At 35.6% G+C, this 130943-nt stretch overlaps 13 protein-coding genes across 16 annotated transcripts; 3 read left to right on the forward strand and 10 right to left on the reverse strand.

The window, feature by feature from the left end:
• Nucleotides 1-14396: 14396 nt before the first annotated feature.
• LOC141689884 (protein DETOXIFICATION 24-like) lies at nucleotides 14397-19294 on the reverse strand. Of its 2 annotated transcripts, none has more exons than XM_074494389.1 (9): nucleotides 19030-19294; nucleotides 17525-17783; nucleotides 16866-17407; nucleotides 16510-16596; nucleotides 16373-16429; nucleotides 16041-16279; nucleotides 15816-15934; nucleotides 14865-14951; nucleotides 14397-14720 (listed from the first exon to the last, which is right to left on the reverse strand). In XM_074494389.1, the coding sequence occupies exons 2-9, from the start codon at nucleotides 17777-17779 to the stop codon at nucleotides 14640-14642; spliced, it is 1467 nt and encodes a 488-aa protein (XP_074350490.1). In that variant the 5' UTR covers nucleotides 17780-17783; nucleotides 19030-19294; the 3' UTR covers nucleotides 14397-14639. The 2 variants fall into 2 exon arrangements, with proteins under 2 accessions (XP_074350490.1, XP_074350489.1); XM_074494388.1 differs by having other exon boundaries at nucleotides 19026-19293.
• A 21902-nt stretch (nucleotides 19295-41196) lies between these two features.
• On the reverse strand, nucleotides 41197-45034 carry LOC141692535 (protein DETOXIFICATION 24-like). Its single transcript, XM_074497405.1, has 8 exons — nucleotides 44561-45034; nucleotides 43922-44463; nucleotides 43502-43588; nucleotides 43369-43425; nucleotides 43036-43274; nucleotides 42772-42890; nucleotides 42364-42450; nucleotides 41197-42220 (listed from the first exon to the last, which is right to left on the reverse strand). The coding sequence occupies exons 1-8, from the start codon at nucleotides 44807-44809 to the stop codon at nucleotides 42140-42142; spliced, it is 1461 nt and encodes a 486-aa protein (XP_074353506.1). The 5' UTR covers nucleotides 44810-45034; the 3' UTR covers nucleotides 41197-42139.
• Nucleotides 45035-46041: 1007 nt separating this feature from the next.
• LOC141692937 (uncharacterized) lies at nucleotides 46042-52522 on the reverse strand. The gene is made up of 2 exons (XM_074497900.1): nucleotides 49587-52522; nucleotides 46042-48793 (listed from the first exon to the last, which is right to left on the reverse strand). The coding sequence occupies exons 1-2, from the start codon at nucleotides 52038-52040 to the stop codon at nucleotides 46538-46540; spliced, it is 4710 nt and encodes a 1569-aa protein (XP_074354001.1). The 5' UTR covers nucleotides 52041-52522; the 3' UTR covers nucleotides 46042-46537.
• A 1253-nt stretch (nucleotides 52523-53775) lies between these two features.
• Nucleotides 53776-60748, reverse strand: LOC141692397 (uncharacterized). 3 transcript variants are annotated; one of them, XM_074497218.1, is made up of 7 exons: nucleotides 60617-60703; nucleotides 60458-60491; nucleotides 57205-57314; nucleotides 55939-56115; nucleotides 55523-55621; nucleotides 55170-55412; nucleotides 53777-54575 (listed from the first exon to the last, which is right to left on the reverse strand). In XM_074497218.1, exons 3-7 carry the CDS (start codon nucleotides 57265-57267, stop codon nucleotides 54147-54149), a joined length of 1011 nt encoding a protein of 336 aa, XP_074353319.1. In that variant the 5' UTR covers nucleotides 57268-57314; nucleotides 60458-60491; nucleotides 60617-60703; the 3' UTR covers nucleotides 53777-54146. The 3 variants fall into 3 exon arrangements, with proteins under 3 accessions (XP_074353317.1, XP_074353319.1, XP_074353318.1); XM_074497217.1 differs by having other exon boundaries at nucleotides 60458-60488; nucleotides 60617-60701; XM_074497216.1 differs by lacking the exon at nucleotides 60458-60491 and having other exon boundaries at nucleotides 53776-54575; nucleotides 60617-60748.
• Nucleotides 60749-61388: 640 nt separating this feature from the next.
• Nucleotides 61389-64653, reverse strand: LOC141693507 (membrane steroid-binding protein 2-like). Its single transcript, XM_074498638.1, has 2 exons — nucleotides 64273-64653; nucleotides 61389-61874 (listed from the first exon to the last, which is right to left on the reverse strand). The coding sequence occupies exons 1-2, from the start codon at nucleotides 64563-64565 to the stop codon at nucleotides 61670-61672; spliced, it is 498 nt and encodes a 165-aa protein (XP_074354739.1). The 5' UTR covers nucleotides 64566-64653; the 3' UTR covers nucleotides 61389-61669.
• A 270-nt stretch (nucleotides 64654-64923) lies between these two features.
• Nucleotides 64924-66303, reverse strand: LOC141691804 (uncharacterized). The gene is made up of 2 exons (XM_074496557.1): nucleotides 65948-66303; nucleotides 64924-65704 (listed from the first exon to the last, which is right to left on the reverse strand). The coding sequence occupies exons 1-2, from the start codon at nucleotides 66301-66303 to the stop codon at nucleotides 64924-64926; spliced, it is 1137 nt and encodes a 378-aa protein (XP_074352658.1).
• Nucleotides 66304-67955: 1652 nt separating this feature from the next.
• LOC141691805 (uncharacterized) lies at nucleotides 67956-68345 on the reverse strand. Its single transcript, XM_074496559.1, has one exon. The coding sequence runs from the start codon at nucleotides 68343-68345 to the stop codon at nucleotides 67956-67958; it is 390 nt and encodes a 129-aa protein (XP_074352660.1).
• A 57-nt stretch (nucleotides 68346-68402) lies between these two features.
• Nucleotides 68403-69023, reverse strand: LOC141691806 (uncharacterized). The gene has a single exon (XM_074496560.1). The coding sequence runs from the start codon at nucleotides 69021-69023 to the stop codon at nucleotides 68403-68405; it is 621 nt and encodes a 206-aa protein (XP_074352661.1).
• A 54-nt stretch (nucleotides 69024-69077) lies between these two features.
• Nucleotides 69078-69938, reverse strand: LOC141691807 (putative mitochondrial protein AtMg00310). The gene has a single exon (XM_074496561.1). The coding sequence runs from the start codon at nucleotides 69936-69938 to the stop codon at nucleotides 69078-69080; it is 861 nt and encodes a 286-aa protein (XP_074352662.1).
• Nucleotides 69939-76280: 6342 nt separating this feature from the next.
• LOC141691808 (uncharacterized) lies at nucleotides 76281-76853 on the reverse strand. The gene has a single exon (XM_074496562.1). It carries the CDS (start codon nucleotides 76851-76853, stop codon nucleotides 76281-76283), a length of 573 nt encoding a protein of 190 aa, XP_074352663.1.
• Nucleotides 76854-95759: 18906 nt separating this feature from the next.
• On the forward strand, nucleotides 95760-98063 carry LOC141691809 (uncharacterized). Its single transcript, XM_074496563.1, has 5 exons — nucleotides 95760-95997; nucleotides 96341-96799; nucleotides 96904-97156; nucleotides 97242-97346; nucleotides 97415-98063. Exons 1-5 carry the CDS (start codon nucleotides 95760-95762, stop codon nucleotides 98061-98063), a joined length of 1704 nt encoding a protein of 567 aa, XP_074352664.1.
• Nucleotides 98064-98081: 18 nt separating this feature from the next.
• LOC141691810 (uncharacterized) lies at nucleotides 98082-98878 on the forward strand. Its single transcript, XM_074496564.1, has 3 exons — nucleotides 98082-98268; nucleotides 98374-98637; nucleotides 98685-98878. Exons 1-3 carry the CDS (start codon nucleotides 98082-98084, stop codon nucleotides 98876-98878), a joined length of 645 nt encoding a protein of 214 aa, XP_074352665.1.
• A 13820-nt stretch (nucleotides 98879-112698) lies between these two features.
• Nucleotides 112699-113787, forward strand: LOC141691811 (uncharacterized). Its single transcript, XM_074496565.1, has 2 exons — nucleotides 112699-112762; nucleotides 112898-113787. Exons 1-2 carry the CDS (start codon nucleotides 112699-112701, stop codon nucleotides 113785-113787), a joined length of 954 nt encoding a protein of 317 aa, XP_074352666.1.
• The last annotated feature ends 17156 nt before the right edge of the window (nucleotides 113788-130943 follow it).

Consider the following 130943-nt stretch of genomic DNA (forward strand, 5'->3'; position numbering starts at 1 on the left):
CTTTCATGCAACCAACAATGATGCTGAGTATGAGGCCCTGATCAACGGTCTCAAGCTAGCTTTGGAAATGAAGGTCGAGAATTTGAATGTGTTTAGTGACTCCATGATTGTGGTCTATCAGATAAATGGGGGGTATCAAGCTAAGGGGCTGAGAACAGAGCTTTACCTGAAGTGCGCACAGAGGATAATCGCAAGATTCAACGAGGTGAGGCTGGAACTAATCCCGCGTGGGCAGAATGAAGGCGCGGACGAGCTAGCTAAGCTCGGCTCACGCCGCGAGAGCACTTTACTAGGGACCGTGCCCCTTGATATACAGAGGCAACCTAGTGTGCCCGAGCACGAGGTGGGCAGCCTCAGTAATGAGCTCGGCCCCACGTGGATGACATCTATTCTAGCATACATAAGAGAAGGTTCACTTCCGGATGAAAAGAATGAGGCAAGGAGGATAAAATACAAAGCAGCCCGCTATGTGATATACGACAAGATTCTATACAGAAGAGGGTTCAGTGTTCCTCTTCTCAAATGCATACATGGGGAGGAATGCAACTACATCCTAAGAGAAGTACATGAGGGCATTTGTGGCAATCACTCGGGGGGTAGCTCTCTAGCTCAGAAAATCCTCCGTCAAGGCTACTACTGGCCAACGCTGAAAAAAGACGCCTTTGAATTCTCCCGAGCTTGTGATAAGTGTCAGCGATATGCCAATTATTACAACAACCCCGTGGCCTCTCTCACATCCCTCATGAGCCCCTGGCCCTTCTCCATGTGGGGAATTGATCTGATTGGGGAACTCTCGAAGGCCAGGGGAGGCGTCAAGTATGCGGTAGTTGCGGTAGACTATTTTACTAAGTGGGCAGAGGCCGAGCCCCTAGCCACTATCACAGCGAGAAAGCTCAGGGAGTTTGTATACAGGGCTATTGTATATCGCTATGGCATCCCTTACAAGCTGATATCTGATAATGGGAAACAATTTGATAGCAAGGAGATGCGAGAGTTTTGTGAGCAGCTGGGGATTCAGAAGAGCTTTAGCGCAGTCTGCCACCCCCACAGTAACGGGCAGACAGAGGCTGTTAATAAAATTATTAAGCATACCTTAAAGGCAAAGCTTGAAGAGAAGAAAGGAGCATGACCAGAAGAACTCGCCCAGGTCCTATGGTCTTACAACACTACACCCCGAACCACAACTGGAGAGACCCCTTTCTCTCTGGTGTATGGGTGTGAAGCTATGGTGCCCGTTGAAGTGGGAGCAGGATCTTTTCGAAGGGACAACTATGACTCAGAGGTAAACGAGGTCAATCATCGGCTCTATTTGGATATGATCGAAGAAACTCGAGAAGAGGCTCAGATCAGGATAGCGACATATCAGCAGAGGACAGCTAGGCATTACAACAGTAAGGTTCGAGCCCGAACTTTCAAGGTGGGAGATTTGGTTCTGCGCCGGGTCATGCCAAATACCAAGGTGGTGAGTCACGGAGTCTTGGGAGCGAATTGGGAAGGCCCTTACAAGATAAAATCGGTGCTCTGGGAGGGAACCTACCACCTCAATGATATGCAAGACAAGTTGATCCCAAGAGCCTGGAACGCGGAACACCTTCGCAAGTATTATCAGTAATATTATTCTTTTCGGACTTAGTATTATCTTCAAATATTCCTAAGTCTCGGGGGGTAGTGCCATATAGGTGCCTCCCTGAGACCACAAGCATGTATTCCTTTCACTTCCCATTATCTATGAATAAACGATTGATTTTTATTTGTGCACTTGATATTTTAACTTCTGTTAATAGATTAAATACCCAGCAGGGGACCCCATTCTTGGGAACCCATGCGAGGACAGAACAGTTGTTTTATTAACATGTTAAATCAAGCTGGGCCCCGACCCGCTTGATGCCAAGAACATGAAACGAGCCGGGCCACGGCCCGCTTAGACAAATACGAACACATAGTAGATAAAAGATGTGGATAGAGATATAGGCCCGCGATGCGAGCTCATACCCTGGCCCTCAAAACCATAAATGCGACCCAGGGGGCCCAGCCCTCCATCAAACATACTCAAAGTCGCATGATGCGAGGAGAAGACACATGCGAGCTCCTAGTGCGAGCACACCTACAACACCTGCGAGTTGATGCGGGCTTGTTCCACTTGGCATCCTCTTTCAATGGTTGTTTGATTGAACAAATGACACGAGCTGAATAAATTGGGCTCGCAGTTAAGGGGTAACGTTCGCCATAAGCGGCCAGAGTTATGATTACTTTTGGTCAGTAGAAGCATGGTAAGAAAACACAAAAAAAAACCCAGCTAGCACCGTAAAGACATACGCGGGCACAAAAAACTTAGACATTTTATACAAACAAAAGTTAAATAAGTTATGCCCCGAGGCAGAATATTTCAAATACAAGCGCGAGGCGAGAGGGGTGCCCGCTTACCCAGTCAAAAGTCTAGTTCTAATTAAAATTACATTAAGGGTTATCAGCCTCTGCTCCCTCACGATTTTCACCAGCGACCTGGGCCTTCTCGGCCGCGAGCCGAGCCTCATCAGCAATTTGGGCATCCCTCTCCATCTCCAGCTTCAACTTGTCAGCATGCCTCGCTGTGCTCGCACCCAGAGCCGCCCAATCGAAGTCAGGAACCTTCTTCATAAAGACTTTCATAAAATTCCTGGCCCCCAGGTTCCTAGCATCAGCGAGGGCGGCCTCACGGCCCTCGGTCAGGGCAGAGACTGATCCCTCCAGCTCGAGCACCCGCTCCTCGAGGGCATCCTTCTCCTTCTTACATGCCTCAGCAGCCAGGTCATGAGCCTCCTTCTGCTCCCTTAGAGCCTTGTCGTGAGCAGCGTTCAGGTTAACTATCTTCTGATTATAGTTGTTCACCAGCGTAACTTTCTCTTGCCCGTGCTCAGCGACCTTACTCTGAAGGGACTTGACTTTAGCCTCGAGCTTTGTGTTGGTCTGGCTGAGGGCTCGCAGCTCTCGAGCCTTAGATAACTGACGATAGTATACTTCGGCCGCGGCTCGGGAGAGTGCATCCTGGTTAACCTCGAGAGCAGAAGAAGACCAATCCTTTAAATCCTGCTCGCTGATGTGACCTTGAGCGAGCCGGCCGAATGTGGTCGCAACCATATTGGCAGAAGAAGAAGAGGGAAGAGGAGCATCAGAGGGAGCAGCTTTCTTTGGCTCAGGCTCGCCAGTTTTTCCTTCTTTACCTCTATGCCTCTTTAGTCAAGGAGAGGGCCCTGAATCCTTGAGATGCTCGGAGAGAGTAGTCATGCGGGCCGGAGGATTGGCCTGAGAGCGAGCCCTTGTGCTCGCAGCTGCGGTCTGAACTGGGCCCGAGGCCGCAGCCTGCTCAGCCTCTTCCATGAAGGGGATAGGGGAGATGGCCATTTCTGAAAAAGAAAACAACAAAGCAATAGATTAGTCACAACAAGATGCAAAGGAAAGAAGTAATGCGAGCAGGTGAAAAATACGGAGAATTAAAGTGCGATGTGAAGCGAGATGCATGCAGGAAAAGTGAGCACGCGAGCACACGAGCTCGCGCATGCGAGCAGCCAGGCCCGGACGTGCGGGCCCGATATTCTTACCCTTTCTGGATCTCTTCCTAGATTTCTTCTGAGGAGTCAGCCTCACTCCTTCCTTCAAAAACCCACATGCGACCAGATTGGAGGTCGTTATGAGTTTTCGGATGTCCCGGTCCGCCTTAGGAAGGTTTAGAAGACTGTCCGCGTTTATCTTTTCCTGTCCCACAAGGACAGTGCGAGGCGGGGTGGCTGGAGATAAAAGAAATTTTTGTTAAAAGGAAAGAGCTATGGTAGAAGAGACGAGAGCGGGCAGGAAAAAACTTACATGGATTATAATAAAAATGAGTCTGGACTCGAGGCACCTCGTGGATATAGAAGTAAGGACTCTTCCACTTCCCTGAGTTGCTCGGCCCGTTGTGGATGAGGTTCTTCTTGTTGAAGCACGGCCAGACAGAGAAGTAGAAATACCCAAAGTCGTTAGGAGAATGCTTCAAATGGAGGAAGTAACCCAGCTGCCTCGCAGTTAGAGAAGGGTACCCGCATTTGTGGTACATGATGTACAGTGCGAGGGCGGCCCGGTATCCGTTTGGATTGATCTGAAGGGGTGCGAGCTGGAAGTACTCGCAAACATCTTTGATGAAGGGATGAAGAGGAGAGGAGATTTCCAGCCTTAATAGGAAAGTGGACAAGACCATGCGAGGCACCCTGCCTCCATTCTCCAAGTGATTGAATCTATAGCATCTCATATGAGGTAGGGGCAAGACAATATGGCCCTCGAGCTGAAACTGCTCAATGTGCTCGGCCAGATATTTCTGAGTCAGCGAGGTAGGCAGGTCGCGGCAAGCGAGCACCTTAACCTCCTCGTTTGCAGTTGAGCTCTCCTCCCCATCAGGAATGATCTGCCTTTTGAAAACAATCTCACCCTCGAGCTCGGGCTGGGCAGGAGGCACATAAGGCTCAGGAGAGGCCGCGGGGGCATAATTATAGTTACAAATCTTGTACTGACTTGTAACATCTGCCACCTCCTCGCTCTGAGGAGAGTCATAGGACCAATGTGAGCCGTCCTCTTCACCCTCGAGTCCCAGGATGGGATATTCAGCAGCTACGGGCTCTTTTCCTTTCTTCTTGGTGTCATAGTATGCACTCCCCAGGTCGCTGTCAGTTGATTCTGAGTCAAGGTGAATGGGGTCGAGGTGATTAGCTGCTGCTTGCCTCAGACGGGCTGCCCTCTCTTCAGCCATTTCTCTTAAAATCTCCTCGGCTCGGTCTTTATCCAAGGGAGCAGGCTCGCGGTTTAGCAGCTCTTCTACCCCAAGGGAGGCTGGAATATGAGAGAGGTCCACGGGCCTATTTCTCCAATCATATATATTTTTCTCCCTGGTAAAATCCTCAGGGTTCGGGTCGAGGTGAATATCAAGCGAGCCGGATCCAGCTGCTCGCATCGAGTTCTCAACTCTGGCAATGTTCAAAGCCCCTTGAGGGGTGATAGCTGAGCCGGGAAAGATAGGTTGGCTAAGACGACCAGAAAGAGAGGTCAGCTCGCGTTGGAAGTCCTTGGAGCCTCGCTGCTCAGGAGGGTATTGGTTTAATGGAGATGGAGTAGCTGAAGAGCAAGCCGGGCTAGCAGAGGTGCGAGCCGGGCTCGAGGAAGAGCGAGATGATCCATAGGAGCGGGCTGAAGACGCACTCGACATCTGTAAAAGATGGTGAAAATTAGTGTGTGGCCCTAAAAAGAAAACAAAAAACAAGTATGGGATCGCACCTAAGTGTCCTCACATCTCACACGGGATCGCACCTAAGTATCTAAACGAGTGAAAGGGCTCGCATCGCGCGTTGTGGCTGTGTGTGAACTCGCATCGAACAGGTGGTGTGTGCTCGCATGGTGTGCGTGAATAAAGCATGAATAAAAAACGAGCTCAAATCGAAGAGTACCTGTGGGAGAGGTGTATGAAGATCCTAATGAATCTGGTCCCGGAGAATATCGCCGCCGGTAGACGGTTCTTGTTGAAATGATAATCTTCGCCGTGGTAGATCCTTGAGCAAATTGAGCAGCAATTCAGGAAGTGTTTTTGGAAATGTGAGAAATGAATTGAAATCTCACATATTTATAGGAGATAGGAGAGAGAAAGGAAGAGGCGACACGTGTCGCCATCTCATAAGACGACACGAATCCCCACGCCAGCTGTCCAACGGCTGTCAAAATGAATTCAAAGATGAAAGGCATGCGAGGCGAGACACGCGAGGCGGCTTGGTGCGGCCTGGTGGGCTCACACTTGCGAGGCCATAAAAAGATTAGAAAATACCTAGCCTCAAGATGCGACCAGAAATTTTGGGGGGTAGTTGTTATGCCCGCTTTCGGTCATGGGCCCTAAACAGGTCCCTGTGGGTGCACTAAATAGCTGGACTCTCGTGTGTGGGCTAGAACCATGGATTTATATGACTTGGGCCAGCACATGCGGGCTGGGCTTGTAACATGCGAGTTGGGTTCACATGCGAGCTGGGCTCATGACATGAGAGCTGGGCTCATGACATGAGAGCTGGGCTCAAACATGCGAGCTGGGCTCAAGTGAGGACATGCGAGCTGGGCTCACACATGTAAGGTGAGCTCACATTTGTCATTTGGGCTCTCATATGCGAGCTGAGCTCGGTTGTGCCCACGCGAGGTGGGCTCAGGTGCCTTCATGCGAGGTGGGCTTAGCTGCCCACACGCGGGCTGAGCTCATGAGCCCACATCTTATAGAAACAGAGGTAACATTATGTTTATTATTTGAAGGCGGTGCGGGCCGAGGTGACCAGGCCGGGCACAAAAGCTGCATTCTCCTAATGATCAATTTCATTAGTTTTCATGTAGTTGGCTCAGTAATGTGGCCATCCATCATCACTATGTTGGCTTCAAGCATCAAAATTTGTTTAGAGTACGGGATATTCTGCCTAGCTCTCGGAAAGAACTTAGGCCTCTTATATGAGTATATTCTAAATGTGTACTTTTACCCATATTTCTGATGGATCTATCCATACCCATTTTACACTATTTTTACATATTAAACATGGACTATGTATATTTGACATGGATTTTGGATATATCCACTTCTATTCTAGGTTGATCCATTTAAACAATTATATTACAGTTATGGTTTTTTAATCTGGACTATCCATATTAGGAGCGATCCTATTTCAAATGAGTGAGCATAACAGCATTACGTGATTGTAGGAACATTTTGTTAACTTCCCCATTATCAGTGATTGTAGCAACCAATGGTTACTAGTAAAATCAAATCTATTATTCACATTGCATCACTCGATTTTGAATTTCAAATATCAATTTTAACATTTTCACTACATATTATTGATTTTAAAGGAAATTGGGACGAGCATTTACCATTGGTAGAATTTGCTTACAACAACAGTTATCATGCCAGTATTGGGATGCCACCCTATAAAGCTCTTTATGAACGTAAATGTCGATCTCCCGTATATTGGGATGAAGTAGGAGAACGCAAAATACTTGGGCCTGAATTGGTGCAACATACAAAGGAGTTGTTGAAGTTATTCAGAAGAGATTAATAGTAGCACAAGACCGTCAAAGGAAGTACGTAGACCAATCAAGGAAAGATATGGAATTCGAAGACGGAAATCTGGTATTGCTAAAAGTATCACCGTGGAAGGGATTGACAAGATTTGGGAAGATAGGAAAACTGAGCCCTAGATATGTCGGACCTTTTGAGATTCTAAAGCGTGTTGGAAAAGTAGCTTACGAGTTGGCGTTACCCCCGCACATGGAGCACATTCACAATTTTTTTCACGTATCGATGCTTAAGAAGTATAATCCAGACTCCAGGCATGTAATCGAATACGAGCCGATAGAACTTCAAGCATATTTATCATATGTAGAGAGTCTGATAGAGATTCTAGAAGAAAGATAGAAAGTATTATGAAATAAAGTAGTAAAGTTAGTAAGAGTATTGTGGAGAAACCCAAAGGTTGAAGAATTAACTTGGGAGTTAAAAAATGATATGAGAGAAAAGTACCCTCATTTATTTTCTTAGGAAATTCTGAGGACAAAATCCTTTTAAGGGGGGAAGGATGTAATATCTGGGATATATCGTGTAATTATTTTTGCTAATAAATAAATATTATGTATGTTCAGTATTTATTCTGTAAATTATGTGTTAAGTGGTATGCGTGTTTGGATGTTTAAAATTGATATAATTTGAGTATTTTAATTTTTATATGTCCAAAATAAAATATAAATAATTATCATATCTTCCTATTTATTTTTATGTTGATTTGTGATTTTATAGGAAATTTATGAATCTAATACATTCTTTTTCCTATTATTTATAAACTATTTTATATAATCGGTAACTAGCCGACTTCACCCGTTTTTACGTTTTTATAACCCGAAACTCTTCCGAGAACTCCTTCCTAACCTAATTGCAATATTCCGAGCATTTTCCATGTTTTGACTTTTTCAATCCGGCATATGGTTTGTCCTATGCGGGTCCCGGCGTAATATTTTCGATACAAAATTCATTTCGGTAAATCAATAAAACTCGTATTTTTGATAAACGGGATCTTTTTATTAAACTATTATAATTATCACCTCGTAATATGTGTAACCGGGCGCTGAGACCAAGACCGCAGTACAAATTATACAGATTTGGATAATTATCCCAAAAACAGTACAGTTTGGATCTGTTTTTCTAAATAAACGTAACATTTTATATCCGGAATGATCCAACGGGATACTATTTTTCCGTAAATATAAATAGCCCCTACCGTAATTATTTCCGTACCGAAAATCATTTACAAACCAGTAAAATCTTTATAAAATAGAGAAAATACTATATTTATATTTCGTTCTTCGTATTCCAACTCAAATTCGGAGGTGTTATCGATATCAGATTTTGGCGTGCATATACTTAAAACGAAGCAATTAATTTGTACTTTCAGAACCATCCATCAGAATAACTGTAGAATCAAAGGTTATTTTCCTATAAACTAATTTATATTTTAATTTCTTGGAATTAAAATTTGGGTTTTGAGTTCGAGCAACTGTTTATATGATTTGATGATTTCATGTTATAACTCTTCTTTTCCTGATGATTTTGGTATATCATATGATCAATTTGGAGTTCAATAACATGTTTAAATTAGGGTTTGATTCTCGAATTTTATAATTAGGGTTTATACTCGTTTGAAAGTTCTTGATTTAATTTGGGGGTTTCTTATATAGGGATTTGTAGACGTTCTAGAGGGGTGGGTTTTGTTCCACTTGAAATTTGCAATCGATTCATATATAGCTTGCTAATCGACGTTGCTCGTAGTGACCATGGTTTTGATTTGAAAGTTCGTCGGTGTTCTTGGGAGTTTTGGTCGGATTTCTATTGCCAGATATTGTTTGGTTCGATTGTTGCTTGATTTGAACTCTGGGATTGATTTGGAATGAAAACCCCGTCTGAATCATGCGAAACCATGTTGTTTTTGCTCAGATCGGGGCTCGCCGGAGTTGTTTTCCGGTCGCCGGATTCTTGGTTCATGAAGAACCCGTTTCTGTTCTTGGCGACCCGAAATCTAACCCGATTTGACCCGGTTTTGATCCAAATTTTTGTAAAACCAATTCCTAATTCCTGTTTTTACCGTTTAGTCCCCCATGGTTTTCAAACTTTGCAAAAAACTTCATTTCTATTTCAGAAACTTTTAAAAATCAGATTTCTTTTATAAATTCATTTCCAAAATTGATTTTTATTTTCTAAAATTCCAAAAATCATTTATTTTAATTTCAATTTTTTTTAATTCAAAAATATATATAAATTACTTAATTAATTAATTTTAATTAATAATTAACTGATTAATTGATCAAGTAATTTAAAATCTCCTCGGCTCGGTCTTTATCCAAGGGAGCAGGCTCGCGGTTTAGCAGCTCTTCTACCCCAAGGGAGGCTGGAATATGAGAGAGGTCCACGGGCCTATTTCTCCAATCATATATATTTTTCTCCCTGGTAAAATCCTCAGGGTTCGGGTCGAGGTGAATATCAAGCGAGCCGGATCCAGCTGCTCGCATCGAGTTCTCAACTCTGGCAATGTTCAAAGCCCCTTGAGGGGTGATAGCTGAGCCGGGAAAGATAGGTTGGCTAAGACGACCAGAAAGAGAGGTCAGCTCGCGTTGGAAGTCCTTGGAGCCTCGCTGCTCAGGAGGGTATTGGTTTAATGGAGATGGAGTAGCTGAAGAGCAAGCCGGGCTAGCAGAGGTGCGAGCCGGGCTCGAGGAAGAGCGAGATGATCCATAGGAGCGGGCTGAAGACGCACTCGACATCTGTAAAAGATGGTGAAAATTAGTGTGTGGCCCTAAAAAGAAAACAAAAAACAAGTATGGGATCGCACCTAAGTGTCCTCACATCTCACACGGGATCGCACCTAAGTATCTAAACGAGTGAAAGGGCTCGCATCGCGCGTTGTGGCTGTGTGTGAACTCGCATCGAACAGGTGGTGTGTGCTCGCATGGTGTGCGTGAATAAAGCATGAATAAAAAACGAGCTCAAATCGAAGAGTACCTGTGGGAGAGGTGTATGAAGATCCTAATGAATCTGGTCCCGGAGAATATCGCCGCCGGTAGACGGTTCTTGTTGAAATGATAATCTTCGCCGTGGTAGATCCTTGAGCAAATTGAGCAGCAATTCAGGAAGTGTTTTTGGAAATGTGAGAAATGAATTGAAATCTCACATATTTATAGGAGATAGGAGAGAGAAAGGAAGAGGCGACACGTGTCGCCATCTCATAAGACGACACGAATCCCCACGCCAGCTGTCCAACGGCTGTCAAAATGAATTCAAAGATGAAAGGCATGCGAGGCGAGACACGCGAGGCGGCTTGGTGCGGCCTGGTGGGCTCACACTTGCGAGGCCATAAAAAGATTAGAAAATACCTAGCCTCAAGATGCGACCAGAAATTTTGGGGGGTAGTTGTTATGCCCGCTTTCGGCCATGGGCCCTAAACAGGTCCCTGTGGGTGCACTAAATAGCTGGACTCTCGTGTGTGGGCTAGAACCATGGATTTATATGACTTGGGCCAGCACATGCGGGCTGGGCTTGTAACATGCGAGTTGGGTTCACATGCGAGCTGGGCTCATGACATGAGAGCTGGGCTCATGACATGAGAGCTGGGCTCAAACATGCGAGCTGGGCTCAAGTGAGGACATGCGAGCTGGGCTCACACATGTAAGGTGAGCTCACATTTGTCATTTGGGCTCTCATATGCGAGCTGAGCTCGGTTGTGCCCACGCGAGGTGGGCTCAGGTGCCTTCATGCGAGGTGGGCTTAGCTGCCCACACGCGGGCTGAGCTCATGAGCCCACATCTTATAGAAACAGAGGTAACATTATGTTTATTATTTGAAGGCGGTGCGGGCCGAGGTGACCAGGCCGGGCCGCATCGAAAGACTTTGTGTGCAACATGGAAAGTGACTCATAGATGACTGAGTTGCTCGTAGATTTCGGGGTCAACACGGGTTATTCCTACAATTACGGGAAGAAATGCGGAGATGCCGCGAAATTGTAGGAAGCATGTGGAGCCGGTCGAGATTTACGTGACTAATTGGCTGAAGGCCTGACTTTATCGTGGGCTTGGGCTGCACGGGCTGAAGAGTCCTAACCCTAGCCTACGTGACTTGTTCCCCAAGAACTACGTGAGGCTTGATCCCTATAAATAGGGTACGTAGGCACTTGTATGAGACATGGGTCGATACTTGACAGAGAATAACAAACCCTATTCTTTCTTAAGGAGTCCACATACAAGCTCAGCCACCACCAAACAACCTTCCTCCGCCCTCAAACACCGTCCTTGATCTTTGTTCCGCCCATTAACCTCCACAACATTGTTATACGAAATTCTCCCTATAACAGAAGTGAAACAGTCTCAAGTTTGTTCATCCCTAATGCGAAAAAAAGGAACGAAAGGTTAATCAGGGATAGTTTTCTCCAGAATGATGCAAAGGCAATATAGTTGTACACATCCTACAACGGGATACATTGGACAAAGTGACTTATACGGGCTCAAATAATGGTGTTTATAGTGCGAAATTTGGGTATCATTAGTGGCATAATCTGAAGTTTGGTAGTACTACAATAAATCAACTTGCTAGTTGGAAGATATTATGGCATCTTAAATTACCTCCCAAAGTGAAGGTCTTCACTTGGAGATTTTGTCGTAATGTGATCATAACTAGAGGGAGACTCCGTTTTTGAGGGAAAACAGTTCATATTACCTGCCCAATGTGCTCCACTAACATTGAACACATATCTCATCTTTTCTTTGACTGTGTTTTACTGCAGGGTGCTGGAACTATGTCAATATGTGGTTTGACTGGAGTATAATAGAACATGCTCATGAATGGCTTCTCACCAAGATAAATGCTGAGTCTGCTGAGATTATTGCAAAGATCTGTGCTATTTTATGGGGAATGTGGTTTTGGAGAAACAAACGATTATGGGAAGGGAAGGTTGTTACTCCTGCATATGCAATGGAAAGTAGTCTCAAAATGTATTCAGAATGGCTCAATACGAAGCAAGAACAGTGAGTTCCTCCCTCTCAAACAAGTACAAAGGAAAGAAAAATGGAGAGTAAACGGCAACCCCCGAAAACAGGGATCTTTAAAGTCAACGTAGACGCTTCTGTGTTTCCAGATGCTCGAACTTTTTCAGTGGGCATGGTTATGAGAGACCACCAAGGCAGGTTTGTTGAAGTCAAGGTCGTTTGACTACCTATGGTTGATACTACTTTTGAAGCAGAGGTTATAGGACTCAGAAAGACGCTAACATGGATCAAACGACACCATTCTCAGGATGTTAAGACATTGGTGGAAACAGACTCGCTGCTTGCTGTCAATGCTATTACAGGCGGCATAGAAATTTTTTTGGAAGTAGGTGAACTAGTCGAGTGCTGTAAACAGGAATTGCGGAGTATGTCAGCAGTTTCTATTGGTTTTATTCGGAAGAATGCTAACAGGGTAGCTAATGAAGTAGTTAAACTCCCTTGTTTAGTTAATTCCCATTTTGTTTCACATCTCATCCTATGTGTTTGTTGGAGGCCCTTCATTTTTATCGTTTAAATTGAATCAATTGGCCCTTTGATTTTAAAAAAACAATGATCCATATTCTCATTCCTTACTATTATTATATCAATAAATTTGAAAATATATGGACAAAATGTGAGAAGGAAGAGAGAGGGAAATGAATTTTTTTATTAATAAAAGTGATACAAAGGGTACTAGTATTTCTTTAAAAATAAAGAATGAAGATCATGTATTAGTGATTTAGAGAACCATGAAGACACTATTGAAGTGTCATTTTAAGCCAAATTCCTTATAATTGGTTTTAAGAGTCAATTTAAGAAAGTTGTTAGACTTGCTCTAAGATCAAATCAAATAGAATACTTATCCAAGTTCTTAAGTCAAAATTTAAGTAAAGAGAACAAAAAGTATGCTCCAACAGTGATTTCTTAAATCACTAAAATCATTCATTCACTTTTTATTTTTAATAACACCATCTATTTAAGATCCTCTAACCATCTTTTTATAATATATTACGGAACCACTATCTCTTTCCATTTTCTTACATCATATTTTAATTGATCCAATACACTTTTAATAATAAAATACTATACAAGGAACAAGTTTAAGTAGTATTGTTGGAGATAAACATATTACCTCATGTATTAACTTACTAAAAGCTAATTTTTCAAGAATTGAGTTAGGATAGTGTTGAACTTGATCTAAGCTTCACAAAAAATAAGGACAGCATACATCTTCTTCCGATGATAATATTCCCTACATACTAGCATCATCAGATCACTCCACTCATCATCAGAAAAGGAAAATATCTGATATTGGCACAAGTGATCTTACCTCAACAGCTCACTTACTATAATAAGGAAGCCAGTTAGATATCTAAGCCTCGAGCACAGAGAATAGCTCAGGGCTCCTTCCTGGTTGGATGAAATCTTCGTTGAAAACAACAGGAGATACTAATGCTGTTGATGCTTTCTCCAGTGGTGGCTCCCAGGAAAACATGATAGGAGACACTTTAGCAACGGTTCTTCTACGTGATTATCGCCATAACACAGAGCAACCACAAGGTGAAGAATCAATGTGTAATGAAGTGTTCGAATCCATATTATCATTTGATAAATTAGACGCCACCATTGGCAAATGGGATCCCAAGAACCATTCTTCTCACAAATGTTCAGATGATAATGCCAACATTAAATTGCATGTTTGGCAGCTGGTGCCAGGTTGAATGATAGACATTTATTTGAAGTTAAAAGTTCATTTTGGCAGCTTATATAGGCATCTGGAACTGAAAGCTCGGTTTTTGTTTAAAACTTGGTCGCTTTATAATTCTGATTCCATACTTTTAATACTTGAACTTGTCAGCTTGACTTTTCATAACTGTTATAAGATTGTTTAGACATTTGGAGCTGTTTGTTTTCCCTTAAAAATATATTATAAATTGAAAAATAAATACATTTTTCAACTTAAGTATAAAATATAAGCCAAACACCCCATTGAAATATTGAACATTGATAAAGGATGACAAGCTGATGCATGTTATTTCATTGTTATGTATGTAGAGTAATGGGAGTATTATCATAATATTGGAGCCTTTATCACCGTTTCCCTCGTGCTTATGTCGGTTAGACTTGGTTAACTAAATCGAAACAAATCCACTAAGTTGGTATTATAGGTTAACCAAATCCGAACAAATCTATCAAGTTGGTTCAATTCCAGGTTAACCCAAATCAAACGCATATTCCTACTTATTAGACTTAGATACCAATGCTGCATTTCTCCCAAAAAACTCATTACTAATCAAAAGAATTCCTCAACATCTAAACCAATTTTCTCGTGTCAATATTCCTTCTTTATCATCTTACAAATGAACCCATAAGCACTGCACTCAATTTAATTTTCCAGGATTGCACTTTGTAAATGGATCATACATATGCAGAACCGGAAACTGATAGCAATGCAGTACTTACTACTACACTTCTACTTACTACTCTCTTGGAAACAAAAAATGACAAGTAGGTATTAAGAGAGTAGAATTATACATGTAACAGGTTCTTCTGTCTCAAGCATGATTAGAACTTTGATTTGTCTCCTCCCCAGATTTCACGTAAAAGCGATTGAGACGTTCCGACGCTTTTTGCACCTGCAGAAATTGAAATTTAAAACCAACCTTGTCAATGTATAAGCACAATAAGCCTCCGACAGAACTATATTAACCTTGTCATTCTGAGACCGAAACTTAACAACGAAGTAGCTCCTTTTCAAATTCAAGTTCTTAAACACTTACTTGTACATCCCAATCTGTTCTCCATGTTAATACGCACAGTGTGGTAGACTGACATACAATCCCACATATCATTCCAATCCATATGCCCTGGATTGATATAAACAAGCATATATAACTAAGGGAGGAGATATAAGAAATATAAGAGGCATTCTTATTTTAATTTGCCGTTTTCATAGTTGAACACTGGAATGCTTCTGCCAGGGTTAAATGGAAACAAACCATGTAATTTAAGTAGGCTGCCTCCGTACCATATTCAAAAGTCAATGCAATATAAGGAAATAGAAATAAGTGTGTATATATATATATATTTATATATATATGGCAAATTATCCACATCCTACATTCACTCCGATTAAGTTGGCAACTTGAGCTAAAACCCACGGTAAATGGTTTTGCTTGACATTATTTCATGTAGTAGTATTTACTAAACACTTGTAAGAACATCTTCAATATATAACACTAAAATAGTGTAACTTTAACACTATTTTAGTGTCAAATTATACTATTTATAAAATCACTTCCAACTCATTTACACTGCATCTTACACTAAATGTCTAAAGAAGGATATGATATTCTTACTTTTCCAAAATCAAGTACGGTAGCTTATTTGGATATATTAGGATATAAATGGAATATGATGGGAATAAATCTGTTTTTGCTAATAAAGGCAAGGGCATAGTAAGAATTAGGAATTACACCAAATTTGGTGTAAAAATTACACCAAATGTACTTTTGACACCAAATTTGGTGTCACACTATTTATTTGGTCTAATTTTGACACTATTATAGTGTTCGGTTGGAGTAGGTTTTACGCCAAAACTTAAACTGGTATAGTGTTATAGTGTTTGGTTAGAGTTGCTCTAACAACTAACAGTATTCGTTTTCATTTTTGTAGCTAACTTTTGTATGGAACAAGGATGAAGGAACATATAAATAAAAAAAACATTGTACCTTAACTTGAAGACCAACAACATATCCCAGGAAAATTCCAACCGGAATGCCAATCAAATAGTAGCAAACTAAATTCACAATTGCAACGGTACCCTGCAAACCGGCCCCAACTGCCACCCCTGCAAAAATTTAAAAACAATAACAATAGTCAGTGTTTTATTTTTCTATAATGTACTTAAACTGTCAAGGCATTGGCAATGTAAAATTCTGAAGAAAATGACTTGCCTGAGAGAACTGGGTATATACTATTCAAAAACACCGAGACACCGAGGAGTACTGAAAGATCTGACACGGTGTCCGCTACTTCCTTGTCATTTGTAAAGAAATATGCGAGTTCTTTATGGTAAACGAAGCATAGACTAGAGAAGACTACACCTATTAGCAATGAGGTGGCCATCAAGACTTTGATAGAGAATCTCACTGCATTAGCATTCCCCTTGCCCAGTTCATTTGCAACCCTTACACTGTACAAATAACAGCCAGAGGTAGAAGTTACAAATAAAGGCTATGAGTTTACAAAATTATCAGCAGTACGCCTTTAATAAAGAGTGACATACCATGCAGCTCCTAGAAATCCAAGGCATATCATAAATTCCCATCCATTGATGTTGAGGCTGCAAAACTATGACAATTAGCAGCGGATTCTTTGGTGTAGAAAACATAAAGAGATTGAAAACTTGAAGAGAACTCTCACCAGATGGAGAATGCAGATATAGCAACCTCTGCATTATCCATATACCCTGCAATCAAGACTAGAACAGCATTGTACCATAACTCTAAGCTATATAGATAAAAAGAGAGAAAATATTTAGCGCATAAAGTATTAACAGTAAATGCAGGAGAATTTGTACTGGGAAACGTCTGATAATTTGAATCACAAACACAATGCACACCACATAATTTGTATCATCAAGAATATTGAGTGTGTGTGTGCGCGTGCTCTGCCTTGTAGACAAATTTATCATTAGAATTTCAGATAATACGGAAGGCAAAGCATGAGGAAAATAACTTAATTTGATCAAAAGGAATATTGAAAAGTAGAACACTTGCCAAACCATAAATCCAGATGACAATGAGAGCTTGACTACAGGGAGAATATCCAAGATGGCAGCTTTGGAGAATCCTTTCCATGAATGAGGGCACCAACCACCAAAGATATAAATAAACTCCCCAATTACCAAAAACCAAGATGATATAGATAGTGCACTCATCGCACCAGGAACTCCGAAACTGAAGTAAGAAACAAGGAGCCACGACAAAGGCACATGGAGAATGAATTGGAAAACTGAGATCCAAGCAATAAGCTTGTTCTTTAACTGTGCTTGAAGGTACATCTGAATAGTCAAACTAAAAACGAAGTTGTACACAAAGGGAATGAACCACAGTGATATATATCCTCCCCTTTTTGCTATAGATTCGTCCTGGCCAAGTAGCATGAATAATTGACTTCCAAATATGAATACCGGGAGCAAGATAGTCAAAGTAATCAAATCAACAATCCATGACCGTTGCAAGTAGATGCCCATCATATGGTATTGTCCTGCTCCAAATGCTTGCCCACAGAGGGTTTCAGTCGCACTTGACATTCCTAACTGCAAAAAGGAACAATTAAGATGATAGAATAATCAACTATCTTACAAAGACATTTAAAAAGTCTCAGCTTCCTGGTGCAGAGGTAACTGGAATAGTTTTTATTGATATGAACTCACCAGTATTCCATTTACAAATCGAACAGTGATGGTTTGCACAAGAGCATAGCCAGCAAGATCCAATGGACTTATATGGCCAACAAATGATTGTGTGACCACTATAGTTCCGAACGAACTCACTCTTGATATAATTCCAGGTAATGCAACCCTCCATATATTCTTGGTTTCTTGCCAAACCTTTGATTTCAAATCAATTTCTTTTTCTTCTTCTTGTACTTTTGGCACAATAAGCCTCTCGTGCAATCCATTATCCATACTTCTGCAGAGTGTGCCATTATGATCATCAGATGGGCACAAAACATGCTTCCTCGCAAAAAGAATTATAATTTGAAAAAATGCTGCAGCTTTTGCTGCTACTTTTTGCTATTTCACTATAAAATTTAGCAACTTTAAGTTGTGCCACATTCTTGAATTGATTAGAGACGGCTACTAAGAAAACAATAATATGTGGTAAAACTTGATAATCTACATCTATTTAACTTAAGTTCTCGTTAAACTGAGCAAAGCCGTTAGAAACTCTTAAAATTTACCAAAAGAAACTACTGCTACACTGTATTCGTCCTGTTGCTCATGCTGTGCGGGCAGCTAAAAAGAATGATATTAGCCCAAAAAGGGGGAAAAAACTACTACCGCAACTAAGAAACATTACTTTTTTTGGGAAAATCACAAAAACACCAGAAATTTATGTATTAAGATACCACATATCAGTACATCACTTCCTCAACCACTAAACACATGCAGGAAAATGAAGCAATGATACCATAATTGATCAGGCAATGCATTTAATTTATCGGTGCACAATATGCATATCTCCATGGATCCGGATCTTACATGCACAACTGCACATGCATATTCAACAAAAAGTTTTTTTCCTTTTACTAAGTAAAAGATAAAGTTACAATGACAGAAATACCAAAAGGATTTGGTGAAACTTATATCAACTACTTTAGTATTATAATATGGGAAAGCTTCTTTTTCTTTTAAATAAAAAGGTTGTGTGCTCCTATTGTTTTATGCAATATAATAGTACAATTCAAAGCTAAAAAACAAGCAAGACTTAATTTTTTTACAGAAAATGAAGTCATTACCAGTTATTGTATTGCAAAAAAAGAAGAGGAAACAAATAGCAATACCATAAAACATGATCTCAAGTTCAAAATATGACTACATGAGTCAAGAAGTGATAATGAAGAAACAAAAACTAGCAAATAACTAAAACTCATCAAGCATAGTAAATCAGAGTCTTGATCATCGGGTAGCCTTGCATAAGACGAGTATGAAGAGAAAGTAGATGTAATGAATGCATAATATACAATACCCACAACAAAATTCAAACTGGGATACAGATTTTTGCAAGAAAATATTAAAAAAACAGAGTCAAACATATGGGGACTGGAGAGAGAGAGAGAGGGGGGGGAGAGAGAGAGAGAGAGAGAGAGAGGGAGGGAGAGAGAGAGAGAGAGAGAGAGAGAGAGAGAGAGAGAGAGAGAGACTGACTTACTTACAATGAGGTTGAGCTTGAACTTGAGCTTAAGCTTGAGGCTTGAGCACAAGAAAGTTATAAGCAAGCAAAAATAAACAAATGGAAAAAGTAGAGTGTTAAAACTTGAAAGGCAGCAAGATCTACCACATGGTCCTGGTTATGTCCACGTTAGTAATATATACCTGTGTATGTATGTAAGGGTTTTGTGTATAGTTAGGTTGTTGCAATTTAATACAACAACGAGAGAAATGCGATAGCCACCATTCCCAGTCCCCCCAATACGAATGAGATATAGCCATAGGGGTGGTTAGGTGAATTCTACCGTTCTTCTCTTTGTTTGACAAGTAGCTGGCATCACACTTCTTTTCATAGGACCCAAATTTACAAGTATTCTATTTTATAGTATCTTTTTTAGTTTATATCAAATTGTACACCGAACTGCGTTAAAATGTAGATTTTCACGGTGACTCATTTAAACCACTAAAATACTAATATATATCATTTCATTAGATTTTAAAAAAAATTAACAGAAAACCTTAATTTTAAAAATTTGTAGTCGTATATTATTGTTGAACTGTCAGACACATGAAATTGAGATAAATAAGGAGAGTCTTAGTTGAAAGAAATGACATATTTTTTTCATGTCTCAGTTGAATTGTATTCAAATGAATACTGCAATTGCAGACCACCCAACTTTTATTTTACTCATGAAGATAACGATTATTTTATGATCAATTAAACAGATATACAGATGACAGAGAGGCACTAAAGTTTGCTAATAAACCATAATAATACACGGCAAATACAACACTTCTATTAACAAATTTATAAAAATCTAACGGAATGATATAAACCAGTATTTTAGTGTTTTAAATGAGTCGTCGTGAAAATTGAGTAGTTACTTGATATATTTTAATGAATTCGGTGGACAGTTTGATATAAAACCCGTATATTTTTGGATAGCTCATATCACTTTTTATTGGGTAATCAAAAGTTCAAAATTTTCAATTTCTGATTAAGGTTGTTCAATTGGATCATCCAACTTTAAAAAAGTTTTCAATCGAGTTATTTAACATCTTAAATATTTTATTTGAATTATTAAGCAAATTAAAAAAATTACAGCCGTTAAATTGCTTTGATTTTAGACACTTATACAAGGTACTTAAATGTAAATGAATGTCATTAAGTGTGGTCAAATCAGTTGCCACATCTCGTTTACCTTTAACAAGATCAGTGCCTAACCATAATTCTTAATCAAACTGTAACCCGACCCAATTGACTTAAACAAAAACTCACCCCGCTTCACCCCACTTCTAATTGTTATCCCTAATTTCATTTTACTCAAATCATTTTCATGCTTAATTTTATACCTTATTCATAGATACAAGCCTTAACTATAAAGATGGTGAGAAATCGATCGGAGATTGAGGTGCGTTTAATTCCTGAAAAGAAGAAGAATATTGAGAATGCAGATGAAGTCGATTTGGTTTGAGAAGATCAACGCCGAGTCCTAAATCGATATGATATGAGACTTATGTTCCGTTTATAATGTAAAATATTACTGGTGTGCACCAACAAATCATAATCATTTGGGGGCACGTGATAGGCTTGTTGTTTACCAAACTAGGATGGTCAGTAGGTTTCGGCTTATTGTTGGCTGAAAAAGGTTCGGAATTTTACCCGGGTTGTCACATGTGGTTTCAAAGGCGGCTCTCGAAAACTTGATACGTCAACTTGCCAAGGTGAGGACACGAAGGCTTCCGATATCATCCCATAATAGCTAGAGAGGAACAGTTGGGGGACACAAAATCTGATGGTATTATCACACAATGGACAGAGATCCGGAGGTGGGGGCATGAAGTCAGCCAATATTATCCCATAATGGCTAGAGAGGAGCAATTTGGTCATGTGGAGCATCTGTATAAGCATGATGAGGATGTTAGAATTTTAAGTGGCGGAGTTTGTAATACCCCGGTTCCTCATCGATAAGATATTAGACTTATGTTCAATTTTGGAATGCAAAATAGTACTACCATGTATACAAACAAATCATGATCTTTGAGGGCATGTGATGGCTATGTTTTTTATTCGAGTTGATTGTATTTGGGTCAGTAGGCTTCTGCTTATTTTCGTACTCAAAATTGGGACTTGACCCGGTTTTGAAAAAAACTCGTGATTTGACCTGGGTTATCACAGTGGAAAAGATGAAGATCATATCAACAAAAAATATCATAATATAACGGGGCCTCCGGAGCACAGTCACATTATGTACAGTTATCTTATCCAATTTGTTATTATTGCTTGTTATTTACTTTGTTCCATAATTGTTAGGACATGTTTGTTTAATGGTATTAAGCAGAGGATATGATTATAATCCTTTAAATTTTCCAATCCCGTGTTTGTTTTGTAAAAAATTAGTGAAGAGTTATCCAAGGATTAAAATCCTTTAAATTATCTTATCCCATGTATGTTTTGTTGGAGAAGAGGATATGACTATAATCTCATCTAATGCTTGGTGGGAGGAGCTATTATTTTATCCCCTCCTACAAGTCATTTTTTAAAAGATTATAATCCCCCTCATTGTTATCTCATATGAAACAAACATAGGATTGGAAAATTTAAAGGACTATATTACAATCTCAATTACTATCCCACAAAACAAACATAGGATAAAGTTTTAAAGTATTATATTCCAATTCTACACTTAATCCTTCCAAACAAACTTAGGACAGGATTATTTAATCCATAACACTAATTTTGATGGGATTAGTTATCCCCAGATTATTATTCCGGGATTAAAATTCCATTATTATCCCGGGATTAAAATTCCACGAAACAAACATGGCCTTAGAGTATATGTGAGGTTGTAAATTAGATTTTTTTATATTTATTTTCATTCAACGGGAAAAAATTGTACAATGTTATAATTATGTATGGGGTTATTTTGTTCATAATTATTTTTTCTCCTACGCAAGTAATGTGAGAAAGGTTTACGAAAATATTGATTTTGAAAACTTTTTTGTTAATAAATGAAAGACTGGTTTTGATATTGTTGTTGGGGAAATTGATTCACTATATTATAAAATTGTTAAGGGGGATACATTTAGTAAATTCTGAATCTAAGCCTATCTTAGTTGAATGGGTGAAGTAGTATTGTGTTATATGTGTATCATGTTAGTATTTTTGATGATAAATTTGACATAAAAAGGAATGAAGTAGATGATTATGCTTGTAATAATGGTGAGTTTGTTAAAACTAGGAAGGCTACTAGAGAGGGAAAAAAGAAGATGGATGGATATGAGAGACAAGCTAATTTATATAAAATAGGGGATCGGTATTGTGCATGTGTATCATGTTAGTGTTCTCAACGATGAATTTAATAAAGAAAGGATAAAGGATGGTTATGCATGTATAATTTCGTTGCATATGTCAAATCCTGGACTAAGAAGCATTTAGGCATTGAAAGCACCTCATATGTGATCACTCTCTCATTGATCAGTCGACCTCCAACAACTGTAATGGAAAATGTGAGAAAAAGTACGCTAATATTTTAGCCAAAGTTTTGACTATTAGATGTCTTTTGAGATGGTGCGAAAACTTTAAATTTTATGAGAAAAAGTACCCCAATATTTTAGCTAAAATTTTGACTATTAGATACCTTGTTGCTAATGGGAATTAAATCTGAGTATTCTCATTTACTAATATACTTTTAAACCACTATACTAAATTATCACTTGTGTTTATAATATGTGAGTATCATTTAATACTGAGACATTTAATTAAGTTTAAACATAATTGCTAGATTATTTGTGGAGTCAATTTTAGTAAATTAAATTTAAATACAAGTTCAATCATAATGCATTAACAAATCAGTACCTTCCTTATTACTAATTTCTACGTTTAAAAATATATTTTAAACATTTTTTACGTAAATTAAAATCTACAAATCCTTATTTATTTTTAAAATTAACCGAAAAAAGAATCACATATATGTGTATATATATGTGTGTATGTATGTGTGTTTCCGTGTGTTTGTGTGTGTGTCACGACTATAAGGGGTCGATGTACTTCAATTTAATTCGAAATCATAATTTGACCCATTTTTTTTAAAAAAAAAATACTTGAAATACTTTAGCCTAATTTGAATTTGGAATTCGACCCATTTTTAAAAAAAAAAATTCGTCATCTGCTATATGAACCGATTCACTATATAAGTTTAGTCAATTTAAAATACGAGTCTGTCGTGGGCATCTGATCAATAAGACAAATTATTTTTATAAGATCAATTAAAAAACTAATATGTATCAAATTTACTAATTTGAACAAAGATTGGTCATTCTACAAACTTGACATGCATGAAATTTGACACGAGTCGTCACAAAATCTATTGATCACCCAAACTTAGAATATGTGTGTTACCGTATATTTAACAATAATAACGAATGGTGTAAAAAATGCACAAAAAAATAGTACATATAATGGAGGAACATTACATTTAAGAACATTTTCCGTAAAACATATTTGTGTTGTGAATGAGATTAGCGAAATAATGAAAATCTGGATCAACCATAAATCAGAATATTCAAAACATCTATAGAAATTCTTTATTTAACCAAATTTTAGAATAAGTATATAAAAAAAAATTTTATGGAGTTCTTATTTTTTTTTATCAGATGATATAAGATAATCGTGCCTACTTGAATTTTGACATATAATATAAACGCGCAAGTTAAACTTTCAGTAGTGGAAAAAATGGAATTTAGCAAGGATAACATTCTTTTACATATATAAAATATGAAACTTAGATTCAAGATCGTTCGGAAGGGGAATGTTTTTAAGGGTGTTAGGGGTTTTCTCTTTCATTTTTTTTAAAAAAATCTAACGAGAATTATTAATTACCATTCAATTTCTTAAAACCTAAAACCAAGGATCGCGGACATGTCAGTGACCTCCTAAAACTTCAGAATATAGAAAATATTAGGCAATGTCTGTTAGGTCACACACACTGTAGAGGGGGTGAATACAGTGTATAATACAATCAAATCGAACTTTAATATCTTAAGTAACAGAAAACAAACTTTATTGAAACAATAAACTCTGTTACAGTATGGAACTGTTACCTCTCAGTGATGAACAAATATCACGAGAGCTGATAGGGTTACAATGAATAATCTTCTTGAATATTACAACACTTATAGTGTAAACCCTATGTATGTGTTTATATACTACACAGTTACAAGATAAACGCTAATTGATATGGAATATAATTCTGCTTCCTAAAATATATCAATCATATATCTTTTCTTCCAAGTATTCCATTCTTCACGGAACTCCTTCTTCATGCATATCTCTTCTTATGTTTATCTCGATCTTCTTTCCTTTAATCAGCTACTGTCCTTATCTGAACGTCCTTCAGCACTTAAGTTCTGAATCTAACTTCTGATGATTATCTCCTGATAATATAAGTACCGATATCCTTAAGTCCTGACTTCCAGTATAAGTACTGATTAATGGTTAAGTACTGATATGTCCTGTTAAGTAAGATCTGAAATCTAAACATAAATCATATTAGCCATGACATTATCAAATATATCTAACAATCTCCCCCAACTTGTAAATTAGCATAATATACAAGTTTAACAAATATTTGATGACGTCAAAACATTAAGTACAAATGCATGAGAATTAGACTAGATAACTACAACTTACAGTCCTTATGCCTTTACCAATATTTAACTTCTGATAACAACTCCAGTCTGTACAAATATCAGAATTTAAGCAGTTGTAGATCTTTGACTTGGCTTCATTATCTGATCTCTCTGATGTCAGGAGTTGTTCTGAGATAGTTCTTCAACAAACATCTCTCAGCATATCTAAGTTCATCAATCATTCTCCTTTTGGCATCTTTAAGCTCTGCAGTATCTTCACCAATTTGAAAGATTGCAGCTCTGAGATCATTGATCTTTGCTTTTCTAATATCCTGATCCAGTCTGATCAAATAAGCTTTATCAGACTCAAGATTGAATTCCACAGCCCTATACCCTAGAAAGGTAGTTATAATTTGAGCAGAATTGGGCTTCATTTCAACTATATCACCCTTGTGATCTCTGTACTTTGGAACGTATGTGCTGTCAAACTTAACAGAATAAAGCCTTTTCTGTCTCTGAATCTGATCCTTCAAATAGTTTGCAGCAGTCCCTGTCAATCTGTCATCCACTTGAAGTAAGAATAGTACATGCTCCAATTCGTCAAAATACTTCAATGGAATGGTATTTTGTCTTATATGATAAACCCTACCATCTGTCATGAAATACAACAAGATGTATTCTTTCAAGTAGGTATGGTAAACCATTTGTACAGATTCTAGTTGATTCAATCTCTCAGGAGTTGCTCCAATACCTGGTTCACTCAAGGAAGTTGGATCACTAGTAGTGTTATGTATTCTTCTTTCATTAGCACTTCCCAATCCAGTTTTATCTCTTGCTTCCTTTCCAGTAACTACTCTAGCTTCAAAACCACTTGCAGTAGTCTTCAAAGGTTGAGTCTGTTTTGCTTTAGTGAATCCTGGTAGGAGTGTCTTTGGTCTATCTTCTGATATCAAGTTAACTTGAGCTATGTCAGAGGTTACTTGCTTCTTCTGAATATCAGAACTTACAATTTCTTGAATCTGAACAACTTGAGCCATGTCAGAGGTTGTTTTAAGAACTTTTCTTGAAGTCAGAGCAAGATCATCCTTTTCATCAGTAATTTTTTCATTCTCAGGAGGCACATAAACCTTGATAGGTTCACCAACCTTTTCTTTACCCTTGGATCTTGGATCTATCTGCGGTTGTGATTTAGCCAATGTTGCTTCAGTATGTGTCCTTTCTTTGATCACAATGCCTTTGAGTTTTGGAAGTGGCTTTTTTACTAGAAGCTTCAGATTTAGATGCAACTTTCTCTGATTTAAGTCTGGCTTCTTCTTCCATTAAACTCTCCAAGTCCATTCCTGGATTTTCCTGAAGAAATAACTGTCTTGACATTTCCTCATCAAGATCTAAAAGTTCATCAGAACTTATCCTTTTACCAGTAACATAACTTATTCTTTTCCCAGTATCAGAACTTGTCCTGTGACTTGTGATTTCAGCTTGTCTTGATGTGAATCTTCTACCTTGACTATGACCTCTACCCATTCCAGAGCTTCCTTGATCATTTTTTCCGTCATCCTTCCCTTTCAGTGTCTTGTCAGTCTTGCATTTGGACTTAATTACTTTCTCCCCCTTTTTGGCATCAGCAGGTAATAGAAGAGAGACAAGCAATTCCACTGAAGATTGGATTTCATTAAGTTGTGATTGCTGAGAAGCTTGATTTTTCAGAATATCACCAATCTGAGCTTGTTGATGATCTTGAGTCTTCTCAATAAAAGCAATCCTGTCAAAGGTAGGTTGGAAGAACTTTTTCTTATCAATTTTCCAAACTTCTCCTTGCTTAATAAATTCTTCCTGAATCTTGTGTAGCTCTGCACGAGTAGTTGAATGAAGACTTAGTAGATGCTTAGTACTCAATGCAGTGACTCTAAGCTGGGTTTTGAAATCATCAGAATTTAACATTTCATCAGCTTTAGTCAAGTGCTCAGCAAGATGAATATCATTTGGAACACATGAAACTGAGTTCCATTCCTTAGTCCACTCCCGTCCTGCAGGAGTTTCACTCCAAGGCACTAGTGCTTCTCGGGTAACAAACTTCTTAATAAGTTCAGACTTAAGAATAGTTTGTTGAGGAGCATGTCCTGAAGGACCTGCTTCATCAGCATCTGCAGTTGGAGCAGCATCACCAGTATCTCCAGCATTTGCAGCATTAGAACTTAAAGAATCAGTATCTTCTGATAAGACAACAGTGTGTGTAGCAATGGAGGCTTCAGCATCCTCTAATTGCTGATCTGGTTCTAAGTTCTGATTTACAGTCATATCCTGATGCTCACCTAAAGTCTGATCATCAGCATCTTGATGCAGAGAAGGTGTTGTAGATAACTCTGGAGTTTGAACAACATCAGTAACAGGTGTTGTTGAAGGATTAGTTGTTGTTGGAGCTTCTAAGAGAATTACTTCAGGCACAACCAAGTTTTGAACATCAATATCAGCACTTGTGCCTGGATCAACAGGAGACACAGATGGTGTGTTAGCCTTTTCAGAAACAACTTCCTTAGATGGAGTTGATGGAGAAGAAGTAACTGTAGCAAATTCCTTGTCTTGTGAGATCAGAGATTCCTGATCCCCTTCCTTAGCTGCTTCCTCTTCATCATCTGAAACTGGCCTTTTTGCCCTCTGTTTCTTGTATCTCTTTGTTGATTTGGATTCCTTGGGAGTTTTAGGAACTGTCATTCTTCTAAGCCTTTTGAGAAGCCTAGATCCCCCAATTCCAGAATCCTTCTGAGAAGTCTCTTTCTCAGCTTCACTTACAACAGGTTCTGAAGAAGGAACCTGGTCCTCAGTATCAGATTCATCTCTCAAGGCAATCCTCCTTCTCTTTTAAGGTGTTTGAGGAACAGTCTTTGTCCTCTTTGGCTTGGAGGATGAAGGCTTTACAGTAGGTGCTGAGGATGAGGGTTGGACAGTCTGTGAAGTGGAGAGATATGATTTGAGATATTTCCTGAGGGTAGGTTGAGTAGAATGAGTGGTAGGTGCTGATTGTTGTGGTGTTTGGGTGGTTGCAGTTGGTTGGACATCAGAATAAACAGATCTATAAGTATCAGGATCAGCATTTACTAAGATCTGTTTTACAGACTGAGGAATCTGTAATGGTCTAACCACTGATTTCTTAATGTCAGCATTTACCAGGTCATTAAAGTAGCGTTTTGCAACTTTAAAATGTGGAGTTGAGGAACTAACTAATTGAGGTTCATCAGTATAAAAAGTATATATAAGTTGACAGAATCTAGCAAAGTACACAACATTCCTATCCTCTGTCATTCTATCCCCAATAAAACCAATTATACCAGTTGCAAAATCAAAATGAGTTTGATTTATGATAGCATACCCGATGTGCTGACTGAGAATTGGGATAACATCAAAATTCGAACATTTGTTCCCAAAAGCTTTGGTGATGCAGTCGAATAAGAAGCTCCATTCTCTTTTGATATGAGCCCGTTTCAACTGCCCAAGTTTTGCCAAACTCTTTTCATACCCCAAATTTGCCATTAACTCCTGAAGAGCTGATTCTTCTGGAATTGAAAAGGTACAACCTTCTGGGAGATGTAGAGCCTTGCGTATTGTACCAGGAGTGACTGCATAAGAAGAATCACCCACTTCGAAAATAATACTAGGAGTGCCATGTCTACCACCATCATCAAAGTGCCCAGTCCGCCAAAACGTCAGAACTTGTTGGCTCGAAAAGACTGAAGGTTGGGTTAATGCATACCCAATCTCACTGTGTGCAAGAAGATCTTGCACAAAATACAATTCAGATGGAGCTTCGGCATGATCAAGAATTGCAGCATAGTTGTTTGAAACAAACTTAGCTCCATCAATGATTAAATCCTTAGGTGCCATGTGAAAAATTGAGATTTAAGAGTGCCTGTTAGGTGTTTGATAAAATGTATGCATGAAAAACCAACGTGAGAAGAAGAGAGAGAGAGTAAAAGCAAGTAGAGAGAAAAAGTATGAAAGAAAATAACAGATTAAAACAATCCTCTCTCTGTCGTACTTATACTCTGAAAAAAATGTTACCGTTGGACACCTGTCAGACATGCAGTAATAACGGATAGTTACTGGGCGCGAGAAAACAGTAATCATTACTTGCCCACTTGCCTTTTTCAAGGAAAAAACCGTTCCACTTACCCAGATATTCCATTAATCAAGGTGAAACAGTTTTAATTCAAAATTGAAACCGTTCCCACTTATTTAATTAATTTTCACTGCAACATTAATATTCTGAAAAGAAATCAATAGAAAATGACCAAGATAAATCATATGAGTAAGTACTGATAAAGAAAAATCAGAACTTAAATTAAAACCGAATTTATATGGTCATCAGAATATGAATATTTATCAGGATTTATCAATGCATTACAAAGTATCTCAGAGACAAAATCTTGAAACAAAAACAAATTTCATTAATATATCAAGTGAATACATTCATGAAATTGAAATTACATCAGCACTTGTACAAGTTTTTCCTAAGCTACTAAACCTAACGTCAACAGCCTTTGTCCTAGCTCAAGAAGCAGGGCAAGGCTGATGATGAAGAAAAACAGGAAGAAGAAAATAAATCATTTCTTCTTCCTACTCTCGATAAACAGAATGGCGAGTCGGATGATTCGCTCTTGCTGGCGGAGAGCTTCCAGCCTTTCCTCCTCCAATCGCTCCAGATGGCGATGGTAATCCATATAGAAGAACAGGAGGTGGGTCAGTACCTCCTGTGAGACAGAGTCCCATATCTCATCAGGAATGGCCGTGACGTGCCATTCCTGCTGCCATTCAGCACAGCTTAACTCCATATTAAATGTTTGGTAATTCAAAAACATGTTGTATCTGACCATTGTGTTTTTGAAAGAAAAAGTATGAAGGTAAGTTTGTGAGAAAGAATTTGATGGGAAGGCTGATGTGAAGTGGTTGCTTATATAGGCAAGTGAATGCCAGGAGACGCAAAGGAATTTAATGCTGACAGGTAGAAGTAATTCTACCTCGTCTCCCCAGACTTGGAAAAAGAATAACATTCATTGGAAAGAGAAAACATGGTTTAATGCGCACAAGAAACAAGTAAAAGTGGACTGTTCAAGTACGAATACCATTAACCCTAACCATAGTGACTATTAATCTTCCACTTCAACATATTCTAGTTTGAACCGAGACTGTTATCAAATTTTATCCACAGATAAGTCAAGTAAAGAATTTAGACTGTAATATCAGAACTTAGACTTATATCAGAACTTAACAGTCATCAGAACATAATTTCTTAACTCGAAAAATGAATGCCTATCTGAGTAAATCCTCAAACAAGTTCTGAGTTATACTCTTCAGAACTTAATCTTCAGAATATGCAACCAGAACTTGTCCTCAGAATTAGTGCAAAATGACACAATGACTGTTTATCTAAAACAACATAGACCACCACAGTAATTTTCATCATTCAGATGGAGTGATTAGTGTGTGCATCAAGCTAAATAGCAGACAAAGAGTAAAGTCTGATTCACTTCAGTACATCTTAGAAATAAGGCATAACTAAAATTTTGCTAAAGAGCTGTCATTATCCTGAAACCTACTGATGAATGAGTTCATGCTTGAGTCTACCTCAACTGTTTTGTGCTAATTTTATGCATCTTTTTAAATTCTATTTTACAGTGGCTTCTCAGTGTAAGTGAGTCACGACTGCTTATCAGAATTTATGCTATTATCAGAGTATTTCTCCAGTAATCATAGAGTGTGAAAAGTCACCAAGAAAATATTTTGCTTTTCTAATGCATATTTAATTAATACCAGCAATGCACTTGGGTCGTCCCTTCCACATTTTTACTCTAGATCTCAAAGGAGTACCTGATTCTATTCTTTGATCCTTTTGCTTTTTCTTTTGATAAGTGAGGTTTATCAGCACTTAGTACATTCAGCAGTTTTACTAGTATCAGAACTTAACAGATGAGTAACATTATTCTAATTTCTGACTTAGTAATAAGATAAACAAAGTAAACTCAACTAAGCTCAATTATCAGAATTTGCTTGTGTCATAAGATTTCCACAGAAATAATTACTTCTTACATGGGATCATTTGTTTATTGAAGACTACTAGGTCAGTATCTAGCACAGTTATCCTCATAGGATTTAATAGTTACTTAAACAGACATATCACTTATCAGAGTTTAGAAACATATATCAGACAACAATCAGTACTTAAACGCATATTTCAATTAATCACAGAATACACAAAGAGATTACATTCTGTAAATACAGATCATAAAGTCTGATGCATCAGAACAAAACTAGGCAGATTTAGAAAAAGAACCTGAAACCATTCCAAGTTCATTTACCAATCTTGTAAAAGTGGCTTCACACAATGGTTTTGTGAAGATATCTGCTAGTTGTTGATCTGTTGGAACAAAGTGCAATTCCACTGTACCTTCATCCACATGTTCCCTTATGAAGTGGTACCTGATGCTGATGTGCTTTGTCATAGAGTGTTGAACTGGATTACCTGTCATAGCAATAGCACTTTGATTATCACAGTAGATAGGGATTTTGAAATATGTTAACCCATAATCCAGTAACTGATTCTTCATCCAAAGAATCTGTGCACAACAGCTTCCTGCAGCAATATACTCTGCTTCTGCAGTGGATGTGGAAATTGACTTTTGTTTCTTGCTGAACCAAGAAACCAATCTGCCTCCAAGGAATTGACAGCTTCCACTTGTGCTTTTCCTGTCAATTTTGCAACCTGCAAAATCTGCATCTGAGTAACCTATTAGTTTAAAATCTGATTCTCTAGGATACCACAATCCCAGATCAGCTGTTCCTTTAAGATACTTAAAAATTCTTTTCACAGCTGTTAAGTGAGGTTCTCTTGGATCTACTTGAAATCTTGCACAAAGACAGGTAGCATACATGATATCAGGTCTACTAGCAGTTAGATAGAGTAGAGAGCCAATCATACCTCTGTAATCAGTAATATCTACTGATTTACCAGTATCCTTATCCAGTTTTGTTGCAGTGGTCATGGGAGTGGATGCACTTGAACAATCTTGCATTCCAAATTTCTTCAGCAAGTTTCTGGTGTACTTAGTTTGACAAATAAAAGTGCCTTCTTCATTCTGCTTGACTTGAAGGCCCAGAAAATAGCTAAGTTCCCCCATCATACTCATCTGATATCTTGACTGCATCAGTTTGGCAAACTTCTTGCAAAGTCTGTCATTTGTAGACCCAAAAATGATATCATCAACATAAATCTGGACCAGAAGTAAGTCATTTCCATGGTTGAGGTAGAACAGTGTTTTGTCTACTGTTCCTCTGTTGAATCCACTTAACAGAAGAAACTGAGCTAAAGTCTCATACCATGCTCTAGGAGCTTGCTTAAGTCCATAAAGTGTTTTATCAAGCCTGTAGACATAATCTGGATGTTTGGAATCTACAAAGCCTGAAGGTTGTTCAACATATACTTCCTCCTCCAATTCTCCATTGAGAAAAGCACTTTTCACATCCATTTGAAAGACAGTAAACTTTTTGTGAGCAGCATAAGCCAAAAATATCCTTATGGCTTCTAACCTAGCAACTGGTGCAAATGTTTCATCATAATCAATTCCCTCATATTGAGAATATCCTTTTGCAACCAGCCTTGCCTTATTCCTTGTAATTATGCCATCACTGTCAGTTTTGTTTCTGAATACCCACTTTGTACCAACAACAGATCTATTATTTGGTCTTGGCACTAGGGTCCAGACATTGTTTCTTTCAAATTCATTTAACTCTTCCTGCATTTCTTGCACCCAATCGACATCTTGAAGAGCTTCTTCCACTTTCTTTGGCTCAGTCTGAGAGAGAAAAGAATTGTAAAGACATTCATTTGAAGTACCTGTTCTAGTTCTGACACCTGCATCAGGATTTCCAATTATCAAATCAGGTGTATGTGATTTTGTCCACTTCCTTGCAGATGGAAGGTTTTCTCTAGAACTGGATGCTCCCCCTGAAACTATGCTCTCTGAGTTGGATTCTTCAGAATTTAGATTTTCAGCACTATCAGAACTTGGCTTATCAGAACTTGACGAATCAGAACTTGAAGAGCCAGATGTATGTTCTGATGTTTCTTGAGATGTGGTAAGATCTTGAGTATGCCCCCTGCATAGGTGCATCTTCCTTTGACGTAGTCACCACAGTTTCAATAACATCAGAGTTTAATCCATCAGAGTTTACAGTATCAGGACTTAGACTGTCAGGATTTTCAGTATCAGAATTTGAGTCTTCATTTTCAAATCTCAGCTGATCATGGTCAATGAAATCTTCAAGACCAGTAATCTTCTTGTCATCAAAAGAGACATTGATAGATTCCATGACCACTTTTGTTCTCAAATTATAGACTCTGAAGGCTTTTGTGGAAAGTGGATATCCAACAAAGATTCCTTCATCAGCTTTTAGATCAAACTTGGATAGCTGTTCAGGATGAGTCTTGAGAACAAAATACTTGCATCCAAATACATGAAAGTACTTCAGATTTGGCTTCTTTTTCTTCACCATCTCATATGGTGTTTTTCCATGCTTATTAATGAGTGTTGCATTTTGAGTAAAACAAGCAGTCTGCACAGCTTCAGCCCAAAAATAGGTTGGAAGCTTTGCTTCTTCAAGCATTGTACGTGCAGCTTCAATGAGAGTTCTATTCTTCCTTTCAACAACTCCATTTTGCTGTGGAGTTCCAGGAGCAGAAAATTCCTGCTTTATTCCATGGTTTTTGCAGAACTCTTCCATTATCAAATTCTTGAACTCAGTGCCATTATCACTCCTTAAGATTTTCACAGAATCTTTGAACAATTTATCCAGATATTTGACATGATCAATCAAGATAGATGCAGTTTCACTTTTTATGTGCAAGAAATACACCCATGTGTATCTGGTGAACTCATCCACTATGACCAACGCATATTTCTTCTTTGCAATAGACATGACATTCACTGGACCAAATAGATCAACATGTAGTAGATGATAAGGCTCAAGAATTGATGATTCAGTCTTGCTCCTAAATGAAGATTTTCTTTGTTTGGCTTTCTGACAAGAATCACAAAGGTCATCAAGAGCAAAAACTGACTTTGACAGTCCTCTCACAAGATCTTTCTTGACCAGTTCATTTATATTGTTGAAATTTAAATGAGAGAGTTTCTTGTGCCAATTCCAGCTTTCTTCAATTGATGCTCTACTCATCAGACAAATTGCAGAACCATCAGTACTTGTTGAAAGCTTAGTTTCATAAATATTACCACGCCTGTATCCTTTCAGAACAACTTTGCCTTTAGATTTACTCATAATTTCACAATGTTCTTCAAAGAAATCAACATGATAACCTCTGTCACAGATTTGACTTATACTCAGCAGATTGTGTTTAAGTCCTGAGACCAGAGCTACTTCTTTAATTATGACATTCCCAAGATTGATATTGCCATATCCCAATGTTTTTCCAATGTTGCCATCTCCATAAGAAACACTTGGGTCAGCTTTCTCCACAAAGTCTGATAGCAGGGCCTTATTTCCAGTCATATGTCCTGAACATCCACTGTCCAGAACTAGAATATTTTTCCTGTTGCCCTGCAATCACAAAGACCACTAATTATTAGTTTTAAGGACCCAGACTTGCTTGGATCCTTTGGCCTTATTAAGTTTCTTAACATTTGCAGCGGATTTAGCATCAGAGTTTATGTTAACATTTTTCTTATCAGAACTTACACTATCAGACTTTGAATCAGAATTTACACTAGAAGGAACAATGGAAACTTTCTTCAAAGAAGGTTTTATTTGATAATAATCATAGTACAAACTATGATATTCCTTACAAGTATAAATGGAATGCCATAACCTACCACAATGAAAACAAGGATTTTGTGGTTTGTATCTAACAGACTGACTCTTAACTCCTGATTTTGAAGGTAAAGAGTTAATATTCTTATTCTTCCTGCAAAAAGAAGCCAGATGGTTAGAACTTCCACAATTATGACATGTTTTCCTAGGAGCATCAGGAACAGGTTTATAATCATTGCTTTTATTCACACCTTCCTTTCCATTCCTATTTTTCCTAGGTGATTTTACCTTGTTTGCATTCTTAACATCTTTCAGCTTATGCTTAAGCTGCTTCTTTGTCATTAAGCCTATGTTTACTTCAGCTGTCTTTTCCTGTTTTAGTTTGTCAGAAGTTAATTTCTCTTTAACTTCTAATTTCTCATTTTCAGACTTTACAGTTACAAACTTAACAGGTTTTAACTTTGACTTTTGCTTAACAACAGGCTTAATTTCTTCAGTTCCTTTATCATTCTTATCCTCTCCATAACCTAAGCCCTCTTTCCAGTTTCCACTACTTAGCAAATTTTGAGTTGTTTTGCCAGAGTTAGTCCAAGTCCTGATAATCTCTCTTTCCTTTTCTAACTCAGTTTTTAGAGATTCATTCATTTTTAGCACTTCATCCCTAACATAAAAAGCATCATCTCTATCCTTCTGAGTTTGATGGAACATGACTAACTCTTTTTCTAAGAAATCATTTCTTTTCTTAAAAGCAAGATTTTCAGAAGTTAATCTTTCACATGTTAAAGTTTGATCTCTATAACTAACAAACATGGTTTTAAGATATCTTCTCAACTCATTAATATCATCAGTATGAAAAGCATAAGTAGTCTGAGGTACCTTTGTTTCAGCAGCTTCAGAACTGCTCTCAGCACTTTCTATATCAGCATTTTCCATCAATGCATAGTTCTCCTCACTTTTAGAGTCTGAGGTGTCTGTCCAGCTTTTCTGCTTTGTGACAAGAGCCTTGCCTTTGTCACCCTTTACCTTCTTGCAATCAGGAGATATATGGCATTTCTCACCACAGTTATAGCATTTAACATTGGTATAATCTCCTCTGTCAGACTTTCCTCATCTGCCTTCAGATCTTCTGAAATTCTTCTTATCAGAACTTATGCCTTTCCTGGAAAACTTCTTTCCCTTCCTGAACTTCCTGTATGCAATCTTTGTGATTCCTTTCACCATAAGAGCACACAGCTTCATCATCTCCTCATCAACATCAGTCTCAGGCAAGCTTTCAGAATCTGAGTCATCATCACTTTCAGAACTTGATGACTCAGTATCAGACTTTATGAAAAGAGATTTACCCTTGTCTTTCCTTAAGGAAGCTGCTTTGGGGGATTCTTCTTCAGCCTTAAGAGCAACTGTCCTTGACTTTCCTCCTTTCCTCTTGCTTCTTTGTTCCATCTCAAGTTCATGAGTCTTGAGCATTCCATAGATTTCATCAAGAGTTGTTTCATCAAGATTGTAGTTGTCTCTTATTGTCGTTGCCTTCAAATCCCAGCATTCAGGAAGAGCTAACAGGAATTTAAGGTTTGAATCTTCAAGATCATACTCTTTATCAACCAATGACAAATCATTCAAAAGTTTGACAAATCTATCATATAAATCATTCAATGACTCATTAGTCTTTGAGTCAAAATGTTCATACTCTTGAGTGAGTATTGTCTTCCTGTTCTTCTTAATTGTGTCAGTTCCCTGACACCTTGTTTCCGGAGCATCCCATATCTCCTTAACAGTCTTGCAGTTGATTACCCTGTTTGACATTACATTATCAATGGCACTATGCAGTAAGTGTCGTACCTTAGCATCCTTAGCAATTGATGTTATATCTTCAGCAGTATAATCACTCTTCTCCTTTGGTACGGTCTTTGCTGCTTCACCTGCAACTGCAACTGCGAGCTTGGTTGGTTTGTGAGGCCCTTCCTTGATTCTATCAAGGTATTCTGGATCTGTTGCTTCCAGGAACATGGTCATCCTTACCTTCCATATGGGATATTCAGATGGTCTCAGTATGGGAACTCTGATAGTCTCATACCGACTTTGAATTTGTTTCTTTGGAGGTTCTTCAGTTTTTGTAGGCTTAGTTGGAGTTTCTGTGTCAGAAATGATTGTGTTTGGATCTTTAATTGTATGTGTGTTAACAGATTAGCTCTGATACCACTTGTTAGGTCACACACACTGTAGAGGGGGTGAATACAGTGTATAATACAATCAAATCGAACTTTAATATCTTAAGTAACAGAAAACAAACTTTATTGAAACAATAAACTCTGTTACAATATGGAACTGTTACCTCTCAGTGAGGAACAAATATCACGAGAGCTGCTAGGGTTACAATGAATAATCTTCTTGAATATTACAACACTTATAGTGTAAACCCTATGTCTGTGTTTATATACTACACAGTTACAAGATAAACGCTAATTGATATGAAATATAATTCTGCTTCCTAAAATATATCAATCAGATATCTTTTCTTCCAAGTATTCCATTCTTCACGGAACTCCTTCTTCATGCATATCTCTTCTTATATTTATCTCGATCTTCTTTCCTTTAATCAGCTACTGTCCTTATCTGAACGTCCTTCATCACTTAAGTTCTGATATCTAACTTCTGATGATTATCTCCTGATAATATAAGTACTGATATCCTTAAGTCCTGACTTCCAGTATAAGTACTGATTAATGGTTAAGTACTGATTTGTCCTGTTAAGTAAGATCTGAAATCTAAACATAAATCATATTAGCCATGACATTATCAAATATATCTAACAATGTCGATTTTTTAGTATAGCCTCAATGATTTTTAGAGGTAAACATACTTGTGGGAAAGATTATGTGGGATCTATAACAATTTTTACCACAAACTAATACAAATATATGATAAAACAAGTAAGTTCAATTAAACTATAAGGTAGCGTATACCTTCAATGAAATTGCAAACTACATTTCTGCTGTTAAATTGGTAAAGAGTATCGTGCACGCAACAACACATGTACAGTAAATAAAACTTGATGCATACAACCAATGACAGAATGAACAAACCTTAGTGATTCTGTAATATGCACCATGTAGTCATGTACCAATACTAGGGGTGAGCAAAACCGAACCGAACTGTATAATTTCGGTTCGGTTTGGTTTGAATTTTTTCAAAAATTTCGGTTAATTCGGTTTTTCGGTTTTAACCGAAATAATATTGGTTCGGTTCGGTTCGGTTAATCTAAAAATTAATTTGGTTTAACCGAAATAACCGAAATTTAAATATATATATTTTTGAATTATATTTTATTTATATATATAATACAATATAGTAAATATAAATAAAAAATATATGGTATGTATCTTCAATTGGTGAATGTATGTATTTTCAATTTTTTACATATATAATATAATATAATATGTATTCTTTTAATATTTTAAATAATTTTTTGTTTTCATTTTAAATTATTTGGACAAAATTTCAAATATTTCGGTTTTCAGAAACCGAACCGAATTAACCGAAATAATTCGGTTCGGTTTTCGGTTCGGTTTGTGCATAAGTTTGGTTCGGTTCGGTTAGGAAAAAATTATCATTTCGGTTTTCGGTTAATTCGGTTCGGTTCGATTTCTGACCGAACCGACCCGAATGCTCAGCCCTAACCAATACACATTTCACACCAGAAATTGATATGCATGGATGGAAATTTATTAACAAAAAAACTTTGCAGTTTTATAATTGGGTACATAAAGATTTTATTTACTTACAATATAGTTGTATCTAGTTGCGGACGCGGAAATCTTTTTTAGGGGGGTCCGAAAATTTTTTCGTGCCAAATTTTTTAGTATGAATTTTTTTATTTTCATTAAATTTCAGGAAAATTAAAAAACATAATGCAAAATGATAGTATTCTAAAAATAATTTTTATGCATCACCCCTATCATCCTAAAAATATTTAACATATATAAATTAGAAGACAATGGGGAGGAAAAAAGTAAGACTGAGGAAAAAAATAAGGATAAATTAGAAGACAATGGGGAGGAAAAAAACAAGACTACTTAAAATCATCTAACCTAGAGCAATAAATCATGCAGTAATCCTACTACACTGATTATATTTGGAACTTTAGGGGGCCCGACCCCCTAGATCCGCCTCTGGTTGTGTCATTTATATTAACATCCTATCGAGTTTAACTCTTATATATGCTGAGCTATAAATGACAATTCGTAAATATTGACAAAAAATACAAGAACGCATGTTTACACTTTTTATGAATATTATACACAATCTTATACACTACCGTGCAACACTAACAAAGTCAAATACTAAGAAAATTTTGATAAACCTTACACAAGCAAAATATTCAATATCAAAGTTACTTTTTTTACAACTCAAAAAAATCTTAATTATGGACGATTTTCATCGGAAACAAAGTAACAACAATAACATCAAAAATCATGAACATCACACACCGTAACGTCTCAAAACTTAAAAAATTATACTAGAGCATGACTCGTGTCTCGCACGGAATTTCATACTGGTATAAGTAAAATTGCAACATTATAATACCATTAACACTCTGTTCAAATTTTCATATCATAAATAATAAGAGAAGCATTACAATTAAATTTTAAGATCACATGATCAATCCAATAATACTACAATTTTTGTTACTTGAAGAACATTAAAAAGGACATATGAATATAACTAAGCATAACATATTTTTTATTCTCAAATGACCTTTATCATTCACCATTAGTGAGGTTTTGGTCATTTCTTTTCGAACTGTCACATACTCTTCATCAAGTACTAATATTTTTTTTACAAAACCCAGCTCTTCCTTTATATCTCGTAATTCGGTTTTGTACACCTTCAATTTATCTTCCAATCATTGTGTAACCTCCTATCCATCCGAGTCTAAAATAGTTTAATCTTTCCAAATTTTTGAAGCGGGCGCTCAAATCACACTTACGTTTTATGATATTGTATCCATAATCGACATTGGAGTAATTTTTATAATTTCTATACAAGTTGGAAGGATTCTGAACGAATGAGATTGAAGCACTTGAGCGCACATGAACTAGACTTAAATTACAGTACATAAAGGTTGTTTAAACTTGAAAGTGCTCAAGTGCATGTATCGTGTGATCTTGTTTAGTTGTATCATGTATGTGTACATTTTAGTCAATGACTTCTTAAAAATAATTGACTGGTTTGTGTGTGTTTTTTATGACTTAAGTACCCCTCATGCATTTCCTCTGAATCTGGTTCAGCTTCTCCGTAGCTCGGCAGCAGCTTATTCCCATTGTTGATTTTTTTTTTTTACGGAAATTCCCATTGTTGATTGCTTTTACTACAACTATAATGCCAAAATTCATATACCATGTATTACTTTCTCTCTCAAATACGAGTTTGTTTAATGTTTGACACATTTTTTAAGCTGTAAAAAGAAATATTTTTGTATATTTTTTTTCCTTTTTTAATAAATATATTAATATTAAATTTCAATTTCAAAAAAGAATTGAAAATAACATACGTGAGTAAGTTTTTACATATAAAATATGTGTCAAAAATCAAAACAATTCTTATTTTGGGACAGATGAAGTATATTCAAAAGGAATCGGCAAGTTCTCGAACAACATTTTCTGATAAATCTATACAAAATTTTAGCAACCTTGCCAACATAAGACCGAAATTTGAAGAATGATATACCACCTTTTAAGTTCTTGAATACTTAGGCATCTTATTTTATGACTTAAACTTGAAAAGTGTCCTATATAAATTTCGTAATTTATAAGTTATTTATGTGTGATAGATAATTTTATATATAAATTATTTATAAGTTTGATAAGTTGTTTGGTAAATCATAACTTATAAGTTATATTTTTTTTTGAAACAACAATTAAAATGTAAAAGATTACTAACCATCATTTAAAAGTTTTAAATGAACTTCATCAAATTAAATTTACAAAAAAATATAATAGTGAAAAGGTTTTTTTTGAAATACTCTTCCAATTTTTTTTTTGCAAAAAATACTATCACTTTTAAAATATTTTTTTGATATAACTAGTTGCGTATCTCGTTTATTTTGGTTATACCATATTTGTACAAATATTTTCAGAATATAGTAAAATCACAAAAAAAAATAGAAAAGTTAATATTTTTGGTATATTTTATTTAAAAATATTTCATATATCGCAAGAGTTTTAAGTTAGTACAATTTAAAAATTGAAAAAATAAAAAACTGAGAATGAAATGAAAATATAAAAATTTGAAAATATTTAATTCTTAACATTGTACTTATCCCATAAAAATCACAAAATGGCCATTATTAATTTTTGTCAAACAGTGTCGTAAATTATCGTTTATCGTTTAATTAAGAGCAATGAAGCTGACGTATGACGAAAAAAACAGGCACTTAGTTGTACATTCCCAATTTGTTGTCCATAATAATATGCACACTTGCACAGTGTGATAGACTGACATATATGCCCAGCTTAAATTAAAAACATATGCAAACAATAAGGCATTTCGATTTAATTAAAGCAAAATCTAACCATGGTATTGCAAATTTTAAACTCCAGATACTAAAATGCGACGTGAGATTAAGTTTATTCACAATTCGGTAATTTATTCTTACTATCCGGATAACAAGAAATGAAGGTGAAGTAGATCATATATGGAAAGTCTGCATGAAACTTTTTCCTTCATGCATCATCTCATATGATACCAACAAATATTTGCTTTAAGCAACTCTTCTGCAGTCTCTGAGCCGCACACTAAATACTCTGCTGCTTCATCATAATCTTAATGAAATGCGCATTATATACTGTTAGGTCCTCTGATTCTAGATCAGAATTTGCAGTTGGCTGCTCCTCTATATCAATTAGTTTGAGGATAATGCGCTGACGCTGCATTAGTGTCTTCTCAACATCTTTGCTTCATCAAGGATAAGGTTTCTACTTGATCTTGGTATTCGCTACATTATTAAATTTTCAGAGCTAAATGAAAAGGCTGGCTCAGCCATTATTCACAGCTTAACTCATGGATTGCTTACACCTCACCGCAATCCAGAATTCATCTCACTTGCATTTTATCAGTATTTTTCTCTCAGAATCAAATTGATCTGCAGCTTCCACCTCAAGAATTTCTTCATCTGAACTAAAATGCTCGCTTAGTTTTTTTGCAAATCTGAAATACTGAAGCCTCTTCCATCTCCATTCAGCATTACTTGACTCCTTGCTGACCCGGGATGCTCTCGAGTTCTGCTCATCACATCGAGCATTACTTGTGAACTTCTGCTATTGAATTTAGTTAAGTATGGACCCCTTAAACCTTCAAAAGTTGGTTCCTTCCTTAGAGCAAGATACATAGCACAGAGCCTGATTGTTTGAGGGGACTAAGAATCTTATGGTCGAATGAGTTCATGAGGAACTATGAAGTTTAAAATGTTATCAATTTTATTCATATCATGTCTGCATCCCCAGTAAGGCGATCTGATGACAAAAAGGACTCACAATCCAGAAGCTGCGTTTATTATGGACAAATGGATATACAACACCAGAAACTAATAAAAAACCAGGACTTGCTACTCTTTTCAAAACAAATATAAATGACAATTATCATAAAATAATAAGCGTTACATGTTCTACTATCTTAAGCTTGATTAGAACTTTGATTAGTCTCCTCTTCCGATTTCAAGTAATAGCGATTGAGACGTTGAGACGCTTTTAGCACCTGCAAAAATCGAAATTTAAACCAACCTTGTCAATTTATAAGCAAAAGAAGCATATGGCAAACTACTGCGACCTTGTCATTTTAAGATCAAAATCCAAACAACGAAGTAGCTCCTTTTCACTATCAAGTTTTTCGACACTTACTTGTTCATCCCAATTTGTTCTCCATGCTAATACACAAAGTGTGATAGACTGACATACAATCCCACAGATCATTCCAATCCAGACGCCCTGTACAATCAAGCTTATATAATCAAGATACGTGCAATACAGGAGTCATTTTGTTTTCAATTTCCTTTTCTTTCTTTTTTAAGTTGAACCCCATATATGCTGCTGATAAAGTGATTTGCAAAACAAACTATGTTTTCTACATATACTGACTCAGTGATATATTTAGGAGTCAAAGCAAGAGGAGGAAATCGAGGTAACAACTTCATTAAATGGTATCTGCTTGACATTGATTCATCAAGGACTCTCCACAAAATAGTTCTAAGTATTTTTGTTTTTTGTAGCATAATTATACATGGAACATGTAAATTAGAAACCCTGTACCTTTACTTGAAGACCAACACCATATCCGAGGTAAATTCCAATTGGAGTGCCAATCAAATAATAGCAAATCAAATTGACGATTGCAACAGTACCCTGCAAACCTGCCCCAACCGCCACCCCTGCCAAGATTCATTTACAATAACGATCAGGTAAACTTCAAGTACTATTTGTGCAGAAGTTTAAATTTTAAATTTTTCTATAATGTAATTAAACTTAGAGTGTCAAGGCATTGGCAACGTAAATTTCAGAAGATATGGGACTTGCCTGAGAGAACTGGGTATATACTATTTAAAAACACCGAGACACTGAGGAGTCCGGAGAGATCTGATACAGTGTCCGCAACTTCTTTGTCATTTGTAAAGAGTTGCGCGAGCTCTTTATGAAAAAAGAAGCATAAACTAGAGAAGAATACTCCTATCAGCACTGAAGTAGCGACTAAGACTTTGATAGAAAATCTCACTGCATTAGCATTTCCCTTGCCAAGTTCATTTGCAACCCTTACGCTGCATAAAGAACAGCAAAATGTAGAACTTAATAAACAATGTCTGCAAGCCTACAAAATTATGAGGAGTGTGCCTGTAATAAAGAGTGGCATACCATGCAGCTCCTAGGAAGCCAAGGCATATCATTAATTCCCATCCATATATGTTGAGGCTGCAAAACTATGACAATGAGTACGATTTCTTTCTGTGTAGCAAATGTAAAGAGATAAAAAGTTGAGAACTCGTACCAAATGGAGAAGGCAGATATACCGACCTCCGCATTTTCCATAAACCCGGCAATTAAGACTAGAACAGCATAGTACCATAACTCTAAACTATAAGGATCAAAAGAGAGAAATACTATTAATATACAAAAAACTATGACGAGTTCCACAAAAAAAACATTATGAGTAAAAGCAGGAGAATTTGTAATTGAAAATTTTCTTTTAGTTTGAATAACAAGCAAAATTGCACACCACATTAATGCTATAGCATCATATTTACTCTACATGAAGGGTTCAGAATGCTCAAATATATTTGTGTGTGTGCATGTTGTGTATTCGGCATTGTAGACAGTTTATTACTGGAAAATCGAATTCAAGCATAAAAGTAAAGCATGAGCGAATATAACTAAACTGTACAAATACAGTGAGAAATAGAACACTTACCAAACCATCAAGCCAGATGACAATGAGAGCTTGACTATAGGGAAAATATCCAAGAAGGCAGCTTTGGAAAATCCTCTCCATGAATGAGGACACCAACCACCAAATATGTAAATAAACTCTCCAAATACCAGAAACCAAGATGATATAATTAGCGCACTCATAGCACCAGGAAGCCCGAAACTAAAGTAAGTTACAAAAAGCCACGACAAAGGCACATGGAGAATGAATTGGAAAACTGAGATCCAGGCAATAAGCTTGTTCTTTAACTGTGCTTGAAGGTACATCTGAATAGTCAGGCTAAATACAAAACTGTAAACGAAGGGAATGAACCACAGTGATACATCTCCTGCCTTTGTTGCTATAGACTCTTCCTGGCCAAGTAGCATGAAAAACTGCCTTCCAAATATGTATACCGGGAGCAAGATAGTCAAAGTAATCAAATCAACAATCCATGATCGTTGCAAGTAGATACCCATCATATGATATTGTCCTGCTCCGAATGCTTGGCCGCAGAGGGTTTCAGTTGCACTTGACATTCCCAACTGCAAAAAGGAAAAATGAAAATAATGTAATTTTAAACGGATCACAGAGGGATTTAAAAAATTCTCGACATCCAAGAGCAAAGGTAATTGAACTGACCAGTATTCCATTTACAAATCGGACAATGATGGTTTGCACAAGAGCGTAGCCAGCAAGATCCAATGGACTTATATGGCCGATAAATGATTGTGTAACCACTAAAGTTCCAAAAGAACCCACTCTTGATATAACTCCAGGTAATGCAACCCTCCATATATTCTTGGATTCTTGCCAAACCTTTGATTTCAAATCAATTTCTTCTTCTCGAACTTCTGGCACAAGAAGCCTGTTGTGCAGTCCACCATGCATAACTCTGCAGAGAGGAAAAGGGAGTGGGAGTTTTAGTTGGAGCAGCAGCAGCTAGCTTCAGCCTTCAGCACAAGAAAGAAAATTAGGAATGAAAGAAATATAGGCAAAAATACAGCAGTTAACTTAAACACATGCAGACCGAGTCATTAAATGGCACTGGGATCTGCAACATTTTCATAAATACGTCAACGTTAGTAATATAGGAGGATTGTAGTATATACATATAAAAATTGTATGCATGATGTATGCATGTATATTTTACTAACAAATTTGTGTATGTGACGGTTGTTGCAAAGTTTACACAAGGAACAAACCATTAGGTGGACTCGGTTCTTATGTTTGACTATGACTAGTAGCTGGAGCCTAGAGGGACGACTTTTCTTTTTTTAGTAAACAAATCTTTTTTGTAATCTTTTAGTTTCTCAAAATTTTCAGACCACTTTTATTGGTAATGATAAATGCAGGGAAATCAACAATGAATCGAACGTGTGTGCATAAATTAGCTCCTATAACAAAGGTGTATGTTAAAGAATATAATTACGTTTAATAGTAGGAAAACTTAAATTAATATTCATATAATGAATTTAGGAAAAAGAATTATGAAAAAAAAATTATATATCTTATATATAATTGGCATAAGAGAGTTAACATGGTATGGTTTGGTCAGGGATATAACAGTATTTTCCAAACATTAACTTATTATTTTCTATAATATTTTATATATAATTGGTATAAAGAAGGTAACTTGATCATTAATTTAATCATTTTACTAAAAAAAATTTTAAAATTATAAAATAGAAGATGTATGTGAAAATGTTGAGAAAAAAATAATTTATAAATCATGCCTCGCACGGGTACGAAGTTAGTACTGACTAATACACATAACTAGAGTTGACCCGTTGGTGAGTATTTTCCCATCTTTGTATAGTGAAGCATCAGCAGCACTGCAGTCTGCAGCAGTGAGCAAATGATCATTAATTATTGAAATACTGGGACAGGAGTTAAGAAATGTGAAGTAAATAATCTGGATGAGACCTTTTCCTTTGTGTGTGTATTTTGTATACTGAATGAATAAGCCAAGCCGCCTGCAGTACTTGCATTTTTTACATGTTTCTGTTTCACAATCCGTCAAGCTTCAACACCAACTGTCCATTTATTACTGGGACAGCATCTATCTAGTGCATGTCTCAAGCCATAAACGATTTCTGCAGTCACTCCGCACCCATGTAACAAACACTCAAATCTGGTAGTATAATTTTACATTCAACATTCAAATTTACATCATATAAATTGTGTAAAATACAATGACCTATACTACAAAAAACCTCAAACTCTTAACCCCCACAAAATATCAATGCAATTAGGCAAACCAAGCAAATGCATCCCTTGATCCCAGAACCTAGGATACGTAAAAGTCAGATGTATACAGGACGTAGCCTTGCTCGTAGGAGCAATATAGGCAGTTTCCAGGGAAGTAGGTTGTCCTCCAACTCTTCCACAAAACAACAAAAGTAAACTTTAAACCTTCAAGAAATCACATAAAAATCGTTCTTGAAGGGATCAATCGGAAGTATGGGCACTCGAAAAGCAAGCAAAACAAAAACCAACCACCAAAACCAAATTATATACTAACTAATACAAAACCCCTAAAACTCAATCTTCCTTGCGAAAAAAACTTTAAAAAAGGAGTACCAAACACATGATCATCTCCTTTTTTCTCTTTATATCTCATTCTCTGTCAGAATCACTTGAACTGGAACTTGAACTAGAGCTGGATTTCCGAGACTTTGTCTTTTTATGCTCAACAATAGGTATCTTCGAATCTTTTTCCGTTTCAGCTTCTTTAGGTAGCTTCTCAGCAATCTCTGAGTTTGATTCTACCACACCAGATACTCCACTGCTTGATTCAATAGCCTTACTGGACTGCAGTTCATTTATCATTGGGTCCACCGATCCTATTTCAAAATTTGCAATTGGCAGCTTCTCTATATCAGCTGAAGACATATGCACTGCTGCTGCATCTATGTCAGTATTAGATCTGGCTTCGTCAACATGCACACTGGATAAAGTTTCTGCTGGATCGTTGGATTCAGCAGAGTCTATATCATCACCATCTGAGCCACGAGGGTTATGTCTGTCAACTGATTCACCATGCTGTTGTGCAACAGCTGACTGACGATCTTGAACTAGTTTGGATTCCAGAACTGTTACATCAGACTTGCTCTCAGGAGGAACCAAACCTTCATGCAGCATCTCATGTTGAGGATATTTATCCACAGTTTCATCTGGAGACAGCGTAGCATTGGACACTGTTGTCTTGACTTTGCTCTCAAGAGGAACCAGCCCTTCATGCAGCATCTCATGTTGAGAATAATCACCCACAGTTTCATCTGGAGACAGATTAGCATCGACTAAATTTATAGCATATTGTTTCTCACTATCAGTTCCATTAATGTGATCAATGTCTGACTCGATTTCATCAAGAGAACATGGTTCAAGCACTGGCATCACAACTTCAGTCTCTGCATGTGATAAATCTTTCTGAAGTTCAAGAGCTGACTTTTCATCATTCACAAAATTGGATTCAAGCAATGTTAAGTTGGACTTGCTCTCAGGAAGAATTGAATCTTCATCCACCATCTCATGTTGAGAATACCCGTCCAAATTTTCACTTGGAGACAGATTCATGTGGACCAAATCCACAGCATATTGTTTCTCACTTCCTTTTGCATCAACCTGAGCCAAGGCTAATCGAATATCATCAAGAGAATGTGCTTCAAGAACTGGCATCCCAACTGCAGTCTTAACATGCAACGGATCTTGGGTAAGTATCTCAGATTCCCCAAACTTAACATTCATATTCTCTGACATAGGTTCAGCGTCTTTATAGCTGAATTCATTATCATAAATTGCTTGCACCTCAACAACTGGAATGCCAGAATTTATCTCCCCTGCATTTGAGTTTTGCATTATATTTGAATCCGCGAGTTCTGTGGCAGTTTCTTCTCGCGGCGGTTTAATTTTTTCAGAATCCAATCGATATGCAGGATGTTGTTTCTCACTTCCATTTGCATCAAGCTGACCCAAGCCTGATCGTATGTCATCAAGAGAACGTGCTTCAAGAACTGGCATCCCAACTTCAGTCGTGACATGCAAAGAATCTTGGTGAAGTATCTCTGCAGGATCCCCAAACCCAACATACATTTCCTCTAGCATAGGTACAGCTTCTTTATAGCTGAATTCATTATCATGGATTGCTTGCACCTCAACAGCCGAAATCTCTGAATTCATCTCTCTTGCATTTGGATTCAGCATTATATTTAAATCAGAAAGTTCTGTGGCAGTTTCTTCTGGCAGTGGTCTATCATTTGTTTTATCAGAATCCGATAGAATCAGAGCTTCCACCTGAACGATTTCTCTACTAGATGCATTAAGATGCTCGCCAAAATTTGTTTCAGATATCTGAAATGTTGAAGCATTTATTCTCTCCTCTTCAGAACTACTTGGCTCCTTTTCGACCCCTAATGCTCTGAAGCTCTGCTCATCACTCAGAATAACTCCACTACAGTCATCGTTGTTTTCAAGATCTTTGGAAGAGTTGCTAATATTGTGTATCATGTGGAAGCTCTGTCCACCAGACTCATTAAAATCTGATCTAACATCTTTTATACTAAAGTCACCAACTGTGTCCAATTCATGTAGCAATCCTTCATCTATCCCCTCGATATCATCTAGATCCTCAACATTATCCTCCATATTAGTGTGAGTATCTGCTTCAATTGGAAACATGTCGTGCTCTACGACATGAATTATCTCATCAAATCCAACTCTTTCGAGGATATCATCATATAAACCTGCCTCAGGTGCTTCAATTTCTTTAGCCTCGGCTTGCATGGATGTAGGTTCAAAAGTTTTTGGAGGATCGATATCCTGATGAATGTTGTCCGATCCTTGGAAGTTCAAGTCAATCAAGTTGGTTGACTCCTGCTTAAAAAAATTGGTCTTAATTTATGTTACTATAATGCTCAACAAAATCCTAGTTTTAATAATTAATAATGATTTGTACAGTAACCTTATATATATCAGTGGAATTATCATATGTACTGTGGATGCAATTGTTAGAAAAGCGTAAAGTATTGAAATAAATAACAATAAATGACAACTTTGCAATTAAAATACGAGAATAGTAGTATGGAATATAAATAATGGAAGTCCAGCATTATAAATAGATCAAGCAGAATCAGTACTATTTAGTGCTTAGTTTAATTCGGCAAGTTCAAACAGGCATCAACTGTTTGCTATATACTCATTACTTGTACCAAGTATTAAGTACCAAAAAATTGCTAAACAAACAAGAAACTCCTGACAAATACAGCACTGAACTCTTATATACTACTGTCCACGATCGTTCTAATAAATGTCTATCTCTTACTACACTAAATATGTATAAGAAATAGATAATGATGAACACGCCTGTGTCTGAAAACAAGTCAGACATGAGTTCCTATGTATCTCATGAACACTAGATAGCTAACCAGAATATGAGCATATCACTTATTGGATTTCTGGCCAAATGCATTATGTAAAAGATTCAAGAAAATGGGCAAGTACAATGCACATATTGCAGAAGAATTGTTTTTGACATTAGAAGATTCATTAGAAGATTTGCTACAGTAACAAGCAACCCACACAAATGTTTAAGTCGAAATATCAAAGTTTAATGAACAAATGTTTGCAAATGTTTTGCAATTGTAATGAACCAAAATTTAAGTTTTACCTGTAGTTCTTCAGGATTCCTTGGGGATGGTTCATTTACAGATTGATCTGACAAAGGCAAGCCTTTCTCAGACTGTGCCATGTGTTCTTCCGATGGAGGTTGATGTAAGACAACCAACTCTTCAACTACTTCATCAACAGGATTACCGACAATTTCTTGATCATTGACCTCATAATCTTTCTGGGAAAATGAGATCATTCTCGGAACTAAACTTGGTGGTGAAGTCGTTTTACTCTGTTCCACCTGCGAATCAAAATGTACGGAGGGAGAAGAAATGTCCTTAAGTCCTCTGGGGGTTGAATCATAAAGCGGCTCCTTGTGTTGAGTATCATCCACCAATTTTTTGGTGATTTCAGTATCTGAATTTTCCATTGATGGTTGATGTACAATGGTAAAATCCTCATTCGAGTCGCCTCTCAATGGTTCTGAACTAAACAATAGTTCATCTTCATTCTCTGCATATATATCTCCGTTCACTTCAGAACTTGATGACGAACTCTGAGATTTTAATTCTAGAGCTTCTGTATTCCGATGAACTTCATTTGTGTTGGGTTCAACAGAAGTAGCTGTAGCAGTTGTAGCAAAAAAGCTTGACATGTCTCGACAATCTTCCACATCTAGTAACTTGGCTTCATATTCATCTTTAACATTATCTCGCTTTCCTTGTGGGTCCTCATCTTCAGATGAATCACTTCCATGTCCAACACCTTCAGAAGGATGCTCAGGGATGGAACCAAGTTCTGGTTCTGTAATCGAAATCAACTCCGTCTCATTCACTAAATCTTCCTCAATGGGCTTTTTATGTACCAAATCTTCCTCAAAGAGCTTCCCATGTTCCAAATCTTCTTCAATGGGCTTCTTATCTTCCAAATCTTCATCAGAAGTAATTGACTCCGTTTCAGGCACGGAGCTTGCCTTAGACTCACTAAGGTCACTTGATTGTCTATGAAAAGAAGAATAGCTTGTTCCTTCAGAAGTCATCCGCTCTGGTATAAAGTAAGGTTTGAATTTGCTTTCATGTCTCGAAGTTCCAAATAATGAAGGACCAACATTAAAAGTTTCATTCCTACGGAAGACAGGCTCTTTCGATTGAAGTGTCATCACATCATGTTGAAAATCGTCACCCATCAGATCAGGTTTCTCTTCGCTCGAGTCATAAGGAAGATCAAAAGGATTTCTCCTTTGTGACATGATTGATGGTGCAGAACCAGGAATAGGGGGCAATCCCATGTCATCATCATAGGGAAGATCAAAGGGGTTGCGCCTTGCAGTTGAAATGTGTGCAATACTGAAAGGAAGATCGACACTATCAAAGTCTATCAAGTTTTTCTCTGTCATCATCTTCATGCTTTTCCGTAATCTTCGTCTTGCAATGAGACTCTCCAAACGCTTGTTTCTTTCCAACTCAGAAGTCCCCAAATCCATAAGATTCTTTTGGTCAACCTCCGTCCATCTGATGGCAGATTTATCCTCATGCCCTTCTTGTTCTTCCTCATCATCTACAACTTCTAACTCATTTTCATGGTTCTCAATATCATCATCCAACTCATTATCCTCACCAGATGATGATTCTGAAGAACTTTCTGATGTGTCATCGGATCCCTCGAGGGGCATACGAGCATGTTGAGGAACATCTTCGTCTAAAAGGGGGTGGAGCTCATCAAGCAGTGGTAGAATATCTGCCATTGAAGCATCCGGAGAGGAACTCTCAGCCCCATCTGACTCGGAATCTGAGTCATCATCATCATATTCATGTTCCTCATTCTCATCCTCATGTTTCCTAGGTGAACCTAGTGGAGACGTTCGATCCACTGTCTCGGCACAAACATAAGCCTCAAATAACTTGACATTTTCAAATTCATCAACAGTCTGTTGAACGGGAGTGTAAACATTCGCCAGTACTTCACCATCGCCTTCCCTCTCTTCATTCTTATGCCCAAATACCACATCACACGAGTCACTCTCTCCATGAGTTTCCCACTTCTGAAACTGAAACTCCCTCGAATCCTCCTCTATCAGTGGTGCACTTTCAGCTAAACCATCATTTTTACCAACATCACTAAAATCATTCGCAGTCAAGCTAACTTCTTCAACCGATTTATCCACATCACTTCTACTCTCAGTGTATTTTTCAACCCTATAGCTCCCATCCCTCTCAACAACAGTATGATCCAACCCACCCCCAGTCCGAAGAGACGAAATCTCATGATTAATCTCTTCTTTCTCAAATTCAGGTATATTAGGCTGCCCAAAACTCAACAAAGTTCCAAGCAAAACAGCAGTGGAAACAATAACAGGAGAAGCAGAAACCAAAAAGGAAAACAAAAAAGGAAAAGATCTGTACATAAAAATCATAAAAATCACCATACCCAAAAAAAATGGATGCTTACAAACTGATCTATAACATGTTCCAACACAAAAGATCACACCTTTTTTAAGTTTCACAGCATCCATACCTCTCAAACCTAATCACAGCTTTCTTCTGCTAAATCCTTACAGCAAATTACCAAGAAAATCAAAACAAAACACAACCCACTTGCTTAATCACACTAGTTTTTCAAGAAAACTAAAAATAACACAAATCTAGACCAAATCAAGTAAAGCCCACCTCAAGATATAATAAAATATGAACTTTAAAGTAAAAGAAAAGTAGTGTATTACCAGGTTGATGAAATGAAATGAAGTTTAGAAAATTTCAGGCCACTATGTTTGAAACAACAGACAGCTATGAATACGTAAACATATACGTTTAATTTCAAGGGCATTGAATATGTTAGTGATTGCAACATGGTGGGGGCGTGGGGCGGTACCGAAAGAAAAGATGTGTGTATATCATACATGTATGTAAACAGTACAGTCTATAAAGCTCATTTTCTTACACTTTTTCTTTATCGAAAGAGAATGGCACCAGTGTACACATTATTTAATCTCAGACATGTTATAAAACTAACGACTGTTGAATTAACAACCAACTTAAAGCGCATAAACAGGAGTTATGTTTTTTTCCTACGTGAACATTTGGTGACCTGTGTTATAAACTGACTCAATACACTAATATAATTTCCAAAATGGATCTCAGATATTTTAAATTTCTACCTTCATTTAGTATCATTGAAATTTTTCAGAAAATCACATCTTTACTTTGAAAAAAAAATCGATTAACGTAAGTAATTTGTACCCCTTTAAAAATATTAATTATGATTAACATTCCGTTCTTTAGAAAGCATTCAAAAAATTAAAATACAGTGTAAATGATTATTATATAGCATACAAAACTATTTTCAACTGAACTTGTTGACTATTACAAGTTCTTGACAAGTCCAAGACTCCAAGTCCAGGTGACTTGTTTAGACTATAGACTAGCCATGTTCGAAGGTTTATCTAACTTTATTAAATACTCCCTTCGTCCCATATTACGTCTCATATTACGTTTTCCGTTTTGACTTTTTACACTATTTATAATAAGCGATTGACTACTAATTTACGTCTAATCTATAAGATGAAATAGAGTCATGATTTTGTTGGATTTATATTTATGAGTAATTTAATATAATGAAATTTTTATATTTAATACTAATACGAAATTAAAAATATTAACAATCAAAAGTGTACATTGGCAAACGTGTTCAACACAAATGGGAAACGTTTGTAGGGACCGAGGGAGCGGAAGTTTTTCGTTTGGTTTAATTTGACATTCGGTGATTTGATTGTGTTCAAAAATCTGCGTGCTAAGTACCATAATTTATATCTCAAGTATAGTATGGTACGATTTGACGTGATTTTGAGATTAGAAAATCAGTTAATTTGTATTTAAATATGATTGATATATAATATAACTATATATTTCACGAGACTCTTAGTTCAGTTTTTAATAGATGTCCATTAGTCTGTCGAACTAGTGATATTTTGTAGTGTTTGTTCTTTGCTCGGAGTTGGTAGAAAGCATCTCAAGTTGTGATATATGATATCAACATTCTGGTGAAGAAGGTAAATTATGTTAAAAGTCTTCATGTTGTTATTTTTAAAGCAGATGCTTCGCAGGTGATAAAGACGAGCTTATTCTATAAGCCTACTTTAGATAAAGTTAAACCCAATTACCCTTGGGTCACATGATCTTTCAATTATTCGATTTGGACTAATCACGTCTATTATACATTACCAGCATTTCATTTGTGAGCATGTAGGGTTCTTCCATGTCATTAAAACAGCAATCATTCTCAACTCACCAAACTTTAACAATTCACATCTGCTTTTACTTCTTACACAAACTTTACCATATCCAAAGACCTTAACAAATGGTCTTATATCATTCAAACACTGGAAACCTTGTATGGACAACTTTTGAAGATTAAAACTTAAATCTTTCTTACATAGCAACTTCACTTACAACGCACCCTACTGATGTGGAAGTCCTTGTCCTTTTCCGATGTCTCTCTAGCAAGTAAAATTAGATTGGATTCTCTATTTTGAAGCATCTAACAGTATCTGAGTACTGATGACAAGATTTGTATATACTTGTGATGACATCAAATAAATATGGTAACTAACATATGACTCTGTTTAGGTATGCCCTTTGTCTGCAGCATCTGTTTTGAAATTTGCCACATTCTTGGTGCTTTGAGATTCGACTCCAGTTTTTTCATCATCAATGCTGTCCAAGTGAGACAACAGTTCATCACTTAATTGAGATTCATGGAGATCTTTATCAGAGGATTCAGATTCTCCGTCAGTCAAAGAATGTTCGTGCAGTAATTCAGGCATGTCAGATGGATTTGGACATCCTGAGCTTATGTCGGACATCTTATCTTCCTCCCTCATTCTGTGTGCATAGGTTTCATAGTCAAACCCGACCTTGTTCTTCCCACCAAAAGCAGATTCTACCTTGTCCATATCGAATATAGATTCCATTGTCTTCCTGCTTTGTGGATCATTTGAGTGCACAAATTTTACTTTTTGGTACGTCTTCTTGTCAACTATTGGTTTTACCATCTGTAGAAAATGAAAAAATATGCAGGAATTCACATAACTAGGAAAAGAATTTTCTAAATATTCATCGAGTAAAAAAAAGAACTTTATGAGCAATTCCATTGAGGTAAGATAAGTTTGAAGCACATAAAAGGAAATAACTGAACCACTATCCAACTTCAGTCTTTCAAACTATGTTAGTATTGTTCAAGCTCGTTTTTTAGAGAAGATCAATCTCCAGGAAATCTGCCTAGCTTCTAAACGAAGTTGTAATGAATTAACTAACATTCTAAGTAATTTTAAAGTAATATTCGATTTAATTGTTGTTGAATAGTTTACAATACGGAATCAAGAAGATTTTTATTCGGGGTATAAGTTAACTTTCTTTATTAGATTACTGTTATAATTATTATCTTATGTTAAATACATTCTCAAAATTCACAAAGTCCTATAAGCTGTAATCTTAATTTTTAGGAGAAAGGAATGTTGTAATAAGGTAAGGTCTCTATGCATACACTTGTAACTTCAATGAAATATCAAGGTGAATTTAAGCATGCTGATAAGTGTTAACCTCAAGTTTAGTACAGCAAATAACAGAAAAGAAAACAAACCACATACCACGTAAAAGGCCTCGAAGACTTTTGGCGGATTATAGAGTATTGCCAGTCCCAGCCTTTCTGGGTAACAGTTCTGTAATATGTGAGCCACATCCTTAGTAATCTTCAGTGATAATTTGGACTTGGTATAGCCTTGAAAATCAACAAGCCACACCATCTGCTCCTGACCTGGTTCCATACTCTTTATAGCTTTCTCTATACAGTAAACCAAGTACTTAATTTTTCCTTCATTTGACGTGGAATTCTGTCATATTTTTTTTATTAAAAAAACAGGTAAAGAAGAAAAGCAAGCAAGCAAAACTTGACACATTACATATGAAAATTATATATAGTATAATTGACAGTTTTATCTACCTCATAACCTGGTCTCATGACAACAACGGACCTCCCATGCTTGTCAAAGTAGTCAGCTCTGTAAATTTTTCCTGTCTCAGCTTCATGAGCAATGTCTTCCTGCATAGTAGTAAAAGATATTAAAAAACATACTAAACTATCTACAAAGCATACAACTAACAAAACAAAACTTCCAATTTGATCTTGAGTTCACAAACAACTATTCTGGGATTGTAAAACTATCAAACTGATATAAACAAATTTACTTCCCTAAACACAAAATTAAGAATTAACTGCTTCAAGAGAATAATACTAATAGTAAAGTGAAGACTCCCAAAGTAATCAGAAGAAGGTAAGTGTGAACAACTATTGAAATTAAAAATATTCAGATCACAGGATTGACTGTTCAGCTTAAAAACATAAAATTGTATACATACCCATCGAATTTTTTCAGGCTTGAAATCCAATTGCCACTTAAAGGCATCCTTCATCATTTTAGTTGCTTTTCTAGTATTCCAGTTTCTTGCTCTTAGAAACCTCAGTATTGATGCGTCTGAAAATAGAGTAGGATACTTATCGGCAGCAGGACCTATCTGCTTTTTAATCTCACTGATCTGAACTGAAAGAGAGCTTAATTAATTTGCCGCATTATGAAAAACATTACTTCTGCTAAGGAACAATTACTGAATGTTCTTTCTACTTGGTTTTCGAAAATGTCCAGTTATATAAATTTAAATACTGTACGCACACAATGCCTCCATAGAGGCTTGAACCCTTGATCTCGAGTAAATCAGTAAACTAGTACCTGAAGGTTTGAGTGCAACTAAGAGTCTTATCCATTTTCATATTAGAGTTTTAAAGTGTTTCCACACCCCCTTAAGACCCCAAAAATGGAAAAAATCCTACAGATAAAGTTCAATTTACAAGCAACAGCTTAAACTTTAAATTAAAGCATATTATTATTATGAGTGCTATGACTAAGTTGCACTTGATCCATTACTATAAGTTCTTGTAAAGTTATTGGGCTAAAAGTTGCAACAATAACAATTTAAATGTCTGACATGGTTAATCTTCCATATATGACTATCTATGCTTTAAGTTTAACAATCCACGGAAACAATGTACTTCAGTAAACAATGTATCCTGCCATTTATGAAAGATAAAAGGACAATTTTCTTCAGAGCTGAGACTTATAAGTTAAGATGATATGGAACCAGAATAAAACAACTGATTTGTAAGGAAATTAACATTGAACAAATTAGGAGAGGACTCCTACATAAATTTTAACACACCAACTAATATGAACACAGATTTTGTAGATTCATTTAATATTTAATATTACACAAGCCATGTTCTTTTAAAGGTATGTTAAAAAGTTAAAACACCGACTCAAAATCAAGGGACATGAGATGTTAAGCATGTTTTCGGCCGTAGTGGAGGGCAATTTTCGCAGTCTTTACTGCACACAATGTTTAGCTAGACCACCTGAATCTTGTAAAGAAAAATACAGATAAGAATTTAACAAACTTGCCAAAGTCTTATGCACTAATTATGACCTTTTTTAAAGATCAGCACTTCAGCTTCAATGACTAAAAAGCAAAGAGTAGAATTTTTTTTATTTCCCTTGCTAAATAAAGTAGAATATATACCTGTGGAAGAAACAATATAACTAGAAAATAGCTGTGTATGAATATGATTTATACCAAGGTTTGCTGCTCCTCAGGTGACCAGATCTTCTCCTCATTTGCTCGGAACTTTCTGGGCATGACTTTTAACTTTGTACTAAGGTTGAGACAGCACAGACAATTGCAGCCTTACATTACGCAGGTGCATAATCAGTGCATAGAGGAAAACAAGATCATGTGAAGCACATTAATAAGTATAATACCACTGAATAATGAAAAATGCATTTGCATGTACAACCAACTTATATCAATTGAAAAAATTAATGTTTTAACCCTTGATGTTAGAAAATGGGAAATTTGAGGTCTAATTTTGATGGGCTTTTAATAGAATTTTTAAAAACTAACTATAAGAGCTTGTTTCTTGCTATGCGGATTAATGTTTCGATCTAAGGTATTTTCTCAGTGTAATCCATAGATAAATTTAACAAGGCAAACTTGCTTCTTGCAATGGCTATAATCGGGCTAAACTAATTAATTGTATAATTAATTAATTTTGTCTTAATTAAATTCTACTTCAGTTTTAAATCTAATTTATTTGATTTATTAATATTGATTTTAATATATAATATTATTAAAATATATGGAGTAAGGATTATTCAATAATCAGACTCTGAATATATTTTTTATTACTAGTACAATTTAATCTGAAAAATAAAAAATAATAAGACTAGGAATATGGTTTGGTCGAGGTCACACAGCCGTTTGGCCAGTTATCAGAAATCCTGGATTTGGACAATTGTTTGGGTCCTCACCTCCCTGCCTTTGAAATTGCACCAAACTTTGGGTTTGGTGATATTAATCCACCTCCTGCTGAGATGGCTAATACGGTTGATGGCTTCTCTCAAGGCATGGGTCAGATGCCAGAAAATGTTTTCCAAAGCCTTCTTTTTTTGGCTTTTGGCAATCCAGTCAGCAGTGTCACTCATGACAATATGGAGAACAACTTGCTTGATATCACTCATGGCAATTTTGGAAACAACTTGCTTGATGTCCAGAATTTGCCGATGTTGGAATCTCAATATGATCAGTTTGCATTCCCCACATCTGCAGGAATTTCTATTAGTGAACCAGTTCAGACTTTTCCTTTGGTTCTATCAAACTTGGCTCCTGCCGCAGACAAAGGCAAAGGGAAAATGATAGTTGAAACTTTGGTGATTGACCCATTCATGGATGGTTTCCCTGCGAACTATGCCACTAATGGTTGGTTTGAATTGGGTAGCACCTCAAATGCTACTCAACAGTTTGATGATGTGGTCATATTGGATGATTAATTGTTGCAGTGTTTTAGCAGTCAGTAGTTTCAAGCTCCCGTTTAGTTTAGTCGTTATCTTCTTAGTTATTCACGTTATGGCAGTGTCTATCTAGCATAAGCTCTAGTCTAGTATCTCTAGTTATTCAGCTTCTCTTGTAAGTGCCATTTGGCATCCTGATATATCTATCGATCGGCTTATCTAAAAAAAATATATGAAATAACCTTTTTTTTGTTATAATTGGGTCTTATTATGAGGTTATATATAGGGGTGCGTTCAACATAGAACCGATCCTTAAAATAGAACCTTAGAACCATTACAATTTAAGGCGAGTCCTGCTGCAGAACCCTAAATTTTAAATAGACTTTCATGATCTAAATCTAAATGCGTGTTTTTTGCATCGTTGTTTGTGTTTGAAAATAATTTCAAAATATAATACATAAATACGATATTTTGCATGTGCAATTATGCTGCAGAACCCTAATTAATACTACAAAAAAGTCAAAGTTTTACACCTGAACTCTACGTGAATAGCATATTAAAACTACATAATAAAGCGAATTTTGTAGAAAAATGTTATGTTCTACACCTAAACTCTACATAAATAGCACATTAATACTACACAATAAAGCGAAAACCCTAATTAATACTACAAATAAGGCAAATGTTGCTACAGAACCCAAAATTTTGAATACACTATATGAATTCAATTGTTAAAATATTTCATGATTTCAATACAAAATACAAAGTTGAGGTAAAGAATACAAAACTACCAAATAAGGCAACTTCTTCCGGAAAATCTTAGTTAACTTACCTAAGATGTATAAGTTCTAAGAGTTCTTAGCCTAATGGTTCTAAGAGGAACATAACCCACATTTATATATATATATATATATAATATAATAACCGAAATGAAGTATATTTTGGTTCAATGGTTATTCCCTATTTCAATTATTAAAAATAAAAATAAATAGGCCCGTAAGGGTTGGCTCATTTGGTTAAAGAGGGGATACATATCCTCTTGGTCACAGGTTTGAATCACACTGAGGGAGAATTTATGATTATGCCTCTTGAGTCAGAGTCTGTCACTTAAATGCGGTTTACCATGTCACAATTTGCGGTTCCTGACTGCAGGTTCCTTACGATAAAAAAAATAGTGTTATACACATGCTAAACTACTAAATTGCTATATTACTTGGTCTTCTTATCCCTCTAAACAAAGACCAAAACCTATCGTACTAAACTACGATTACATCTCCTTCCTAATTCTTTTGTTATTTTTATTATAAATCTATAATAATTATTATAAATTTATATAAATATATTAAAGTTAATATAAATCTATAATAATTATTATAAATTTATATAAATATATTAAAATTAATATATAATTTAGATAAATAAAATTTAAAATTTATTTAAATATTAACAGAACCCGTGCATCGCACAGGATTTAAGCTAGTATACATAAAATCCGATAAAAACCTGTAACCGTAAGTAAGGTATAATATACCTCAAATACATCTTACTTTGTCTCTTTCTTCATACATACACATTTTTCGGGAATAATGAGGTGTTTGTCACAGTTAATCATTACCAGACTGTGACAAGGTGTTTTCCTCGGAGATTCATCGCGGTTCTCCGACATACCACCGCAGTAAGAGGGGATATAGTTTCTTCAAGAATAGTCTTGTCATCTCGAGGGCTAGGCTACCCAGACTGTTTATTATATTAAAATGCAGGCATAGCTAAGCCTTCTTTATTTCTCATTGATTAATTGTTATTGATTGTGACATTATCCGGACTTTGTAATTGTTTCGCACTATTCTTATTATCGTATTAAGAAGAAGATACTTGCACATGTTGCTAATTTCCAACACTTGATCCATTCAATTACTCATAGGACAAATGAATTGGAATTATACATAAAATATATATTATATAGGGTCAAGTTGAGCAGCAAATCATCTGAAACTACGAGAATTAAAATTTACATATGAAATTCATTATAGAATCCGAACCTCAATAATTTGTACTCCGAAGATACGCAATCTACTAGTAAAATTAAAAATCAAATTACGATCTTCATAATATAAGAAGTATAATATTTCATGGCAAATGAAAATGAAACGAAATCATAATAGTAAAACGGGCAGGGAAAAGATAGATTTAGGGTTTACCTGAGAAGCTGGGAGAGAATGAATGCCAACAAAAAACTGTGCAAGGGACACAAGGGGAAGAAAGAGGGAAATGAACCTGGTTAAGACAAGTGTTAATGTCAAGAGCCATGTTGTTTATGTTCTGAAATAAATTACTCCCCTATTTTTTGGTAAAAAAAATAAAATAATTTGAACAACAAACTCTGAAAGAGAGCGTTCCGTGCGGGTTTTGCGTACCTGCTAAAGATTACTGCTCTCTCCACATGTTACATTTGGTAAAATTGACCCATTTTTTATTAAATATTTTATATTATATTTTTGTTATTTTAAAAAAATAAAAATTATATATTAAAGTATATTAAATTTACTTTTCAGTGATATAATTTTTTTTATTCTGTTCAATTATAAAATATTAATAAAATTAAATTAAATTTTGATCATTTTTAATCCACACAAGTCGAATGTGAAAAATAATAAGCAATAGTTTGCTCAGGTCAAAATTTGATCCATTTGTCTAAATTTTTATTCAGAGACATTGACAATTTGACATTGACTACAAGTTAATTTTACACGAGTGTGTACTTCCAACTGCTTCTAAAGAATTCTATATTGTCTATATTTTTACTCCTCTACTGTCAAAAAAATATAAATTTGTATTACTCTAAAATATAGTACTGCGTGCTGAATGTACAGCTACCAAAATATATTATGCATGGCCGAAATAAAAAAATAGATTAAGTGTACTATTGTGATTTGTGGTTCATATTGGTCATAATGACAGAAACAAAGCATATGGTAGTAACCCTGAGAAATTATTGGCTGTGCGAGATAATATTTTCTAAATGATATTATGATACAAGCTTCCAGTAAATTAATCTGTTGTAGTTTTCCACGGTTTCAGTACATCAGTTACATATGTTTTTCTTTACATGGAACAACACAATAAAAAACAAGCCACGTTGGGTTATAACTTTAACATAAGCCTGGGATATAAGTTGCTGACTACTGTGCTCCGGTATCTTCTGCAGTTTGGTTTTCATTTACTCTGTCCTCATCTTCATTGTGCTCAATATTTCATTTTTCTGAAACAATCTGCCCGACCTTCACATACTTCTCCATAAATTTGTATTCCCAGTCTTGCAAAACTTCAAGCTCATCAGGACTTAAACCATCTATGTTCCCTGTTAGATCTTTAGACTCAAATGACATGAGAGCTAAAGCTCGGCTTGCGTCTCTACCAGCAAACAGTGCATATGGACCGCCAGGACCATAGAACATCCTGTAAGTAGGTCAAAATGTAAGATACAATTGTGGATCTATGACACATATCATATACCTACTTGAACAAGTGCAACCATCACTCATAGAGCCGGCAATATCGTACACGACATGATAACACCACGCGAAAACTACACGAAAATAATGCGCTTGGTTTTACCTTTTCGGTACACGAACACGAAATTACACGAATAAATTTAGTGTTGGTGTTGGTTTTACCCACACGTACACGACACGAAACGAGAGTACACGAAATAAATAAATAAATAATTATAGAAATATTTTAAAATAATTTTAATATATACATAGAAATTGTATATATATTTATATAAAAAAAAATTAACTTTTAATTTCAAAGTGATGAACGAGCCTGCTAGCATCCGGTCATGGGCATTTTTTGACAAAAGTGGACCGACCTAGTTAGCCTTGTGACAAAATGAAGGCCTCGTTGGTTGGTCTTTTACTAATTTGGGTTTTAGGGTTTCTTTAGTTCTTCCCCTCTTTCAAATCCGCCGCTTGCAAGTTAAAACCAATCACTTTTCTGGCCGAGTTCTTGACTTTTAATGAAGAAAGTGAACACTATTCCGGGTTTTTTCACTTTATTTATCATATTCCTACTTCTTGATGGATGTTTTATAATCGTGACTTCAGTTCCATTACACTACAAGAGATTAAGACCTCGTCCCGATGGCTATCAATGATAGAAAGAAGTAGCGGGACATCAAATCTACGAAAGCTGTTCCCAGGAGGCCAGAACTGTGTATAGCTGATTCACTTGTGTGTATACTATTTCGTGTACTTGGTTTCGTTTCGTGTTTACACGGAAAGTTCGTTTTGTGTTTCGTTTTGGAATATTGGTACACGAATTTTTTTTGTTTCGATCGTGGTTTTACTTGTTCAGACACGAAACACGAAAGTACACGACACGAATTGCCACCTCTAATCACTCACGTTCAACATCTACAAGACCATTTTAGAAAGTGATAGTAAATAATCCATAAAATAAGTTCATGTTCACTCAGGTTAATGTGAAACATTAAGTTCTATGTTAGTTTTGACAAATCCTGTTTAACATATTTTATAATAATCCAATTATTTTAGTTTCATACACTATAATTGTAGAACTAATACGGACGGAATATACCCTACCAAAGCTTACAAGAAGACACCATAACAGAAACACATGAACCGCAAAACAGGCACCGAACAAATAGCTATTCAACCTAAGAAGAATACGGGAATGAATGTGCCAAAAACAAAAGGAACATGTCCACATCTGTGTTTAACACCAAATGTTCCGACTGATGGACACCATTGACAATCATTGAATGTATTCTCCATTAGCATGTAACGCGCCAAGATATATTTGACTGTACACCAGGGAATTAACAACAATGCCATAATTAACAAGCCCAACTAGCAGATCGCTTCAATTGTTAAAATTTTATGCTATTTCTGCTTAAATCTGTTCCGAAACATCTGCATTTTATAGTTTATACTATGAATTTTTGGACACTTATGCAATTACCACTTCCCCATGACCATGACACTCACCAGAGCCCCAGAAGCAAATAAGCTCGCCCCTACATTTGCCATAGGGGTTTACGACTTTTAAAATATAACAGAGAGTCTTCTGTATTGAACAACTCAAGAGGTCTATTACTTGAAGTTAGTTTAAGGCCTCAAAAGAGCCAAAGAGTGTACATACTAACTAACCTCATGGTAAAGTTGTCTTACTGGAATTCTATCTGTAGAACAAAATGGCTGTTTGTATCTGTTTTAACATTGCAGCAGGTATACTTATAAGCACTCAGAGGCGGACCTATGGGTGAGCGCACCCAGCCTCCGCTGGGCGGAAACGGGGAGGGGAAAAGAGAAAGAAGCTTTCCAGCTGGGTGAAAATATTTGTAAGGTTGTGACTTGTGATTCGAAAGTGTCGGTAAAAACGTTAATTAGATTATGACAAGAAAAAGGATAGCAGCTACAACATGAATTACTTCTTCCTTGTTCGAATAAATTGAGCAATACTCTACCTGTTTGATAAAATATCCTTTAGAAAAGTTTAAATTTCTACATAATCTTGAGTTTTTCTAGCTGTATTTATTGTTTTTCTTTTGAGAAATTCGACCAAAAAGCCAAAAAATCATGAATGTCATGATATTGTTTATCAGGAAAAAAATTGCGCTGGGCAATTTTTTTCACTAGATCCGCCTCTGTAAGCACTTGAACATAGTAATTACAATTTCCTAATAATTTTATTCATATAAAACCGAATTGCATAGGCAAACATGTGCATCCACACAATGTGTAATAATAATCCTCAATTACATAATTAAGCAAGTTAAAAAACAAACTTGCAAGTTAAAAACATAAATTTTACATGAATAAAGTAAGCATACCTGGAGCGAGAAACATCATAAATTTGACCTTTGATAGCCATCAACAAGGGCTTGTCTGGATCAGAGCCATCATAAGCTTTCAATTGGTCAACAGTAACATCACCTAACTGAACAGGCTCACGGAGAATAAAGTCGTTGGTGCGTTTGACTGCCATGTAATCATCGGCTGCAACGAACATACCACATACGACTTTGTAAACAACGTACATAAGTGCAAGAATCGTGAAAAAAGCCGGCGGAGATAGGCCGGTGTAGAAGGTTATTGTATCCATCGCCGTCGCGTAAAAACCCATTTCTTGTTGCAATCAAGTGCGGGAGAGTGTTAGGCGGAGGTTTTGGTAGGTGGGGTTTTCTTGATTTTAGTTCAGGCTTGATGATTTTTAAACGTCAAAGTTTCACTAATACGGTCTGTTATTTCATTACCGTACTTTTTTTTGTCAATTCAGTAAAACGTAACCTTTTTTTCTTAGATTTTTCAGTTTTTATTCCGGTTTTTTCGGGTCCAAGGGTAAAAAATCATATTTTAAATATCCGAAATCTGAAAAGATACGATTTTAAATTTATAGATTTTAAAAGTATATTAGTGCAAATTTTGAGACCGAAAAGGTCATTAAACCTTCTTTTTTTGACAAAATGCAGATTTTTATTAATTCATAAACTCATTTCAGATACAATTCTTAACATTGACGGAACAGACGTCCAATTAAAGTTACAATCAGGATACATATGAGACACTAAAGCAAGTTCATGTGCCGCCATATTCGCAGATCGCTTAATAAAATATAACTTGATGTTGTTAACCTCCCTAATGATCTCCCTGCAATCCTGAATTATCTTCCCCATACGTGATCGCATAGGAACTGCACTTCTAATCAGTTGGACTGCCACCAGACAATCAGTTTCCACCGTGACTATGTGTGAGTGAATTTCTTTTGCCCAACTCAAAGCTTCCTTAATAGCAAGAGCTTCTCCCAACACTGGTTGCATGACCTCGGGTCTGGTGCTCGACTTAGCTGTAATAAGATATCCCTCATGATTCCTGGCAATGATTCCCATCCCTGAGAACCCTTTCTCTGCAAAAATTGTTGCGTCCGTTGTAATCTTTACTTCGTTTAGATCTGGCTTTGCCCAGATTATGGCACCATCCCCTGCTGTTGGTGGAGACATAGGTGCAACAGAAAAACAATTCTGAGCCGTTTTCCACTGTGAAAGATATTCCCAAGTTTTTGCAACAATGAACATAGGTTGCCATATTTTCTTATTCCAAACTAAATCATTCCTCGACCTCCAGATTGACCAGCATAATGTGACCACCTTAGCTTTGATGTTGTCCGATTTTCTTGTTAAATTCCTTTCTAACCAAGTATGAAACTCCTCATTGTCTCCTATGTGAATACCGGGATCAAAAATCTTCCAACATGTAGTTGCTAACCTGCATTAAACCAGAGCATGAAATATAGATTCACTATCATTTTTACAGACCGAACATATATTATTAACTGGCACATGCTTGGTCTGTAGTTGCACCATAGTAGGTAGGCTTTGGGTGATAGCTCTCCAAACCATATGTAATACCTGTGGAGGGGCTGTGATAGTCCACAGGTTCTTGCAGAGGTTAACATTCATACCGACGTTCCATACTTCTTTTTGGTTTTGCAGTAATCTATAAGCTGACTTGACTGAGTAATTTCCTGAATTTTCAAACTTCCAGTTGAGCACGTCCTCCTCCAAATCTTGCTCAATCATTGTGTTAAGTATATGTTGTTGATCTTGGTCATTAAAAACTTCCCTTATAGTATCTAACTCCCATTCCCTAGTATGTGACCGAAATAAAGAGGCCACCATTTGATTTTCCAGAGCAGGAGAAACTGTAGTGACATGCGAGTTTTCTGCATTAAGCCAAGGTTGGTCCATAATCTGAATATTAGTACCATTCCCTATTCTCCAACAAGCCCCATCTGAGATAACTTTCCTTGCCTCTAGTATGCTACGCCATACGAAACTGGGACTGCCACCCAAAGTAGCTTGCATAAAACTTTTATCAGCATAGTACTTTGCTTTATATAATCTAGCAACCAAGCTATCTGGGTTTGTAATGAGACTCCAGCACTACTTCCCAAGCATAGCCAAATTAAAGTCTCTGAGCTCTCTAAATCCCAATCCCCCATTATGTTTATGCCTGGCCATTTTATCCCATGACATCCAGTTGATCTTCGACTTTTTCTCCTGTGATGAGTTTCTGAAAAAGTTTGCCATGCATTTTTCTATTTCTCGAGTGAGTTCTACTGGCAAGAGGAAGACATTCATGGCATATGACAGTAAAGCTTGAGCCACCATTTTAATTAGAATTTCTTTAGCAGGCTTGGAAATATTCTTTTCTGTCCAGGTCTGAATACTGGCTTTCACCTTGTCTCTCAAGTAACCAAACGCCACAGATTTGTTCCTGTTAGGGGAAGGCCTAGATATTTGGACGGGTCATCTGCTTCTCTAATATTGAGTTCTTGACAGATCAACTTTCTATTGTACTCAATTATGTTGGCACTAAAGAATACCTTGGATTTGCTGGCATTTATCTTCTAGCCTGATGCTTTCTCGTACACTTCTAATAGCTCCATTACCTTAGCTGCTTCATTTATATCTGCTTTGCAATACAGGTAAATATCATCTTCAAATAGCATGTGGCTGACTGTTGGTGCCTGTCTACATATTTTGATACCTTGTAGCCATTTATTCATTTCATAATGTTTGATCAGTGATGTTAAACCTTCTACACAGATAATGAAGAGGTATGGGGACAGGGGATCCCCCTGTCTCAACCCTCTACTGGGAATAATATGACCAATTTTGAACTTTCCATGAATGATTTTGTACCCTACTGTTGAAACACACTGCAGAATGAGATGGGTCCACCAGTTGCTGAAGCCCATTGCAAGTAGAATACCTTTCAAGAACTTCCACTCGATTCGATCATATGCTTTCAACATATCCAATTTAAGTGCCATGTGTCCCTCTTTTCCGAACTTCTTACGCTTCAGGTAATGCATAACTTTGAACGAAACCATTACGTTATCAGATATTAAACGTCCTGACAAGAAAGCACTTTGAGTATCAAATATTATAGTTTCTAGGACTTTTTTCAACTGATTGGCAACTACCTTCATTATAATCTTCATCACTACGTTGCATAATGCAATAGGTCGCAACTCAGATAAGGTCGTGAGGTGTCTTTTCTTTGGTATGAGAACGATGTTGGTATCATTGAGCTTCTCCAGTACTTCCCCAGTTACAAAAAAATTCCTCGTCATCTGAACTACTTCTCTCTCCACCACCAACCAATTTTTTTGGAAAAATGCCGGGGTCACGCCATCAGGACCCGGTGCTTTATCAGGATGCATACTGAATATTGTCTCTCTCACTTCCTCTTTAGACACTGGTTCGAGTAACGATTAATTTTGTTGGTCAGAAATAGTTTTAGCAATACAGTTCAACACGCCCCCTACCTGAGTTTGATCTTCAGTGAATAGCTGTTGAAATTACTGTCTGATCAAATCATGCATTCCACAATTCCAATCCACCCACTCTCCATCTTCGTTTTTCAATCTCTGGATATAATTGTTCCGCTTTCTCCTGTTACACGAAGCATGGAAATATTTAGTGTTTTTATTACCTATTTTTAACCATAATTATTTTGATCTCTGTCTCCAGAAGATCTCCTTTTGGTCCAAAATCAAGTGCAGTTTCTTCCGAATAAGATCGTATTCCTCCTTCGCTTGAGCATCTCTTTTTCCCCTCAACACTTTCAGCCTGATTTTGCATTCTCTGATTCTTGTACTGAAACAACTCATGATTTCTCGGCCCCAAATATCTAAATTTTCAGCACATCTTTCAACCTTTTGAATAACATTATCGTTGTCCTTCTCATCTCTAACAATTTGAAAGCATATAGGTTCGGTTAACCACGCATTTTCAAACCGAAATTGTTTCTTCTTATTGCCACTAGTTTTCTGCTCTGGAACAACTAACAATGGACTGTGATCCGACGGGGAACCTTCAAGATTGTACACTTTGGCCATGTTGAACATAGAAATCCACTGATGGTTTGCCAACACTCTATCTAAACGAATCTCAATCTAATGCTCCGTATTCCATCTTTTTTCCCAGATGTATTGATGACCAACAAGCTCCAGATCATGTAGATGAGAATCTTGTAAGCAGCTATTAAAACCGTCAATCAAATAGTTAGGATATTGAGACCCACCCTTTTTGTCCGCCTGGGATATGACATTGTTGAAATCACCCACTAAGCACCAGGGAAGATTTGCACCGCGTGCTAAATTTCTGATTAAATCCCAGGTTTTATGTCTGTTAGCTCTTGCAGGCTCACCATAAATACCCGTCAAACGCCAGTCAGGCTTCACATTTGAACTCACAATAACATCAATATGCAAACGAGAGAAGCTTTGAAGATCAACTTTATCTCCAGTTTTCCAAAACATGGCAATACCACCATTTTTGCCTTGTGGTTCTACTGCAAGAAAACTATCAAATTCTAGCTTCTTACATAACACTTCCATTTTCTTATAACTACTAATGGTTTCGCTGAGAAAAACGAAGGATGGTTTTTCTACCGGTGTTAAATGTTTAAGGAACTGAACTTTCCCTGGCTTACCTGATAAATTCCTCTCCAGCCAAGTTCGAAAATCTACAGTCCCATTTGTGTTAATCCCAGGAATAAAAATTTGCCAACACATATCAGCAACCCTGTATTGAACTAGTGCATGGAGAATAGATTCAGTTCCTTCTTTTCAAAGAGGACATATATTATTTACTGGCACATGCTTCGATTGTAATTGAAGCAGAGTTGGTAAACAATAAGTAAGAGCCCTCCAGATTAGATTTAAAGCTTGAGGAGGAGCTGTAATGTTCCACAAACTCTTCCAGAATAGGATATCTTCATCCATACCCCAGTTTCCTTTTTCTTGTTGCAGTAGTTTATAAGCCGATTTAACTGAATATTGGCCTGAGTTTTCCAACTTCCAGGTTAAAACATCATCTTCTAACTCCTGTTCAATAGTAGTGCTAGCAATGAGATGTTGATCTCTCACTTCGAACACATCATTGACTACCTCAAAATCCCATTCTTTACTATGCTCGTAGAACAAAGAAGCTACCCTTTGATTTTCTAGAACTGGTGACACTGTGGTGATGTAAGGGTTGTTATTTTTCAGCCAAGGTTGCCCCAAAATTTGAATTTTAGTTCCATTACCAATCCTCCAACATGAACCAGCTGAAATAATCCTTTTCACCTCCAGAATGCTTCGCCAAATGAAACTAGGACTACTACCCAACTTAGCCTCCATAAAATCTCTATCAGCATAATATTTGGCCTTGTACAGTCTAGCCACCAAGCTCTCCTGGTTAGTAATCAACCGCCAACATTGTTTCCCAAGCATTGCTAAGTTAAAATCACGCAAATCTCTAAATCCGAGACCACCATTATGTTTATGATTACTCAATCTATCCCATGACATCCAGTTGATAGGAGAGCTATTATTCTGCGAAGAGTTCCAGAAAAACTTGGCCATACAAATCTCTATATCTCGAATAAGGTTTAGAGGCAATAGAAAGACATTCATAGCATATGAAGGTAATACCTGAGCCACCATTTTGATTAAGATTTCTTTTGCAGGCTTAGAAATCTTTTTCACATTCTAGTTTTGAATGCTCGACACCACTTTATCTTTTAGATACCCGAAAACTGCAGATTTGTTCCTACCTAAAATGTTGGGTAGGCCCAAATATTTCGATGTATCATCAGCCTCTCTAATAAGAAGGACTTGACACACTTGCTCTTTGTTGTAATTAATGATATTGGCACTGAAGAAAACCGTGGACTTGATGGAATTAAATTTTTGGCCTGAGGCTTTCTCATACACCTCCAACAGTTCCATAACTTTTCTTGCTTCCTCCCATAAGCTTTACAGTACACATAGTTGTCATTTACAAACAGCATATGGCTTACTACTGGGGCTTTCTTGCAAATTTTAATTCCTTGTAACCACCTGTTATTCTCGTAATGCTTGAGAAGAGCAGAGAGGCCTTCAACACAGACAATAAACAGATATGGCGATAGAGGATCGCCTTGTCGCAAACCACGACTGGGGATTATTGGACCCATTTCAAATTCACCATGAAATATTTTGTATTCCACTGTCGACACGTATTTGAGAATTAAATTAGTCCACCAGTTGCTGAACCCCATAGCTAGAAGAATGCCACGAAGAAATTTCCATTCTATACGATCATAAGCCTTGGACATGTCTAGTTTGATAGCCATGCGACCTTCTTTGCCAAATTTCTTACATTTTAAATAATGCATAATTTTGAACGACACCATGATATTATCTGATATCAAACGGCCAGGAAGAAAAGCGCTTTGATTATCTGAGATAATGGTTTCCAACACCTTCTTAAAATGATTTACAATAACCTTTATAATTATTTTCATAACTACATTACACAAGGCAATTGGCCTCAACTCTTTCAAGTTCGCTGGGTGTTTCTTCTTTGGAATGAACACAATGTTGGTGTTATTAACGTTCTCTAAAAGCTCTCCTGTTGTAAAAAATTCATTTGTCATGTTCACAATACTTTCCCCGACTACCAATCAGTTTCTTTGAATAAATGACGGGGTCATGCCATCCGGCCCCGGAGCTTTATCTGGATGCATACTAAACAGGGCTTCTTTCACTTCCTCTATTGTAACTGGTGCTTTAAGCTCTGCATTCTGCTGGTCAGTAATAGTCCTCAAGATGCAATTGAGAACCCCCTCTACTTGGGTTTGATTTTCTGTAAACAACTGTTGAAAGTAATCTCTGATTGTGTCTTGTAAACCACTCCCCCAGTCGACCCATTCACCATCTTCGTTTTTCAGCCTTTGTATATAATTATTGCGCTTCCTTCTATTACATGTGGCATGAAAATATTTAGTATTTTTGTTCCCCGCATGCAACCAGAGTTGTTTCGATCGCTGTCTCCAAAAAATTTCTTTCTGATCCAACACTAGATGTAACTGCTTTCTTGTCGACTCGTAAGCAATAACTGACTGTGAATCTCTCTTATTTCTTAGAATTTTCAGCTGAATCTGACATTCCTTTATTCGTTTGCCAAAGTTGCCAGTTACTTCTCGACCCCAAACCTTCAAACTTTCCGCGCATTTCTCCACTTTTTGCATTACATTGCCATTTGGGTCCTCCTCCCAGCAATCTTTTATAATTTGAAAACACGTAGATTCAGTTAACCATGCATTTTCAAATTTAAAGTGTTTCTTTTTACTACCCCGGAATGGCTGCTCTGGTACAAGTAAAAGCGGACTATGGTCAGACGGAGAACCCTCAAGGTTGTAAACCTTAGCCCTACTAAATTTGTCAATCCACTGATCATTTGCAAGGACTCTGTCTAACCAAATTTCTATCCAGTTGCTAGTGTTACGCCCCCGTTCCCTAGTAAATTGGTGGCCAATGAGGTCTAGATCATAGAGCCGGGCATCAATCATGCACTCATTAAAACCCTCAATCAGATGACTAGGGTAAGAAGAACCTCCTTTCTTATCAGCTTGAGAGGTAACATTGTTGAAATCTCCTACTAAACACCAAGGGAGATTTGCATCGCGTGACAAATTCCTTAACAACTCCCACATTTTGTGTCTCTGAGATCTTGCAGGCTCCCCATAAATACCTGATAAATGCCAATCATCCATACCGTTGGAACTAATACAAACATCAATATGCGAACGAGAGAAGCTTAACAATTTGACATTAATAGCATTCTTCCAAAACATCGCAATACCTCCACTCTTGCCTTGAGGCTCAACTACAGCAAAGCCTTCAAACCCCCAATTATTACACAACTCCTCCATCTTGGCATAACTACTAATAGTCTCACTTAAGAACAGGAAGGCAAGCTTTTCTACACGGGTTAAGTCTTTAAGGAACTGAATCTTCCCAGGGGAACCCATACCCTGGCAGTTCTAAGTCAAGGCATTCATAATGATTGGCGGGTCTGCATAGCAGTCCCCGTCATTAGTTCGTTTTTTGATAGCTGCATAAGCCCGTCTGGTGTATCCATGTCCGTAGTTTGTTCCTGGGATTTTGCCTATGTGTCATTTTGGTCCAGATTGGTTCTTCTTCACTTTGGGTCCACCACAAATAAACTATCCGGCCCATTGGTGTTTCCCTCGAATACATTTTTTGATTTCTGAATATATTGATTTGGAATCTCCGTGTTTCCTTTGGAAGTGCCTAATATTTTTTCCTTATCCCTTAAACTAATTTGTTTTTCAATCGCTGATCTCGTGCTAACCTTTTTTGATTGAGCTTCATTATCGTGGTTTTCCATAATCTTATTATTATCCTTTAAAGTTGTTACAACTAACCTTCCATCCCCCTGAAATTTCGCCTTACCTTCCTCACTACCATTTCCAGTCGCCGGCGTGCTTGGAGTTGCAGGGCTTCCTCCCCAGTCACTTCCACCTTCACCATTTCTTAACCATCTTGATGTATTTTCATTCTTTGTATTCTTACTTGGTGCCCTTAACCACGTACCATATGTCCGTTCAATCTCCTTTCCTGGATTTGCATAGAATACGAACTCTAAGTCTATAGTATGCCTTGCATAAACCATTAAGGTTCGTTGGATCAGACTTGATAAATTGGCCAACATAATTAGCAATACCTTTCAATATATTTTCTGAAACAAGACCTTTGGGAATATCATACACCTGTATCCATATATCAGCTTCGTCCAATGTCATCTCCTTAGGATCTTCACCTCCTACTAACTGTTTAAGTACTAACATCCCTTGCTCAAATAACCATGGCCCACCATCAATAACCTTCTGCATATCCATGGGATGGTAAAAGACAAAAGAATATCTCATATCCCTTATATCATGAATCTCCACGCTTTCTTTTGGTATACTTATGATTTGACGATTATGTGGTCAAAGTATACTTTTAACTTCAAGCAACTTTATAGGTTCTATGATTCTTAGCCAAGGTCCAAATAATAGAAGTGCAAGTAATTGGCTTTGAATTTGTGCTTTTGAAGTTTAGGTGGATGATTACAAAGTTTACTATTGATCGACTTATAATCCCCCGGAACACTGAAGATGCTAGAAGGGGTTATAAGTGATACCTTTCGTAATGATACTATATACACGAAATATGCGTTGACCAAGATCGAGATAAATGAAATGCAAAGTAATTGGTCAACTCGTGTGATTAAATCCACCTTTGAAGTTTAGACGGATGATTACGAAGTGCGAGTAATTGGCCAACTCATGTGATTTAATCCGTCTCTTATATTTGACAAAATTACGAAGATCACTATTGATCGATTTATAATCTCTCGGAACACTAGAGATGTTAGCGAGATTATAAAACGATACCTTTCGTAATTATACTATATTCATGAAATATGTTGGTCAAGATCGAGATAAATAAAATGCAAGTAATTGGCCAACTCGCGATGTCAAATATGAAATCTCACTCGTGAGGAGTTATTTATATATTTATGAATTCTCACTCGTGAGGAGTTATTTAGAGATTTAAGTACTTGTATATTATAGATCTTCTTCGTATAGAGCTTCGGTTTGAAGATCAAGTACTTATTCGAATTTCGAGTTTGAATCTTCGTTCTCTTTTCTTAGAGAACCTTCTTTATAGGAGATCTTGTATTAGAGCTTGAGATGAAGTAGAGAAATTAAGTACATAGCTCAAAATAAAGAAAACCAAAGAAGAAGCTAAAAACTCACCACTTTTGGAAAACGGTCGGAAAAATTCGCCGGAGGTTCGGCCGGATTTCGGCACTATGGACGAACTTGGGCAGCCCTTCGGGAGGCCGGCAAGTGGTGGTGAATGATCTCACTTGGTGGGACAAGCTTGGTTGGGTGAAGCTAAGCTTGGATATCAAAAACCTTAAGAATATGTGTATATATTTAAGAGAGAGAAGGTTTTTGAGAAGAAGTGTTTGTATAGAATTTGAAAGAGATGAAGAGAGGCACTTGTTGAAAAATTCTCAGCAAGTATTTGGCTTTTTAGCTTAATTAAAATGGGTTGGGGTGGGGGTTTATTTATAGAGAAAGTTGGGTGGAATGAATGGTTGAGATTTGAGAAGGATTGGATGGTGGATGGAGTGTATTACATGGATTGATGACATGGCAAGTAGGTTGTGTTTCTTTGAAAGTGGGAAGGAAGAACAAGCTAGTATTCATTCAAATCTCAGCTGATATATATATATATATATATATTAAATATATATTTTCCTTTTTTTAATCATTCTTTAATTACTTTAATTAAGGATTAAGCATCATTAATCATGACCACCCCAAAAACTCTTAAATAAATATCATTAAAATATGATAATTACCTAAATATTATAAAATGATGGCCTGCAAATTTTGGTCAATAATGGTCAATGGTAGCTAGGTCAAACGTGGTCAACTGTGGGACCAACTACCTCAAAATTCGTGCCCGGACAAAAATTCTCGAAACGCTACAAAATTTTTACCATGCATATAAAATACCATTTAAGTGATCCATACCAAATTTCAAGTCATTCTATTATGTGGAAGTATTTATTTAGATTTAAAGCGATTCTATCGGCCTTTACTTCCGAATAAAAATACTATTGATCTGGGAATGAAAGAGATGGATATTTTGACCAAAGTTTTGACTTGTATAGATACTTAAAATATATTTCCTAATATATAAAATATATTTGAGTGGTAGGAAATATTTTTGAGTATTTTTGAATAATTTTCTCCGAGAAATGCTGATTTTACGAAACGGGAGAAAATTACTTTACGAACACACAGAATGAGTGTAAAAATGGATATTAATACTTCAACCATGAATATTAATAAACTTTGAATAAAAACTCTTTTGAAGGATGTAAAATATATTTAGGAGCAAAGAGTAAAATATTTTTGATTTAGCACGAGATCTCTAAAGAATATTTATGATATATTCCTTATTCGAGCTTGTTGCCTTATTGATGTTGCAAATGTGATCTAAAAAATATCATAACTTGATATTTATTATTTGATCAAATTGCCTTAGAGATATATTCCATAAAATATAATTTTGATATTTTTAGAATAATGGAATATCTCTTCTATAAATAGTCTTGAAAATAATTTAGCTGGTTTGACAATTTGACTTTGATCCGGATTAATTAAAATCATGTCCTAATGGAGAGGATCTAAGTGTATTTAAATTTTATGTTTAATCGTATAAATACCAAAATAAATAATATATTGAAGATATTCTTTCACAATCCCTGGAAGTTCCAGGCCAACGCATTCATAATGATTGGCGGGTCTGCAAAGCAGTCCCCGCCATTAAATCGTTATTGAATTCAAAATATGTACAGATTGAATATCAATATCACTTAGTTGGTCTTGGGCTTTTTCAGTAATTTCTCTCTGCTCCGAATTTGTTCTTCTACGTTTAGAGTCCACTATAATTAAACTATCTGGCCCATTTATGTCTCCCTCCAAAAAAGAGTTTTTGAATTTGATATATAAGGCTGATATATCTCCATATGCTTATTTGTCTCCGAGTTGCCTTTTATCAGGCCTGCAATTTCTCCCTTATCACTTATACTGATTTGTCCCCCTATCCTTGATTTTGTGCTGATTTGTTGGTTTTGAGCTTCTATTACGGGACTTACCTTATCTGATGCATCCTCATCTTTCCCATCAGAATTTCTCACATGTACACTGCCGCCACTACGGAGCCATTTAGCCCCCATAGTATGTGTTCTTCTCCTTGGGTCTGCACGAAGCCAGGCACCATATGGTTGTTCGATTTGTTCCATTGGCCTATCAAAAATGCTATCACAAAAGCGCTCCCCATGTCCAATCAACCCACATATGAAACAAAACGTAGGAATTGCTTCATATTTAAAGTTAACCCAACACCACTCTTTTTCTGATTTCCTTAACTTCATTCTACGTTTAATGGGTGAAACAACGGTATTGAAACTCTTATACGAAGAAAGTCTCTCCATACTCCAACAAAATTATTATGATCTCCGTCAATGTATTTCCCCAAGTAGTTGCCAACATCCGTAGCTACCCGTTGTGATATATATCTGGTACTCATGTCATGTAACTGAACCCACACATCAATGTTTCTGATCTCTACTGTCCTAGGGTTGTCTCCCTCTTTAAGCCTTTCAAATACCAGATGGAACTTTCCAAACATCCAGGGGCTCCCTTCAATCACCCTCCGAATGTCAATTTTATGGTAGAATTGGAATAAGAATCTGTTAGAGTCCAGTTGCTTCATATAAACCCCACGTCCAGGTCTCCAAAGTGAGGCCATCTTATGTTGCATAACTTGAAAGTCTATGTGTGAATCTGTAAGAAAGTGTCCCACTAAACACCATCTTGTGTCGATTTCGCTTAAATCTTCCTCCACATTCTCACAGTTCAGTCCACTATACTCCTCATCTTCGAGTTGAATAGTAGCAAATGCATCCTTCATTTCTTTCATCGTACTCTTGTGTTTATCCATTGTGGAAACAGATTGTTATGGAACCAGGTTGAGATAACGATCACTATTTGATAGAGAAAACGAAATGACTAGCACTTCACTGAAACATACATGTCAGATGACAAGACTTTTTTAGTTAGGTCATTAAACCTTTAGTTTACCTATAAGTTGTGTTTCGTCGGATCAACGAAAAAAATAGGGGGTTAAGAAAGTCTGCACAATGGTACCACGTTAAATAGTACTCCATGACACATTATTAAGGCTGAGCAAAACCGAACCGAAACCGAAAAACCGAGCCAAACCAGACAAGTTCGGTTGGGTTTGAATTATTTTTAAAATTTCGGTTATTTCAGTTTTTCGGTTTGAACCGAAATAAATTTGGTTTGGTTCGGTTTTCCAAAATATTAGTTCAGTTTAACCGAATTAACTGAATTATATATACGTATAATTATTTTTATATATAGTATAATATAATAAATATAATTTTAAATCACAAATACAGACCCGTTGCTTGCGACTTGCAGTAGATTCGTATCATCGCTGATTTGATTCTTGCAAGTATAGAAGGTTCTTCCAAATCCAACAGATTTGCTAAATCTAAACTACCGAAGTCTGACAACATGACAACATGTTTTGGTATATAAACTAAAACTCAATGTATGTTAATCAAATTAATATGATGATCTTTAATTTATTATGCTTTTTCTTAAAAAAAGTAATAATTTCAAAGTGACTGTAACTTGTAAGAAATAAGAACCAAATATGGGACTTCATTTGTATTTCCAAAAAGCCAGAAACAGATTGATTTTAAATATTTCGGTTTTTATAAACCGAACCGAAATAGCCGAAATATTTCATTCTGGTTTCCTGTTCGGTTTATACATAAGTTCGGTTCGGTTTAGTCAGTAAAAATTTAACAATTCGATTTTTGGTTAATTCGGTTCAATTCGGGTTCTGACCGAACCGACCGAATGCTCAGCCCTACACATTATCGCCCCGTTTGGTATTGATGTTGCAGACAGCTACAACAGTTTTTTGCTGAAAAACTAATAGAAGGATATTTGGTAAATTTTAAAAACTGTTGTCTGGAAAAGAGTTTTTGGTCTAAAAGCTGTTGTTAGCAAAATCATGTCCCCCATGCTTTTGGAAAAGCTGTTTTCAACTTTTGCGGAAAATAGCTATCAGTTTCACCATCAAACCTTCTAAAAAACATTATTTTTATATATTATATCTCAAAATATACATAAATTAAAAAAAAATATCAGACAGTCATCTAATTTTCCTGACAACACTTTTTCTTATAGCACAACAATTTTTAACAACACTCTCAAACAAAGCTTATATCATATAAGTTGCGTAAATCTAATTTTTGGGAATACATATTATATTAAACTTATATGTCATGATCTTTTATACCTTTTCAAAAATCACAATATCGTCATAGATCATTTCTATCTAGAATTAAATAAGAATTTTGATACATTATGCGATGTCATGAATAAACTACAAAATTAACCATTTAAAGTGAATAGCCTTTTCTTGAAATATATTCGAAATAATGAATCTATATTAGTAGAGCATGATTTACTCTTGCCTTCATTTCTATCTAAATTAAAATTTAAGGACGTGTATGAGATACTTAAGAATAAGTATTATTCATATAATTTCAAAAAAGGTATACGCATTTCAACCTTATTGAGAATATTGAGTCGACTCATTCAACGTTCCCACTATGAGCAATACGTATTAAAATTAGTTATAGCCTACGAGGGATACCGTTTTTATTTGCCTGTTTTATGGATTTTCGAGGCCGAATCTATCGCAGCGGTATTTTGCATTTCCACGAACGTGATCTAACCAGAATCCTGGTTGTCTTTGCGTAGACGGACGACATTTTTAGTTTAAACGCCCTAAACGGTGAAAAGATAGAATCTTTTATGGAAGCAACATCCTTCCATTTTGATGGGTTTAAAAATAACTCTCTTGGTAAGACGTGGATTAAACAAAATATCATATCTATAGCTAACGATAATAATGCTTTAATCAAAGTAGCACGTGATGGTAAAAAACCATTACAGTTATTGTCATGTGTTGTTGCACTCTTGGATTACGTTGTCAAGAATAATAATGTTAATGATCCCGCTCTATTATTCTCAGAGATCATTGGGTCTCCTATAATCCAGGATGCCCCCGCGAGTGCTTATCAGCTAATAAGCTATTTTTTATTGGACAAAGTGCTAGCTTCGCAAACCAATCTTATAGCCCTCGATAATAAGGATTATATTCGTGATTTGTATGATTACCTTCTTGCGGATTTACAAGCCTCTATAGTAAAAGATTATCCAAATGATTCACTCATTCTTTCTGTAGGCCAGAATCCGACGCGTAAGATAGTGAAGAATATATTAATTCCAATAATATATGGTAAAACTCTAATGAGCACTGCTACCTATCTGCAAGAGGCTTTACCACTAGATCTGGGCCAGCGCTCAAGAACAGTGTCAAAAGTGTTTTATATTCTTTGAAAAGAAAATTAATAAGTTGTATTATTTGATGAATATGATCAAAAATATTTGTTGGTTCTCGTCAGAAAGGGAGCTTGTTGTTTGCTATAAACTACCGTTATTTACATTCATTTTCGCGGGATTTTAGGCTGCAAGTCCATTTCCGCACGTAGATGGGATCTCAAATCTGACAAGTTAGCGTTTTCCCGGGATTTTTACTTGTTTTGGATTTCTCTTCCTAAGGCGGCATCTCAATGTGATAAAAAGACCCAAACCCCGTGTTTTAGGCTTGTTTTTTGAGTAGAAGAAAGGAAAGTAATTTCGTGAAATGGCATTCGTAGCCAGCAAGCAATATCATCATGTTCTTATTAAAGAATTTCAATTTCATTGTGTTAGCTCTCTTGTTCTTGGACCGAAGGAGGAGGTAAGAGTTTATAATTTAAAATCATTTGATATTTTATTAACATCATATGTTGTTCTCATCTTTTTATGAAAGTAACCAAGAGCAAATTTTAAATATATTTGATTCTCAAATTTTAAAATATTGTGACTTGTTTTTTCGAAAAATTAAATTTATCAAGTAGGTTCATATAAATATCATTAAAGTAAAAGTACATCAAGTAGTATACTATTTTAGGGTAATATCGAATAATTTTGTTAAACATCCCCATGATAGTACAACTTGAACAATATCAAATGCTAAAATAAATTGGCAGAAGAGTACATAATATTCATTTCGGTAAGGTTTCTTTAAAAAATATTTCGGTCCATACCGAATAAACCGAATAAACATTGTCATAAATATTATAATTTTATATTATGTCCATTTTATATATATCTTAAAAATTATAATAATATTTAACCTCTACACACTCTTAAAACTATATATATATCACATTACTTTAATTCTGTTTTAAATTTTATAATTTTTAATATAATTTTCTTTTGAAAAGAAATTAGGTTCGTTTGGTTCTGTTCGATCTGGTCCATAATATAACTCCGGTCTGGTCCGGTTCGGTCGAAGAAAAAGTGACAACTCGATTTTCTGGTCTATTGGGTCTGGACTGAACCGACCGAATGCTCACCCCTTCCGCATTCTCGTAAAACGTGATCCAGTTCCTAAATTAGATTTGATAATTCATTAATGTGAACAATTTTACATTATAATTAATTCATACTCCAAATTATTAATAATTCATGAAGAATAATATATGCAAATGACAAATTCACGTAAAATTCGTAGAGTGAAGTTTTTTGACGGAGGCATTTAGTATCAACAAAATCCGAGTTTTGTAGCCGGAAACAAAATTTATGACGGTGGTTCTTCGCCCGAAAAGTTGAACATGATATGGTGGTTGTGTTTAGTGGTTTATGAGATTGATTAGGGTTGTGGTGGCTGATTTGCGCTCTTAACTTCTAACCCCCTTACAATTTGCCTACGTATTCATATTTATAGGCAATGAAGCCAACATAGTTCTTGTGGAACAAGAAACCTAATACACTTAGATTTCTCATCCCGAGGCCCAGTAGAAAATCTACTAAAAATCGTCTTCTATTAGCTTTATAAATGTCCGCCGATGAGGCCTAAACACAAAGGCTCAAGCCTTACCTACGGCTTCAAGACTTCGTAAATAAGGCATCTCCTCGGTCGAGGATCACCCTCCGCTTTTACCCCAAATGTTGGACGCATCCTTCTCTCCCGGATAGGGACCCCTACCAGATTGTAGGACATATGATCCCAAACTTTCGGGTGCAAAGTGTCGGATATTTCAAAATCTCCCAACGAGGACACCCGTTGACTATAGAGACATAGCTCCCAAAACACACATCAGAATTCAACTCACATCCCCAATAAGGACATTCATTGACTACAAGAGGAGGTCTTCCGTCCAGGCATACTCCTGGAGGTCTCTGGCCACGGAAACCTCATTCCTGAGGTTGTATTACAGAAAGAAATTCTTCAATAAATTATGTGCATAATTAGTAACAATATTTTTCCCTTTTCGATGCATCCAAAAACTTCGTCCAAGGCACATATTAAAGTCTCATCCTAAAACTATATTTACTTATTAGTGCGTGACCTACCCCGTGTATAAATTGGGACGCTCCTTATCACATAAAACTTTTTAGGAAGTTTAGGACTCTCCATGTCATGTCATCATCTATCATCTGGACGTGCCCTAATGTGTGGGAAAGCCAGCTTTACCATTTTTAGAGGCGTCAGACAAGTCCTAATTCTAATTGAATCTTGTTATCTTTGTTCTAATTTTATTTAATTGATCTGGAATTGATCTGAATAATTCTTGTACCAAATTTTAAGTATAACAAAATTTAAATGAAAATAAATAACTTGAATTTAGCTGAATTTTTTTAAAATTTAAATTAAATACTCATATGAATTTTAAAATCTATGAATTAAAGTTAAATACACCTGAAGCCTTTTGTTTGGCAAAATTCATAAAGAGGACAGGGTATATAAATTTAGGGTGGTGCTAAATGCAGTAATATTTTGCTCTATGCAGTAATCATGAAATAATACTAACATTAAATAGATATACATTAATTAAGATATAACACAATAAACACATACAGTTAACACATTAACCACATACTTGTTCTTGTTTTTCTCGATACAATAAATAAATGACTTATCAATTCATCTTCATTTTATATCAATATAAGTGACTCCTATTTTTTCCTTCAGCTCAATGTGAGAGGTTTTAATAAAACTTTTTAAATTTTCCTATCATATGAATAACAAGATGTACGGTGTGACGGCCTCAACCCCGCGGTCAGGAGTTGACATCATTCACAATACAACAACTAACATAATATAATTCATTTCACTGATAAAACATAATCACGACCCCTCTTACCAAGATCTTTTCCAGGTTTTAGTATGACTTAGGTTATAATTATTATAAAACTAACTCATTACAACCAACTTGATAATACTATCTTAATACATCAACTCAACAGACCATTTATGGTCTGACACAACTACCTCAGACGAACCTGACACAGAAGGAACTGGAACTCTACCCCGACTACCATGGAAGAATCTCTTAGGTATCTGCAATACATATATAAAACATTTTGTAAGGATGAGCAATCAATTGCTCAGCAGTACCAATATACGAATAACAAGTAAAACAGTTTATGATAAACGGTTGTAGGAACAGAAATCATAACTCGTTTATGAAAAACAAGAACACATGTATAAACTGGATATCAATAACTAACATGCTCTATAAAACGTATCATTAGTTGTGTGCTGTGTGAATACTAGAGTTCAATTTTAGCATGCTACTTTCATTTCCAAATCTTCCGTTCCATTATAGGAACCTTAAAAGCATTTGTCCCATTACGGGGACCATAAAATCATTTGTTGCGTTACGGGAACCTCAAAATCATTTGTTCCGCTACAGGAACCTCAAAATCACTTGTTCCGTTACGGGAACCTCAAAATCACTTATTCCGTTACGGGAACCTCAAAATCACGCTCATATATAAAAGTATTGGACGATCCCTAGTGAGACAGCTGATCAGGCTATCTCCATAGGACGACTCTATCTTGGCCATCCTATGAAACTAGTTCCGGAACTCAGAGATTAGCTAAGTCCATGTCACGCTGGGCTAGTGGTTATAATAGGGTGCGCACCCACTTCGCCTCTTAGGCTATCTTCCTGGCTGTTACGGGCCCTTGCGCACGCTCATCCAATTATCTGATCAACTTTATCCAGTTTTCTAAACCACTTACCTATCTCTTTTCAAAATAATTCTATCACGGCACACTTTCTAAAACATTTTCATTTTATCCAAAATTTAGAGATAGGCATTTTCAGAAGTTACTTTTCCTCCAAAACATAAGTTAACAAAATAATTTGAAACCCAGGAGATACGTAACTTAAAACGTTCTGTTCCAGTACGTAATTTAAATCAATAATTAATCATATATTACTGAACCATAAAGATATGGTCAGGGGTACTTGCCTTGCAGAGCTTTACAACTATTATTGATTGACTTTGAGCCGACTCGGACGCTCAGGCTTTATCGTCTAACCACTAGATCACCTTTGATTCGACTTCAACACCTAGGTCCTTCGATTGGAACCTTATTGAGCTCGTCGACTGATCACTAGGTTATTTTTAGTCCAGTGCCAACTCTCTAGCCTTCCGACTATAACCTACAGAGTCGAAATACCCTAGTTTAGACATTCGATTATGCTTGACATATCCTCGCTACAAACCTACCCATTCGATATCAACTTCCGACTCGTAATTATACATATTGTAATAACACACACAATAATTAGGGTTCACGTTCTCGAAAATTGGTTCGGTGTTCATTTTAAGAATATAGGTATACTCGTCATTTTACGAAATTAGGGTTATTGGTTTTGGCAAAATATTTCACCACAACATACAATCAAGTTTCGAATAAAGTATATGTATATAGTTATATATTCGCTCGACGTCCGGATAATTACTGGATACGCTCCTGTATTTCCGTAGTTTGATTTCCCGAAAATTGGGCAACACTTCCTTTATTTATCGGACTATCCCGTCGAACCAATTCGACGTCAAATCAACAACAACAATCCAATTTTCACAAATCCCAACCACCGACTCAAACCAACAATATCAATCGAAGTCCATAAATTCCCAAATTCCAATTCAATTACAATTATTAATTATTATTTGTATTTTTTATATTTTTATTCGTAGGACTTAGAATTAATCATCACAGTCCACCATCGGCTCATCGCCGACGGCGGTAAAATTCGCGGGTACCCGATTAGTTTCGGGTTTCCAACGCGTATTTCACCGATTAAAATTCTCGGAATTAAAAAAAATCAGTTCGAAAAATCAAAATTATTTCATTGAACTTTATTTTTTGAAAAAGAATTAAACAAAAATTTGAACACTCCCAGGGAGAGAATTCGAATTAGCACAACAAGGTCACACACACAAAATCAAAACTAAGCCAACCAAAACCACACAAACATAGCGCATATATACATACAGGCATGTGCATATACACGCACCAACAACAGAAGTAAATCGGAGCAACCACCGGAAGCTGACCGGAAACAACGGGCGGAGGAAATAATTCCACCGAACAAGAAGTAGGAGGGGAAAACGGGAACAGAGAGGGGAGGAGGAGAGATAACGGAATAAGTGATTGAGAGATGAAGAGAGAGTCGGGAGACTCGAGAGAGACTCAGAGATTTAGAGAGAGAGTCGAATGAACGGGGGTGGGGTGGGGTTTGTTTATCATTTTTTTTCTTTACCCAAACAGCAACAACCACGTTTCTCTGAATGCATAAAACCCAAACACATGTCCTCACTACTGGCTGTTAGCATAAATTTATTCTGAAATTCGCAATTTAACTAATCGAATTGCGAATAAAACAAACTCAAAAAATCACAAAAATAGTTTTAAAATATTATAAATATCCCGAAGTAAATAAAAATGTAATTTTCATAATTTTAAATCAATTTCTAAAACGCAATTTATACCTGCTTTTATCAATTAAATGAATCAATGCGCAGGTGAAATTAATCCTAAAAATTTCCAGAATAATTTTAAAATTCTAAGAATATTATAAACTTCACAAAATATGAATTTCGTAATTTTTGAATTTATTATGGAATTTACACTGAAATATAATCAGAAAATCATACAGGGTTAAATAATTGATAAAATATTTATTTCTAGATTTTATAAATACCTAAAAATAATTATTGTATTTATAGAACCATAAAAACAATTTTAGAGACAATCCACATATTTATGAGAAATAAAACTGCAATAAAATTACCTTTAAAAGCGAAACAAAGTCATACAACCCAATAATTAACCACGCAATTCAATCCCATACACTAGTAATCACATATACATAATAAAAAAATAACCCGTTGACAGAACCTATATACATATTTTATTCATTTAATTATTCAATAATTATATATTTAAATAATACTAAAAATATACGAGTCGTTACATCCTTCCCCCTTAAAAAGATTCTGTCCCCAGAATCTGATTTAATTAAACAAGTGAGGATATTTGTCAAGCGTGTCTGAGTCTAACTTATAAGTAGACTCTTCTACTCACGGTTTTATACAAAGCATACTTACTATAGATATAAATTCATTCTTAAGGACTCGCTCATAACGATCTAGGATTTGAGTCGATCACTCCACGTAGAATAAATTTGGATAAGAGCCCATTGGCTCCTAATCAATGACTTGGTTCGAATCAGATACATATCGCCTTAACATTGACACGTGGAACACATTATATATATACTGCAACTGCGGCGGCAACATCACTCATGGGCAACTTTACCTATATTTATCAATACCTTGAACAATTCACTATATTTAAGAATCAACTTGTCCCCTCTATTCAAACCTAGCCAATCTCTTTCAAGGTGAAACTTTTGTCAACACCAATGATCATATTTCTATATCCTCACTCTTTTAATGTAAGTCCGCCTTCTTTATTTGTCTATCCCGAGCTGCTTCAACTCTTTCCCCAAATCAACATCACTACGTACTCGATGTGCTGAATTAATTCAGGACCTAACAACATCTCTACTCCCACTTTCTCGCAATAGAGGGGAACCCACACTTATGTCCGTACAGGGTTTCGCAAGGTAGCATTCCCCTACTAGCATGATAATTATTAACATAGAGAAACTCAATCAATGGTAGGTTATTACCTCAGTTTCCTTTTAGATCTAAAATATATACTCTTAATATATCTTATATTGTCTGGATCGTCTTTTCACTTTGGCCCTTCATCTACGGATGACAGATGGTAATCACTTTCAACTTAATTTCCAAACATTCGAACACTTCTTACTCATTTCCCTCAATTAAGGCTGGAAAGTAATCTCATATCTTCACTTCTTCTCACCTTCAGGTATTTGAACTTCACATTCCACTCTTTTCAATTCTTTTATTAACTCCTTAGTGACCTTAATTACATTCAATCCTTTCTTTCTGCACAAGGCATCTGTTACCATACCGGCTTCGCTTAAGTATTTGTTAATGAATTAGTCGGAATCTTTGCTAATCTCAGCCAAAATTCATACTTGAAAACTTAGCATATAGTTACTTCCCTTCTAATCTTCGTGGGAAAGCCTTGGCCGTTCTACACAAACTTTCTTAATTCTTGAATAGCTGAGGATGTTATTAATAAATACAATTTGCTTATCCCAATACTCTTTATATACCATATTCCTTAAATCCTTATAGATAATTGATACCTTGTTACTCCACATACAATTACTAGAACTTGCAATGCTCATAACTCATTCTAATCACAATCTTTGATATGTCCTCAGGCTGGATCTTAAGTCAATCCCCAAGAAATAACACAATCCTTAAATTAGGTCACATAAGTAATCAATTCTTAATAGGGGTTACTTATTCTTATTCGTCATTTTATTAAACTCCCGATAATCAGTACACAATCTCATAATTCCATCTCTCTTCTCCAACAACATCACTAGTGCACCCAAAGGGACTATAACTTTTACAATTATCGAATTAGTTATTTCGTTCCACTGGCCTCCAGAGACTCCAGGGCATTTATTTATCACTCAACTTCCTGCAGCTTAAGTATTTCTTCTTCGTATCTTTACACATGGTGGATCTACCTTATATCCTTAGATTATTACTCCTTTTCTCTCATAATTAGAAGAACTTCTTATTTTGCTTCTGCTCTTAAAAACTTACCTTAATATTGGCTTCCGTACATTTTACAATTCGCTTCTTCTGGAAATCAGCCTTTGTCCTATGACAGGACAAACGATCTGTTCTTAAAATCACATCGAACTCTTCTAGCTCGAAGGGTGTTAGATTAGCTGAAAAGAATACTCATGGATTCTAATTAACAGTTAAGACATAAGTAATTCACTGAAAGTCCATCTTAATTGACCACTTTTATGGTTAAAGGCTCGGCTAAGGCTTCTAATATCACTTCATTTTACTCACACATTGCTTTGATATCAAAGGCTTAGATGCTTCTGAATCAAATAAAACTTTAACAGGTATGGAGTTGAGAGAAAATACACCTGCAACTACGTCTGAGTCCTAGGCGTTCGATCTCTTGGTCACTCTGAAAGTTCTGCCTCTAGATGTGCTGGATGTTGTCCCTTGGGATGAAGTACCTTGAGTAACCATTCCACAACTCCTTGCAATATGCCCAACCTTCCCACAATTGTAACAAGTAACTCCTGGATTTTTTGGATTACATTCCGACGCATAATGACCCTTATGACCACATTTGAAACATTGAACATTCTTTGTTTTCAGATCTGAAAATCACATCAGAGTTTAACTTAATCTATTTGGAACCAACTTCTATCTAACTGACCATTAGTTGGTAAAATTAACCAACTCTCTCTTTAAATTGATCAACTGGAGTATCAAAATAAACATCAATAACACACAAAAGTACATGTTGTATATTTAAAAGTAGGGTATTTTTCCAAAAATTTGGGCAGCATCTCCTCTGTATTATTGACTATCAGTCGTACTCAAGCCGACACCAACAATCAACCAACAATCATATCAATCTATCACCATCAACCCAACCACCCACAAGTATACTAATCAACTACCACCACCCAACTCCACGATTCATAATACTATGACACATAACATACTAATTACCATACGTATCACTAACCAACATAACAAAATGGGGTTGGCTATATCAGCCACAACTACCAAAAAGCAACCTCGCAAACCAGGTCAACTTAAGGAATTCTGAACTCTGTTAGGCATATTAGTCCAAGTTTCAACCAACCATTCTTCAAAAGGCGGTTTCCTATCATTTGCCATAGACTCGTCCACCGCTGAATTAAATTTTCTAAGATGACAACCTTCTCCAATGGATCCCAAATCCTTTCTGCTGCCACTATCAAAATAGCAACTAGATATAGAACTTTTACTCCTCCTGACGGTCAACTCTTCGTTCACTTTCCATAACTAGGACGGTCTAACTACAGAGGTTACCGAAGAAATTCATTGTCATAGAATGCCAAATAAAATTTCAAAATCAAGGTAATCCATTCTGAAAGAAAAGTGAAGAAGATGTAGATATGACTGGGAGCAACCATACAAGTACGTAAGATGGCCAGTCTTAGTACCATACAGTTTATAACATATAATTTGGTGGCATCCCACCAGACCCTTTGCCACACAAAAAAATAGCCAAACCATATGTATTGTTTGCCCCAATCAACCGATAGAACCTCTGAGGAAAGAAATAGAAGGGTTCAAGATATAAACCACAGTACTGATCCACATTCACTATGAGACTCGGCTGTCATGGCAGCCACTGACTATTACCATTCTATTTGAACTTTCAAGGTCAGACTCGCTTCCTCGAGAAAGGAAACTAGAAACCTCTACCAGACATTGACAATGATACCTATATACAAAGGAGACTTACTAAAAGCTAGGGCAGTTCCAGCCAATCCTCAATAGACGTCAGGGTTACGCCCCCGAAACCCTTGACTGAACTCATAGACTCGCTCCTCTCATTAAGTTGTTGACTCACATCTATATATAAACCTTCCTGCACTCTTTTGACTCTATTCCTAACCTGAATCAAGGACTCAAACCTGTAGCTCTGATACCAACTGTGACCTCAACCCCGGGGTCAGGAGTTGACATCATTCACAATACAACTAATATAATATAACTCATTTCACTGATAAAACATAATCACGACCCCTCTTACCAAGATCTTTTCCATGTTTAAGTATGACTGAGGTTATAATTACTACAAAACTAACTCATTACAACCACCTTGATAATACTATCTTAATATAGCAACTCAACAGACCATTTCTGGTCTGACACAACTACCTTAGAGGAGCCTGACACGGAAGGAACTGGAACTCTGCCCCGACTACCACGGAAGAATCTCTAAGGTATCTGCAATACATATATAAAACATTTTGCAAGGATGAGCAATCAATTGCTCAACAGTACCAATATACGAATAAAAAGTAAAATAGTTTATGATAAACAGTTGTAGGAACAAAAATCATAACTCGTTTATGAAAAACAAGTAAATCATGTATAAACTCGATATCAATAACTAGAATGCTCTGTAAAACGTATCATTAGTTGTGTGCTGTGTGAATACCAGAGTTCAATTTTAGCATACTACTTTCATTTCCAAATCTTCTGTTCCATTATAGGAACCTTAAAACCATCTGTTCCGTTACGGGGACCATAAAATCATTTGTTGCGTTACGGGAACCTCAAAATCACTTGTTCCGTTACGGGAACCTCAAAATCACTTGTTCTGTTACGGAAACCTCAAAATCACGCTCAGATATATAAGTATTGGATGATCCCTGGTTAGACAGCTGATCAGGCTATCTCCATAGGACGACTCTATCTTGGCCATCCTATGAAACTCATTCCGGAACTCAGAGACTAGCTAGGTCCCTGTCACGCTGGGCTGGTGGTTATAATAGGGTGCGCAACCACTTTGCCTCTTACGCTATCTTACTGGCCGTTACGGGCCCTTGCGCATGCTCATCCAATTATCTGATCAACTTTATCCAGTTTTCCAAACCACTTACCTATCTCTTTTCAAAACAATTATATCACAAACTTTCCAAAACATTTTCATTTTATCCAAAATTTAGAGAGAGGCATTTTCAGAAGTTACTTTTCCCCTAAAACATAAGTTAACAAAATAATTTGAAACCCAGGGGATACGTAACTTAAAACATTTTGTTCCAGTACGTAATTTAAATGAATAATTATTCATATATTACTGAACCATAAAGATATGGTCAGGGGTACTTGCCTTACAGAGCTTTACAACTATTATTGATTGACTTTGAGCCAACTCGGACGCTCGGGCTTTATTGTCGAACCACTAGATCACCTTGGATTCGACTTCAACACTCAGGTCCTTCGATTGGAACCTTAATGAGCTCGTCGACTGATCACTAGGTTATTTTTAGTCCAGTGCCAACTCTCGGGCCTTCCGACTAGAACCTACAGAGTTGAAATACCCTAGTTTAGGCATTCGATTATGCTTGACATATCCTCGCTACAAACCTACCCATTCGATATCAACTTCCGACTCATAATTATACATATTATAATAACACACGCAACAATCAGGGTTCACGTTCTCGAAAATCGGTTTGGTGTTCATTTTCAGAATATACGTATACTCGTCATTTTACGAAATTAGGGTTACTGGTTTTGGAAAAATATTTCACCACAACATACAATCAAGTTTCGAATAAATTATATATATATAGTTATATATTCGCTCGACGTCTCGATAATTACTGGATACGCTCCTGTATTTCCGTAGTTTGATTTCCCGGAAATCGGGCAACACTTCCTTTATTTATCGGACTATCCCGTCAAACCAATTCGACGTCATCAACAACAACAATCCAATTTTCACAAATCCCAACCACTGACTCAAACATACAATATCAATCGAAGTCCATAAATTCATAAATTCCAATTCAATTACAATTATTAATTATTATTCGTATTTTTATATTTTTATTCGTAGGACTCAGAATTAATCATCACAGTTCACCGTCGGCGGTAAAATTCGCGGGTACCCGATTAGTTTCGGGTTTCCAACGTGTATTTCACCGATTAAAATTCTCGGAATTCAAAAAAAATCTGTTCAAAAAATCAAAATTATTTCATCGAACTTTATTTTTTGAAATAGAATTAAACAAAAATTCGAACATTCCCAGGGAGAGAATTCGAATTAGCACAGCAAGGTCACATACACAAAATCAAAACTAAGGCAACCAGAACCACACAAACATAGTGCATATATACATACAGGCATGTGCATATACACGCACCAACAACACAAGTAAATCGGAGCAACCACCGGAAGCTGACCGGAAACAACGGGCGGCGGAAATAATTCCACCGAACAAGAAGTAGTAGGGGAAAACGGGAACAAAGAGAGGGAGGATGAGAGATAACGGAATAAGTGATGGAGAGATGAATAGAGAGTCGAGAGACTCGAGAGAGAGAGACACGGAGATTTAGAGAGAGAGTCGAGTGAACGGGGGGTAGGGATTTGTTTATCATTTTTTTTCTTTACCAAAACAGCAACAACCACGTGTCTCTGAATGCATAAAACCCAAACACGTGTCCTCACTACAGGCTGCTAACACAAATTCGTTCCGAAATTCGCAATTTAATGAAAATAATTACGAATAAAACAAACTCGGAAAATCACGAAAATAGTTTTAAAATATTATTAATATCCCGAAGTAAATAAAAACGTAATTTTTATAATTTTAAATCAATTTCTAAAAAGCAATTTATACCCGCTTTTATCAATTAAACGAATCAATGCGCGGGTGAAATTAATCCCAAAAACTTTCAGAATAATTTTTAAATTCTCAGAATATTATAAACTTCACAAAATATGAATTTCGTAATTTTTGAGATATTTTTGAATTTAATATGAAATTTACACTGAAATATAATCAGAAAATCATACAGGGTTATATAATTGATAAAATATTGATTTCTAAATTTTATAAAATCCTAAAAATAATTATTGTAATTACAGAACCATAAAAACAATTTTAGAGATAATTCACATATTTATGAGAAATAAAACTACAATAAAATTACTTTTAAAAGTGAAAAAAAGTCATACAACCCAATAATTAACCACGCAATTCAATCTCACACACTAGTAATCACATATACTTAATAAAAAATAATAATAACCCGCTGACAAAAGCCATATACATATTTTATTTATTTAATTATTCAATAATTATATATTTAAATAATACTAAAAATATATGAGTCGTTACATACGGGGTAGCTTGAGTTAAAAAACTTCAAATGCTTAGATATAAGGTAATTGAATCTTTTTTTCTCATAATTTTTTTTAACCTTTTTTAACACCATATGTGAGCCGTATGTATTTATATCTTTTTTCTATTTGCTGGTTGTTTACCCACCTTTTTTCACATCTTTAAGTAGCTAAACGGTATGCATCAATATCTCTAAATCCGCTATACATCATTTATATTATGCATACATGTACTAGTGTTATATAATTAGTCTTCAAAAATAAATTTTTAGTGAATGTAGTAACATATCTAGTTTAAAACAAAAAAAAACAAAAAGAATAACATGCTGTAATATAATGTGTGTACGTGTGTTCTGATAAATTTTTAAAAATAAATTTTATATGAATTATAATTTATTCTTTTTTTAAAAGAATTTTACTCCATTGATAGTTAAAATGTATGTATCAATCTCTGTGAATCAGCTGTACATCATTTATATTATTCATACACAGTTACATAATTAGTCTTGCAAAATAAATTTTTTAGTGAAGGCAGTAACATATGTAGGTTAAAACAAAAAAAACAAAAAGAATAACATTGTGCACTGATAAATTTTCAAAAATGAATTTTATATGAATTATATTTTATTCTATTCTTTTTGAAGAATTTTACTCCACTGATTAATATTAATATATTGTTATGAATTAAGTATGAAGAATATTTTGAAGAATAGTTATTGTTTTGAATTAAGTATAATATTTTTTTTTAAGAATAGTTTGTAATTTATCTTTGTTTGTTAACATGTGCTAGTATTGCTAGGGTTTGTAGTGGTATGAAATTTAAAACATAAACTTTTGTTTTATCTTCTCTTTTCTAAAAGTTGTTAATATGTGTTAGTATTTTACTCCACTGATTAATATTAATATATTGTTATGAATTAAGTATGAAAAATCTATAAAATCTTAAAGGCTACCATTGCCCGTATAAGATTTACCCATAAAATTTACCCATGACCCATTTTATTTTTTTACACATAAAAGTTTATATTATACACATATCCATGGATCTTCCACATTTAAATTCACTATAACCCATTTTAGAAACTAACCTAAATACACTTAACTCACTCCCTGATTGTAGCAATTGAATGGTACGTTTGAATTTTTTTGAATTAGTTTCTCTCCACTGCATAACTTCAGCCTCATCTAATCTTCTCATTTGTTCCATGCTCCGGTGATTTGCTGTTAATTTTGGATCCACGCTCTCATTAAACCGCTGCAAGGACTTCACTTATAGGTTTATTTTCATTATGCAGTCATGTTAATCATTATGCACGTTAACTGTTATCTGATGTGTTTGGTTTGTGTCTTTATCCACAGGTTTGAAACGTTTGATTCATAGCCGAGATTCATCAAACGAGGAGGCAAATCAATCTTCTATGTTGCAGCCTATCCCAAGTTTGAATGTTCATGACTCAACGGGTATATGTATCTTTCTTTGTCTTTATGGTCTTATGTAGTTTTGAATATAAATCATGTCCTTATATTCGTTTCATGAACTTAGTTCTGAAGCATAGAAATATTTGTGTTGGCCAAGAAAATCTTAGTCCCGGCAGTTTCAAATCAACAGACACCATGTTCTGTAGTATTGTCTGGTAAGTTTTCAATATCATAAGTATCTTATTTGTTACAAAAATAAATTCTGAAACCCATGTGTAACATACGCATTTTGTAGTGGGAAATAGGTCTCCTTTACAGCCATTAGCAAGTAAGACAAATGTTTTGCATGATCCCCCCCCCAGAATCCTTCTAACTTTGTTGTTGATGTTTCGTCTAATAGAAGCAGTAGAGCTTCCTTCACAGGTATGTGTAGTTTGTCAACAAATATTTCATGCTGATGTTCAGTCTCTGTACCAATGTTCCTTTCAGATGTATGATGTATTGTATAATTTTATTGTCTGTGATATTTGTTGGTTGCTAGATTTGAAACATATGAGCAGATATGTGGGATTGAGACCTGTTGGTGGATCAAACAACACTTCTTGCAGTGTATCAATTTCACCTATTTCAGGTATTACACTTGAAGAAAATAACACTCCAACTGCCAAGAACATAGAAGGAGCTGCTGCATTGTCTGATATTACCAATGCGTCGGGTACGTTATATTATAACTTGATAGTGAAAGTTAGAATATTGTATGTTCTGTTGCCTTTGCTATATGTTTAACATTACATTGTGTTATTGGTTGCAGCCGTGAAACGTAGAATACGTGGTCGCCGCAATATTGAGAAGATTTTTCCAGGCCCATATATGTATATTATATTTTAATAATTCTTTTGTGAATAAGTTGTTATTATTTCCTATATCATTATCGCCCCTAATCATTTTATTCCATTACTAACAATGTATATTAAGAACTCTGTATTTTATTTTATATTTGTTCAACAATCTTTTTTTTTTTGGAATTACAGGTGTAGAAAATAACAGTGTGGCGGCGAAGAACACAAAACCATCTTCCACGCCTTCAAATATGAACAATACATGTGTGCGTTACCTATTAACTTAATTCTCCAAATTGTAAGATTTTATGCCTGTTTTAATGGGAAAACAATTAATTTGGAGTGTTGTATTTTGTTGCAGATAAGAAATGTAGAGTATGTGGTCCTAATATTGAGAAGATGTATACAAATGCCATGCGTATGTTTTTTTGAGAATAAGCTATTTTGGGAATTTTTTAAAAACTTTACAGAATGTAATTTATTAATCCCACTTTCTTCAACAAAGGAGATGTATACTCACTTATTTGTTTACTATACAGTTGTGAAACGTAAAGGACTTGGTATGTTCTCTGTGAATAACGGTGACGCATCTTCAAACTCTAATCCCATCTTCGAACATGGGCGAATGAGCCAAACTGGGACGTCTCATTTACGTGGAAGTTGTCATAATCCCCATGAACCAAAGTTAAGAAACAGTAAAGGAATGAATAAATGTCAAGCATCTCCTGAGAATAGGAATTTGATTTCAGATTTTGAAAATATGGTAGAAACTGACAATTAAGAGTCCAGTGATTCAGATGTTAAAATTGATGACATGTATCATGATGACCTTGATGGTGTGATATTAAATCAGAATTTTTGGCGTGGATATATGGATTTTCATCCTCCGTCAAAGTTGTGCAATAAATATGGTGCTACTATATGGAACGAAGAGCGTAATAATAAATCATGTCCGCGTAAAGAGCCCACATTTTCTATGTGTTTTCGGAATGGTCAGATACATTTGTTAAAAGAAAGGCCGCCACCAGAACCACTAGCTTCTTTGTTACTTGGTGGTGAGAAATTGAGGCAATTTAAATAGTATATAAGAGTTTACAACTGCATGTTCCAATTCACTTCCACCGGTGGTAAGATTGATAACTCAATAAATAGAGGTAGCTCTCCGTATTGTTTTCGCTTACAAGGTCAAAACTATCATTTGGTTGGGAGTTTAGTACCGCTAGATGGATCTTCACCCAAATTTTTCCAGCTCGACATATACGACACGCAGAATTAGGTTGAGAATAGAATCAATGCAATGGGAGGTGCTTCTGACAATGTTGATCCAGATATTGTCGAGGAACTTTTAGGTATGTTAGACAAGTACAATGAGTTAGTCAAAGCTTTTTGCATGGCTCAGAATCGGTTTGAAAATGAAGATCTGGATGAGTTTAAGTTAGTCCTCATATCATCTCAATCTTCTAGCGGTAGACCAAACCATATTACTCCATCTGATGAAGTTGTTGCTTTCATTGTTAGTGATGATACGAATACCGGTGGTTTTAGATACACGGTTGTGAATTCCAAACAAGAAGGATTGAAGAGGAGATCCATATTTCATGCAGTTGCAATATCCACTACTGTTTTCTTGGGGAACCGAGGGTTATCATAAACGTATACCTCTGATAAGCAATAAATACTCTGAAATAGAGAATTTAGATGATGAAAAACTTAATCCTGACTCAACACAGAGGTGACATATTTCACTAAGAGAGTATTATTGTTACAAGATTATGATACACACTTTTGAAGGTATATATTAGAAGTAAGAAATATGATTAGAATATAAAATACGTAATGAATACGTGCATATTCTCATCATCGTCTCATTAATTTCAGGTTTAACGCCACACCTTGCTGGACGTTTGTGGCAACAATACGTTGTGGATCATTTTGCTGCCATTGAACAATATAGATTAGACTGGGTTTCAATGCATCAAACTACCATCTGTGCTGATTTGAATAATTCTGTGTGTGATGCTCTCAATAAAGGAGACCATGATCCAATGCATGTTGGAAAAGTTGTTACACTGCCTGCTTCTTTCACTGGATCTCAACGATACATATCTCAATACTTTAAGGATTCCTTGGCGATATATCATGCAATTGGTCATCCATCCTTATTTCTCACCATGACTTGCAACTCAAAGTGGCCAGAGATACAAGAAATTCTTAAATTGTTGCCCAATGTTGATCTTGTTGATGCACCGGATATTGTTTCTCGCGTGTTTAAACTGAATCTTGATCACCTATTAGATTTGATTAAAAAGAAGAACTACTTCGAAAAGTGTATCGGAGGTAAATTTATTTTATTGGACACCGACAATTTTACATTTAATTTTTTTAATCATATATACACACATGCATAGAATTAATATTTTTTTTACTTATGTTTTGAACAGTTATGTATGTAATTGAATTCCAGAAGCGTGGTTTGCCACACGTGCGTATGCTAATCTGGCTGAGCCCTGAAAGCAGACCTAATTCTATTGAAAAGGTTGACCAGTTGGTTTCTGCTGAAATACCAGATAAGAATTCTGATCCAATAACATATGAAGCTGTTAAAAACTACATGATGCATGGACCCTGTGGTAAAGACTTATACACATCTCCATGTATGGTGAAAGGAAAATGCATGTGTCATTTCCCAAAGAGGTATGAATAAATAGAATGATACATATGTTCTGTAATAAGTCTATTTTATTATTAATGTTGACGCATGTAATTTTTTGTTTTGCAGGTTTAATGGTAATACCTATTTTGACGATTATGGTTTTCCTGTTTATCAGAGGCGTAACACTGGTAGAGTCATCAACAAAAAAGGATCAACCTTGACAATCAATATGTAGTTCCATACAATCGAGATCTTTTGTTGTGGTTTCAGTGTCATATAAATCTGGAAATTTGCAACAGTTCAAGATCGTTGAAATATCTCTTCAAGTATTATTTAAAGGGTCATGACACTGCTACAATGTTGTTGAAGAAGAAAAGTAACAAATCAGGGAGTGAACAAACTGCAAGATTCGTGAAGAATTTGGATGATGTAAAGAATATTCTTGATGGTAGATATGTTTGTGCATCTGAGGCATCGTGGAGGATTTTTGGGTTTGACATTCACCATCGTTCCCCAAGTGTTGAACGCTTACCAATACATTTCCCCGGTCAGAAGTACTTGAATTTTCAGAGTTCTGCAGATTTGGAGAATGTGTGCAATAATGCGACTTCCAAAAAAAGTAAACTAAAGGCTTGGTTTGTAGCTAACAGTGAAATTCCACAAGCTCAAAATTTTACGTATTCTGACTTTCCCACCCAGTTTACATGGATAGAGAAAACTGCTAAATGGGAGCTTAGACAAAGAGGTGATGTGGTTGGGAGGTTAGTAGAGGTTCATGCAACAACTGGTGAATTATTGTATCTTCGAATGTTGTCACTTAGATGTAAAGGTGCTTTATCTTTCTCTCATTTGTGCACTATTGATGGAACTACATATGATACATTTAAGGAAGCATGTGGTGCTCTTGGTCTGTTGAATAATGACAAGCAATGGCATGATGCTTTATAAGAAAATGCATTCTCAGTTATGTCAACCCAAATTTGGGCTATGTTTGTTAACATACTGGCAAATTATCTTATGTCTGATCCGCTTGCGCTATGGGAAAAACACTGGCCAACATTGTCAGACGATGTTCTTTATATTGGGCGTAAGATTTCAGATAACATTCATTTAACACTTTCCGATTATGAAATCCAGAACTATGCTTTAGCAGGTGTGTGATCAGTATTAAATACATGATACATTTGTTACTTTGTAGTATTATTTTTATTATTTTTATTTAGATGTCGGAATATTTACCAATGTTTTTTTTGTGCAGAGATTGAAAAGTTGTTAAATGATGTTGGTAAGTCCTTAACAGATTTTCATATGATGCCATTTCCTGATGAACGATTTTTCCACACTTTTGTCAATCATCTCATTGTTGAGGAAACTAACTACAATAAAGAAGAATTGAGACTTAATCATGAAAAAGCTCATAAAAATCTGAACTCAAGGAAGCTGGATGTATATAATGCAGTTGTTGATAATGTAAACAAAAATAAAGGTGGAATGTTTTTTGTTTACGGGAGCGGTGGATGCGGTAAAACGTTTCTTTGGCAAATCTTTGTTCAAGTTTTCGATCAAAAGGAAATATTGTTCTTCCTGTTGTTGGCTCAGGAATTGCTGCTACACTTCTTCCCGGTGGCCGAACAGCTCATTCTAGGTTTAAAATACTGCTTAAATTAGATCAGAGTTCTATTGCTGGAATAAAACATGGTACAGACATTACAGAGTTGATGCAGCACACAAGTCTTATAGTATGGGATGAAGCTCCAATTTAGCATCACTATGCATTTGAAGCCGTGTGTAATAACCCCAATTTTTGAGAAATTTTGAAACCCTTATGAATAGTGTTTTTGCTGAACGAGAAAACTTTTCATGCCACGCTATGTAGGGGTTCTGTTATGGATATTCTGGGATATTATTAGTACTCTATGAAGTATATAAGTGTATGTAAAGATCGTCAGAATCCAATTCCGAACACTTTGGTTTTTCCCGGAAATCCACAAGATACGGAGAGAATTGAGTAAAAGGTAACAGGATAAAAAGGATTTAAATTAAAGGATTATAAGAGAGGATCATAAAAGGAATATAATGTATTGAGAAAGGTTAAGGGAACCTAAGTAATAAGATCCTGGGTATGATCCTTCAAACGATAAACGAGAACGAAAGTTAAGCGAACCGTATAACAGATCAGCGGTCATTAGGCAAATGATTAGGAAGTTAATCAAAGGGATTAGTGGGAATGATGTCATCCAACCAATAGAAAGAGGACAAGGAAAGGAGGATGACATCATGAGGATGATATAAGCATGACATGGGAAGGAAGGAGGTGTGGTTGAATGAGAACCACACAAATTCAAGGGCAAGAAGGTAATTGACTAAAGCAAGCACAAAAACCAAGCAACCAAGCCAAGCAAAAACCATTTTCATCAAAAATCAAAAGCAACCAAGGCTTGTTCATGAAGCTCTCGAGTGGTTTTCTTAAAAAATGAAAGTCCAAGCTCCTCCACTTACTATTTAGCAAGGTAATTATCTAAGCTTCCCCATGGATAGTTACATACTTCCTATAAGTTTAAGCTTCTAATTCCAAGCCAATCTTTTTTTATAAATCATGAAAGAAGATGGTGAATAGTGTTTTCAAGAACTAAAATTTGTGTTCTTGAAGTTTTGTTTAGAATAAGCTTGGATAAGGGCTTTAAAGGTGATTCCAAGCCATTCTCTTGATTCTCCACTCTCCAAGGAAGGTATAAACTACAAACCCTAGCTTTAGTTTTGAGTAATTAGGATTGAATGTGTTTGATATAGCATATGTGAAGCATGATGCTTGAATGGTTGAAGTTTGGTTGAGTTTGTAGAGATTAGTTGGTTTTGTTGCATTGTTGGAGTTGTAAATCTTGGTAATTAGTTAAAGAACCTAAGTAAAGCTTTTAGTTCATGTGAGGAATAAGTATAAATGGTTAATGTGAATTGGTTGGGGCTGTTATGATGTGTTTTGGATGGATGTTGGTTGTATGTTGGATTTGAGGTTGGTTTGTGGTTGGTTTTGTATGGTTTAAAATTTGGGAAATCGCGTAAACATAGCCGTCGTAACGTCCGATTTCCTGTAGACTGTTTTTGTGCATAACATTAGGACCCGAGAACCCCCTGCTACATTATGACCACTGCCATGTTTAGATAGCTCATGTTACGAGCTTCGTTTTGATATGTAGTTCGTTCGATTCCGATTTACGGTTTAGGAGAAACGACCGTTTCAAGTAACGGCATTTCGCGAACGAAACTTTTTCCCTCGCCTTACTTTGAAACATAGGTTAAAGACCAAAAAGGGTTAATTAATGTATGAAACATTTATGGTAAGTGTGTTAGGCAGTTGGTAAAACACCCGCGAAGGAATCGCTTTAAAACTCGTAAAGGTTAAATTATTAAAAATGGTGGAGCCGAGGGTACCCGAGTGACTTAAGCGAATCAGTGAGCGCAAAACTAGCGTTAGAGTCTAAGTTAGTTAAAGTATAGATTTACAAGTGATTTTGGTTTAATTCCAACTTACTTGTTGTTTATAGGTTACCAGACTCGTCCCGAGCCATTCGTAACCCCCAGTCGCTCAGGCAAGTTTTCTACCCGTTATACTGTTGTGGTGATGTATATGTGTATATGCATGATCTTGCGATAAATGCATATTTGTTATTAGCAAATTCTTGCGATATATTGTAGCATGTGATATGGTATATATGCATGCCTGATTTATATTCTTGGTTTATCTATCTGTTGATTTCAATGCTTATAGTTGCATAATACCTATGCTAGAAATAAGCAAGTAGTTGCGTATACCCTTAGTATAGGGGATAAAAGGTGAACATGTTTCTAAACCGGGAGTCGATGTTCCCGAGTATATTATATATATATATATATATTTATTTATTTATATATATATATATGGATATAGTTTTAAAACTATTAATCGAATAAGGTTTATTCGATAACTTTAACTTTATATTATTTATTGAATATTACTTGGATATTCATTTGAGGATGTATGACTCCTTTATGTTAAATGAATATTATTTGAATATTCATTCGAGGGCTTATGACTCAGTTTATATTAATTAATGAATATTATTTGAATATTCATTTGAGGATCTATGACTCCGATTATTTGCTGAAATATATTCTTTATTTTATTAAAGAATAAGGTGTTAATAATCAAACTTATTTTCGATTATTCAAATAAAGATAATACTTTCATATAAGTATATCTTTGGTTATTTAATACTCGTTTCAAGTATAAGTTTTAATACTTCTACTTCAATTATTTTTATAAAGATTATTCTTATGGGAATATTATTTAAATAATAATATTCAGTCATTTTCTAAATATTCTGGGGACTGATTTACTTCATTAAATCAGCTTTACTCCAAACACTCTTTAAAGTGTTTTCGAGTCTTCAAAATGATTTTTAAAAGTTAGAGCGGATCCCAAAACTCATTTTTATATTTAAGATCTTCCTTTTAAAGGGGATTTAAATACTCGTTCAAAACTTGAGGGATCCGGCTCAGTGGTGTATTTTACATTCGCAACGAGGTTGCTGTTTTGAGAAAACATCTTGATTACTTGCCCATCGTTCGGGAAGTAAGTCCATCTATTGAGTCGGCATAAGCAACATGGGCGCAGTGGGCGTCCATGATAGTGTAAGTGGCTCAGTGGGAGTCCATCAAATGCATAGGTGGCTGAGTGGCAGTCCAGCATAAGGTCCTAATTATGACCAGGGTGATGACCAGTGGGGAATTCGTCCATCTACTAGTAGAAAAGGTTACTAATGGGTATCTTTGCCTGATCAGCAAGATATCTGGTTTATGCCAAAGGTTTTCTTTTCCTTCCAAATTCATTGGATATTGCAACTCTGTTCATACTTTACATAACAGAGGTTCCAGGAAATGTTTTAGAGATATATATATGTGGATATATATATATCGGGACTAAATAAAGTATTCTCGTAACTTTATTTCATTCAATAATATTTCAAAGATTGAATCTATTCAAATCTTGTCTTGTAGTCTCATCTATGTGATGAACTTTTGAAACTGATTATAACTTGAATGGTGGTAGTTCAAGTAGTATTGGGAAAGATATAAGTATATTGGGGTATTTGGTAACCTCATATTTTAAACTTATATCTAATTAATAATTGTCTTATGAATGACAAAGATTTTCAGAAAAACGTTGAGACAAGGTTAGATATATGAGATCACCTTGCAACGATATTTTTTTTTATACAGTTATACACTGGGACTTTGTGTATATTATGCATGGAAGAGGACTTCCAATATTTTGAAAAGTATATATGTATATATACTGAATATTTTGCGACTTCATCGCATTAAAGATATCAAACTTGGTTCATTTCTTTTGACCAAGACTTTCATGAGTATTATGAGTAGGCTCATATATTGTAAATCATTATACATATTATTTTGGTGGGCTTGCTGCTCACCCTTGCTTTATTTCTTCATCACACAACAACAGTTAGGAAAGATGGCCAGACTCCAGCAGACCCAGCGCAAGCGCGTGGGAAGCGTCCCGCGTCTTCCCGTTGATGTTGTAGCTGCTATAGCTGCAGAGGTAGATCTATTGTAGATCAGACCATCTACTTTTGAGAATCAATTATGTATAATTATAACTTGTGGCAGATAATGGCAATTAACTGTAAATTTATCAAGTAATCATTTTGGGTTGTAATAACTTTTAAATTGTGGATTCAAAGACTTGTACTTATTTAAATTTCATCTCTGAGACTATAACGGGTTGTGGTGTGTGTTAGTGTGGGGTCACAGCATAAGGTTATTATTATTAATTAAGTGAAGTGATATTGTGGAAAGAAAGACCGTGACGACCCGGATCCTCGACCCCGGATCTGGGGGTGTTACAGAAATGGTATCAGAGCCAAGCGTTATAAACCTCAGAGACGATGGGACGTTAAGATAATAAGATTCACTAAGATAATAAGAACTCTTGCCAAGTTCATAGTCGGGCTACCTAACGTAGTACTGACGGTTAAAACCCTTATGGGAACCCTTATAAATATCGTGATAGGAGCGTAGTTCGTTATCGTATATGGTAGCGGGACTCCGAACCCTGAAGTTGAGGAACATCAGCGCGATGATGTATTATTACTTATTGGAGATCAGATTATGGATCCGATAGAGCGTCCTAACGCAGGACCGGATGATGTTGATAAGGAGGATGTAACGGTTGAGGATGTTGTCCTAGAAGGGATTGTTGCTGAGGAGGATTCTGTGAAGGATCCTGACAAGAATGAATAAAGAACCACTGAGGAATTGATGACCATGGTTAGGGCAACTCCCAGAGGTAGGATTGGCCGGCTACTATCGTAGATTGGTACAAGACTTTGTGAAGATCGCAGCCCCTTTGACGCGGCTTACTCATAAGAATGAGAAGTTCGAATAGACAGAGAAATGCGAGAACAGCTGTTAAGAACTGAAGCAAAGGTTGGTGATGGCCCCTATGTTGGCGTTACCGGATGGAAAAGGAGATTTTGTGATTTGGAAGAGACGCTTCGCATAAGGAATTAGGGTGCTTCTTATACAGCACAGCAAGATAATCGCGTACATGTCAAGACAATTAAGGTAATATGAAATTCGATATCCCCGCCCATGAGCTTAGGCTCGTGGCAATAGTTTTACCCTAAAGATTGGAGGCACTACTTGTATGGAGAGAAGTGCGAGAATTACCTAAGCCATAAGTGCTCTAGTACATTTTCACGTAGAAAGAGCTCAACATATGCCAGAGGAGGCAGTTAGAGCTAGTCAAGAATAATGATTGGGAGATTCTTTATCATTCGGGGAAAGCCAATGTGGTGGCTGATGCCCTTAGTAAAAAGGAGAGACTCAAGATGATAATGTCTTTGGGAGAGTTTATAAGAGATTTTGGAAATAGTAGTGAAGGTAACCGGAGCCGGTACCGAAAAGCTGTTTGAGATTGCAATAGAGACCGAATTATTGGAAAAGAGCATACGGTGCCAGAGAAAGGTGATGAATGAAGGCAGAGAGCCAACAAATAAATATGAGATTAATACCGAGAAAGATGATAAGGGAATAATGAGGTATTCCTATAGAATTTAGATTCCAAATGTTCAAGAGCTTAAAGATGAGATCTTAGATGAAAGTCATAGTTCAAGGAATAAGATTAAGGGCAAACCCTGAATGTGATAGTCAGGGAGGACGCCATCAAGATAGAAGGAACCCATAACATAATGAAGTGGGAAATGAGGATTTTAACGTATAAGATAACCCCAAGTATGGGGAGTAGGAAGAAATATTTAGACTGAGAAAACAAAAGTCGAGCGAGATAAGGAGACCCGAGACGGTACTCCTATACGGAAATTCATGGACCTGTCTAAAAAGAACTTAGACTATTATCCCCAACCACCACCCTGAGGAGACAGTGCGGTGAGAAATTCTTTCAGGACCTTTAAGTCGCTAAGCTCTCAGAGTTCCATGGAACAAGCTGACCCAGCCGAGGCAAGAGCCTGGCTAAAGGAAATAGAGGAATCATTTGAGATTCTAAATGATTGACGAATCACAAAAGACTGTTTTTGTCACTTACCCTCCTAAGAGAGAGACCACCCGCTGGTGAAAGGCCAAGGAAGGCACGGACCAAGAGATTATAATAAACTGATTAAAGTTCAGCCAATTGTTTTCGGGAAAGTAATTCCCAAGGTTATGGAATAGTGTAAAAGCTTTAGAGCCAGAACAAAGGCAGACGAGTATGACGAATTATGAATCTAAGTTGTAAAAGTTATCAAGATTCGTTCTGAAGACACGAATCCAGAATGACGGGATGTTTGAAATCAATGCTTATGTTGTGTTGGTTCATGAAATAACGATAAGAGAAAGGAATATAAAGGCAACAGAGGTTGAGGTATGATAAGGGAGTTGGGTATGAGGAAACCCTAAAGACTCATAGCAATAGAAATAGAAAAGCATGTAATCGTCAGGATGATGATCCACCATGAGTTAAAATTGATGGTTGAAGGCATAAGAGATATATATATTGTACCCCCTTTAAGTTGGGAGGATTCGAGGAAACCTTGAGATAGTTCGAAGGATAAATATTGAGACACGGATAGACTGAGGAGACAAGAAAGTAAGAAATCAGGAAAAATTGGATGAAGGAAGTGACCTTCAATAATGTGAAATGTAACACCGGTGGCTCGATACCCAGAAAGGGAGACGCCAGGTATGAAAGATATCCCAACATTGAGGTGACTGTTGAGATAAACAACAAAAGTAAATAAGGAATTATTAAGAAGAAGTTCACGTTGAACACGACCAATATCTTCCAGAACGTCCTTGTTATCGTTACCAAATTAGGCAAGACAAGCGGATAACCATTGTTATCTTATGGAGGCCATATTGATTGACCCCATTTTGAATACAGATGTTATTGTGAAATTAGACATATACTATCGAGGTGGGAATGATGAATAAGATACCCATATCAGGGATATATGACTTTATTTATCCATGGAAGGATGCTTGTACCTTTTTAAAGGTGGAATTAAGGATAGAACATCGGTAACTTAAAACGAATCCTAGGGGAATGCATAAAGGTTGGCATTTCACCCTTGATAGGGATAGTATGAGTTTTGACAGTATGAATTGAAAAGCATTAAGGTAATAATAACCTTTAAGGATCAGTGGAGAAAATTTTTCAGAAGTATATAGACAATGGTTCTAGTATCAGTAAATGGTATTTTGATATGCCCTGTATATAGGGAATATAGGAGGAACGATTGAAGGATAACCTTAGAGGTTTTACAAGGAGAAAGGAAATATTCGAAATTCTCAAGAATAAAAATGTTGATAAAGGAAATATGACATAATTATAATGTTGCCAAGTGGGGCACGTGTTAAACCACGAGAAAGTATGGATCGAACCAGTAATGGTCGAAATTGTTCAGGGCAATTAGGACTTAAGATAAAAGATGTTCTAATTATGATTGAGAGTCAGTCATGACAGTGATTAACCTCTAAAGACTGAGGCAATAACTTATGGAAAAATGGTGATTTTTTTTTTTACTCAGCAGATTTTAAGGAAAGCATTTTCACATAAGCTGTGATTGAAATAAGGTAGAAAATTTATTTGGAGGTGGTCAATGTGACATTGACTGTAAGGAAATTTTACTATCAGGAAAGGCCAAAGAGGTGGCCGACACTTTAAAGGTAAGTGGATAATTATAGGCGCGTGTGCCAAAAGAAAACAGTGATGATGGTTAAAAATGTGAAGGTTGAATTATGGTTTGGAAGATTGACATTCCTTCTGATGACTGTGCAATACCCAACCGTAATAGTAATTGGTAAAGGTTTAATTCGTGTAATCGCCATGAACGGGCTATCTATCTTAGGAGGTCCTATCTTGGGATAAGCCAGGACCATGTTTCCAAAAGGACTAGACGAACCTTTGAGTTAAGTCTCCTATTAAAGGCATATGATTAAGAATGGTATTAACCTGCTATCGTTGCTTTGATTGAAACTCTTCTGCAATTTTATCTGCTTCATGTCATGAAAGTACGTCAGAGTTTGGAGTGTTCTTCATGAATTATGATTGGTGGTTATGTTAACTCCTTAGGAGAATTAGATATGATATGTATGGACTCCGTATGGTTAGCTATTAAGACTTCATGAAAAACGAATGACGACAGTAGGTCAGTGGTGGACCATAATAATGCAGCAATGATTCTGCGAGTAATGAGCTGATTACAACCGTGAGAGTTGTATTGGAATGGATGTTGAGATTGAGTACCACTAATCGGGTCGTGGCGGTGTATAAGTTATCATTAATAGACTAATTAAGTAGAGTATCTACATAGTGAATTATTATTCTTTCTTATCAATAGAGAGTCGTATTATTATACGAGGAAGGTTGCGGTGCAAGCATAGAATTCAAGTAACGATGATGTCTAGAATGAGATCCCAGATTCGATTTTCGATGTCGAGGGAGTTTCAAAGGTAATTGTGTATAAGCTCGAGGAAGAGCATGGGTCCATAGAATGATGGACGGGATAGCGAAAATATTTAGGCACATGAAATACGAGGCTATAATGCTTGATGCTGATATAAATACGTATATGTTTTGTTCTCCTATGACAAACCTTTATAGTTCAGAGGTAGGTTCCAAGCCAGATATTTTGTGGCAGTATATTTTTTTTTCATATATACAATTCTCTTCAGTTCGTTCTTTTCTCTTCTTTTCATTTCATGTAAGCTGAGAAGAACAACCCTTCCAGAAGGGGAGGTATTGCCGAATGACTATCTATCTTTGTGATAGAAGCCTAGTAGGATACCACATGTTGTTTAATTGCTTGTCAAGTACTAAAGGCTGGCCACCTTCTGTACTAACTATGCAATATAACAAGTGTTCATGATCATAGTGATCTCTCAACAAATTCCTTTACTTCTATTTGATTGATCAAATTTTGGAAAATAGAAACAACTGAAAAAGGAGTAATAAAGTGGTGGTAGTATGCGGAATGGGAACACATTCGTGATACTAAGGTTGACGTGGTTATTAAAAGGTTATAGAACGCTAACGAGCAAAAGTATAACCAGTATAATATTAGGAACGGAAGGTAGTAGCGATTACGAACTGGAAAAGAATGGGTATTGAGAAGCAAAAGTTCTAATGATAAAAGCTATAATGAGAGTCTGTGCAATAGACTTGAAAGAATTTGGAATGATCACTTAACGCGGATTAAGTTATCTTACGACAATAGATCATATGTCATTATCAAGATGTCGCCTTATGAGATCCTTGAGGGAAGACAATGTCGATCTCCCTTATGTTAGGATGAAGTTGTAGAGCGCAAGATGCTCGGACCCGCAGTAGTCCAAAGGACCAAGGATATGATAGATCTAATCAGAGGACAGCTGGTAGTAGCCCAAGATGGACATGATAAGTATGTTGATTTGACACGAAAGGATAAAGAGTATGAAATAGGGGACCTAGTAATGTTATAGGTATCCCTTGGAAAGGATTGATGAGGTTCGGAAAGAAAGGAAAGCTAAGTCTACAATTTGTTGGACCCTTGGATATATTAAGACATTTGGGAAGTTAGCTTATGAGCTAGCCCTAACCCCGAACATGTAGCAGGTCGTAACGTGTTTCACGTATCAACGTTAAGGGAGTGTAATTCAGATGCCAGATAAATAGAGGCATATGAGCGCATAGATATGCAACCCGACGTAACCTATATGGAGCAACCAGGAAGGGTTATAGAGTGAAAAGGAACAAGTGCTTAGGAGAAGGATTATCAAACTAGGCAGAGTTTGGTGGTAGAACCACAATGTGGGGAAATTAACTCGAGAGTTAGAAAGTGTAATGCTAAGAAAGTATCCCCATTTGTTTCTATCTGATTCCGGGACGGAATCCTTTTAAGGAGGGGAGACTGTAATAACCCCAATTTTTGAGAAATTTTGAAACCCTTATGAATAGTGTTTTTGCTGAACGAGAAAACTTTTCATGCCACGCTATGTAGGGGTTCTGTTATGGATATTCTGGGATATTATTAGTACTCTATGAAGTATATAAGTGTATGTAAAGATCGTCAGAATCCAATTCCGAACACTTTGGTTTTTCCCGGAAATCCACAAGATACGGAGAGAATTGAGTAAAAGGTAACAGGATAAAAAGGATTTAAATTAAAGGATTATAAGAGAGGATCATAAAAGGAATATAATGTATTGAGAAAGGTTAAGGGAACCTAAGTAATAAGATCCTGGGTATGATCCTTCAAACGATAAACGAGAACGAAAGTTAAGCGAACCGTATAACAGATCAGCGGTCATTAGGCAAATGATTAGGAAGTTAATCAAAGGGATTAGTGGGAATGATGTCATCCAACCAATAGAAAGAGGACAAGGAAAGGAGGATGACATCATGAGGATGATATAAGCATGACATGGGAAGGAAGGAGGTGTGGTTGAATGAGAACCACACAAATTCAAGGGCAAGAAGGTAATTGACTAAAGCAAGCACAAAAACCAAGCAACCAAGCCAAGCAAAAACCGTTTTCATCAAAAATCAAAAGCAACCAAGGCTTGTTCATGAAGCTCTCGGGTGGTTTTCTTAAAAAATGAAAGTCCAAGCTCCTCCACTTACTATTTAGCAAGGTAATTATCTAAGCTTCCCCATGGATAGTTACATACTTCCTATAAGTTTAAGCTTCTAATTCCAAGCCAATCTTTTTCTATAAATCATGAAAGAAGATGGTGAATAGTGTTTTCAAGAACTAAAATTTGTGTTCTTGAAGTTTTGTTTAGAATAAGCTTGGATAAGGGCTTTAAAGGTGATTCCAAGCCATTCTCTTGATTCTCCACTCTCCAAGGAAGGTATAAACTACAAACCCTAGCTTTAGTTTTGAGTAATTAGGATTGAATGTGTTTGATATAGCATATGTGAAGCATGATGCTTGAATGGTTGAAGTTTGGTTGAGTTTGTAGAGATTAGTTGGTTTTGTTGCATTGTTGGAGTTGTAAATCTTGGTAATTAGTTAAAGAACCTAAGTAAAGCTTTTAGTTCATGTGAGGAATAAGTATAAATGGTTAATGTGAATTGGTTGGGGCTGTTATGATGTGTTTTGGATGGATGTTGGTTGTATGTTGGATTTGAGGTTGGTTTGTGGTTGGTTTTGTATGGTTTAAAATTTGGGAAATCGCGTAAACATAGCCGTCGTAACGTCCGATTTCCTGTAGACTGTTTTTGTGCATAACATTAGGACCCGAGAACCCCCTGCTAGATTATGACCACTGCCATGTTTAGATAGCTCATGTTACGAGCTTCGTTTTGATATGTAGTTCGTTCGATTCCGATTTACGGTTTAGGAGAAACGACCGTTTCAAGTAACGGCATTTCGCGAACGAAACTTTTTCCCTCGCCTTACTTTGAAACATAGGTTAAAGACCAAAAAGGGTTAATTAATGTATGAAACATTTATGGTAAGTGTGTTAGGCAGTTGGTAAAACACCCGCGAAGGAATCGCTTTAAAACTCGTAAAGGTTAAATTATTAAAAATGGTGGAGCCGAGGGTACCCGAGTGACTTAAGCGAATCAGTGAGCGCAAAACTAGCGTTAGAGTCTAAGTTAGTTAAAGTATAGATTTACAAGTGATTTTGGTTTAATTCCAACTTACTTGTTGTTTATAGGTTACCAGACTCGTCCCGAGCCATTCGTAACCCCCAGTCGCTCAGGCAAGTTTTCTACCCGTTATACTGTTGTGGTGATGTATATGTGTATATGCATGATCTTGCGATAAATGCATATTTGTTATTAGCAAATTCTTGCGATATATTGTAGCATGTGATATGGTATATATGCATGCCTGATTTATATTCTTGGTTTATCTATCTGTTGATTTCAATGCTTATAGTTGCATAATACCTATGCTAGAAATAAGCAAGTAGTTGCGTATACCCTTAGTATAGGGGATAAAAGGTGAACATGTTTCTAAACCGGGAGTCGATGTTCCCGAGTATATTATATATATATATATATTTATTTATATATATATATATGGATATAGTTTTAAAACTATTAATCGAATAAGGTTTATTCGATAACTTTAACTTTATATTATTTATTGAATATTACTTGGATATTCATTTGAGGATGTATGACTCCTTTATGTTAAATGAATATTATTTGAATATTCATTCGAGGGCTTATGACTCAGTTTATATTAATTAATGAATATTATTTGAATATTCATTTGAGGATCTATGACTCCGATTATTTGCTGAAATATATTCTTTATTTTATTAAAGAATAAGGTGTTAATAATCAAACTTATTTTCGATTATTCAAATAAAGATAATACTTTCATATAAGTATATCTTTGGTTATTTAATACTCGTTTCAAGTATAAGTTTTAATACTTCTACTTCAATTATTTTTATAAAGATTATTCTTATGGGAATATTATTTAAATAATAATATTCAGTCATTTTCTAAATATTCTGGGGACTGATTTACTTCATTAAATCAGCTTTACTCCAAACACTCTTTAAAGTGTTTTCGAGTCTTCAAAATGATTTTTAAAAGTTAGAGCGGATCCCAAAACTCATTTTTATATTTAAGATCTTCCTTTTAAAGGGGATTTAAATACTCGTTCAAAACTTGAGGGATCCGGCTCAGTGGTGTATTTTACATTCGCAACGAGGTTGCTGTTTTGAGAAAACATCTTGATTACTTGCCCATCGTTCGGGAAGTAAGTCCATCTATTGAGTCGGCATAAGCAACATGGGCGCAGTGGGCGTCCATGATAGTGTAAGTGGCTCAGTGGGAGTCCATCAAATGCATAGGTGGCTGAGTGGCAGTCCAGCATAAGGTCCTAATTATGACCAGGGTGATGACCAGTGGGGAATTCGTCCATCTACTAGTAGAAAAGGTTACTAATGGGTATCTTTGCCTGATCAGCAAGATATCTGGTTTATGCCAAAGGTTTTCTTTTCCTTCCAAATTCATTGGATATTGCAACTTTGTTCATACTTTACATAACAGAGGTTCCAGGAAATGTTTTAGAGATATATATATGTGGATATATATATATCGGGACTAAATAAAGTATTCTCGTAACTTTATTTCATTCAATAATATTTCAAAGATTGAATCTATTCAAATCTTGTCTTGTAGTCTCATCTATGTGATGAACTTTTGAAACTGATTATAACTTGAACGGTGGTAGTTCAAGTAGTATTGGGAAAGATATAAGTATATTGGGGTATTTGGTAACCTCATCTTTTAAACTTATATCTAATTAATAATTGTCTTATGAATGACAAAGATTTTCAGAAAAACGTTGAGACAAGGTTAGATATATGAGATCACCTTGCAACGATATTTTTTTTTATATAGTTATACACTGGGACTTTGTGTATATTATGCATGGAAGAGGACTTCCAATATTTTGAAAAGTATATATGTATATATACTGAATATTTTGCGACTTCATCGCATTAAAGATATTAAACTTGGTTCATTTCTTTTGACCAAGACTTTCATGAGTATTATGAGTAGGCTCATATATTGTAAATCATTATACATATTATTTTGGTGGGCTTGCTGCTCACCCTTGCTTTATTTCTTCATCACACAACAACAGTTAGGAAAGATGGCCAGACTCCAGCAGACCCAGCGCAAGCGCGTGGGAAGCGTCCCGCGTCTTCCCGTTGATGTTGTAGCTGCTATAGCTGCAGAGGTAGATCTATTGTAGATCAGACCATCTACTTTTGAGAATCAATTATGTATAATTATAACTTGTGGCAGATAATGGCAATTAACTGTAAATTTATCAAGTAATCATTTTGGGTTGTAATAACTTTTAAATTGTGGATTCAAAGACTTGTACTTATTTAAATTTCATCTCTGAGACTATAACGGGTTGTGGTGTGTGTTAGTGTGGGGTCACAGCATAAGGTTATTATTATTAATTAAGTGAAGTGATATTGTGGAAAGAAAGACCGTGACGACCCGGATCCTCGACCCCGGATCTGGGGGTGTTACACCGTGGACAGAAGCTTGCGAGACATAATGGATGTCGTTGATGTAGAACGAGGAAAAAGACCCTTTGGTGGTTTTACAGTTACTTTTGGAGGCGATTTTCGATATATATTACATGTTCTGCCTAAGGCTGTAAGGGCTGAAATAGTGAATGCATCATTTAACAAATCCCGACTTTGGAAATCTTGCAAGGTCTTTCTTCTCAGTCAAAACATGAGATTATAATCAGGTAATTCTGAAGCTAGAAATAAAGTAATAGCCGACTTTAGTAAATGGCAACTTGAGATTGGAGACGGAAGAGTTGAATGCATTGATACTCATCGTGCAGATGTTGAAACTGAGTTTGTAGTTCCTGATGAATATGTTGTCAAGAGTCCCTTGAAAAGTCCCATTAAAACCCTAATTGACATTATATATTCAGATTTTCAGAATAACTTGCATTCACAGGAGTATCTGAGATCGAGATCTATTTTGACTCCAACAAACGTTGTAGTTGATGACATCAATGTGCGGATTCTTGAAAGAGTTCCGGGTAATGTGCATATTTATCTCAGCCAAGATTCAATTGAAGACAGGGGTGTTGACGATAATGACTTTCATTCATTATTTCCAATTGAGTATCTGAACTCCATATATATACCATGTATGCCTAAACATGAGTTGAAAGTAAAGGTTGGAGCTGTTGTTATGTTGATGAGGAATTTAAATAAGATTATGAGTCTATGCAATGGTACAAGGATGATAGTTACTGGCTGTAAAAAAAATAGTATAGAATGTCAAATTCTCTGTGGATCTCAAGTTGGTACGAAACATCTAATTCCAAGAATCGATATGGTCCCAACAGACAGGATTTGGCCATTTGAATTTAAAAGAACACAATTTCCTCTCCAAGTATGTTTTTCCATGACTCTAAACAAGAGTCAAGGTCAATCATTAGACACAGTTGGATTGTATCTTCCTCGGTCCATATTCTCTCATGGTCAGTTATACGTTGCAATATCCTGTGTTACATCTCCAGAAGGACTACATATTCTTATTGATGACGATAATGGGAAAAGCACAAATATAACATCAAATGTTGTGTTTGAAGAAGTTTTCTACAACCTTCATAAATTGTGATCATATTTGACTTAACTAACTTATTGTAATTGTTTGACCATGAGTATTTTGTACTTGAAGTCCTTATTTCGTGGTATGTGATTTGTTTAACAGTTGAATTTATTTTTATTATTATAATTTTATGTCATTGAGTTTCATTTGGAAAAATAATTTATAGTATTTAAAAACAATAAAAAAGAGTGGCATGTATATAACAAAGCTGTATAATTAGTTTCCACCAATCCATCTAACTAACTTGATGTCGAGCCAATCGCATTGATCCTCATCGTATCAAATAATAATCTATCCAATCAAAGGATATGTTTATGATTCAGTTAAAGGTTGACTGGATTATCCCTTTACAGGCCTTATGTCACGTATTAAAAGGGAAAGATCAAGTCCGTAATATATGTTTATCGTGCACTTCATTCAACAGCATGTCATCAATTATCATTCCCGTTAATGTAGGGTAATGGACTACAAAAAGACCACTACGTCGGTGTGATAGGATAATCTTCAGTACCTTCATTAAGAATAGAACATGTAAGCTCTCTCAGGAGTTGTGACTTTTAAATTTTAATAATAGATCATCCTGTTTAATTTAAATTACAAATTATTTTCACAGAATCTTGCATGGATGGAAGCCCTCATGTTTGAACACATTTTAAGTCTTGACAAATCTAGGTCAGATTGGAAGATCAAGGCAAGAGTTACAAGAATGTGGCCTATTGTGTCTTTTAAATCAGGAATAACGAAAGGCTGGAATCTCATTCTTCTTGATGATGATGTAACTACCTAATCTATTGATTTTGTTTTATATTGATCATGTTTACATTTTTAGAATGGATATTTATGATTATACTTTGCCACTTTATACTATGTGCAAAATACTCATATTCATGCATTTGCTTTTGCTGATACTTGGAAACTTATTGGAAAGAATATTGTTGAAGGAGCTGTTTATATTATTTACAAATGCTACCACTTTCCAACCATGCACCGATTATGTTATGATTCCAAAATACAAATTTGAATTTATGGATTTGGGTGATTTGATGGATGAAGCCTGAAAATATGTTCCTAAAGAGAATCCAGAATTTGTTATACGTTACTTCGTCTTTCCTATTTGGCTTATTATTATTCGTAATAACAATTGTTATAAAAGTTTTGACTACAATCCATGTGTTTATATATTGTAGATATAATTGGAGTTGTTGAAGACTTTATTAAAGTAAGCAAAATCCCCACTAAGTTTGGAGATAGGGATATTGTTCGATTCAATATTTGTGATACAAGGTTATTCTTTTAATTCAACATACAATTTTTTATTAATTTTTACGTCATTATTAATTTTGGGACCTTGATCAATAAATTATATGTTTACTTGATTACATTGTAGCAATAAGCACAGGGTTGGTATATGGGAGATATGGCAAAAGTTGTTAGTGATCAATATGAGGAATATAACCATGAGGAAAATGTTATTGTAATCCTGACAAGCGTAAAGCTAGGAACATACAATGGTTTGATCTTTAGTATTTTATGCTATATACTAATTTGTCAGTAAGGTTATACACGGTTATATTAAATTACATTTTATGTAAGATACATATTACTTTAAAACTTTAGATACGCTTCAAATCAGCAGCTTGGCATCCTCGAAAGTGTACTTCAATCTTGATGATGAGTGTGTACTTGAGATGAGAAACAAGTACAATCTTATAAACATTTACTCTTTTTTCCATATTTTGTCAAGATTGCATATGATATGTACATTATATAATGTGTAGGCTTGAACTTGAAGGCTACAAGCCGTCGAGGGATGATGCGGATAATAGCTATGCGTTAACATTGGCCTCTCCTTATGAGTTTATAAATCTGAAAATATTAGTTGACAATGTTGCTGGCAGTGTTGAGGTTAATTCTTTTTTGACAGAAGTTTTAGAGCATTATCTTAGGATTATATGCATTATAATTTTCATTTATAACATTATCCTCAAAATTATCAATTGCAGAAGAAATTGTATTATGGTTTGACAATTGCTAAGTTGGAGGAAGGACATCCTTGGTTTTTATATTCATGTAGCAAATGTCATTTAGAAGTTGTTGAAGTTGGGAATAGATTTAAATGCGGTAAATGTAATCGGACTTTTCCAGTTGCTGAAAAAAGGTATTGACACATAGGAAATAATTTAACATTCGGTTGATACAGTTTCTTTGAATTACGAAATGTTGAATTATTTAATATTTTTTTTCACTCACAGATTCAGTGTAAAGGCTATTGTTGTGGATCAATCGTTCTCATGGAGCATTCTTCTCATGGATCGTGTTGTGAAATGACTCATAGGATGCTCCACTTCACATCTTTATTTGAAGCAAACAAAGGTTCAATCAATTACATTTTTTAAATTTGTTTCCATATTATAAATTGTTTGCAATACAGACCAATTATGTTGATGACTTAATTACCAAAACAGGAAGAGGTAGCTGCTAAAGTGTTTCCTGTATTTTTGCATGTTATGGACGGGAAAAAAATTATTGTTGTTGTTGAAGTTAATGCAACCAAAGAATGTTTCTGAAAATTTTATCATCAAAGCCCAAGACATGTATGATTCAAACATGTATGCCATGTCAACTTCTGAATCATCCAATCATGTTGATTTCCCTACCCTTGATTTGTCAGAGGTATGAGATTTTTTTCATAAATGACTGTTATTGTATATTTTGGAATATAATTAAACATTATTGACTAAAAGTTTGCATTATAGTCATTTGATCAGGCTGAGAGTTCAAAGACCCCTGGATCTTGCAAATCCGTAAGTAAGAAGATAAAAATGGTAAATAGTAATAATAGTTTTTGAGTTAATCTCTTAACGTATGCGTATCTTACATTAAAATGCTCTAATATTATAGGAGAAGTGATAATGTGCATCTGTTTTGTGGCATGGATGCGGCATTTGATCTTGCAATCCAATTTTCGAAGCTTTTATTTATGTTATTTCTTTATCACATTGAACTCTAAACATTATTTTCGGTTGTTTCAAGTTTGTTTTTATATTATAATCTATGAAGATTGTTCTTTGGTTTTGTTTGTCATTTAATTCATTTTGGATATTCATATTTTTAATGTTTAATGCAATGTTAAGAGGAACACCAAATTTTCGATTCCTGCTTTTAGTTATATATGTTACATGTAGTTAAACTTATATAGTTATAATTGTTTGAAGATAGTTATTAAGGAAAAAAACTGTTTTATAAATAAAACTCAACATCCATTCCCCAACAGTCACATCTTTGTACCTTTTATTGTATATATAGAAGTCTACCATTATGGTTGAGATTAGTTGGTCTTTAAACATTGTAGTAAGAATACCAAAAACACAAAATAGGTAATCATGGAACATGTTGAACGTGTATGGGAATTCCCTGCTCAAGGTTGGATCAAGATAAATGTTCACAGTGAGTTTGTTCAGAATGCCCCTGAAGGCCAAAATAGAAATGGCATTGGCATTGTTGTGAGAGATTCAAATGGCTTTCTTCTTAGATTAACATATGGCACCATTCCAGGCCTAACTAAACTGAATAGTGCTTTATGGGTTGTTTTGATAGGAATGCGTAGAGCATTTCAAGACCAGTATGAACGTGTTATCATTGAGACTGATAATATCCAGGCTTACCGTGAATGCAAGTACTACAGAGAGGACGGATGAACACCACATACTAGGAGCACTTTCAGATTTATCCTTTCACGTCTTAATGATCCTAACATTCGTTATGAAATTAATTTGGTTCATCCACAAAGGAACTCTGTTGCAAGACGCTTGGCATCTATTGGTAGACAAAATCTCCATGATTTACAGACATTGGACCGACCTGTTGATAAAATTCAAGAATTTCTTAATATGGATTTAGGTATTGGCCCTCCACAAGCCCGGTTTCAAGATGTTGAAATTGATAACCCTGAACCAGTTCAAGATGGTGTTGTTGTGAATTTCTAAGCATGTTCAATTATTTATGTTTGTTCCTGTTAATTATATATAAGTACTGAATCCTTATGTAAAAATGTAAAAATAATGTACAAATGGGTTTTATATATTAATGTAAATAATTATTGTACTTAGTAAATATGTGAATGTGAAAATATGTTTGATTTGATGTTACATTGATTCTCCATTCCTATTTTTTTTATTACCTACAATGCTGTATTTTGTTACTGACACGTTACTCAATTAAAGTCATGATTATATTTATTCCCACAAGGCAAAAATATTTTGGCAACTGTTTTTATCATTACAAGTCATAATGATGTATTAGTATTTTCCAATAATCCAACTTACTGCCATTTAATCATTACGCAAATCTAAAGTTATACCTCTTTAAAGTAGAGTCGAAAGTGAAAAGTTTTTCTTCACATTCAATGCAGTTAATTTGAATACATAAACCACTTTATATTTATACATAGTTGGAGAACTCCAAGTTTTCCCGCCTTTACATATATAATTGTTGCATTTAGAACTTATCATAATCAGTTATCATTCTAATTCTGCTTCATTACCAAATCACTATCTTCACTACATCATGGCAAACTTTAACATTTTCACCATTGATACTGATATTATGGCTATATTGTTTGCATTCATAAAACACAATCTTGATAGCTTTCACATGTTTGGAAAGTTGTTGATGGCCTATTCCACCAAAGCAAGCTGAATCCAAGTTAAAGAGATGTTGCAGAAACTCAATTGGGATGCTCTATACCAGTACCATAATCATTATCTAGAAGTTAGGTGTGACCAATTCCATGGCTTCATTCGTTTTGCCATTTCTCTTGAAGTTGAGCAAGCTATGTTTTATAACTTGGTTCGAATGCTTTTCATGCGCAATAATGTGAATCATAATCTTCAAACTTTCTCTTTTCTATCCGATAATCATTTTCCATCTTATTTTAGTTTTGTTTTTTTTAGAGCCGTATACAGACCATATGAAAAAGATCAGATTGTTGAAGAAATGTCTCATATTGTTGAAATGGTTGATCTTAAATCGAAGTTAGTAGACATTGTTCATTTGCTTGAGAATATGTACTGGTACATATCGGATGTAGACCATTTGCTTCCTCTTTCTAAATTTTGTCCAAATACAAGAAATAAAGACCCGATAAACAGGATTGAAGGAAATCCTTTTGGTGAACAGCTTTGGTATTCACTTTATGAGTTGACTGTGAAAGAGAAGTACCGTGAAGAAGGTGAATTTTATAATGAAAGTTTAACCATGTCACACATATGGAATTCAGGTTGTGGTCATTGCAAAGTGCAGTTACTTTTGTTCAAGATTTTGCTTGGTGATGTTTGTGATTGATGTTTTGCAGTTTTATTGAATTTAGTATGAAATTGAAACATTTGATAGTTTAAGTTTTGTAATTTCTATATTTATGTTGAATGGAATATTATTGTTTGTTGGTGATCAAACTAAGATGAAGAATATGTTGTAATATATGTCTTTTAAACATGTAAATGAAGTTAATTTGGTATGTAGTCCAAGATAGATTGTGGCATACAATATTTTGTTACAATAAATAAAGTTATGATAGAGATAACAATTATATAATTATAGATTTTGTGATGTCAAAACCACAATTACAAATTAGGCAGAATACATAATTGGGCATATTTTGGCCAGAATCAATTATGCCATAAGAAGATAACCTTATAGTTGTTAGATGTGGTCAGTTTGTAACAGCAAAGAACTTACGAAATCCCCGAGTCTCCAAATTTGTGGTCATTGAAACCATCATTGTGAAACTATAGTTTTCATGAATATCATGAGATATTAGTTATAATATAAGTGTAACTCACATAGTTTTTAAATCTACACATGGGTTATTATATGCACTTTCATTAAACCGCAACTACATATGTGCAATTCATAGGCCATGAGTTGATACTATGATTAGTTAAGTACCTTAATGGAATCACCCAAGGAATTAATACATAATCCCAATGTTATCTTCAGTCAATAATTATCAAAAATTATAACCATTCAGTAATACCAAACATGGCAAATGTCATGTTTGAAATGATATGTCTTAAAGTGAAATCCATGCCAAAACAATTGGCGATTGTATCAATATTACATTTCTTTGTTGAAAGCATAAGTTAAAAACATTGAAATATCGGCAAACACGCAACCATGGTCATGAAATGTTTTCACTTGAATTCATCTCCATTCCAATATTCCCGAACTAATTTTCCTGGACGTTCTCTGCATCAAGAAAAAGAACATTTGTATCTTTAAATATGTGTATTCAAATGGAGGTAAACAATCAGTTCAGTATAAACCAAAAATAGTATATGTAAGTTCAGCAATGATCGTCAATTAATATGACCATACTATATAACAGAGTTTCTATTATTAGAGTTCTCACCAGGCTTTGGGGTCTGATGTGCAAACATCCTTTGCACTCCATATTTGTCAAAAATGACAGCATCAAACCGACCAGCTTCCCAGTTGGTGAACACAATAAAATCTCCCAGGTTGAGTTGAATATATGCTGGATTTTTTTAGAGACCAATTTGTCCTATTTGGAAAAATAACCTGTAAATACTGTATCCAAAGGGAAACAGTAGAGAACAACATCGGGAATATGCTTGCCAAAGCGTGCCATGAATGAATGTGGAATATCCTGCATCAAAAGTTAAAACATATTTATCCTATGTATTTCAATTATGTAAATAGAAAGTTTTGTCCGATTAAAGCATTTTACAAGTTTATAAGAAAATAACTTACAACTAAGCCATCATAGATTGTATTCTCATTAGCTTCAGCTAAAATTTTCCATCCAGCTCCAACAACATTGGTTGATCACGTTTGTAAAAAGTATAATTACAATAATGACTTAAAATAATGCAATGTTCAGCCATATAGTGAAGAGCAGATTAGAGTTTTACCTCGCTTGGCCACATAGAAATTAGGGTTTTCTGGTATGATATACTGTATTTCACATCCCATCTTATCAATAATGTGACCCCGAAAATTTCCTTCACCTTTGTAGCAGATAAGAAGTTTACAACCAACGCATTTTTTAAACAAATTGTTGAGTTCCCCAACTCCAGTTAAGCTTTACCTGTTTTTTTCATAAGAGAATTGTAGATGTTGGCCATTTGGTAGCATTATTAATCCATTACCAGGAAGATTTTCACCATATGTAGAAATAATGGAGAGTGGTAATTTCTGAAGACATAAGCAAATACTTATTCATTTACTCAATTATGATAGTTAGTACATGTATTGGGACAACTGAGTAAGTTATTTACCAATTCATCCATGAGAGGTTGCATTGTGGCATCGACCTCAATGATGAATGCTGGAATATTAACAGGCTCACAGTTTTGTTGCTGAGATGGAATAATATACATAAGTATAATTAGCAACAACAAATTATTAAGTCTAATTGGGCAATTACCGAGACCTGTGCAATGCAACAATTGTAATGTTATTGTTTTTTTGGCTTCTAATCCAAGCGTGATCATTTCGTTAATGGATTACAGAATATTGAATTAGCTCTTGCTACTGTGAACTATGTCAAATGCAAAGTCCAGGCGCAATGCTAAACATCTCTTAATACAAACATGGCAGATACTATTACAAATCTATATAGCATAGTTGAATATCTATAATGATTGTCCCAGTAGTAAACCAATATAACCAAAATCACAAAGAGCTACTACTGTATCCTTCAATTAGGAATGTGATGAAATGTTTATACTCTATCATTCAATTAGGAACGTGATGATTCAATATCATTCAGGTTGATGCCACAATGCAATCTCTCATAAGTGTAATTAGCAAGTACAAATTATTAAGTCTAATTGGCCAATTACCGAGACCCGTGCAATGCAACAATTGTAATTTTATCATGTATTTGGCTTCTAATCCAAGGACACTCATTTTGTTAATGGATTACAGGATATTGTAGTAGCTCTTGCTATTGTGAATCAGGTCAGATGCAAAGTCCAGGCGCAATGCTAAACATCTCTTAATACAATCATGGTATATACTATTACAAATCAATATAACAGAGTTGAATATCTATAATGATTGTCCGAGTAGTAAACCAATATAACCAAAATCACAACATACACTGCTAGCCAAAACAAATTAAGACTACTAACGACATACTTAAAAGAATTGGATGATTTTTCACCATATAAGTCAACATACAATATGACAATACTATATGAAAAAATACCCAATATTAATCAATACACAATGTTATCACGAGATTACATTGTCAATCCTAAACTAATCTTAATAACTATTTTCATAGAATCATAAATGTAGGCTATTCACTATACTTATTTGTATATAAACATGAGTATGATTGAACAAATCGAAGACAGTAAACATCTATTGAATATTGATATTCAATCATCACGTTCCTAATTGAAGGATAGGGTAGAAACATACCTCCATGACAACTGTTGAATGATCAGATGGAAAAGTTTTCAGCCGATGCTCCGTGCAGAGTTTGATTGCGGTTTAGTTGTAGTATTCACTTTGAATGGGGCTTTGCATGCAAGGGTTTATTTTGATCAAAATACCAAAAACTATTGAACCACTAAAAAGTCAAACAACACGCATCTCTATGTGTAATTATGATTTGTGTTTAATTAGTTGGAAAGATGAAATAAAAGAATTATAAGTTATTACATAATTATGAATATTAAGTAAGATTACATAATTTAGTTACATAATTATGAATATGTTAAAAATTTAAAAATAACATTTAAAAGAGCAAGTAAATATTATTTATCTACTAACAAAAAAATATTTATTATTTTTAGAACAATATGCTGCAATCTTATCATAAAAGTTAATAATTCGTGAATTATTTTTCCCAATAAGTTTATTTAACTGAATATGTCCTTATTACGGATTATAAACAATACTATTTATTCGAAATTTTTAATTTCTCAACATTATGTTATTAAATTTTAAGTTTTGCATTTTACGCCATTATATCTTCACAATACACAATTCAAATAACCAGAATTCGTAATAGAGTATTATGTGTCATGTTGTTATACATGTTCACTCATCTTCCCATGCTAAAATAAAATTGATATTTTTTTTATTCTTTGTCGGATTATATATCTTTTTGCAATAAGATATTTTGTAAGTGTAATTTGATTAAAAATAATAACAGACGGTTAAAACAAACATAGATATTTCAATTAATTATTGATCAACAAATTATTTTGAATTAAAATATTGTTATCAAATGTTTGTACATATTTTTTTTATCGTAGGTATCCCGCAGCCGCTACCCTTCGGGTGCGCACTGGGTAAACATTACGGGCTGACGCAATAGCCGGCAAACCACGTGAACGAAGTTAAAGCGCATTTAAGCGACAGGCTCTTAAATTCTCCTTCCTTGAGATTCGATGTAAACTATATTTTGCAGATTTTTTGAGAATTTATATGCTCTTACTACTGATTACTTCGAGCTAATTAATATGCAGAATAATTTTTCAGGCGAAGTTTTAACTTTTATTTTCTACGTCATAATATCATCGCAATATTATGCCCATATAAGAATAACAAAAAAACTACGATTCTTTGTAGAACAATATGCTGTAATTTTAACATAGAAGTTGACAATTCGTGTTTTTGTTACAAAAAGTTTATTTGACTAAATATGTTCTTATTACGGATTATAAATATTATTATTTATTCGAGATTTTTAATTTCTTAATATTCTGTTATTAAGTTTTAAATTTTGTATTTTACGGCATAATATTCTCACTGTACACATTAGTAAGGGCCTTCGACTTTAATAGATTATTATGTGTCCTTTTGTTATATATATTCACTCATCTTCCCATGCCAAATTTGCAATAACTTCCAATATACAATTGGCATCGTTTTCTTTATTTGGAGCCAAATTATATATATTTTTGTAATTTGATTTTTTATAATTATAATTGGATTAAAAATAATAATATATGTCTAAGATAAATGTAGATATTTCAATTAATTATTGATCAACAAAATGTTTTGAAATAAAATATTGTTATGAAATTTTGGTACATATTAAACTGTCAACTGTGGATTTTTTAAGATTTAATATGCTCTTACTACGGATTACAGACATTACTGCTTATTCGAGCTAATTAATATGTAAAATAATTTTTCTTATGAGGTTTTGACATTTGTATTTCACGCTATAATATCATCACAATACAAATTACAAATAACCATTGACTTTAATAGACATGCATAATCTGAAATTATTAATAAATTAAAAAGTGTAATCGACTCACTTACGTGTTCACTGTATGGGTATATGAATATGATATTTTATATTTTAATAATAAATTTCTCATATCTACTCAATCGTTTTGTTGGTAAAATAATATTCTTGACAGATTTGCATAAGTAATTACCAAGCTATAAATCAATGTATCATTATGCTTTCGATCAAATCTACAAAATGAATTGATTAAGCCTCCTATTATGAACTTCTAAGGTTGAAAAATATATTATATGTGTACTTGATACTAATTAATTGTGAAATATTTTAGGTCTACTTTACACTTAATTCCTTTTTTTCAATAATAGGACAATGATATTCAATAATCGTCAATTATTATGTTCACGATTCTTTGCAACAACTAATAATTTGATTTATGAAATTATCTAAAGAAAATTAATAATTAAAATATACATATTTTGGTACAATCAAAATATCAAGAAGTATCATATTCTCACTCCACGATTGACTTTATATAATTCAGAGTAACTAACTTCATTCTATATTATTAGCCTGACATATCACATATAACACCTTTAGCGGCATAAAACATGTAATCTGATCATATCTCTAAATTAAAGTTGTAGATATGCATCTAAATTTTTTTCATAGCATTTTGTTTTAATTCCGATATTGTCATAGTTGTTCCTGTATTATAACTCAAAGCTGCAGAAGAAACGTTGCATACCACATCTTGCAAGCATCATGGGTTAGTATTTTGCATACAATTTGTATTACATGGTGAACGATTATGAATTCTGGAGTTTACTACTATGTTCTCTTTTAATATATATTTCAAAATTCAATTCTTTCAGCTCCAGTTATAGTTCATTCGCTTTCTTCACTGGACATTTACAGCCGAAACTTGAGGATAGAGTTCGAGTCACAAGATTGTGGCATACTAATAATAGAGAAGGAGTCTTTGTTTTGGTTGTAAGGCGTCGTTATTATCACTAATACTCCAGCCTCCAAATTCTATATTAACCCGGGAGTCCGGGAGGTTTTCAACTTTAGGCATTGGTATGTGTAAAAAGATTCAAATAAAACTTTGTACTTTAACTGTTTTTGGGTATAAATGTCTTAATACATTTATGTGTATTACAGGCTTGAGGGAATGAGATATGATGGTGCCGATAGTGATTGATGAATAAAATAAGGTTAATATATAGTATTTGTTTGCGAAGTAATGTACTTATTGAACACGAGTTAGTAAATATATGAAATTATGAAATTAAATATTGTAACTTATTTACTACTTTTTCCATTACAGGAGGAAAGATTTTAAGGTGATTTTTGATATCTGGAAAGATAATGCATCGCATGGATGTCGCATCAAAGAAAACTTTTTATTTCAATCAGAATTTTCGTTAAGGATATCTAAATAAGTTTTAGAGACAAGTCAATTTTTATGTGTAGTTCTGTTTTGTTGCAAAACTTAAATAATTTTATTGGTTTTTTAGATGGTTTGAATGTACACCCTTAATGATTTCTGTTTATTGGACAACTTCGTTTGCCTTATTATCATCCTGTGCATTTTTAGCATTTTGAACTACATCTTTTATATCCAAATCAACCAGCTCTTCATTCTTCGCATGACTATCAAACACAACATGTTTGTTCTACGTTTAACTATATAAATGAATTGCTCAAATCCATAATTGTAACATTTGATGCTAAATATTCTATCAACGTTTAACTGTATAAACGTAGTACATGTTTTTAGATACTGTTGAAAGAAAACCACGTTTGTTTGGCTTCTATTTTGGTAATTTGAGTACAAAAAATGGTAACATAAAATTGACGATATAAAAAGTCTAAGTAAAATTAAAAGAAAAATATTCGTCATATTTTATCTTAATTATTGTACCTGTTAAGTTTTTTATTTTTGCAATAGATGTTTAGTAGGAGATCAGTACTGAAAAAATTGTACTAGCTGACCTAGCATAATTTTAGGGTCGTATACATTGTTATACCACGCTAACTTATTCTAATTATTTCCAGAATATTGGATTGCTTATGCAGAAACCAAATCCTAACAAACTCATATGTAAATATTTCGCCAACTGGATTAACATCAATCATGTACCTAAATCCATGGGTGACATACTAATCCTCTTACATATATGGTTAACTTATATTATATGAGTGTTTAATTTGTTTAGCCCTTTAATAATCATTTAGTTGTTGTTAATCTTACTCATGGCTGACATGGAAATAATCTTGCATCAGTTGATAGCACTAGAACTGATTGGAGGGTTCGTGTACGTATTACTCGAATGTGGCCTTCATTTTCTCACATTCAACAATTTCGAGGTGTTAATCTAATTTTGCTTGATTCTGAGGTAATGTCGTTCACTTTATAAAGTAGTAGTATATGATCAATGTTTATATAGAAGAGTTTCTTAATGAGGCAATGTTATGCAGGATTGTCATGTCTTTGCATTTGTGAATTGTGTAATTTGGCATGATGTTAGCAATATCATACTTGAAGAAAACGCATATGATATTCACAATTTTATAGTAATGGAGCATGCTGGACTTTTTAGACCAGTATCTTCTGATAAGATTATTATTTTTGCACATGATACCATTGTCCATCCGGTTCCTTTTGAAGTAAATACCATTTCAAGGCACAAGTTTGAACTGAAGACTATTCCTGAGATTTCTGAACTTGCAATGTCACTTTCTGAACATGTGCCCCCTGTACATGCTATAGGTATTTGTTAGATATATTTGATAATGTCATGGCTAATATGTTTTATGTTTAGCTTTCAGATCTTACTTGAACAGGATAAATTAGTACTTAATTGTTGATCAATACTTATACTGGAAGTCAGGACTTAAGGATATCAGTACTTATGTTATTAGGAGATAATCATCAGAAGATAGATATCAGAACTTAAGTGCTGAAGGACGATCAGATAAGGACAATAGCTGATTAAAGGAAAGAAGATCAAGATAAACATAAGAAGAGATATGCATGAAGAAGGAATTCTTTAAAGAATGGAATACTTGGAAGAAAAGATATCTGATTGATATATTTTAGGAAGCAGAATTATATTCCATATCAATTAGCGATTATCTTGTAACTGTATAGTATATAAACACAGACATAGGGTTTACACTATAAGTGTTATCATTATTAGAGAAGATTATTCATTGTAACCCTAGCAGCTCTCGTGATATTTGTTCATCACTGAGAGGTAACAGTTCCATACTGTAACAGAGTTTATTGTTTCAATAAAGTTTGTTTTCTGTTACTTAAGTTCTTAAAGTTCGATTTGAGTGTACTATACACTGTATTCACCCCCTCTACAGTGTGTGTGTGACCTAACAATTGGTATCAGAGCCTATCTGTTAACATACATACAGTTAAAGATCCAAACACAATCATGTCGGACACAGAAACTCCAACTAAGCCTACCAAAACTGAGGAACCACCAAAGACACAAATTCAGAGTCGGTATGAGACCATCAGAGTTCCCATACTGAGACCATCTGAATATCCCATATGGAAGGTAAGGATGACCATGTTCCTGGAAGCAACAGATCCAGAATACCTTGATAGAATCAAGGAAGGCCCTCACAAACCAACCAAGCTCGCAGTTGCAGTTGCAGGTGAAGCAGCAAAGATCGTACCAAAGGAGAAGAGTGATTATACTGCTGAAGACATAGCATCAATTGCTAAGGATGCTAAGGTACGACATTTACTGCATAGTGCCATTGATAATGTAATGTCAAACAGGGTAATCAACTGCAAGACTGCTAAGGAGATATGGGATGCTCTGGAAGCAAGGTGTTAGGGAACTGACACAATTAAGAAGAACAGAAAGACAATACTCACTCAAGAGTATGAACACTTTGACTCAAGACTAATGAGTCATTGAATGATTTATATGATAGATTTGTCAAACTTTTGAATGATTTGTCATTGGTTGATAAAGAGTATTATCTTGAAGATTCAAACCTTAAGTTCCTGTTAGCTCTTCCTGAATGCTGGGATTTGAAGGCAACGACAATAAGAGACAACTACAATCTTGATGAAACAACTCTTGACGAAATCTATGGAATGCTCAAGACTCATGAGCTGTAGATGGAACAAAGAAGCAAGAGGAAAGGAGGAAAGTCAAGGACAGTTGCTCTTAAGGCTGAAGAAGAATTCCCCAAAGCAGCTTCCTCAAAGAAAGACAAGGGTAAAGCTCTTTTCATAAAGTCTGATACCGAGTCATCAAGTTCTGAGAGTGATGATGACTCAGATTCTGAAAGCTTGCCTGAGACTGATGTTGATGAGGAGATGATGAAGCTGTGTGCTCTTATGGTGAAAGGAATCACAAAGATTGCATACGGGAAGTTCAGGAAGGGAAAGAAGTTTTCCAGGAAAGGCATAAGTTCTGATAAGAAGAATTTCAGAAGATCTGAAGGCAAAGGAGGAAAGTCTGACAGAGGAGATTACACCAATGTTAAATGCTATAACTGTGGTGAGAAAGGCCACATATCTCCTGATTGCAAGAAGGTAAAGGGTGACAAAGGCAAGGCTCTTGTCATAAAGCAGAAAAGCTGGACAGACACCTCAGACTCTGAAAGTGAGGAAAACTATGCATTGATGGCAAATGCTGATAAAGAAAGTGCTGAGAGCAGTTCTGAAGCTGCTGAAACAAAGGTACCTCAGACTACTTATGCTTTTCATACTGATGATATTAATGAGTTGAGAAGATATCTTAAAACCATGTTTGTTAGTTATAGAGATCAAACTTTAACATGTGAAAAATTAACTTCTGAAAATCTTGCATTTAAGAAAAGAAATGATTTCTTAGAAAAAGAGTTAGTCATGTTCCATCAAACTCAGAAGGATAGAGATGATGCTTTTTATGTTAGGAATGAAGTGCTAAAAATAAATGAATCTCTAAAAACTGAGTTAGAAAAGGAAAGAGAGATTATCAGGACTTGGACTAACTCTGGCAAAACAACTCAAAATTTGCTAAGTAGTGGAAACTGGAAAGAGGGCTTAGGTTATGGAGAAGATAAGAATGATAAAGGAACTGAAGAAATTAAGTCTGTTGATAAGCAAAAGCCAAAGTTAAAACCTGTTAAGTTCGTACCTGTAAAGTCTGAAAATGAAAAATCAGAAGTTACAAAGAAATTAACTTCTGACAAACTAAAACAGGAAAAGACAGCTGAAGTGAACATAGGCTTAATGACAAAGAAGCAGCTTAAGCATAAGCTAAAAGATGTTAAGAATGCAAACAAGGTAAAATCACCTAGGAAAAATAGGAATGGAAAGGAAGGTGTGAATAAAAGCAATAATTATAAACCTGTTCCTGATGCTTCTAGGAAAACATGTCATAACTGTGGAAGTTATAACCATCTGGCTTCTTTTTGTAGGAAGAATAAGAATATTAACTCCTTACCTTCAAAGTCAGGAGTTAAGAGTCAGTCTGTTAGATACAAACCACAAAATCCTTATTTTCATTATGGTAGTTTATGGCATTCCATTTATACTTGTAAGGAATATCATAGCTTGTACTATGATTATTATCAAATAAAACCTTCTTTGAAGAAAGTTTCCATTGTTCCTTCTAGTGTAAATTCTGATTCAAAGTCTGATAGTGTAAGTTCTGATAAGAAAAATGTTAACATAAACTCTGATGCTAAATCCGCTGCAAATGTTAACAAACTTAATAAGGCCAAAGGATCCAAGCAAGTCTGGGTCCTTAAAACTAATAATTAGTGGTCTTTGTGATTGCAGGGCAACAGGAAAAATATTCTAGTTCTGGACAGTGGATGTTCAGGACATATGATTGGAAATAAGGCCCTGCTATCAGATTTTGTGGAGAAAGCTGGCCTAAGTGTTTCTTATGGAGATGGCAACATTGGAAAGACATTGGGATATGGCAATATCAATCTTGGAAATGTCATAATTAAACAAGTAGCTCTTGTCTCAGGACTTAAACACAACCTACTGAGTATAAGTCAAATCTGTGACGGAGGTTATCATGTTGATTTCTTTGAAGAACACTGTGAAATTGTGAGTAAATCTAAAGGCAAAGTTGTTCTGAAAGGATACAGGCGTGGTAACATTTATGAAGCTAAGCTTTCAACAAGTACTGATGGTTCTGCAAACTGTCTGATGAGTAGAGCATCAATTGAAGAAAGCTGGAATTGGTATAAGAAACTCTCTCATTTAAATTTCAACAATATAAATGAACTGGTCAAGAAAGATCTTGTGAGAGGATTGACAAACACAGTATTTGCTCCTGATGGTCTTTGTGATTCATGTCAGAAAGCCAAACAAAGAAAATCTTCATTCAAAAGCAAGACTGAATCATCAATTCTTGAGCCTTATCATCTACTACATGTTGATCTATTTGGTCCAGTAAATGTCATGTCTATTGCAAAGAAGAAGTATGCGTTGGTCATAGTGGATGAGTTCACCAGATACACATGGGTGTATTTCTTGCATACAAAAAGTGAAACTGCATCAATCTTGATTGATCATGTCAAACATCTGGATAAAATGGTCAAAGATTCTGTGAAAGTTTTAAGGAGTGATAATGGCACTGAGTTCAAGAATTTGATAATGGAAGAGTTCTGCAAAAGCCATTGAATAAAGCAGGAATTTTCTGCTCCTGGAACTCCACAGCAAAATGGAGTTGTTGAAAGGAAGAATAGAACTCTCATTGAAGCTGCACGTACAATGCTTGAAGAAGCAAAGCTTCCAACCTATTTCTGGGCTGAAGCTGTGTAGACTGCTTGTTTTACTCAAAATGCAACACTCATTAACAAGCATGGAAAAACACCATATAAGATGGTGAAGAAAAAGAAGCCAAATCTGAAATACCTTCATGTATTTGGATGCAAGTGTTTTGTT

Source organism: Apium graveolens, chromosome 10, assembly GCF_009905375.1.
Source record: "Apium graveolens cultivar Ventura chromosome 10, ASM990537v1, whole genome shotgun sequence".
Classification (NCBI taxonomy): Eukaryota; Viridiplantae; Streptophyta; class Magnoliopsida; order Apiales; family Apiaceae; genus Apium; species Apium graveolens.

Excerpts from the sequence above, each read along its gene's own strand:
- LOC141689884 (XM_074494389.1), bottom strand. The coding sequence starts at position 17,779 with ATGGATAATGGATTGCACGAGAGGCTTATTGTGCCAAAAGTACAAGAA. Across the intron at positions 15,935-16,040 it reads TATATACCCAGTTCTCTCAG|GGGTGGCAGTTGGGGCCGGT; the intron begins GCAAGTCATTTT and ends AAATTTTTGCAG. Across the intron at positions 14,952-15,815 it reads TTGTTGGTCTTCAAGTTAAG|GGCATATGGATTGGAATGAT; the intron begins GTACAATGTTTT and ends ATATCAATCCAG.
- LOC141692535 (XM_074497405.1), bottom strand. The coding sequence starts at position 44,809 with ATGCATGGTGGACTGCACAACAGGCTTCTTGTGCCAGAAGTTCGAGAA. Across the intron at positions 43,589-43,921 it reads TCATCTGGCTTGATGGTTTG|TTTAGAGTTATGGTACTATG; the intron begins GTAAGTGTTCTA and ends TGATCCTTATAG. Across the intron at positions 42,221-42,363 it reads GAACAAATTGGGATGAACAA|GTGCTAAAAGCGTCTCAACG; the intron begins GTAAGTGTCGAA and ends CGATTTTTGCAG.
- LOC141692937 (XM_074497900.1), bottom strand. The coding sequence starts at position 52,040 with ATGGATGCTGTGAAACTTAAAAAAGGTGTGATCTTTTGTGTTGGAACA. Across the intron at positions 48,794-49,586 it reads GGAATCCTGAAGAACTACAG|GAGTCAACCAACTTGATTGA; the intron begins GTAAAACTTAAA and ends TTTTTTAAGCAG.
- LOC141692397 (XM_074497216.1), bottom strand. The coding sequence starts at position 60,725 with ATGGCTCTTGACATTAACACTTGTCTTAACCAGGTTCATTTCCCTCTT. Across the intron at positions 55,622-55,938 it reads AGCCTGAAAAAATTCGATGG|GAAGACATTGCTCATGAAGC; the intron begins GTATGTATACAA and ends ACTACTATGCAG. Across the intron at positions 55,413-55,522 it reads TCATGAGACCAGGTTATGAG|AATTCCACGTCAAATGAAGG; the intron begins GTAGATAAAACT and ends AAAATATGACAG.
- LOC141693507 (XM_074498638.1), bottom strand. The coding sequence starts at position 64,565 with ATGGGTTTTTACGCGACGGCGATGGATACAATAACCTTCTACACCGGC. Across the intron at positions 61,875-64,272 it reads TATGATGTTTCTCGCTCCAG|GATGTTCTATGGTCCTGGCG; the intron begins GTATGCTTACTT and ends ACCTACTTACAG.
- LOC141691804 (XM_074496557.1), bottom strand. The coding sequence starts at position 66,303 with ATGCAAGCTACTTTGGGTGGCAGTCCCAGTTTCGTATGGCGTAGCATA. Across the intron at positions 65,705-65,947 it reads TCAGGAAATTACTCAGTCAA|GTTAGCAACTACATGTTGGA; the intron begins GTCAGCTTATAG and ends GGTTTAATGCAG.
- LOC141691805 (XM_074496559.1), bottom strand. The coding sequence starts at position 68,345 with ATGGCCAAAGTGTACAATCTTGAAGGTTCCCCGTCGGATCACAGTCCA.
- LOC141691806 (XM_074496560.1), bottom strand. The coding sequence starts at position 69,023 with ATGTGTTGGCAAATTTTTATTCCTGGGATTAACACAAATGGGACTGTA.
- LOC141691807 (XM_074496561.1), bottom strand. The coding sequence starts at position 69,938 with ATGGTGGCTCAGGTATTACCTTCATATGCTATGAATGTCTTTCTATTG.
- LOC141691808 (XM_074496562.1), bottom strand. The coding sequence starts at position 76,853 with ATGGATAAACACAAGAGTACGATGAAAGAAATGAAGGATGCATTTGCT.
- LOC141691809 (XM_074496563.1), top strand. The coding sequence starts at position 95,760 with ATGGGAGGTGCTTCTGACAATGTTGATCCAGATATTGTCGAGGAACTT. Across the intron at positions 97,157-97,241 it reads ATGTGTCATTTCCCAAAGAG|GTTTAATGGTAATACCTATT; the intron begins GTATGAATAAAT and ends TTTGTTTTGCAG. Across the intron at positions 97,347-97,414 it reads TCAACCTTGACAATCAATAT|TTCAAGATCGTTGAAATATC; the intron begins GTAGTTCCATAC and ends AATTTGCAACAG.
- LOC141691810 (XM_074496564.1), top strand. The coding sequence starts at position 98,082 with ATGTCAACCCAAATTTGGGCTATGTTTGTTAACATACTGGCAAATTAT. Across the intron at positions 98,269-98,373 it reads CCAGAACTATGCTTTAGCAG|AGATTGAAAAGTTGTTAAAT; the intron begins GTGTGTGATCAG and ends TTTTTTGTGCAG. Across the intron at positions 98,638-98,684 it reads TTACGGGAGCGGTGGATGCG|GAAATATTGTTCTTCCTGTT; the intron begins GTAAAACGTTTC and ends TTCGATCAAAAG.
- LOC141691811 (XM_074496565.1), top strand. The coding sequence starts at position 112,699 with ATGGATGTCGTTGATGTAGAACGAGGAAAAAGACCCTTTGGTGGTTTT. Across the intron at positions 112,763-112,897 it reads TTTTACAGTTACTTTTGGAG|GTAATTCTGAAGCTAGAAAT; the intron begins GCGATTTTCGAT and ends GATTATAATCAG.